Source organism: Thermobia domestica, chromosome 8 (genome assembly GCF_964235325.1).
Source record: "Thermobia domestica chromosome 8, izTheDome1.hap1.1, whole genome shotgun sequence".
Taxonomy (NCBI): Eukaryota; Metazoa; Arthropoda; class Insecta; order Zygentoma; family Lepismatidae; genus Thermobia; species Thermobia domestica.
In genome coordinates, this window is record NC_137461.1 from 20,683,216 (window position 1) to 20,827,394 (window position 144,179).

Below are 144,179 nucleotides of genomic sequence, written 5' to 3' on the forward strand. Positions count from 1 at the left end.
CAATTTACTGTTTAAGGTCTAAATACTTGTTAAGTGTACGAGCTGTAGAGAGAAGAGCAAGAGAAACAAATGACTGTAACCAAAAGTAAAATTGCACTGTGATGGCACACTATGCAGTGTGTAATATGCAAATATTGAGGAAAACCATAGTCCACACGTTACAATTTAGTAATAAATGATTTGCTGTTGTGAATGACTTTTTTAAACGAAAGGAAAAATTACATTTGTGTGTGGAAATGCAACATGTTGTACCTATATTCCTGTCGTTTTATTTTTATACTACCTACTTTGGTGCACACTACTTAAAAAATAGTTGGCGTATAAAGAAGTAACGCTCATGCTACTTGTAAAAAGTGCCGACGCTTGGATTAATTTCTAATTGCAATTTTTAACACTAATTTGAGGAGTGCTAAATCCAATGAAACTATTTAGAGTAAAACCTGTCTTTAGCGGAATCGAAGTGCCATTTTGACGTAAGGCAAATTGTTGAAGTTCCTTTAAACTTTTAGCAGTATCTTGACAAGTGTTTACCCTGCAGTCTTCTTTCAACTGAATGCCATATTCATCTTCCTCGGAGACGCGGTGGCTCAGTGGTAGAGCGTTCACCTCTGTTGCATGGGGTTCCTGATTCAATCCAAACTCGCGGCAAGTGAACTTTGTGGTGGACAAACACTGTGCAGGTGTTTTTTTTCGGAGTTTTCCTGTTTCCTCCCACTTTATTCATTGCACCATTCCATTCATTTCTCATCATCGTCTCCTTTAGCCTAGCTGGCATATACGTGGGATGTAAAACTGAAAGATTTCATTTTATTTTTTCCTCTTCTTCCTCAACCTCCTCCTCTTTCCAAGTTTCTGTATAATTCTTAACTATATATATATATATATATATATATATATATATATATATATAGTGTTTGCACATCACTATCTGTTTCGCTAACAATGTAATGTATTGTATATATGTATCTTTATCTCTCAGGGGATGTTCAAAAACTTTCTAAACGCTCAATCCAGAACTTGAATTTTCCTGTTAAAAGGCTTATTTTGATTTCCGTTATTCGCGTAACACAGTTTCCCTTTAATAAAGGGAATTTAGTACGTCTTTCACTCCTATATTCAAGGGACCGTGGATTATTTCCGTTTATAAAGGGTCCGTTGAAGGCAGATTTTACTGTATTTATTTATATCCTAGCATTGGGGTCATTTTTCTCGACTCCCCATGGAGTAGTTCTGTTGGATTTGGCATCCTAAAGTTAGTGCAAAAAGCGTATTCAGAAATTTATCCAACCAGTAGTATGAGCGTTAGTTTTTTTCTTTTTTTATATATTATTATTATTATTATTATTACGAGGGTCATTTCATAAATAATGCACACTGGCAACATTTCGTAACTTGAAGCTGAGGTCTTGAGGCAGCAGGACGTGTGTTTGTGCGTTTTCTAGTGAACAGTGTGGCTGTGACAAGTGTTGGGAATGCAGGCGGTAGGTGTTTCGGGTAACGTGTCTGTTGAAGATTAGAGATCATGCATAAAGATTGAAATTTTACTTGGGAAAACCCCCACAGAAATTCAGTGTGCCTTGCGTGAAGTTTGTGGTGAGACAACAGTGGACCGTAGTACAGTTTCTCGTCGGGCTACTCGTTTCCGTAGTGGTCGTGCGAGCGAGGAACTTTCTGACATCACAGGGATTCCATCTGCATCAGTATACCGAATTCTGGCAAATGATTTACAGAAGAAAAAAATTCTGCCCGACGGGTCCTCCGCTTCTTGACTGCTGAGCAGAAGCAGCCACGCTGTGGACACTCCAACGGCGCTGGAACAAACGTTGAAGGTGAGGACTTTGCGTCGCATTATTACTATTGATGGAACATGAATCAGACTCAATCCAACGAGTGTAGAGCTCCATTGTCTCCAAGACGAAAAAAGTGTCCCCGATCTCAATCAAAGATTAAGCAAATGATGATTTTTGCGTACTATCACCAAGGCATTATCATAATAAACAGAGTTCCATGTGGAAGAAGTGTCACAGCAACGTATTATTGTGAATTCCTGCTGAAAATGCGTAGAAATAGAAAATCTGACCGCAGTTGCGCAGAGTGGGTTCACTGATTCTCCACAACAACGTTCGTCCTCACACCGCTAATGCTGTATGTACAAAACTTCGCAGATATGATTAGGAAATGTTAACAGGGTGTGTATCGGTCATGAAAGTCAAGAAAAAGTCTCAAAATTTACGGGTCACATTTTTACCTACAATTATAAGTACCGACTGGAAAATTTTGTTCTATAAACCGTCAAAATTCATCACCAAAAATGTCTATGGTCGGCTTTAGATGCTACCAAATCGCAAGCAAGGCATGATTTTATCGCGTGCATGAAAATTCGGTCCAATTCGCACCCAAATTCATTCTTGAGACTGTTACTAAATTTTATTTGTTTGGTAAAGAAAAGGTGACGAAAAAGTCACCAGATTTCATTTCGGAATTTTAGTAAACACCCTGCTAACTCGCTCTCATAGTCCGAACATTAGTCCATCAAAGTTGAAACAACGTATGCGTGGACGTCGGCTTTCATGTCTGGAAGAGCCTTCTGCAGCCGTTACCTGAACCGTACGACAGCTTGACAAAGATGGCGTTCTTGACAGAATACAGAAGCTACCCGGACATTGGGATTGTGTCATTGCCAAGTAGGGAGATCATCTCCAAACAATAAACGTTTAAGTCACAAAAAATTAGTGTGCATTATTTATGAAATGACCCTCGTATGATTGAAATGTCACAGCATATCAGAACGTTGCCTGACATTACTTTGGAAACCATAAAGTTGTATTTTCCGTAAAAAATGTAAATATTCCAGACTGTTTAGTCAGTTGAATGAATTTTCGTTGCTTTAATTTTCTTTGTTACCTGACGGTGCGATGGGTCGGATACGGAGCTTTCTTCTTGGATGCGAGAGCCTCTTGGATTCCCGACCACGCGAGTTGTGGCTAAAACAGTGTGAGTTTTCTCGAACATCTTCATTCTACTAATTATTTCAAAATTCACTTCATTAATAATCAGTCTCATTTAGCCTAATGAACATTCATGTGGAATGTTAAATTAGAAATGTAATGTCATTTTTATTCGTAACTTTAGTATTATTAGTTAGTAGCACATCTAAGCCCACGTGTTGTGATCCCACCCCAACACTGAAATCCGAAACTAAGTAGTCGCTGTTTGTTCAGCTACATTGGAACATTATATATATATACCAGGTGTAGAAGTATGATACCGAAATCTTATTGTGCAAATGACACTGCTGTTATGTGACAATGAGCAAACACATTTTATTCAAAATAATCTCCACTGGCAGTGATATATTTTTCCCACCTCTCCGGCAGCTTATGAATGCCACACACAAAAAAAAAAAAAAAAAAAAAAAAAAAAAAAAAAAAAAAAAACTGCTTCCTTTGAAGCGAACCAATCGTCGAGCCATTGTCGTACAGATTCATACGACTCAAAGTGTTGCCCGGCAAGTGCATGTCCCAATGAGGCGAACAGATGGTAATCGGACAGGGCCAAATTTGGTGAGTAAGCCGCATGCGCTAGTATTTCCCAACCGAACTCCTTGATAGTATCCGTGACCCGTTTTGCTGTATGTTAGGAGGCATTGTCGTGAAGCAGAATGACTTGATGTTGCCTTTTTGCATATTCCGGTCGTTGGTCACGTATGGCTTGGTGTAAAGCGATCATTTGCTGTTGGTAGCGATCCGTGTCAACGGTTTCACCAGGCAGAGCATTGTCTTTTTGCCAAACCGATTTGGTCTGGCAGTGGATGTCGATGGTTCGCCTGGATTCACCCATGATTTACGACGCTTGGGATTTTGCAAATATATCCACTTTTCATTCCCTGTAACTATCCGATGGAGAAATGACTTGCGTTGATATCTGGCGAGCAGCATCTGACAAAGGTTCTTCGATTTTCTTGCTGTCTTTCGGTCAGCACATGTGGGACCCATTTGCCCACTTTCCGGATCTTCCCCATAGCTTGAAGACGAAGAGATACTGCTTTCTGCGTCACATTTAATTCTTCCGCAAGTTCTTGTTGAATCTGAGTATCGTTTTCATCCAATAACGCTTGCAAGTCCTTGTCTTCAAACTTTCTCGGTGGTTTCCCACGCGCCTCGTTTCGCACATTAAAATCAACACTTTTGAACTTCTTAAACCACTCCAAGCACTGAGTTTTCAAAGAGCATGCGCACCGTATGCTTCGACAAGCATTCTATGCGCTTCCGCTGCAGTTTTCTTCAAATGAAAGCAAAACACCATTGCTGTCCGCATATCATAGTTCGTAGGCACAAAACTCGACATGTTTGAGGTTGTAGGAAACTCTATCGATGCATTCAACTTGGTTACTGCGTGTTGCCACACTTCGTCAACTGTGAGAGGCAGACGCTGGCGCTGCACAAGCGGTCTTACGGTGTTTCAACTGACGCGAACACCATCTATTGGGAAATTTCGGTTTCGTACTTCTACACCTGGTATATATATGTTACTTAGGCTAATAGACAGTTGTAAATTGAACGGCGAATTGATAACTTGTTACTCGAATGTTCTACATTAAGATTGAGTAAACAGTAGATGGTCGCTGAGCATCGGATAGAGTGATATTAGAAAAAGTATCCGAGCCAGTGTGGACCGGATCTAACTCGGATAAGCAAAAACTCTTAACACAAATGGATCATACAAAATTTTGTACAGTATTTGTTGTTTACTGATTATTTCTTTGTATTAGGTTATTTACTTACTGTATCTATTACTTTTATTGGATATACAGTATATACATACGTACATGAGTAAAACATAATACAAATAAGGCACTGTTTAAGCATACACATATCATTTTTTTTTAACATACACATTTTATAGTCTTCTGCTTCATTAAGCTGCCTCGTTTCGTGGCCGCTAAATTGCGCAGACGCCGTAACAGCATGTCAGCTGGTGCCATGTCGCCTTGCTGTTCGGCGCAGAGCAGTATCTTCTCGATCGCGGTCAAAGCATTCGTGTGACATTCTTTCAACATTTACCATTTCATTATCATCATCGTCGCCCAAACTGTTATCTTGTGTGATCAAATTTACAATGGTGGACTCACAATAAAAAGCTTTAAAAAAAAAAAAAAAGAGTATTGGACGGCTATGGGAATGGTAGAAACTGATTATATATATCCTTGAGAAAAATTAGCTCAGTTGAATAATATTAAATTGTGCCTCAACCGATCAAATTTTTAATGCATTCATAGTATATAACAAGTCAAAGTACCTTGTTTGGAACGGCTAGAGGCAGTTATACCATATCTTGGATAGGGGTAATGTAGCTAGAATAGCATCTACTACTGTGTAGTGCACTACCAGAAATAATCTGTACTCTCGTCTGCTCAGTAGTAGTAAATATATTATTGGCAACACCGTATTTTCTTGTTCTCTCCTCCATCTTTTGCTGACCCAAAAGCGTAGAGCGCTGACATCTGATACATTAAGTAATAAATCGGTGGTAACCAGCAATATACATACACTAGTTGTCCAAAAGTATCCGGACACCCCTCTGAAGACGTGGGTCAGGCCGGTGACTGAAAGCGAGCACAGTATCGGGAATAGGGTGGCAGGTCACAGTGATGCGATCGTGCTACAATGAGTAAATATACAGAGCTCAGTGACTTGGATCGTAGAGTGACAGTAGGATGCCATCGTAGCGGGAAATCTGTTCAAATTGCAGACATGGTACAGAGGCTGAAATCCACTTTGGGGGGGGGGGGATGTAATTATGAAGTGAAAATGTCGAGGCAATGAAACTACCGACAAACGAAGTGGCAGGCCAAAAATATTTATTCAAACGCAGCCAAAGAACGCTCAAACGTGTAGTGAAAAAAAATCGCAAGTTCTCGTTGGTAGAAATCACACAGGAGTTTCAAAGTGCATCGGGCGTTCGTGCTAGCAACAGGACTGTCGGTCGCGAGTTAAAGATTCCATGGTCGTGTAGCCGTGCACAAGCCGAACATCAGTCCCCAAAATGCGAAGCCTCGATTATAATGGTGCAAAGCTCACCGACATTGGACATGTGGAAACGTGTTCTGTGGAGTGACGAATCCCGGTATACAATCTGACAGTCTGATGGACGGGTCTGGATGTAGCGGATGCCCGGCGAGCCCTTCTGCAATGACTGTATTGTGCCGAATGTAAAGCTTGGTTGTGGCAGCGTCATGGTGTGGGACTGTTTTTTCATGGTTTGGACTGGGTCCCTTAGTTCATGTTATGAGAAACTTGGACCTTAAGAAGTATCTGGACACTGGACAACGCTGCTCTCCCTACTCAATGCCAATATTTCGAAGAGGACCCATTTCTCTTCCAGCATGATAACTGCCGTACTCACACATTAAGACTTATACAGCCATGGTTTGACGAAATGAGCATTCAAAACTTGGGACTGGCCCTTTCAGAGCCCCAATCTCAATTCCATTAAGGCCCTTTGGGACGAGGTGGAACGCAAATTACGTAGCCAGTCAAGACGACCATCTTCCCTGCAAGAACTCACTTCAGCTCTGATGGACGCCTGGACCTCCATTCTTATTGCCACATATCAAAAACTGGTGGGAAGTGTGTCTAAACGTGTGCAGGCTGTCGTCGATGAAAGAGGGGGACCAACACCTTATTAATATCTGCCTCAGGACTCTCCAACTTCGTGTCACTGGGTGTCCGGATATTTGTGGCCAGATATATATATATATATATATATATATATATATATATATATACACAGGATGTCTCAAAAGTCCCCTGACAGGGTAACTGTTCTTATCAGAGTTACAACAAAATATAAAAGGGAAAACAGTACCCAAATATGATGTTTTCAATCTAAAGTGAAGGCTTAAAAAAAAAAAAAAAAAAAATCGGACGAGCCGTTTGAGCTGTACACTCTTTATGCGCCTAATGTTAAATGAAAATGCAACGTTGCCATTTACCTGGACCCACAACATAAGCGAATGAAATTACTGTTTTAAATGGGGGCTGTCCATCGACACGTTAAAGTAAAAGACATCTCCGATAAATTTCAAAATCACACGTGCAAATTATTCAGAAACTATTGATTTGCGACTTCCGGTTCATATACGTGAAAATGTTCCAAAGTACTTGTAGAATATTCCCTTGCAAGGAATTCGCCGAATTACCAGTCACCCTATATATCTAATATATATATATATATATATATATATATATATATATATATATATATATATATATATATATATAGATAGATAGATAGATAGATAGATAGATAGATAGATCGATAGATATAAAACGAGGTTTACCAATCTCGCAGAAGTGAATTGCTTGATACAGAAGAATGTTTTATATCTGTTTAATAATCTTTCATTGAATTCAGGAAACGTCGAGTGTTTAATGCAGTGTAGTGAATTTGTGTATGCAAGAAACATCTTTCTCTCAGTAACCTGCTGTTGATAATGTAGATGACTTTCCCCGTATGAACCTGGAAACTGCTTGTCCTTGTAAATCGATGAATGATACTAGAAGCGAAATCCACTGGATTCATACTTATCCAGTGCAACTTAGAATGAGGATAGATGTTCATAGAGAGGTTCTCATAGAATGAGTTCAGAGTTAGGGTTGTGGACTCGGCTGTTTATCTCTGAAAGGTTAAGGTGTTGGTCTGCTAGTTACGGGTGACTAGAGACCAAACAATGAAACTACAGTAGTAGGAAGTTCTCAGTGTATATACCACGAAAGAGAGAATACTGGAATGTGGAGAAAGTCTACCCATGTCGTCTCAAATCCAGAATCTTGATGCATAGAAAAATGCCAGTTTGAGAGAAATACTTTCTTCAGGAGCATCAGGTTTATAAAGACACGGAAGTTATATACAATGGAGACTAAAAAATAATTCGTATATGTAGACATAACGCTATTCTTTTCCGGCTTGTCTGGACACATTTAACAAGCGAATAGAGAGAAAAAAAAAAAAAAAAAAATAAGAAATCGACAATAAACAAAGTTTTCGATAAAATTAAAATATTGATTTCCATTTTTAACTAAGTTCACACTCTAAAGCCTCATCAAAGAGGATCTAGTCTAAAAGTCGAAAAGCTCTAAATTTTTATTTTTTTAAACTTATGAGAGAGAACAAACATGATCAACAAATAAGCAAAAATATATATTTGGATGTTAGAGAACATTTACTACATTTTGTTCTTTTGGTAATTTCCAAATTTAAGAGTGACCAAGGTACCTCTCCCAAAATTAAAAAAAAAAAAGTACCCATGTTCTATGAAAGAAAGAAAATTGACTCCGTATTCATCTATATAAGCATTATGTACTATATAAACCCTCATGAAAGTGAATAAGTCAAAAACTTCCAAATTTTGAATTTTTGACATCTTTCCCATATGAGGGATCAAAAATGAAATCTTTGAGTTTTACGTCCCACGGTTAGGCTAAAGGAGACGGTGATGATGACTAATGAATGAAATGGTGGAATGAAAAAAGTGGAGAACCCCGAGGAAACCCACGCACACGGTGTTTGTCCACCACAAAGTTCACTTGGGGACTGGGATCGAACCCGGGACCCCAAGCACCAGAGGTGAACGCTCTACCACTGAGCCACCACGGCTCCTATGACGGAACAAATTTACAAGAGTATATATTCAAGTCCTAGAAACCATCTATCAAATTTTGTTTTTTTGACAATACCCAAATTGAAGAGGGGGCCAATGTGCCCCTCCCAAAATTTACCAGGTAAGTGTTAATATACCTTATGAGAGAGAATGGATCCCTATACTGAACTATATAACGTGACAAACATTCATCAAAGGGGATAAAATAGGTCAAAACCGTCCAAATTTTGAATTTTTAGCAATTTTTACCCATAAAAGGAAACGAAATGGACAGCCAAAATGTAAATACCTCGGTCCTATACCACCATACCTTTTTTTTTTGTTTGTTTGTTTTGTTTTGGCAATTTCCAATATTTAGAAGGGTTGGTCCCAGTTACCTTTCGATCATGGGTTCTAAGCCAGATACCCAGGGGCACAAAAGTTAGGCCAACTGGCGCCCTTACTACTCCAGTCATATGGATTAACTTATGCTTTTGGACTTCCCAAACAGCATTTTTTTTTTTTTTTTTTTTTTTTTTTTAAATCAGGTTGCAGGTTGGATTCACAAGATAAATGACCTCTGGAGAGTCTGCAAGCAGAAGTGGAACATTATTTTATATTCATGGTACAGCTGCAGTGGAAACTATGACGTCGCGCAGTGGCCACCACATTGAGCATGATTGATGGTCACAGAATTCAAATATCTTAGGTAAGCAACTTCAATTTGTTGGGATGGAAACGCATCAGACTATGTATTCACGTATTATCAATATTTCGGTACTTCTTGATGTCATAAATATCTGATCAAGAACAAAGATGTATACTACATATATAAAATTTCAACAATATACTTTATTCAGAATTTATTTTACAATATGTTCATTCTAATATTCACAAGTCTTATATACTCTTTAGCTATTGAATTAAAAATTAAGGGGAAATCTTATGGATATTGAAAATATATGTAGTAAAATATGTATATGTTTACAATTTTAGCGTACATAACTGATGAGAGATATATTACTCCTTTTTTCTTCTTTTTTTTTTTTAATCTTTCACAGCTATTTACTTTAAGTAATGCATATTTTGAGTGTGGAGATCCGCTGAGTTGCAAATTGAATATAATTCTATTAAAATTGATGACCACTACGTAGTTGTTAAGCATAGCTATTGGTAAGTAAGTAGTGCATAGTTTGTCCGAGTATTTCTGAATGTATAAATGTATTTTTAAAAAATGGCTAAATTCCTTCGACTGAGTAATACATTTTCGCCTATGAATGAATGTGTAGTTTTTCAAAGCGACGAGCATTGTTTTTTCTCGATACGACTATTCTTTTACTTTTACATTCCATTAAGAAAATACACTGATTTTATCTAGGGGATAAAAGTGGGGGGACGCGAGGGGACACCGTTCCCCCACCTCCAAAAATATTTTCGGCATCCCCCCAGTTCCTAAAAAATTACAATAGGCAAAATAGACGGGGAGGACAGCGTGACGTCATGGCGCTACCTACCGTTCCCCTAACTTTTCAGATCCACTTTTACCCCTGATTTTATCTTGATGTTGCTAATAGTACGAGGGTAAGTCGAAAAATATCCGAATGTAGCTACACGTTTCTTACATTGTTCATACTGACCTGTCCTCGTTTATTTCATTGTTATGCTGTTGTGGTCATGCTGTGAGTGTTTGATTCTAATTCCTTCATTTGTCTTCCTTTTGTTGCAGATAGATCATAGCCGCTCCATTAGAAATTTGCACCAAAGAGGAACAACGAACAGTGATCCGGTTTTTTGTGGTCGGAAGGTGTATCAGGGGCCGCAATCCATCAAAGACTTTGGGCACAATACGGGAACAGTGTCTTGCCGCAACGAAGTATCTATGAATTCAAATATGGTCGCACAAGTGTTATGCAAGAAGAAGAATCTGGACGACCATGTACGACCGCAAATGATGATAACATTGAGCGTGCACGTGACATGGGTTCTGTTACACAGGCGAGTGACTATTGACGAAGTGGCACGTCGTCTTTGATGGATTGCGGCCCCTGATACACCTTCTAACCACAAAAACCGGGTCACTGCTCGTTGTTCCTCTTTGGTGCAAACTTCTAATGGAGCGACCATGATCTATCTGCAACAAAAGGAAGACAAACGAATAATCACGATCAAACTTTCATAGCATGACCACAACAGCATAATAATAAAATAAAGGACATAGGTCGGTACGAACAATGCAAAAAAAAAAAAAAAAAAAAAAAATTATAGCTACATTGTGGATAATTTTTGACTAACCTTCGTATATTATTCTACAAGAGAGGGCACACTAGAGGAAACATTATGCTGTATTCGTCTATATGCGGCAAAACATGTTGTATACATCATTCCATAGAATAAAAGTAATACGTAGACATATTCTATAGACTGAAACAGGCCTCAATATCTAACCGAATGGTACTTAGAAAATAATAACATTATCATTTGAGAAAGTTTAATAGAATTAGACTTTTAATCATCATTGACAACGGACACTATTTATAACGGTTTGAAAAAAAAAAAAAAGTGCTAAAGAAATTCTCTAGATTCTTGGTTCCGCCTAATACAGTATTACTTGGAAGAAGTGTGTTTCTCCAAACTATAACTAAATTAGTGCAGAGAAACAACAACAAACAAAATAATAAAACTCGGACTCAGGTGTTTCAATTGATCAACGAATCATAGCATTTCAGAACATAAAATGTGCAACTCAACAACTCAATTTATGACCAACACTTAAAAATATGATCACTTACAGTTTTATTTTATCTTTATACACAGACACACACATATACACACACACCTCATACATGACATACATTACCACACCCATTTGCATTCATTATTTTTGGTCATTCCCAAGGCACACTTGATATGTATGAAAAATCTTGGTTTAACTAAAAAATTACAGAACTAAAAGTATGTAAATTATATATATATATATGTATCTATATTAATAATATACTGTATATATATATAAGGATATACGTGTTGTCTTGTGCTATTTGCATAAATGAAAAATATAATATATATATAATATGCAGATTTCTTGTTTTCATTCAAGCAATAATTCTTAAGCACACATAACATTCACACAATATCATATAGATAAAATTTGTGCTTTAAAACGAAGGTGACTGAATAATAACACCTTACGTAGGATCTAGTCTGGACTTAAACTGGAGAATTTAACTATATAAATATACATATATATATACTTAAATATTGATACTACGTATGAAGGCAGTGTTTTTTTATTTTTCGATCTTAATAATTTAGTAAAAAAAAAAAAAAAAAAAAAAAAACTATTATATTATCAAATTACTCTAAGATTCATGTTTAACAATAATTTAAGCTTGCCATATTTGTTTTAAGATATTTTCTTGGACGTAATTAAAATTTCTACTTACTTTAATGTACATAAAATGTATTACAGAATTCACACATTTAACTTTTGGCACTCGAAATATTCCGTTTGTATTTTTCAACAATCCGAAATATATAAGATCTTTTTCATATCGGTTTAAGTTAGGAAATATTACTCCGAGTGTGTATTTACTACAATGAAAATAAAGTATAATATTATGCAAACAATACACGGTAATTCCTTAAATATGTTTTACGGCACGAACTGCTCTGTCAATGTCTAAATCTAAAAATGGCTAGATATAATTAAATAAATACTAACAAATATTTTAATTTGAAAATTATTGGCAAAATAATGAACTGAGTAGTGGATTCAAAAATCCTTACAACAAACATTATTTTAAAAATATATTGGCAAGTATTATTACATTACATGACTTGATAGCTGTCATGCACATAAACTGAAATTAATGGGGGAGAAAATCATGAAACTACTCAATTTTTCATACATTTTCATACTTGAAGTTTTTTTTTACACGAGACACTACCAATTCTTCGTCAGAAAACACGCAACAACATGGAAGAATAGTGGCGTTCTATTTGCTTAGAAAAATTAAAATGACAATGGAAATTATAAATTAAAACAACATACCAAGCAGTATCCTAAATAGAAACATTTTGAATTTAAGCAAGAAAGTAAACAAAAAGACAGATCTTTCCTAGTACTAAACAGTCAAAAAAATAAATAAATAAAATAAAATAAAAATAAAGAAAAATAAGTTACTGAAAGGAGTGGATACGAGTAATTCAAAATTCTGTGATTTCATATAAATTACTTTAACTCCACAGCAAAAGACTTATTAAAAACAGCCACGGTTGTTTCCGCCTCTATCGTTAACAATGCTCATAAATAAAATTTCAAACATGCAAGTTTTCAGAACCTTTATAATAGCAAGATCACTAGAAACTTTTTTTTTCAGAGCTGAAAAACAAGTTTTAAGAAAAATATTAGGCAATAAAAGAAAGAAACAAACCCACAAATTTAAAATTAACACAATCCGCAATCTTGCAATAGTTGAAAATCATTTAATAACGTGCAGCTAACAAAATGAAAACAAAATAAGACGTGCAGTGCAGAACACATCACTTGCACGACAAATACACGTGTAGTGCACACAGCCCTAGTCGAGAACTCAAGAACTGGTATATGAACTATTCAAATATCCATCTTTCAGAACCTCCGGTACTTGCACAATCATTTTTAGAGAGGTTGTTTTGGGAGTACTTGATCAATCTCCACATACCTCTCTAAAAATGGGTGTGTAAGTACTGGAGCATTCTTAAACATGAATATTTGTATAGTTCACATACCAGTTTCTCAAGGATGTCTTGACCCGACTACGATAGGTCTCATAGTAGTGGAGCTATGAAACTTAAAGTTCCCTTATTTCACGTTTTCGGCACTCTGTAACTCCGAAACTATCCACTTTTAAGCGCAGGTCCATACGATTTTTTTCTTCTTATTTTGATATGAGGAATATGTTCCCAAAATACTGCGACACAATTTTGTAACACCCTGTATATAGTACATCTATACATGACGCAAAACAGTGACAGAGGCGGAAAGAACCGTTAATGTTACATAAAACAAAGAAATTTCCAATTTTCAAACCAAAGACTAACTTCAAGGCTACAATGAAATCAAGGACACACTGTTAAATAATAATAATAATAATAATAATTTTGAATTACTCTCATTAAATGTACAGTCATGTTAGAAAAATGAATTTTAAAAAACCGTCTACTCTTTCTTTATTTGAAGCCCTGTATTTGCAAATACGGTAATTTTAAATGCGATTATACTATTAAAACGAGTGAAATATGTTCTCATTTGCAATATAACCCAAAGTATTACGGAAAACGCAGACCTTTGTTGTGGTTAAGAAAAGTCGGTATCTCGGTGCTTCTTGTTTTTACCTTTTTCTAACAAGATAGTACATTAACATGTAATGGAAACAATGCAGACCGTAAAATGGAAGCCAAACAGTGGATGATCTTTCATATTTATCATTAACAGGTACTTTCTTTACTGATTAGATTCATACAAAATAGTTCACTTAAATACTATTATTGTTATTACAAATGAACACTGAATAAATATATTTCTTTCCTTAAATTCTACAATTTATACAATATACATAGTTTGTTCGATTTTTTTCTTTCTTTTTTTTTTACTTAACCTAATGTAACGATAAATGATAACATGCAAACGGGATACATATAATTTTTTTCAAAGATCTAACAATAATGCAATTTAATTACGCAACTACAAAGTATTTACAACACGTCTGTTGAAAGTCTTTTCCAACAGGAATGTTTCTACAAATATGAAATTCTAACAGTTTTTGTTTTGTCTATAAATATATACATATGTTTCTTTACGGTAACATGAAGCAAACAGATATATATATATTTTTTTCTTTCTTACAATTATGGCGTTCACAAAATACTAACACTAACAAATAAGTCGATATATATATTTGAGATGAAAACTGCAACATAGAGTCTCTCACTCGTATACCTGTTTAAGGTTTCACAGCAATCAAGCAATTTGATAACAGATATAAGTAACTGCAAAAAAGTTGCATATTAAGTTATTTGTATTTGTTTTTCTAACACACAGAAATGACTACATTCAATATTTTATAAATATATCACATGCTTAATATCTTTTGCAGAAGAGAAAATATGGCCATTTACAAGTCATACTTTATGATGTGATAATCAAATAAAATGATTCCGTAAATAATTGTTTTCAAGAATTACTTTCGAAAAAAAAAAAATACAATTTTATTTACAATTCACGGATAGGTCCCAACGAAACTCCTCTAGAAAACGATAGTAAGGTATTTCGGTAAAATAATGAATTAAATTTAAACTACTCGGTTTTTTTTTTTTTTTTTTTAATTAATAACGTTTTGGCTTTATTAGACACTATGTGACACTTCTGATAAAGCCAAAGTAGATAGTTGGCGGAACTGTTACACGTTATTAATTTTTAAAATACAGTAGACTCTGAGTATCCGGCGAATAGTTTAAATTTAATTCAAGTCTATAGGAAGCAAAATTGGTAGAGATGGATAAAATTATGAAAAATAATATTATTTGTAGGTTTAAAGTAACAGTTAAGTCACGGTACGTCATATTATTTCGTAAAAATACAATAAGTAAATACCAATAAAATGCTTCCGTACAAGGTTTAACAAAACTGTCTTCCACAGTCACACCAACACCACTGTAAAGTCCATATAATATTCAATGTGTTATTTTCGTGACCATACAGTGAGCATATGGAAGTTTATATGGAGTCTTCCTTTGTCCTAATGATTTCTTTAAATGAACATTAAAAACTCCAATCTCCTTATATATATTGATAATTATTAGTCAATTAATTCTGGGATGTCTTCATATTACCTTTACGGTCATTTCTTTGAACTTCCATAAATACATACGTGTCTAATGATATAAGCATGCAATATTGATGTTCCATGGACATAACTACTACTTCCCTTTGTATTATCAATACCTAACTGGACGGTTTTGTGCAAAAATGGACCAATTAATATGGGAAATTCGCGAAATCCAACAGCAATTAAAATTTCTAGATGCTTATCACTTCGAGCACATGTACACTCATGTCCAAATTTATTGTCGCATGTCTATAAATGTTGTTGTTGTAGGAATATAACTTGATAACAAATTCGTCCGGTATTTCTTATAATGTTAGTATGTGTATAATCGCCAAAGACATGTATGTGGCAAATTTGATGTCAAAAGAGCAGTAAATAAGAACAATAAAACGAAAAAAAAAAAAAAAAACTTTCTTGCCATTTAACAAAATTTTGTTTTACTCATTCTAATTTTCGTATTTATAATTCTTTTCCTATGAAATTTACCACAAATATACATTTCCCGATTATACATATAGTATTAGTATTAAAAGTACCCTCCAAAATCATTATCAAATTATATTCTTACAAGAAGACAGTTATAGATATACGGCAATCATTTTGAACATGAGTGTACATGTTTCAATAACACTTTAATTATTTTATTTTTTTCAGGATCATATATAGTGGGTTGGTCCGCTCTTGCATACTGACATCTACCTGTACATCAACGCTATAATTTTCTTGCGCGATACATATACAACACATGTAATGTGTGTGTGTGTGGAATTAAGCATGCGTATTTCTTTCTTATATTTACGTCGATGCACTTGACTTGTTTTCAAAACGGAATATTTTTGTTAGCCTTGCAGCATTGGTGCGGAGTATTACAACACTTTCAAATGGTAACTGGAACTCTCCACGTTGAATGGATTTCAATAACTGATCATTTTTGTCACCTTTCTACTTGTCCCTGCGTCTAATTATTAAGAATATTATATTATATATTATGGTGAAGAATATTACATTTTCTGGAACAAAAAAGAATGACTTATGTGATGGACATTTTTTTAACCCTCCCTTTGTTTGCGGTGTTACGTATATGCAACCCTTTAGTATACGTAGGGTTTCCACTTTTAATATCATCACCCAAAACCAATATATATATATATATATATATATATGGTAACATATTATACCAAGAGAGGGTACTTTATGTCCACCACGAAAACTTCCTTAAATTTTTGGATTATTTTCTAGAAATTGCAAGTACTGAATGACAGAAAATAAAATTTATATTATTTTTGACACAAAACTTTAGTTATGACATAGTAGTAAAGAAACGTCCATAAAAATTCTTATCCTTAATAAAAGTGAACAATTTTTAACCCACATTGATGTACGTAGGGTTAAGGTTGTACTTTTACTTCCTTATGGATGTTTCGAATAAAATAGAACTTTAATATGCCCCATGGATTCAGCTGCATAAACACATATGTCGTTTATATTGCACTATTATGAGATTTTTTTTTTTTTTCAAAGAAAATCACAAACTCCAGATAGGCAATGAAATGTTTATGGTCCGTATTAAATCGAAGTTATTAATCTATACTAGCTGCATTATCTCCCTCTTAAATTAAACTGATAAATGTGATTGACAATTGCTGTTGCAGTTGTCAAATCAAACTCTTCCCGCCTACAACTGTGACGTCTTCCTATTACATTTTTATTGTATTTCATCCACTGTGAAATCTTCTCTTTTGTGAAAATCCTGCAGAATACAAAGTATTGGTACCAAATTAACACCATGCATTAGGAAAAAAACTAGAAAAATAGATTTTTGGACAAAAATCTATTTACAAACCACATTTATTGTTAAAACTAACTATGGTGTCATGCTCTGTACACTGCTTTATCGAATTATTACCACAGAATATGCAGTGGCGGCTTTAGCGGATAGGCACGGGCCTACCCAAAAATTTTGAAAAATATATAAGCACAAAGATACCAAAAAAAAAAAAGAGTAAATATATTTTCCACTATTTATATTAATGGTAGATAATCATTTAACAAATAACATCAACTACTACTGAAAAATTAATATCTTACTGTCATTAATTAATCAAATGTGTATATGTATTCATAAGCGAGGGAGTAGGCCTACCCAAAAGCCACTCCTGAGAATATGATGCAACAACGCTGACTAATAGGAAAGTACCGTGTACAAAACATGGCACCGTAGTTAGATTTAACAACTATGGTTTGTAAATAGATGTTTGAACATTATTCAACTTTTCTAGTTCTTTCTAATCCATTGTGTCAGTTTGGTACCAATACTTCCTATTCTACTGGATCTTCATAAAAGATAAGCTTAATAATTTTTCAATGGATAACTCTACACTACAAAATGTACATGAAAGACGTCACATTTTTTTCGATAAGAAGGGTTTGATTTGAAACCAACAACAGTTAATGAAGCAGTTATCAGTTTGACTTAATAAATTGGACGTACTACGCAAAACTTTTTTTTTATTGTATTTACAATACGCATCAATCACACACTGTGACATACTAGCCTAGAGAAGTCACAAACTTCAGTAATCTCAAAAATTAAACAATTTAAAGTCGAAAAAAAAAAAAAAGAAGAAAGAAATCTTATCCGTGGTGCTGCTTCAGTGCGTTATGGTGCTGAGTTGACAGCATGTAAACGGATCTGTGAGAAAATGCCGACAAACTAGATTAGTATTTATAAATGTTACGAGAACCCATACATAGAGATAGCCTGATAGACAGGTATGCTCTTAACAAAAAACTAATAGTCCCAAACGACATAGCTGCACAATAAGTCTTTTACGAAAAATACCATATTTACAAACATCACTACTATGGAAACACGTCATTGAGGGCGACCCAAGGGAAATTTGCATTTAAAAATAAAAAAAAAGGTCATTCTTTAGACGCTACTCCAGTGAAAAATGTCACTATAAATATACTAACAATTGTAATGAACATACATTCAAAATGTACATAAACGATACATAATGATTATTTGGAAGTGTGATCGCACGAAGAAGTCCACAACGTGAAAGATAAAATGATCCACGTAATGCGAGGGATATAATTTACATTTTAATACGTAAGCAGCAACAGTAGCTTATCTTATATAGACGTCGAAGCAACAAGTTCGAAAGCTTGTTAAGATGTTTGAAAATGCCTAGTATCTAAACACAACAATGACGTTCGTATCGAATCTTTTAACAGATTGTATTTTCTACTTTATTTATTTTTTAATTGGTACAATGGTTAAAAAAAATGGTGAGTGGTGAGATTCAATGCTCTGATTATTATCACTAACGTTTAGTGACAAGTTATGAATCGCAAAACAGAAAGCATGTTAGCTCTAAACTATATTTTGTTCCCTGAAATTCCTTCACGGTTTGCAATATGCTTCAAAATGCATCATTATTATTTTCCCATTGTAATGAATCGCTCACGATTTTGGGTTACTCTGTATCCAATCTATGAATATGATGTCACTCACGTGGAAAACACACGACAAGGAACTGCCTTATGCTCCAACCCGGAAACTTCGTATCACGGCCAATACATTGCCCATTATTTCCGCTTACGAGACACAATATTCACTTTATAGTTATATTAAAACCAATAACGAAAATTGTCTTAAGTTCCCACGCTGTATTGCAAGACAACAGCAACTATACCCAATACATAAAACAACAAAGCTTTTTACATAATCGTTTGAGCATGTTTTGATATAAAAACGTACAAGCTGTGTAAACATCTTTCAATTTTATAGAACCAGCGTGCAGTTATTAAGTATATGAGTGAACTAGAATTTTTCAAAGAAGTATATTGCCATCAATGGCCTGAAATAATATTTTCGACAATGGTTATAATGATGTAATTATAATATATATATATATATATATATATATATATATATATATATATATATATATATATATATATATATATATATATATATATATATATATATATATATATATCCACATAACGTGAAATGTTGTTAAATAAAATAAACACCATTTGAATAGATAGGCACAAAACTATGAGGCCCGTCCAGGATATAAAGACCGATTGCGCATCGCGCGGCGCCAACCCCCCACCACTGCGATCGCGTGCGCGGCAGTTATTGCTCCCTCCTTCACCTCACAGTGTAAGTCGAGTCTCAATGTTGTGCGGTCACACTACTTGTTTTTGCAGCGATTCAAAATGGCAGCGCCAATCGAAAAATCCCACCAAATGTGAAGTACGAAGCGTCAATCGTTTTCTGAACGTTCATAAAGCTAAGCCTATTGAAATTTATAGGCAAATAAAGAACGTTTATGGTGATAGTGCAATGAACGAGTCATCAATAAAGAAGTGGTGCATTATGTTTACTCAAGGAAGGACCAGCGTGCATGATGAAGATCGGAGTGGTAGGCTATCACTTGTTACGGAAGAACTGAAGGAAAAAGTCGAAGAAAAAAATTCAGGAAAACCGACGTTTGACTTTGAACACGCTACACAAATCTTTTTAGGTGAAAAACAGTTCGCAAACGATGAGGAACTCAAGCAAGCAAAGACAGCCTGGCTCAAATATTTGACGGCAAATGAGTATAACATCGGCATTGAAAAACTGGTCCCAGTTATAACATATGTCTTGACAACTATGGCGATTACATAGAAAAGTAGAGTAAGGTCCTGTGGCTTTGTAAATACAATTTTGTGCCGATATCTTTTGTTTTTATTTAATTATGCCGAAACGTTCTTTTACTTTCTGAACGACCTTCGTACAAATAAATACTACGGAAAATCTATAAAAATAACGGGAATAAAAGATTTCTTTTCATCATCATTACCTCCGAAATCCAGTCATTTCGAACTGATTGCTCTGTGAAGTCACAGTCTGCTGCTCGTATTCTTGGTAAACACAAAATGAGCAAGATGACAGCAGACCTAGCGTTGATGTAAGACAATGGTGACATGGCTATCGATGGCTTTGCTGACTCGTTGTTTCATAACTAATCAAGCACTGCTAATCCTTGTTTTATTCTATTCCACATACCGCGTCTCCTTCTCTTCTTTGCTCAATCTGTTCTCTTTGTGCTGACTCTGAGATAAAAGCCCGCTGCTACGTCATACATCAGACAGTTGGAGAATGACTGTCGTAATCAAATTCAACATTGTTTCATTAGCCGTTATTATCTTACATATACTTCGAGAAACAAAGCTACGTGTCCCTGATAATCAGCTAAAATAATAATAAATCATAAAAAATACTACATATTTTTTCTTTCTTTTCAAAATGTAAGAACTAATATGGAAATCAACTTCCCTAATTACTTACATCTAATTGAAAATATAAATATCCTGATATCCATTGCCTGTTGTCAATCTGCGAATTTTGAGCAACTGAAAATTAAGTGGACATAACTCAATAATGTATGTATTACAGGAACATTAAATAATGTTTGAGATGCGTTTTAATTTTACAAAAATAACCATTTGGCTTTTTGGATTTCATATTGCACCATACCAATTTTCTATACAATCGTAAACTGAACAACTTGCGATCTTGCTCTTTGCTAGGGATGCAAACAAGGTTCTCTTTTGTCTTTCTTGAATCTAATTATTACGCGTTTATATTTCTCATTCTCAAATTCCAGTTCATTCTTTTCACTGATACTGTTCCAAATATTTTCGTGCGGAATGGCTGATATAAAATTTTCACTTTTCACTACAGACCTTTTACAACTGTGATCATGAAAAACAAACACATAAATAAATTTTAAAATATCAATACACATGTTTAACAACTTTTTAAGATTTACATCACTGTACTAAAAATAATCCATTCAACGTTTGACTGTAGATATCAATCTACTTTGAGATATACTTGAGCACAATAGAAACAATTATGTCTCATTACATTTTAACAGCTCATGATTTAACTACATTATTTTAATGCATAATAATGACTGGTTACTAGAGAAGCAATACAGACAGATGTTACACCAAAGCTTATTATTTGACATAAACTCAAATACTACAAGTGAGGTAGTCATGTAAGTATTTTGCTGTGACTTCTTGCCTTTTTCCCTTCCTGTAGATAACTTAACACAGGAAATAAGTTAATATTATATATTTTACCCCGAAAATGTTAATTTCTAGTTTACTGATTCATAGGTATAAATGAAATGAGAAACACATTTCGGGATGTGAACCCTGAACAGAATTACTTACGTCATGAGCATACTCAAATAAATACAGTTAATAGATGTTACTTTGTACTTGCAAACAGCTACAGGCAATCAATAAGTATTTCCTTAATTTTATTTCTCTACTCTTCTCTAATAAGTCAGTATTGTTTTGTTCTCACTCTTTTTCGTTATGTTAGAACTTCCAAACAAAAACTACCAAGAGTTCGTTAAAAAATATGTATATATTACGGAGTCACTGTGTAGTGGTAAACTTAGTCTGAGTAAAAATGAAATGAAATGAAACCTTTAAATTTTAAGTTACACGGTTATGCCGGCTAGGTTAAAGGAGACGATGATGATGAGAAATGAATGAAATGGTGGAATGAAGAAAGTGGGAGGAAACGGGAGAGCCCCGAGAAAACCCACGCACACGGTGTTTGTCCAACACAAAGCTCACTTGGCGCAAACTGGGATCGAGCTAAGGACCCCATGCATCAGAGGTGAACGCTCTATCACTGAGCCACCGCGGCCCCTTAGTCCGAGTGGAAGAAGAAACTGAATATGGGACATCTCGATTGTGTCTGTTTTCTTGCGAAATAAAATAAAACCTTTAGTTTGTCATGATATAGCATTAAAAGAAAGGGATTATAAATAAAAGTAAATGATAATGGAATACAAATGTTTTAATGATAAAGTAAGGGGAAACCCAAAGAAAAAAACTGACATGACGTTTTTCACCACAAACATGCCTTGGGATCGAACAAGAGAATCTTTGCACCAACGGTACATGCTCTACAAGTCACCGTACTGCTATACACAATTTATTTTACGCTTCGTTAATGTTAATGTAACACGATTAAAGCGGAAGGAACTGCCTCTGGATCGGAAAATACTATCAGATATCTGCCTTATATATATACACACCGCGATAATTTGAAAATTTGTCCACACATTTATTTATTCAACAGCACACACCTATCACTACGTATGAGTCTACAATTCTTACGTGATTTTAATAAAGTATCACGAGACCCCTGCAGTTGGTACATTAAAATGAATTTAAATGTGATCGGATGATACGTGAAACCAAATGTATCCATCAAATTTCACGCCTCTTACTGTTAATGCTACTTTATTGGACGTTACTCGAATTTAAGAAGCCTCTGCTTCTTTCAAATAAAATTCTTTTCTCTAACCTTTAAAAAAAATCAATGAGAGATTACGTCTTATTTTAAAGACTACCGTTTTCTTTGGTAAGGTTAATGGAAAAATCACTTAAAATCAAGTTATCTAACGATCTAATAGATTTTTTTTTTTAATTTCAAGCCAATCACGCAAGTGCTTAAGTTCTTCTTCTGCAACTTTATTATTACTTCCTAAAATCAGAATGACACTGACCATTACACACGAACATTGCACAATAAATAAATAATAAAAAAAAACTTCCGCTGTCAAATGCGTAGCTATATAGGACGAGACCTACAGTTTAAAGTGGGATCTGAACCTTTATGTTCTCCCATCGGGAAATGAACCCGGGACTTCGTGCTCCAAAACAATGCGCTCTAGTCGCTGGATTATGGATGACGCCAAGACTCATTACTCCATTTATAGGTTATTTGTTTAACTAATAGGGAATACCGTAGTCCAGTGATTACAGCGTTGGATTCACGTTCCACGTGATCCCGTGTTCGATCCCCGACCGGTGCTTCCCAATTTTCGGCGTCCACCCAGCGTCGTGAGGCAAACTGGGAAGTCACGTGAAAACAGACGTAACGGCCATTAGGTCTAGAAATCTCCCGATAGGCCGGTTAGTAGCCGTGCTCGTCGCTAGGGTGGACGTGGTTCAGCCGATCGCTGACAGATGGCGTTGGAGCGGCTCAGGCCCTCAAATGGACTGTCACGCCAAGTGGTTTGGTTTATGTTTAACCAATAGATGTACAAAAGACGAAGATCGTGTGCTCTTCTTGAATGATATCCTACTAGAGAATAAAGGATCAACTTCTGAACGGCAGCTGGGTGTTCAAGTTATCCTCAATATGACTTATACACAAGTATATGTAACGTAACTGGTATCCAACTTTCGAACATCACAATACTGAGTTAACCTAATGAACCATACAATAATGCCGTTCTATCTATTCCACCTATAACGCATCAACATCTGCAAATAACCATGCAAATGTCAGACACTTAATGATATCAACTCACGACGTAAGGGATTCTGTAGGTATAAATTAGGGATAAAACTTGGTCACTAATTACAAATAATATTAAAACATACCTTTTGCAAAGAATGGGAGATAACAACACTTTAGTTCATTATTAGACAGCAGAGTGACAATTAACAAGTACTGACTGTAATACACGCACATACATGTCTATCTATCTACAGATACTATACAGAGAACAATACAGCATAAATTGCTGTTGAAATAACATATAGCTGTGTACCATTCAGAATACACGTTCAATTAAGGATATACTATTAACAAGCTATCAACATTTGAGAAAGAAATGGCGACCGTAAGACTTCAGAGGTCTTCGAAGAATGCAACACGAGCTTTTGTTGAGCCAGATTTCACCTGAAACAGAAACGCGCATTCACGTTATTCATTACATTTCAAATTACAAAACAGTCTGATTTAATGGTATGCTTTACTTACAAGCAATAAATTAATATAATAATAATAATGATGAACCTGTTAATTAGGGAATAACGCTCGCAAAAACAGTATCCCCAAAATACCAAACGTTATGCTCTAAGATTATATAGCAGTTGTATTCTTATTGAATTTGATCATACATCGAGAGTAGAAACTTAAAATACTATAATTTTTCCGGGCTGTGCTTTACAAGTATGAAAAAGAATCAATAACTCTTAGAAATGAATAAACAAACACTATGGATTTTGAAAGTAATCTCAAAGAACTATATGGTACAAAAAAGACGAAGAGACAGTGAACGGAAAGTTGCATTCTGTGAGAGTTCCTATTTTTTAATTTAGACACCCATGATTATCACCGAGATTAAAGAGAGAGAGAGACGACAATATTGAGGAGAATGGGAGAATGACAAAAGTGGAAGGAAATGAGAGAACCCCGAGAAAACCCACGAACGAAGTATTTGTTCACCACAAAGCCCAATTGGCGAGAGTTGGGACCCCCAAAGGTGATCGCTTTACCACTGAACCACCATGCCCCAGGAACTTTTTAAGTACGTACTTTAAGCCAATTTTCACGGATAATTAGACATATCTAAGAGAATTTTGTCAAATCGCTAGAATAATAAATGTTCGTGGGATGCAAGTATCAGTTGAGTTTCCAGGAAGTGAGCAACAATAATTCTGACTTTCAACGTCGCAGAGTGAGTTATAATAAAACTAGTCTGTATTAAAGATGCCATATCAATCATCCGTATGAAATCACCTCATCAGAATTAATTTTAATTTCAACCTTTACTGTTAAATTATTTAATAACCCTAACCAATTTTACGTTTTAGAATTTTATTTTAGAATTTATTAATTAAAATTAACTACGAAAACAAGCACAAATTAACGTATAGAACATGATACGAGGATGACTAAGAAAGTTTTGAGATACAGACAAACGGGACATGGCAGGAATAAAATTTTGCTTGCATAAGAAGCACCCCCTCCTTTGTAAGTGAATTCGCCCAGTCGCGCGACGATCATGCATTACGATGTGAAAAGCGGTGCTGCTATAAATGGCTGGAGCTGCAACCATTTACAACGGGGCCGAGAAGTTAAAAAAAAAGGGGGGGGGGGGGTTTGCACGTCATGGTTTAAATGAACGGAGTCGGTGGAAAGATCGACACGAGCCTTTGGAGAGTGCGCATCATCGCGTGCAACAGTATTTCGTTGCTTTTCAGATTTTAAGCGGAGCTAGACCTCATTAGAAGATGAGGGGCGCAGTGGAAGACGATCAACAGCAATGACAAAGGAAAACATTAATCCTATGGAGCAGATGATTAGTGATAATCCGTGAGTGACATACAACGACATCGAGTGCACCCTTGGGATTAATACGCCGAGTGTTTACATGAAGTAAAGGGAAAAAAATGAAAAAGAAGAGAGACAACGTTTGGTACTCCAGAGATCCAGAACTGTACTCATTCATCATTTACAGCGTGCACTCTAATGTTCTATGACTAAAATTATAAATCTAAGTAAACATGCCACTATCTGAGCTCATGGGTATTGTTAATGCCAGAATTAAAGAGTGCAGAACGAGTATGGTACTCCAAAATGTCGATTTGCTTACCTCCCACAGGAGCTTATCCTAACCCCCAACGAAAGAAAGACAGGAGGAAGAAAGAGAAGTTAGCATGTTAAACAACAGGGAATATTCAATTATCAAAACGTTTCTCTTCAGAACTTCTGTTTCAAGCACGCCTACCTTTACCTCTATACATTCTTGTGCCTACAGACGAAAATATTTTTCTTAAAGTTTAACACCAACCTTACCACTAGAGCATAACATTTTTACATACATACATACATATATATATACACACATGAGAAGTTAAAAAGTAAAGGGACTTTTGAGAAAAGGTACATTTATTCTAATGATAAATAACTGAACATACATTATTTTTCTACATCATCTCCCTGCACTTCAACTCACTTTTCCCAACGTTTCACAAGTTGTTTTGTTCCGACGAAAAAAAATTCGGTTGCACCTGTAACCAATTTTGCACCGCATCAATGACTTCTGCATCGGTTGCAATTTTCTTCCCCTGAGCGCTTAATTCAACGGTCCAAACATAAGAAAATTGCTTGGAGCCAGGTCTGGACTGTATGGAGGGTGTTCCAGCAATTCGAATCCCAACTCCTTTATTGTTTCGACTGTCCGTTTGGCCGACGATAACGGGCCAAATGTTTACGTGAGACGTCCAACCTTTCTGCATTATGCTGCGCTGACAATTCTTTCATGACCTATCTTGCACATACTTCCCGAAAATTTAACCTGTCGTGTAAGATGGAATACGCTGAATCATGACTGATGCGTGAAGTATTGGTGATTTCGTCCACTGTGGTTCGTCTGTTTTTCCATTACCATACCCTCAACAACTTTCGAATTGTCTTCAGTCGTTGATGTTGATGGGCTGCCCGATCTTTCCTTGTCACATGAAGAAGTTCTTCCCTGTTTGAAACGCTCTATCCATTCGTAGATCTTGCTTCGCGATAAACAGCTGTCACTATCCTGCGCTTGCATTCGACGAATAATTTCCGCAGGTTTAACACCTTGCGCAAACAAAAAAACGAATCACAGCCCTCATCTCTTCCTTGGTGCAGATCAGCAATGGAGTTGCCATGTTTAATGGTCTGCTACCCTCCAACGACTAACGCGGGAATGAGAGTGACACGTTGCATAGAAGTGTTGCAGACGACACTAATTCAGCGCTGGACACTAGCGATGTTACCAAACTCTAATGCGAGAAATTACAAGTCCCTTTACTTTTTGACTTCCCTTCGTATATATGTATCTTGATTAAAAGTTGTTTGTGGCGTTAGTGATTACAAGATATTATTATTATTGGTTCTTTCAATAAAGCTCTTCGATTTGTTCACTGCAGCCGTTATCGGTATCAGAAGAAAATATGAGTAAAGAAACACAATGGTGACACAAATGGGAAAAGGCAACACAGTAAAAAACAAAACAGAACATTGTTATATACATTATTTACAAAAGAACACTATTTTTTTCTAGTATTTCCTTTGTTGTATTTCCCTTCTCGCGTTACCCTTAATTTTCTCCCTGTTACCAATGACACCTGAACCGAACAATTGAAAATATATCTTAGCCGGTTTAATTCTGAGGATCAACAAGGGTATTTATATGTATCCATTTATTTCTGTAAAATAACTGTTTATCCTTTCACACACATGTAACCTGCGCCTTTGAAGAGTATTTATGCAAGGTTGGGATGCGCTACTGAAATTTAGAGCTATCAAACTACATTTTCACAGTACGAATGAGGCTTCGTAATCCTCTCTCTCCCGCACTAATGGCGAGAAAGGAATATAACAATCTTTAACCCTGTTTTTCATATTCCGGAACAGTTTGAAACATCAAGTTTCTGTAAATGGCAAAATCGTTTGTTCGTCTATTGTAAACTACGCAAGTCCTTCTTAGATAAAATACTTATTTAAACACTTCTGTGGAATAGAGACTTTTTAAAAAGTCAAATTTTAAATCTTTTCTAACTTTCTTCCCATTTCTTCGAAATGTGTGACCACATCATCACAATATTCGATACTTTGATAACTTTGTGCGCATTGACTCAATCGTCTTCGTTACTTCTGTTGTAGAGGCTTCCAAATGTTGGATTGTAACACTGAATAGCAAATACATGTGTACATTTTCGTTTAGCATGTAGATTTGAATTGTGATAATCTGACATAATGTCATTTGAAGAAAATACAATTTTATGATGGGTTGGCAACACCGTAAATCTAGGTGGTACTGCAGAGTATGTCAAACTATTTCCTCTCCTCTTGATTTTTGCTTCGTACGAAATTTCCGCGTTTATTAATTAGTTTGGAAGTTGCAGGTGCGGGTCAAGTTAAGTGATCCATCCTACGTAAATTGTATATATATTTAGGGTTCCATGCCCTTTATTTTATATATATATATATATATATATATATATATATATTTGTGGCAACACGTCTGACAAAGTGAAATGAAAAATGATATACCCATATGCCCACGGAATTATTTATAATCCTTCGATGTAATTTCCTGCTGTTGTGAGACCACGTTTCCACATATCTGGCAATAGTGGAGGCCACTGATGGCTCCCTTTCGTGCCAGTGGCGCAGAGACCGCCCTATGAGCGAAATGATGCTCGGCACATCTCTAAAGAGTTTTCCTCTTAGCGATTCCTTTATCTTGAGAATTAAATCGCAGTCGCAAAGACTCATGTGAGGCGAATAAGGCGGATCCTGCAATACTTCCCAACACCATTACTCAGTAAGTCCTTTACCACTTGTGCTGTATGACAATTAACAATTGCTAACGGTGATGCTGAATGCATGCACATTCACATCCATAAATTCCGAGTCCTGAATTAATACCTGATACACAGAGGAAGATGAAATGTCAAGTTTATTTGCTAATTTCACTACACGTCTATCGGTGATCATTCTCCAGCAATGTGGGAAGTGCATCCAGGTGGTGTGGATCTGTTACTGTGTCCACCATTAAGTTCTTCCGCGATTGATTCATGACCATTGGCAAAAACCCTAGTCCATCTGACAATGGTCCTCATATGCATCACATAAGCCCATATGTATCTAGCATGCATTCCTTCCACGTGTAGTCGGAAGTTTGATGAGTAGCAAGTATCAACAGTGTTAACAACACATATGTTTAAAAATCCTTGTATTAATCAGTTTGTTAAACAAAGTAATTAAAAGTGTCAATTGTCTCCAGACCTCTGAATATTTGAGAAGTTAATTATTCTACAGCATTAGTACAATTTTTTCGATTTACTTTCTGAAAACACGCAAAGAACCATAAATTATCATTTAATAATAAGAAGAAACGGATAGAGTTGTAGTGGTGTAATCGGTAAGGCGTCTACCTACAAACTGGGGTCGATCTCCAGTGCAGTCACGAAGCCTCGTTCCCGTACAGTTCACCGGTTCACCTTGTCTCTATAAAATGGGTACGGGGAAAGGGGGGGGGATAAGGCGGCTGGAGTAAAGTGCTGATTACTTTACCTTTATGTGCCCAAGTCTGGAAAGCGTAGAGCTTTACTTCCACGTAGGCTTTGGGCATCTTACGGCGTTTTGAAATGAGGGTGTCCTTTTATAAAGTAACCAAAGAAGTTCTTGCCATTCACGATCGTTAGAAACATCAAGACATACAGTACATTAGATGTCTAAGTAATCTCCATCGGCATCCAGCACCTTCTGCCAACGTTTCTGCACCTGCGCAATGCCCTGACGACAAACTCGAAGATCGGACGCAAAGAAGTGGGAGAGTGCATGTCTTAGGTATGTTTCACTTTCGACGGCTTTCCCATGGAGCTAGGTCGGGCGAGCTCCTGATGCAATACATGTTGGATCAGTTGCAATTGCTGCGAATACAGGCTCGCAGTGATGGTGTAGCCTGGTGATAAGAGCTCGTTATATACCACTTAGCGTCTAGTCCACCATACGCAGAATGTGATCTTGCGAAGGTACTGAGACAGTTTTAAGATATGAGACAGAGGGTCACTTGATGACAATCAATATCTGGTACGCTTGGGAGTATCATACTGAACCCACTTTTCGTTCTTGTGAACTTTTAACCAAATGAATTTGTTGCACTGTCGAACAGTAACGACAAAAAGCTGTTACTCGCTGTACCTTATTGACTGCTGACAATGTGTGGTAAACTTGTACCTCATCTATACAGTGCAGGTAAAGTTTGACTGTTTTATCCGAAAACTGAGAACGTTCGGCCAGTTAACCACATGTTTTGATTACTATCCTCCTCTATGGTTGCTTTCAGAGACTCGTTATCCAACATCTGTGGTCACCCACTGTAGGTTCATCAGAAAGGCACAGATCTCCCGACCTGAACTTCTGGAACGAATGTCTGGCGGTGCGTTCGTCCATGGCATCCTCCTCAAATGCCTGACAATATAATAATACGTGAAAGAGTTCGGACCCTGAGCATACAGTTCTAGATGAAGAACTCTGACATACCAAAAAGACGTCACGCTGGATCTTCGTAGGTGGATTATAACAGTTCGGATTGGACTGGCCTGACCCGACACACGACAGAATTCAATGGTGGACACTGTTTTTTGTCTCGTTCACTTTAATCATTTCTTACGTGATTAGAAAAATAAAATCTTCCAAGTCCCACGTCCACGTCCAGTTTAACGTCCCACGCTTATGCCCTTTAGGCTAAAGGAGATGGATAATTAAAGCAAGTGAATGATGATAGAATGAGAACATGAGAGGAAACAGGTACCTCGAGAGAACACGGACATGATGTTGTCTACCACAAACTTACTTGCCCGGGGATCAAACTAGGAACCCCACGCACCAGAGGTAAGCGCTCTACCACTGAGCTACCGTGCCTCTCTCTTAAGTGATTACAGCTTGTGTTTACGCCTACAGAGGAACAGGAAGACTACATAATACGCAGTTATTGAATTTTGAAGTGTTATAATAAGTTAATTATTAAATGCTTAATTTGAGTAAAACTTACCTTCCTTAACGTTGAGTATTTGTTTTCGCCTATCCTTACTTGTTCTTCGTACAAATGATCTAGTTCTGTTTGCTTCTCACCCACTTTCAAAACTTCGATTTCTGAACGCAATTCACGCAATTGGTTTTGTAAGTGTTTGCTCTTTTCTAAATATTCCACTCTAAAAGAAGATAAAAAGAGAAAATCATATTAAAACATACACACAACTCAGCACTATATGGATTTTTTTTTTTTTTTTTTTTTTTTTTTTTTTTTTGAAAACGTTAGTAGATGGAGTCATAAATAATCAACAATAACGAACAAGAGGAAAGGAAGACGTTTAAGGCCTTTATCTAATAGTAACGCCCCGACATTTACTCGCTGAGATATCATCCTGGTAATTGTTTGATGGAAAAACTGGAAAGCTTCTCAGGACAGGCGGTCACGGGATTCGAGCCAGGTGCCTCCAACATATTGTAAGGAAAGGGAAACCACTAGCCTACCACCGTTTTATACATTTTATTACAATCTATTTCGGATTGTCACTAATTTCATTTCTGTATTTCTAAAACCTTTAATTTAACTAGTTAATAAAATAATATCACGATTTAGCCATTATAATTTACTCATCATCATAGGTATTCTGCCATTATTGGCAGGCCACTTCCTGCAACTGAGAAGTTTCCATGCTCCACGCTCTTCCGCTAACCTAGCATTTACAAATACAATTTTCAAAACTATTAGTAATCATAAGAAATTTCTCATTTTAAAAATACGTTTTTTTTTTTTTTTTTTAAATCGATAACGATCTAAATGACAAACTGTACAAAATTAAATCAAATTTAACATAATGGTATTTTATTAAACTAATTTAACACATTCGCTCTTGTATTTGTATCAGATCATACTAGATCATCATCTGATGTCCAAAATTTGGAATTTTTCTGGTTTATAGTATAGAAATAAAACAACTTTCAATTGAGCATTTCAAAATATGTTGTGTAACTGCTGGTAATGAACGTGTTAACACTACTATTTATTTCTTAGATTTGTATCTATTATTATAACACACTATGCATATGAAAAATTAAAACATACCAAAGAGACGCTATAGGAACTGAATATGGAATTTCTGAATTATAGTGTAATTAAGCTATTTCCACTGGTATACTTTCTTCAGAAAGAAATTCTTCATATTCAACTCTTGGATGATTTATAATTTCAGCACAATAGCCTTACGAAGGTATATTTACAACCAAACGTTGGATCCGAACCGCATCAGCACTCCCCAAAAATTGAACCAGTTCTCCCGTGCCGAATGCGCAGTTTTTATGATTAGATACACTTCTTCACATATACCTTCATCTGGTAACTTATGAAGAATTATATGCTTTTTCTGCAATTAATATATAAAAATGGCTCAAAATTTATATAACTCGTAATTAATGGTATGTGAATTAGGGTGGGCCAAAAACGGCCGAAAAAATTTTTTTTTAGAAAATTAAGATTGAGTACCGTGCAAAAGTTGTATAATGTTATATTATGTTTCCTCACCAAAACAGAGCCGGATTAAAAAATATTTAACCGGGCCCCGAGGGCCCCAAAGAACGTTAATTTTCAAAAAAATAGTTGCGAGTAGTGAAAATATTATTGAAATATATTTTTTAGAAAGTTAAGTTTGAGTACCATGCAAAAGTTGTATAATATTACGTTAGGTTTCTTCACCAAAATAGAGCCGGATAAAAAGATATTTAACCGGGCCCCGGGGGCCCGAAAGAACGCTAATTTTTTTAAAAAAAGGTAGCCAGCAATGAAAATATTATTAAAATATATTTTTAGAAAGTCAAGTTTCAGTACCGTTCAAAAGTTGTATAATGTTATATTATGTTTCCTCACCAAAACAGAGCTGGATTAAAAGATATTTAACCGGGCCCCAGGGGCCCCAAAGAACGTTAATTTTGAAAACAAAAAAGTTGTGAGTAGTGAAAATATTATTGAAATATTTTTTTTAGAAAGTTAAGCTTGAGTATCATGCAAAAGTTGTATAATATTATGTTTCTTCACTAAAATAGAGCCGGATAAAAAGATATTTAACCGGGCCCCGGGGGCCCGAACGAACGTTAATTTTGAAAAAGAAAGTAGCCAGCAATGAAAATATTATTAAAATATATTTTTAGAAAGTTAAGATTCAGTACCGTGCAAAAGTTGTATAATGTTATATTATGTTTCCTCACCAATACAGAGACGGATTAAAAGATATTTAACCGGGCCCCGGGGTCCCCAAAGAACGTTAATTTTGAAAAAAAAAATTTTTGTGAATAGTGAAAATATTATTGAAATATATTTTTTTAGAAAGTTAAGTTTGAGTACCGTGCAAAATTTATAATGTCATGTTTTCTCGCCAAAACAGAGCCGGATAAAAATATATTTAACCGGGCCCCGGGAGCCCAAAAGAACGTTAATGCTGAAAAAAATATGGTTGTGAGTAGTGAAAATATTATTGAAATATTTGTTTTCAGAAAATTAAGTTTGAGTACCGTGCAAAAGTTGTATAATGCTATGTTTCTTCCTCAAAACAGAGGCAGATAAAAATATTTCAAAAGGCCCTGCGGGTCCGAAAAGTGTTATTTTTTAAAATATATATATATACCATTATTTTAAGTATGTATAGAAAATTGGTTAAGATTCCTAATACTTTAACTTGACCCCAGGATTTTAAATGTTCTGATCTGATGTGCAGCTCTTCGCCTGATTGGTGTTTAGTAGATATAATAGTACGGACACAAATACATAAGGTAAGGTTGAAAAATTGACCAACAAACACCAAACCAGCGCAGAACTCACCACGTGAAGATGGCTACACAGCGAGTTCCTCACACCCACCCTCCTCTTACTTAAAGCTCCTTAGCTGAATCTTGGAACAAAATATTGAGATTTATGTCCGAACCTTGGTAGATACTTTCGTGCTTCCAGTTTTGCGAGAATATAACCGTCTCGTGCAACACTACCGCATACTTCTGAAGAAGATTCTGTTACTACCTTTAGACACTTCTCCAAAGCCTGTGTGTGGAAGGGGAACGTGACAAACTGAAACCTCCTCTTTTCCACAATCATTTCGATTGTTTCTTCTATTGATACGTTAGCCGAAATTAGAGGTTTCGTTACTATTACTTCTGACCAATCGGTCAAATCGATATAATCCGCATATTCTTCAGTGCTTTGCCTACTGCAATTGTCAGTTAGAACTATAGTGTGGTATTTTCGGCCATCAAAATAGAGACCCTTAAAATTAGTAGCTTTACACTGTAGACGGTTTCTTTTTTATTTTCTTTTTTGCTAGTTTCGTACGGATTTTGTTTTTATGTACTACCTTGTCTTAGTTAGTTTTGTTCAGTAAATTCATATCTTCTAAAACAGCGAATACAATTTTAGCAGCCGACCTATTCGATATATCTGTTAAATCTTTTGCGGTACTCATTTGTTTAGGGATCACGTTTGTTTATTTAGGTTTACTTTAGATTTTATTCTCTAAACGATAGCTCCATGCGAAGTCTTCATCGTCTGAATTCGGGGTGGAAGCGCTTAATGTATGTTCCAAGTACGGGATTGAGGCTAATGATTGTAACCCTCTTGTAATTGGTACCGCAGCATCATAATCGATCTGTGTGTCATGCTTTCTTTTGAGCCTATGGGTTTCTGCTTCATCTACATTGCAAGTCGTCGTTTGTCTCTGATTTCTCTGATCTAATATAAGCTCCCACTCCAAAAGCGGTACATAATTTGATTTACAACACTTACAGGTTAATCTATCGCAGCATTTGCAAGAGAAAATATCACATAACTTCTGAGCACCGTTCTTAAATTTCTTTAATTTGGCTCTTAATGGGTATATCTCATTTCTTAATGGGGTTAATGATCGTTTTGCATTTTGAGTTGTAATTCAAAATCATATGCTTAATTCGAAGACAAGACAATACAGGAAGAGAGGCTCGCAGCCATATTGTTTTTAGTTTATTTGAATTCAGCAATGTAAGCGCAGCCTTCGGAAAGCCAGTGTTATGCATTTTGCATCCAAATGCGAAAAAGTGATATTCTCTTAAAGTTTGAGAGTTCTGAGGTGGGCTCAACACAAAGGTTTTTCGTGTGTTAATATGGTAGTTATGAAAGTTAGTTAAGCTCTTAATAGTTATTTGCGTATATTGAAACCATGTGTTTCATGTTTTATGTATTAATAGTATTGTCTGGTAAAATGTTCTTATTACCTAAAACCATTTTATTTGAACAAAAAATTAGGAACTTTAGGGCCACGGGGGCCCGGTTAAATATTGTTTTAAAATCAACATATTTGACATGGCTTCATTTCGTACCAATACACAACTTTTGATAACTACTCAATCCTGAATATCTGAAAAAAATTTTTTCGGCCCACCCTAATGTGAATTATAGATACAGCTCTCAAAATGCACATAGAAATAGGAATATACGTGGGTAGTTCAATATATAAGTTTCCCTAAGCTGTAAAATATTTTTTAAGGTACATTTGTAATCTATACGTATATGTGTAGGTGGGTCCTTCTACACCTCTCCACATAATTCCCATTGAGATTCAGGCATTTGTCTCACCGTTGCACTAATTTGTCCAAATCCTTTGCAAAATAATAATAATAATAATAATAATAATAATAATAATAATAATAATAATAATAATAATAATAATAATAATAATAATAATAATAATAATAATAAAAAAAAAACAAAAATAAAAATTTAAAAAAAAAATTTAAAATTAGGGGTTTGGCTATTGGGCACTTTCGTCACATTCCGCTTCACTTCACCTGTTTCGAAAGGTTCACCTTGCAATGCAAACTTTAACACTGCAAAAAGACAGAAGTAACTCGGCGCTAAATTGAGACTGTATAGAGAATAGGGCAGCCACCCTAATTCTTCAATTTTGTGTCTTGTTTAAGTGCTGAGTGAAGATGAACGTCATCGTCAGAAAGAAGAGACCAGGTCGCTTTTGTCGAATTGACTTTCCCTGAAGAATGTTAGAATGTAAGAGTTCATAGCAAATAGAAACTGTTTGAAAAATGTGCACTAGCCGTTTCTAAGGTAATTTGGGCATGAGTATGTGCAAATAGAAAAGATATAGATGTAATGAAGATATAGATTGTTGATGTTACAAAAGATATGATTTAGGATTTCAAGATTACAAAAAGATATGATAATAATGAGTAATATGATTTAAGAGATTTATATGAAACTACGATAAAGGTACAGATAAAGAATAAACCCGATTAAAGAAGATTTACGAAGTATTGATTTTGTGTAGATTACTGTTGTAGTAAGATAGATACAAACAAAGTGATCTAGATACGATATAAAGATTTCTGATTAAGTATTTTAATAACCTAACAAAGAAGAGTTCAGGTTCGTTATAAGCGACCTGGTCTCTTGTTAATTGGTGATGAAGAAGTGAAACGGAGTGTAAGGAGAGTCCTAAATAGCCAGAGCCCTGATTTCCTGCAACGTGTTTGGTCAAATTGGTGCAACGGTGAGACAAATGCCTGAATCTCAATGGGAATTATGTGAATAGGTGAGGAAGGACCCACCTACACATGGATGTATAGTTCACAAATGTATTTTAAAAAATAAATTTTTTACAGCTTAGGGAAACATATATTGAACGATCCACGTAAGATCGCTAGGATATGTACGAAGAATGGAGAACAGGATACTGCGAAAAGTATGTGTGGCGAAACCTACTGGAAAGAGAAACAGGAGAAGGCGAGTGTGGGATGAAAACATACGAAAGATCCTTAAGGAACGAAGATTAAATGGAAAGACACCAAAACCTGGCTACAGATAAAAAAAAAAAAAAAAAGGTCTGAAGATACTTTCAGAAAACCTTACACAGTGAAAACAGAAAAGGACGACTAAATGGATAAAAACTATCAATTTTGGACCATCACTACATTTCACTTCATTGCTGGAATTCTTCATTATTTAGAAAAAAAAATGAAGGTATATGTTAAGACATACAAGTTCAGAATTATAACTAATAATGAAAACCGCGTGGTTCGATTACCGATGGGTGCTCATAAGGTGTAATTAATAGTGTATAACTGCACTCTTACCTTAAATAAATGCTACACATGTACGTACCTTTCTTTTTCAATCTCCAACGATAGCTGCTCCATATCTCCATCAGTGATAAGTTCATATGATGTCAAATCTGCAGGCAAAGGTTCTGCATCGAGCTGCAACGCCTGCAAGTCAGCTTGTAGATCGGAAGGTACAACTTGTCCAGACGGATACAAATTCGGAACGGGCTACAGCAAATAATATGCCATAAATAAATATGAAAATCAAAAAAAAAAAAAAAAAAAAAAAAATCTCATTGATAAATGTTAACTTAACAAATGACATATGGCAGATACATGCTTGCTGAACGCATTTATATGCACTGTCCCCTGTGTTTTTTAAACTTATTTACTTACTAATAAAAATAGGATGACTCGTATAAATTTGTCATCAGCCTTCGATAACAAATATATGAAAATTAAAATGAAATAATTTGAAATAATTGATGAATTAATAAAGTGTGAAATTCCCAAGCTATTTTGTTAATTATACAAATACCGTATTTGCGCGAATATAGGCCGCACTTTTCTTCCTACATTTTGGGTTGAAAAATCATGGTGCGACCTATAATCGAGATTTTCCTCCTCAGATTACAAATCCTCACATTCAAAATAACATGTACACGTATTATTTTGCAGCCTTCAATGAGATTCATTTCAGTTATAACGGCATATTCACATTTCCTATTTTAAACTACAAAATCAACACCGTCACTCAGAAACCAAATGATCAACTTTTCTCGAATAAATCGACTTTGAACTTCCTTATTAGTGGATTATAATTAATACTCGTAAACTATTTTATTTTCCTAATATAAAAGACTCTATAACGCATTTTTTTACTGTATTCATATTTACAGTATACAACTATGAAGACTAAAACAGATATAAGAATAACAAAAACACAATTTAAATTTCCTTAGAATAATAATACAAAGCGTAGAAAACCTTACCGTGACATTCGTGTACGAATTTCGAGATAGGAACTCCAGTAACTTTTCTTTCGCTTGTTTTTCCGCAACGCGAGCTCTCAGAAGCTCATCTTTTAGACGTTCGGCCTCGGCGGCCCTGCGCTCAGATTCCTCCACTAGGCGAGCAGTTAGCATCTCTGCTTCCCGAGTTTTCCGCTCCAGAAGCAGTTTCTCTTCTTCAGTCTACAAATGAAAGTTGTTCAATATTAGAAAACAACCACAAAGAATATTTAAATTCATTTTATTAACTAACAAATAAATAAATAAATAAAATGTAGGATTATTCGGAAAAGCTCATTCATTCTGAAGATAATGATGCCCAAATCATGAATCTACGGTAATTAGGGTAGGAGAAGTAACCTCATAAGACTAAAATTCCTTTTTTTAAAAACGTGATTTTAAAAAAGATAAGCAATCCAAATTCTTACGATTTTGCTACGTTCACCACCCTCAATTGTGGACATTATGCACTAATGCATTAATTTTACATTATAAGAAACTTAAACACAAATTAACCACTTTGTACGAAGCACAAAACACTATTTCACAGACAATGTGGTGAAAAGAAAGATACAAAATTGCTCTTCATATGAAAATTCGAATACTACTACTCGTTTCACTATATTTATTAGTATTAAAATTTACCTTCATGGCACTAAGTCGAATTCTCGTAATTTCTTGTTCTGCTTCGGCAGCCTTTTGATTAAGTAACATGGCTTCTTCTTCAGCTACCCGAGACTTCTCCGCTAGCAAGTCAGCTGTTTCTTCTGACCTCCTCTACACAGGAAAAAAATAAAAATAAATAAATGGAAAATAAAACTTACTTTTATTATAATGGAAATATGACTATTTAATGTAGTATCAATTCTCAAAGTAACAATTGAATTATACATATAGACATGTTATCATTAATAAAGTGCAAATATTATAAGGACACGCAAATGACGAGAGAACCAGTTGAGAAAACACAACATACAATAGCTAACTAAAGTGACACATCGTCCAATGTGTTGTGAATTCTTTTATATTCTTATTAATATTTTTTTCTCTTCTCTCTATGTTCCGGTGATGAACTATTGTGGCTTGAAAGCTGAGAGTTTTTGCTTTGCCACTTTGGACTGTAACGACAACAGCAAAGCAGATGATTATGTGAGAAAACGTGAAATATGTCGATATCCCACTGAAACTGAAGAAGTAACTAAGACAACTACTAACAAACTATCGACAGTAACTTTGAAAGACACACACATACATATAACACGATTCCTCGTAGCACGTGTAAGTGCACTGAGTGAAGAAACAATACTGCCTTATGAATATTTTCGACGAAAAGTAAATTTAGAGGGATCCATTTGATAGGTTACAGAATGTAATGTTGAATAATTAAACTGACTTACTACCAAGAAATGTGTTGTATTGAACATGGTATCAAACAGTTTCAACAAACTTCCGTCTTGAAATGAAATAAAATCTTTGAGTTTTACATCCCACAGTTATGCCGGCTAGGCTAAAGGAGACAGTGATGATGAGAAATGAATGAAATGGTAAAATGAAGAAAGTGGGAGAATTCCGAGGAAACCCACGCACACGGTGTATGTCCATAACTTCCGTCTTCTTCAGTGGTAAAATGTACTTGCTAAGTTCTACTCATATAGCAAATGTTTGTATAAACATCTCTGAAACAACTGGGAGTTGAGAACTGCTACAGAATGGGAAAAGTGATCTTTGATGGATGCGACACTCTCTTGCTGAACTTTATAAGAATAAACGTCATGCTTTCAAAGATCTTACTACAAACACTTCTTTCGGAAAATTTCGGCCGAAGAAAACATACTATCAGCAAACCATCCTTTATGGATTCTTTAAAACAAATTAGCTTATGCCTCCTAGGGTTAGTAAGGAAATGTTTATTTATGAAATACCAAGATGATCATAAGAGCCATTTTGAAAAAAAAAAAAAAAAAAATCGGAACAAAAACACACTTCACCAGTAGCCTTTCTGAAATCTGTGAAACAAATGAATTACGCTAGTATGTTGTACAGCTGTTAATGAAGTATCTAGTTATGAAACATAAAATCGATAAATCAGTTTTTTAGGAAATGGCGATTTTGAATTCTTTGTCCACTACACTAACTTATTTTTGGATGTAGGACATCACAATGAGGTATCTCATTACAACAATAAATTTTAAAATTTGACCTTATTGTAGCAGATCATCTAAAACGATACCTCGCCAAATCTTTTATGATTTTATTTTCAAGAGAAATGCCAATTTGTAGTTATAAATGAAGCATTTGTTTACTCTATTTCTGAAATTTTCCACGCGAAGATATTCAGGCCAAATTTTGCACGATTCTTAATATATTGATTTATGAAATACAAATTATGTTGTTACATCTGGTTTCGAGAAAATAGTAGGGGCCATGAAAAGTGCAAATTAATAATCGACCATCATTCGATATTCATGTCAACATAGTAGTTGGTGAGGCCTTTAGGAACATTGGCTTTGTGATGAGATTAAGAAGTGATTTTTCTAACATCAATGTTCTGAGAACATTATACACTGCCTATGTAAGGTATAAGGTGGAATATGCAGCGCTTGTTGACATATAAAGAAACAGGATATATCCAAAATTGGAGAATTACGATCTTTAAAACAATTATTCATTACAATCACTTGAAAGCAGAACTCATTTCATCTTATCTTTCTTACATGAAATAATTCATAGTGCAATAGAGTCAGAATATCTGTTAGCAAAAATCAAAATTCACGTCCTACATAGAGCAACGAGGCCCCATAATGACATATTCCATCTCTTCGCGCAAAGGATTAATGCATTGGATGTATCGCCTGTCAGAAAAATGTGTTAACTGTATAATAAGATGTCACACGGACACTCAGATATAGACATTTTTAGTTATAAACAAAATTTTCATTCTAAATGAATTAGCTGTATATCGTACTATGTGTACTTTAACGTATAAAATATAAATTTTGCTACCATATTATATATGTATTTTAAAGTTTATTACCATACAATGATGGAAAATTGTATGCCTGTGGTTTTACAGTCATCTTCACTCCTATTATCGATCGAGTTAAAAAAATGTCCTATCTAGGCAGAAAAAATTCTCATTACTAGTTTTAAGTGCAGGATTGATAGTCTTAAGGCATACACATAACTTAAACAGACAACACACACATCACTTATTACACAATTTATTACGTACAAAAATCTTCTAAAAAAAAACTTGATAAGAAACATACCAAAGCCTCGTTGGCTAGTCTTATTTCCTCTTGATACTGCAACAGCCTCTGCTCCATTGCTGCCTTTTCCCGTTCGGCAGCCTCCCGTAGCTGCTTCTCGCGCGCTAATTTGTTTCGTTCTATCTGACGCCTGAAATAAACAGGAAAAACTGTAATGAATACGGAAAAACTATATCTATAGATGCAGGGTGGTTGGTAACTCCACCGACAAACTTTGGGAGGCGATTCCTTATACGAAATGAAAGAAAAAAGTCCCAATAAACATGGGCCGAAAAATGCCTCCTTTCAGAGTTATGATCCATTGAAAATTCGAAAAATCATTTTTCAAAACTCCGTAACTTAGAAACTATAGGACCTATCCCAAGCAGTTTAAGGAATTACACAAGAACTGGTATACGCTCTATCTAAATATCGATGTTTCAGAATTCACCGGTACCAGTGAAACGAACGCACCACTAGTACTTAAAGGAGTATTCCTATACTTTAACTTCCTTTTTGCAGTTCCTTTCACCGATAACGGAAGGTGGTAAAACATGGATATTTAGATAGAGAACATACTAGTTCCTGGGTAATTCCTTAAACCGCTTGGGATAGGTCCTATAGTTTCTAAGTTAGGGAGTTTTGTAAAATGATTTTTCGAATTTTCAATGGATCGTAACTCTGAAAGGAGGCATTTTTCGGCCCATGTTTATTAGAACTTTTTTCTTTCATTTCGTATAAGGAATAGCCTCCCAAAGTTTGTCGGTGGAGTTACCTACCACCTTGTATAAATATATAAATATATAAATATATATATATATATATATATATATATATATATATATATATATATATATATATATATATATATATATATATATATATATATATATATAGGGTGTTTCAGATAAAACGTCCATGCTTATAAATCCGAAACGGCTGAGAATAAAAAGATGATACAAAAACTGAGATAAGAAAATGTCATAGGGCGCATCACATGGTATTGTTGTGGTGACCTACAGGGCCCTCCTTCAAGGGGGCCCAGGGGCCAACTTCTAATTTTCAAATAGGAACACTTATTGAATCATACCTCATTCAATAGTACTTGAAAAACGAAACAACTTTTGTAGGAAACAATTTTCGATTTGGGTCACCGTTTTTAAATGGCCGCAAAAAGTGGGTCCTATATCAGATAAAACGTCCAATGCTTATAAATCCGAAATGGCTGAGAATAAAAAGATGAAACAAAAACTGATATAGGAAAATGTCATAGGGCACATCACATGGTGTTGTTGTGGAGACCCCCAGGGCCCTCCTTCAGGGGGGCCCAGGGGCCAACTTCAAATTTTCAAATGGGAACACGTATTGAATCATACTTCATTCAATAGTACTTGAAAAACGAAAAAACTTTTGTAGGAAACCATTTTCGATTTGGGTCTCCGTTTTCAAAATAGCCGCAAAAAGTGGGTTCTGTATCAGATAAAACGTCCAGTGCTTATAGGCCTAAATCAGAAACGGCTGATAATAGAGAGATGAAACAAAAACTGAGATAGAAACGATGATAAAACATATCAAGTGGTGGTGTTGTGGTGACCCTCAGGAAACTCAGTGAAGGGGGCCTAGGTGCCAACTTCAAACTGATACAGGACTTTTTGCGGCCATTTTGAAAACGGTGGCCCAAATCGAAAATTGTTTCCTACAAAAGTTGTTTCGTATTTCAAGGACTATTGAATGAGGTATGATTCAATACATGTTTCCATTTGAAAATTTGAAGTTGGCCCCTGGGCCCCCTTGAAGGAGGGCCCTGTGGGTCACCACGACAACACCATGTCATGCGCCCTATGACATTTTCCTATCTCAGTTTTTGTTTTATCTTTTTATTCTCAGCCATTTCGGATTTATAAACACTGGACGTTTTATCTGATATAGGACACACTTTTTGTGGCCATTTAAAAACGGTGGCCCAAATCGAAAATTGTTTCCTACAAAAGTTGTTTCGTTTTTCAAGTACTATTGAATGAGGTATGATTCAATACATGTTCCTATTTGAAAATTTGAAGTTGGCCCCTGGGCCCCCTTGAAGGAGGGCCCTGTAGGTCACCACAACAACACCATGTGATGCGCCCTATGACATTTTCCCATCTCAGTTTTTGTTTCATCTTTTTATTCTCAGCCGTTTCGGATTTATAAGCACTGGACGTTTTATCTGAAACACCCTGTATATATATGTATATATATATATATATATATATATATATATATATATATATATATATATATATATATATATATATATATATATATATATATATATCAATGTGTAATAATTATCTTTGAAAAATCAAATAAAAATTTCAACGGATTTTAACTGAAGGACAAAAGTATATAATGTATTTCAATCCAAAAACAAAACTTGTAAGACGGAGGGGGAGGGGGGCATGGTGTAGTACGAGGGCTGTCCAGAAAGTCTCAGACGTTTTGACTACCGCGGCAGTGGGCGGGCTTGAGTCGTCATCATAGTATCAGAATGTTCCTACGCTCAGTATGCATCCAACTGTGGTAGCATAAGGACTGTGACACTCTTATTGTGCTTTCTGTGACGTGTTACAACATGTGCTGCAACAGAAAATCCAGCCTCTTGTAAGGTGCGTTCTGTTACTAGGTTTTTGTTGGCAAAAAAAAACACAAGCCAATTGAAATCCATCGCTAACTGTGTGAAGTGTACACACATGGAATAATGGATGAAGGCACGTTCATACACGGCCAAGCGTACCCGAGAGCTCTTGGATGGTTTTGGATGGAAGATGTTCGATCACTTACCATACAGCCCGGATTTGGCGCCCTGCGACTACCATCTCTTTCCAGCGATCAAGACATGGCTCGCTACACAACGCTTTGATATTGACTCCGAACTACATGCCGGTGTACATCAGTGGTTGAAATCACAGGCGGCAGATTTCTACAGCGACGGTATTGAGAAACTTGTGCCATGGTATGATAAGTGTCTTAATTTGCATGGCGATTATGTGGAAAAACAGCTTAAGAGTATACCTTTCAAATGTATACATATGTATAATACAATTGGGTTTCTTCATTGTTATTTTTTTTATTTCAAAACGTCTGTTACTTTCTGGATAGCCCTCGTAATGAAGTGCTCATCTCTTGTGTAAGGGAATCTGGTTTGATCCCTGGCCATGTGATAGGTTGCAGTTTTAGCGTCCTTTTCACAGCGAAACTATACGAGACATGGCTCTATAATTTAAAGTGGATTCCAAAGCACCGTAGTACCTCCAAATTTTAAGGCTCTCCGCCAGGACTCCGCACACCAAAGGCCAAGGCCATTTTGTGGTGGACAATATTGTGCAAGTAGGTTTCCTCATATAATCTGATTTCACCAATTATTTCAAAACCATTAACTTTCATCGATCAACTATATATATATATATTTAACCATATACGACGTAAATGGTTACAATACGAGAAAGATAGATAGCTTGCAAAGAGCAGTGGCGGATCTAGCCTGGGGCTGGGGGTCTACCTCCCCAGTTTTTTTGTGTGACAAAAATAATTTAAGCTATTATCTATATATTTTTGTAGTTTAAGTTTATAAGTCTATAGTAACTCACGATATACCTATCATAGTCTGGGTTTTGGCTGTCGCCCCAGTTTTTACCTTCTAGATCCGCCACTGGCAAAGAGTGGTTTTGTTGAGAATAATGGGAGCCAAGTCAACAATCCTGTGGTAGCACTTCAAGTATTGTTACTCATGGAGCCACTGTGTTTGTCAATTCTAAGAATAGCACGAAATTACTTGTTAAGAAAAGATAGAAGCGATAAAGCTTCAGACATTTTTAGATGTTGTTGGAAGTGAGGCTACAAGACTACGGGCACAATGTGTTTCAGAATAATTGCAGATGTCTTTATAATGAATAACTGTTGTTACGGTAGATTCTGTGCAATCATTATGTAGGACTGCAATCAGATCAAGATGAATAGGTAATTAATAATATGTTCTCCCATGGATTGGAATCTCAATCCCAAATCAGGCTAATAGGTTATGCGAGGATTTGTTTGGAGTACGTTTAGAACAGAAACTCTGATAAGGAAATATGGAAGTATAGTGCAATAAATATCTTATGAGTAGGGCAACCCAACAGCATAAAAAGCATAATGGCAATTTAGACATATGGTTGGTACCTTGAACATGGTTGTGGTTGTTTAAGGCTCCGGAAGAAACTAATTTTAAAAGTATAATAAAGCATAATTTTAGAAAATAAAGCATAATTTAAAATATATAGCACAATTCTTGGAAAATTCTGTTTAATTGCAAGTTTAACATACTGTATTAGTATCTTTTAAAACCAATATTTACAATGCAAAATCATTGAAAACATAACAATGCAACAATAAAAAGCTTATTTTTATTTCTGCAAACTTTTCGGTGTAATCTTTTGACATAAAGAAAAGAAAAAAAAGAAAACTTTCCGCCAACAATGAATAGTACACAAGAATTCCACACTATATTGTTGTGTATACTTCTTGAACTTGAGCACTTTCCGTACTTTTTGGTGGCGTCTTTTACTTTCTTTTTCTGTATATATGCACCTCTAAGGCGCACACAAGTGATAGAAAACACTGACTAGAGTAAAGCATATCTGTTTACAGTGCATTAAGTAGAAAGTTCAGTAAATACGAAAGAAACTTGTTGCATAAAATATTAATAAATAGATCAAGATATTTAGAATATTTAATGTATAGTAAATAATATACAATATACGCGATTAATGTAAAACAATGATTGAAATTAACAATAAAGCATAATTTGGAAAAGAATAAAGCATAATTACACAAAAAATAAAGCATAATGTGGTTTGCTCTACTCATGAGTAAATAGCGTGTTTATGTTAATGAACAGTAGCTTTGAATGTATGTTGCAATCCAATTGTCCCTTTGTCCTCCTTAGGCTCTACCTAATCAGGAATCTTTCGAATCCCAAGAACCACGCAAGTCAGTTACCCTGACTCGGACTTTTCTGTGGCGAAAGCTGGGATGGTATATTTAGAATATACACTTCTGATTATTAGCCTTTAACTTTGTAAGTGATCTCTTACCATTACAGGAAAGGCATAATAAATTAATACTCACCTCAACTTTTCCTCCTTCGCTTGTGCTTTCATTTGTTGAACTTCCATTGAATCTGGCTTCCGCCGCCTCATAAATAAATCGTGGTTAACAATACACAAATCTAAAATCTGTAACACAATTAAAACATTTTGTAAGCTTAAGATATATTTAAAGAAAAACTTTTTTTTCCCTCTCAAGCGCAACATTTATTTCATAATCGAACATTGTTAGTAACACCTGACTTAGTACTTTGGAAGAGAAAATTCTAATTCTATTAACATGAAAATATGAAATACCTTACTGCCTTTTAATGCTTTTTCGTATCATGCAGTTTCGACATCTTTAATCAATATAATTAGGAAGTGTAGACGGTACTTCATTTTTAAACGGAAGGACAGAATCCATCACAAGGCTAGTGAAGTTTGACATTTATTTCCAGTATGCAAAATAAGAACTTTTTTCTCCTCTGAATATTTAATACACATCCTTCCCTTCGTAAATATTACAACATACACGTTACAAGTAAATATCACACACACGCACAAAGAAATTGTTGCAAAGTAGAAGAAAAAAAGAAAAAGAAAAGGAAGAAATACCGTTGTTAAGTTATACAGTGTGTCCAACTCGCTACCGAATGAATTACTTCACTAGAAATGTTAACATTAATGAAACCTGTAACAAAATTTTAACAAGAGTATATTTGTTGTATGAGAAATGAAATGTGATCTGTAATGTGGCGCCTAATTGTTCCGACACGGAACAGCGTTTTGCCAGCCAGTCTGTTTCTTACCTGACTCGCCCCATGCTGGTCTTATATTGTTTCCAATTTGGCTGAGGGTGTCTACACAATACGGTGGTTGTTCATGAGGGTTAGTGTACCCGTACAAGCACACAGGATAGCTGAAAAACGCATCGGTATATTCTGAAGAAGCGACAGTTTGTTGGTTGAACTTTTCGGAAAACGTAATTGATTAAGTCCTTCCAATAACAATTCCTGGAAACCTGGACGCAAATATCCGTCGAGTAAGCTTAGTATTTCGTCTTGTGAAGGAAACTCGAATCTAGGATGATTTCATTAGACGACAGAGGAAGCCAACCAAAAATGTTATAGATGAAATGATCCAAACTTTGATGGATCGACTATTGGTGTCCCTCAAATAGCCATCCATGATTCCAACTTTCACAAGAATCAAAGTTGTCCAAAACCTCCCTCGAACTGTGTTTCTATCATATCACTTCCATTAAACTTCATATAATATAGAGGTTAGCGGAAGTTCAAAATTTCACATAGCAACAATGGATACATTAATTATTACAGTTAAATATTACTTATTTTCATTGTTACACATCATAAAATACTTTCTACTACTGTCACGTAGACTTTCAACACAAACCACATAATGATAGCAAAGAAACAAACGAACTTAGAAGGAAGATCAGAAATGTTATGTTTAATGACAAGACTTAGAACAACAAAGGAAGAAAAAATGCTCCTCCTGTGAAATTGTTAAATTTAATAACAATTATTTGGTCAGTTTATTTTCATTTCTAACAGTAAATTATATTAAAATTATTGAAATTTTCTATTCAGTCAAAACAAAACTCTTATTTCTGTTGTACATTCTCAGACAACTTGAGTAAACATGTATATTCTTGTTGTCTTGCAATAGGTACCAATAAATGTAAGATTTAGTCTCCTTTTCTTCCTGATACATTCCCTTCAGCCTAGCCAAGAACTTTCTCGTTCATTGTACGCAAGAGTCATTGTCCCGTTTCAACAAAACGACAGAAGACTCGTTTTTAAGGGGTAATCATAATGAAGATTCGTTAGGAGTAACGAAAATGGACAATACCATTGGAGACAGCATCGCCCCATACCTTTTTAACTGATAGTTTAGAAGGTGCATCGCCACAGAAATAGTCTAAGAAGATCATCCATTTCATCACGTAGAGATGAGGAGCAACCCTCATCGTAGACTCGTTTTAACACCCCTTGCAGCTTGACAGGATTTGGTTCGAGACCTCAATCCACTTCCACTTCTCCGGTTTCCAATCAGAAAGTAGAAGACACAGGAAAGACTTCATTTCAGACGACAAAGACGACGCCAGTCATCTAGGAACTATTCAGGCTAGTGCTCAATCCTTTATTTTAATATTCTTTTCCTTCCATATTTCACCTTGTCTTTCAAATTAGTCTCATTTTATCAATTTAAATGAACTGAGTTTAATTTATGTTCAAACACAACCTTTATTAATTAAGTGCCGTGCAGGACATCAGTTTCATCTCCATCTTTTACATCCCTTTAATTTAACTTTTGGTAATTGTAATCTGAGCTAGTAACTGATACCTCGCACGGCGACAACACAAGGGAACGAGTGAACACATTTAGCATTGAAATACCATCCTAAGTAAAGACAAGATGTCACATAAACCTATTTCCTCCGTGCGAAGAACGGCCGTTCAACTAGTAATAACTACGCATGAAAACCATTTGTAGACAATTTTAAAATAAATAAATAAAAATCTTACTGTAAATGGTACTCTTAAAAATAACAAAAAAACATTTCATCTGATACCACCAGACATAGTCGTAGGTAAAAAGGACAGCAAAAGAATGGTATGAAGGATATTATAGGCAGATGGTTCTTTGTATAAAGGGAAGTCATTACGCTGGATGAGGATTGCATGAATGGCATAACAAACAAAAATGGAACTTAGAAACATTGCGAAATGTTTCAACTCATTTTCTTATTTAAATTACCTTGCTATGTATTTAACTTATGTTTGGAATATCCTGAATTTACTTACCAGTTTATTCATCCGAACTTTCTGAGAGAAGAAGACGAAATTAGGAGATGATTTATCTACAGGCTTGATAACGAATTTTTTGTCATCGAAACTAATATTTCTAATTTCCGACCAACTGAATGCAGTCTTCGGCTGCAATTTATTTTCTTTTGTATAAATATTCAGTCCAAGAGCAGTGACGCCAAGCCATAACTCCGTTTCTTGTTTATTCTGAAAAATAGAAATTTTTACGTTATATGAACAATAAAAACTGAAATAATAATAAGTAATTTTTATCAAAATAAGTGCCTAAAACAGATATGCCGTATAGTTCTATTGATTTTACGGAACAATTATCATTTTAAAAATTCATATATATGCGACACTCATAGTTTATCAGGGTTAGTTAATTCTAGTTAACATTATCAGTGGATCTGGAGAAAATCTATTTCCCTGACCTCTCCTTCTTGACTTTCCCACAAAATTCCTTGACTTTCATGATAGGTGTTGGATGACGTTGACATATAAATAAGGAATAAATAACTGTGAATATTTATACGAGAACATTTATTCCATAGAGACAAATAATAATCAATTGCTCATACGTACATTCCATTTATCTCCCACAAAAATCTGAGCAACGTCCCATATTGTAATCATTAATATCTACCCACAAACGTCTGACAATCAAATACTTTGAAAAATCTTTGAAATCTTTGAGTTTTACGTCCCACGGTTATGCCGGTTAGGCTAAAGGAGACGGGGATGAGTAATGAATGAAATGGTGGAATGAAGAAAGTGAGAGGAAACGACAGAACCCCGAGAAAACCCACGCACACGGTGTTCAATTACTTTGAAGATACGATACTTCTTATACATTCATTTAGCTAATAATGGTTGGCTAAGCTGAAGTTAGGGTACAATTAACGTAGAAAAAAATGTATTTTATGTATTTTATAAAATTTCCCTGATTTTCAGTCTTTTTTCCCTGAGCTTCCCTGGCCAGTAGGAATCCTGAATTCAATGTATTTTAATTAACAACAATGGTTGAATAATGTACAAGATCCCTAGCACAAGAGGTGAGCTCTACCACTGTGCCAGTATGGCCCCTTACGATCAGTAAAAAAGTGCGTTATAAGTGGTTATCACATTGACTCCCATAGCTATATACACATACCTATCTTTCTACACTGAATTCGCTACTTCTTAATTTCAGCTAGCTCCCCAACTATCTCACGATACTGAGTTCAGCCCAAAAAACCATGAGTAGAAAATCGGACTCAGGACATGTGCTCACCATCTGACACACAAAACTTTGTCTCCTAAATTAATATATTTTAACTCAAAAAGTGACTTACACTAATTGGAAAATAATTTACACCGTACATTTCCAGATCTTGGGCTATTTTTAAATATTCCATTTCAGCTTCGTCCCTGGACATGCCTTTGTGATCAGCATACCTAGAAGTAGAAAGAAGTGCAATAATGAAAAACTTCCTATCTTTAATGACTTTAACTCAAAAACATATTTGATAGACAGTTCTTCTAAAATATATATATAAACTGAATTTTAAATGTTGTTATTCAACACACAAGAAAGTTCAAGTTTATTGTTTTAGACACTATACTTTGTATATGAAAAATGTACATGAATGACCTAATTCAACACGTTTTCATGCTTTGAAAAAATCAGAATATTTCAAAAAAATTCCATCAAATAACAAGGCTGAGGTTATAATAGCCGAGGGCACTACGCAGAACTGAAACGCTAGACTCTCTAGATCACTAAGTGGTAGATTGAACGAACAGACATGTACTAAATGAAATAAATAATGATACGAGAATTTGTCGAATGAGACGGAAGCAATCCATGCACATGATACAACCCATTATAATCTCATCATTTGTGACCGCTGCACACCATTCCTCGAAAATAAATGGCCCAACTGGGAAGTGTGTGTGCAGATCAACAAGAAAAAAGAAAAACAATCTAAAGTTGTGAAAATGAATAACCAACCACACAGTCCTTCCTTGGTAGCAATTATTTGCTATTAAAATAAACAGCAATAAAAAAATGAGATACCTCAATAGTCACGGAACAGTTTGGAAGAGGGGGGAAAAAATGAAATCTCCGAGTTTTACGTCCCACGCTTATGCCGGTCAGGCTAAAGGAGACAGTGATTGTTAGACATGAATGAAGTGGTGGAATGAAGAAAGTGGGAGGAAACGGGGGAACCCCGAGAAAATCCACGAGCACGGTGTTTGTCCACCACAAAGTCCACACGGCGCGAGCTGGGATCGAACCAGGGACCCCAAGCACCGGAGGTGAACGCTCTACCACTGAACCACCGCATCCCCTGGAAAAAAGAGGGTTAATGAAGAAATTACCTAAAAAGAATAGGAAGAATTCAGATTTTGTGAGTGACAAAAAGTCACATCATTGTAACACTCAGTCATCGCTCTTTTCCCAGAATTCACATACAACACAACTGTTACATGTAGATGAGGGAAATCTGCGGCTCAAAACACGCTTCTCAAACCAAAGAAACGGGTAATAACGTCCGACAGATAGTAAATATTTAAACGAAGAGTGCACCGAAATCTGGTTGATTTTAGCTACATTTTGATACACAGTTTGTTTTGAGGTGAAGACTACATTAATATTTCGAAACATTAATATTTTTAGTTTTTCTGTCATATTTTTTCTTTATAAACTCTCCAATACATAAAAAAAAAACGCTAATTATAATCCTGGATTCTGTGGAATATTGTACATAAGAAATGGTGTTCTTTTTAAATAATTTATGTTACACTGTGAAATTTAGAGGTTGAAAATAAGCACTAATTACTTTATCCGGGTAGTGGTCTTGTTTTTGTCCAAAGATGGTCAATTTTGGGGAGGAAAAGTACATGAAATTTCTGTTTTCTAGTCACCTTCAGCCCGTCAATTTCTAACGAGGAACGCACGCCCCACTGGGAAACAATTTGATTTTTTTAGGGGTCAATTCAAGATTTTAGGTATGTTAACCAATTTATAAAAAAAAAGAATAAAAAAACACGTTAAAAGTGACAAAAAAAATATTCTTTTTCTTTTTACAGAGTTATCTATATATTTATACAAGCAAAGAATGGAGGGTAAATAACCATGTAATTTACGATTTGCAACCGAATTGGGTTTCCCTATTTAGGAATCTTGTTTTACCATTATAATAATACGAATTGTAACCATGATAATAAAACATTGTAAGATAACAAAACAATATATAAATGATTCAAACTAGAAAAAACAAATTCTGTTGTAAAATCACAATTAAAGGGATCTTCACCCCTTCTATAGATACACAGTGACCAATGTAGTGATACTTTGTTTTGAAAATGTACCTTGTTACGAAGTCAAAAGATTTTCGGAACATACAAGCCTGATTTTACTTTGTTTCTGTTCTAATTATTTCTGTGCGTTTTTATATTATTTCTAGTTACTTCTGTTTTAGTATTTTACATTTTTCTCGGTTCCTGCGTAAGTTCTCATATGCATTTCTCTCAGTCACAGTGAAGGATAAAAAAAAAATGAAAATGCAAGCAAGAAAAAACAAAGTTCACAGTGGGGAACATCATGATTCTAAAGAAACTGAAAGGAAATGGAGCGAAAAAAATAGTAAAAGTAAGTTGGAAACCACTGCTTTAGTCATTTTTTTTAAGCTAATTATAACAATGTAATAAGCCTCTCACCTCTCTATGTTATTATTAAACCTCTCATAACAGGATGGATCCTGTTTCAGTCATGGGAAGCTTGTAATTAGGATTAATTTATCAGACTTCGATTTTTAAGTGCAAGTTCGGCACGAGTAGTGAGTTAATCGAACAGTTGAATTTCCTTTGTTTAAAAAAATCAAACCAAACTATCTAAACATTTCTAATAATGAAAATAACACTTATTATTTTGCAAGCAATAATAATTTCAATCTCTCTTCTAAGAAAAGAACTTTGTTACATCTTCTTCTCACAATCCATTAGAAGAAAAAAAATACACCTACTCAGTATTTAAAGAGATGACAAGGTCTCTAGTACATAAAGCTTATAAACATGAATGCAAAATTCTAACAAAATTTAATACATTAAAATAACATTCAGTAATCAAATTTAAACAAATAAATATGCCAATAATTAAACGTTGAATACAACTATTTACACAAAAATAAAACGAACAGATTGAATATAACTATTTAGACAAAATAAAACTGGAACAGAATAAACAGTCTGTTACAGATTACCACTGTCACCGAAAAAAAATATGTGAATATTTTTTTACAAGACCTGATATTTCTTCAATAAATCTTGCCTTTTTTCTAAAGAACAATTAAATAATTTAATATTTCTAAGGTTCTGTGTTCCAATCGACTCTCCAGTTAATGCGTGCAGGACAGCACAGTTTCTCAATAGTTTATATACAACGTATGGTCCAGTGTAGGTGTCCATATATTTATGCGTTTGAGATTTGTGAGCTACTGATAGGTGATGTGTCTTAAGCATAACTAAGTCACCTTCCTTTAACACTGTTTGCGATTTGTTCTTTAGAATTTTCTTTGGTTTTCTTTCTACTAGTAAATGTCTATCTTCCACATCAATTGAAGTTATTTCTGGAGGCCATGGGTAAGAACTTTTAAAACTGTCAGTTGCTGAATAGGATAAAAACAATTCCGATGGACATTGGTTGGTTGAAGAACAAATAGAATTATTCAGTAAATCCTGCGTTTCCTTTAATATATTACTCCATAGAGCATGATTTTTCCCACATTTCAATCTCATCAATCTGTTGAGTTCCCGATGTTGCCTTTCTACTAAGCCATTAGCGTGGGGTGAATACGGAGATGTAAAATGCTGTTGGATATGATGACGTTTACAGAAATCTTTCCACGATTTAGAAGTAAATTGCGAACCATTATCTGTGACAATATGGCTGGGGTATGGAAAATTATGAAAATAACACCGGAGCAACACCCGAATAATTTCTTTAGTATTTGCATTACGCAAGGGATAAAAACTAATGAACCTCGAATAAACATCTATGATGGAAAGTATATAATGAAATCCCTTGCTAGAAGGTAAGCGACCTACTAAATCTAAACACAATTTTTCATGGGGCCGCCTAGCCTCAATAGTAAATTTTCCAGCGTCTATATTTCGATTGCTAAACTTAGTTCGAGCGCATAGCTCACAATCGCGAATGTACTTCACAAAATCACGTTTTTGACTCTTCCAGTAAAATAAGGCTCTGCAAAAAGATACACACTTTTTCACACCGAAATGTCCTTTGGAATGTATTTTAGAGACCACATCGTTTACTAAGGTTCTAGGAATTACTAATAACCATCGACCAGTGGATTTGTCCTTAACAAATAATAAGTTTTCAAAATTCTCAATTTTATTTCGATGGTTTCCAGAATCCAACAATGTTTTCAGTTTTTTACAATACTCGTCTGTTTGCTGTTCTTCAATAACTCGATGTACATTTATAATTTCTGGGTCTTCTCTAAAAACAAAATTTGTGGCGTGAACCTCCGTTTGTAAATGATCTTCAATTTCCTTTTCACAACATGAGACAAGATTTATGTAAAATTGTTTAGTATCTCCACTGCATTCTGGCGGATATCGACTTAGAATATCTGCAATTGTATTGCATTTACCGGGTATATGTTGGAATTGTAAGTCAAATCTTTGTAACTTGAGTATAAGTTTAGTCGTACGAGGATCCAAGTGTTTCAGCGTAAAAGCGTGTATAGCAGCACTGTTATCACAATGTACTATAGTGCTTCTGCCTAGTATGTAACTAGAAAAATATTCACATAAATATAGTATTGCCAAAAGTTCCAATTGAAATACAGAAAGCGAGAGTTCATGTAATTTTAATCTACGACTTGCATAAGCAATAACAACAGGATTATCATCATTATTAGGAAATTGCGCTAAATAGCCAGCTAAATTATACGCACACGCATCACTAAAAATATGGAAATTTATAGAGAAGTTGGGTTGGCCTAATGCTGGTGGATTGCTCGCTAAATTTCGTAGTACGTTAAATGCATGTATTGCATCTTCATTCATTACGAACGGTTTATCTTTTTTTAATAATTCGAACAATGGAGTTGCAATAATAGTATAATCCTTTAAATACCGATGCCTCCATCCGACTAACCCAAGGAATGAGCGTAAATGTTTTCTAGTTCTTGGCATAGGGAAACAACGTATAGGCTCATTTGACTTCGGGTCCACTTTGATCTCCTTTCCATTTACTAGATGACCTAAAAATTTTATCTCATTCAACAGAAATCGACACTTTTTGAAGTTTAGTGAAAAGTTAGCGGCATCGAATATTTCGAACACTTTGTTTAGATGGTCAAAATGATCATCAAAAGAGGAAGAAAAACATAACACGTCATCTAAATATACTATCACAAAATCTCTTGTATTCATTTTAAAGAAGCTATTCATGGTTTCTTGGAAAACTGCGAGTGCAGATCGTAGACCCATTGGGAGAACCAGCATGCAATATTGCCTGCCTAAATAAACAAAGCTCGTGCATTGATAAGAGGAAGGATGCAGATGTACACCATAATAACCTGACGTGCAGTCAAATGAAGAGAATACAGATGCTCCAGTTAATCGTGATAGTAAGTCATTAATTGCTTCAACTTGTACACACGGCGAGATAACTTTTGCATTTAAACCTCTTAAATCCAGGACTGGACGTACTCCTCCTGTAGCTTTCCTAACGCAATGTACTGGATTTCTATAGGGAGATGACATTTCTGCAGCAATGCCATGATCAATCCATTTCTGAAGTTCCTGCTCAAATTCTTCTCTCATAGACTGAGGGACACTATATATTTTGCCAACGACAGGTATATTGTCTGTTAATTCAATTTTATAAGGCTTAGTTTTGATTCGCCGAGGATATTCGGTGAAGAGATGCCTATATTTACATAAAAGAGTGTATAGTTTTGCTTTATTATCTGGAGAAATGTCTGTACGATCATGCACGTATCTATGTAACTCTTCCTCCGTGACATTAGGCTCAGGTACCTTACAGAAATTAACTGCTTCTACTGGTGTTGAAATTTGGCAACTAGCATTCCGAAAATAAAACATGGTATTACATGATTGATGCCCAACGTCAGAAATCGATAAATAGATTTCTGTAGGTTTAGTTAAACTAATGCACACTAAATTTCCTTGATTGTCAGTTAATTGCAAGCGTTGATTTCCACTATCAATTATGGCATTGAATTTTTGTAAGAACGGACTTCCAAGTAATAAATCAGGTCGCATAGCCCTCATAACAAAAACTGGTACCTCAAACAAATGTTCATTAATACAAAAATTCAACATCTGCATTCCTTTTATTTTGAAGTTACTGTCTCCAGTAAATGTTGCTACTTTCACACTGTCATATTTTAGTAATTTGGCAGACGGAAATTTCTCTTGAATTTCAAACCAGACTCGTTCACTAAGCAAGTTCAACTCAGCTCCTGAGTCTATGATCGCCGTTAAATTTACTCCCCCAACGCTACAAGATACTGTGGGAGAAGGAAAATAATAATCATCATTCTCCAGTTTATCTTGTTCAGGATCTTCACTAACTACAAATAAGATATTGTACAACAACGAACACTCAACTTGCGCAGGGGACATTAGTTGCGCGCATCCTCCTTCCCCCTCTACATACGGATGCGCGTCTCGTTTCCCTGTTCACTAACATTAGATATTTCATTGCTAACGACTAATGCGTTAGCAGCTTGCAACATTGCCTCCGATGTTTGGCAACTCACATCATTTCCAGTCGATTTTCTTTGTCTCGTATTAAATGAGTTATTAAATCTCCCACGATAATTCCAAGAACCATTATTTCTTCGCGCGAAGTATCTTTTGTTATTCCCTGATCTCGTGTAACTAGCTTCTGTTTGACATTGCGTGTTAGGAGACTCAGATCTAAAGTTATTTTGAGCCATTCGTATATACGGAGTTTTTGTATTGGTATTACGTCTTGAATTAACGCTCCATTGGTTCGCTTCAGCTTCCGCTTCCGCTGAGTTGATCTCAATAACACTCAACAAAACTTCTTCCACTGTTTTTACTTTCGATAACCTCAAAATCTTAGCTTCTTCCAACGGAAGACACGTTAACAGAATATCACGGAGCTCTTTCTCATCATAGTTCACAGTTATATTGTGATATTTCTCCACTATACCCAATGCGAATTCAAGAGTATTAGGATATCTGGATTTATCGTATCTCGTATTACGCAGCTGGCGTTTCTGAGCCTGTTCGAGTTGTGTTGACATATACTGATCTTTGAAATGTTGCTCAAATTCATCAAAAGTAGTTACAGTATCCGCTATAATTTCAAACCAACCGATCGCCGCTCGTGTTAAACACTGAGGTATTATAATGAGCTTTTCGGCGTCTGAAAGATTATACAATTTCGAGAGTCGATTAAACTCTTTCAAGAAATTTTTCGCCGCTCCAGGGGTTAATTGTCCACTATATCGTGGGAAATCGCGCAAGTATTTAGGTTTTAACATACTGTTAGACGTATATTCGTTATTTGCAATTATTCTGCTCTCCTTAGGAGTCTCTTTAGTAATATGATATATCGGTGACTGTCTTATAGGACTATGAACATCTCTACTGATAGTTTGTTCTTCCAATTTACGAATTACATCTTCAAAATCTAAATGTGGAGTCGGTTGAAAATGATCCCGATCACTCGCACAATCGTCAACTCGAAAACGGTTGTTTCCAGTCTGAAAAAAGGGAATCCTGTTTTCTGATACAGCACACCTACAACCAGATTCAAAAGTACTCATTACAGTTGAAACTGTTGAAGTTACCGTAGTATTACTAGAGGTAAATGTGGGTATTGATACAGAGCGCGTCCCATTATCTGAGGATTTTGGAAAAGGTACACGAATATAATCAACATGATTAGTATCAAAATTAGTATCTGCTTTTTCATACTTACGCTTTATAGCATCTACTTCCTCTTGCAACAGTTTATACTTACGGTCTATTACTTCGTGACAATGTTTACAACTATTCTCTATTCTTTTTATGTTCTCATCCGTCATTTTAAAGTTTGATTTTAGTACATCAACTTCTCTTTCTACTTCCTGCGATTGCGCTTTGCACAGAACCATAACTGCTTTTAAACTTTCCGAATCTTCCGACTGTTTTTCCATTTTCTTATTTATTTCCACAAGTTCTTGGTCCAAACGTGCTACTTCCTTATTCAATTCAGTTTTCCAGTCCTCTCTCATCTCCTTCATTTGATTACTCAATTCTGTAAATTTTTCATTTATATCCGTCCTATTCTGAGCATATTCTTCTCGCAAAATTTTTGTTTCCTCGCCTAAAGTATCAAAGCGCTTATTGGTATCCTCACTTAAAGCATCAAAGCGCTGATTGGTATCCTCACTTAAAGCATCAAAGCGCTGATTAGTATCCTCACTTAAAGCATCAAAGCGCTGATTCATTATCAGGACCAAATCTTCCAAAGTAAATTTTGATTTTTCAGTCGCCTTTGTCTTCTCTTTTGAACCGTCTCCTTTATTTGTTTCCGGCATTCTTGGTATATCACATTCCTTACAATACCAGTCTACTTCAGAATTACTAAATTCGTCGTATCTATCATTATCAACATTTACACAATTAAAATGGTACCATTTGTGGCAACGTCCACACATAATGGAATTCACCACTTCATCATTTTCCACTGTCTTTCCACTGCAACATGCATAATTTTCACTGGAATCACCAGCTCTCAGTCTTTTCACTTTCTTAGCCCTAGGCATTTTCTTCTTTCAAAGTGTTATTTACTATTTTCCCCGATGATTGTCAATGTCAGATGTAAGCTTTACTTCTGTTGTTTCTTTTGCCCAACTTTCAATACAACATCACTACCAGAGTTATAAATAGATGGTACTCTGCTCCAAATCGTCGTGCTTACGGTCGCCATTTTGTAATAAGCCTCTCACCTCTCTATGTTATTATTAAACCTCTCATAACAGGATGGATCCTGTTTCAGTCATGGGAAGCTTGTAATTAGGATTAATTTATCAGACTTCGATTTTTAAGTGCAAGTTCGGCACGAGTAGTGAGTTAATCGAACAGTTGAATTTCCTTTGTTTAAAAAAATCAAACCAAACTATCTAAACATTTCTAATAATGAAAATAACACTTATTATTTTGCAAGCAATAATAATTTCAATCTCTCTTCTAAGAAAAGTACTTTGTTACATCTTCTTCTCACAATCCATTAGAAGAAAAAAAATACACCTACTCAGTATTTAAAGAGATGACAAGGTCTCTAGTACATAAAGCTTATAAACATGAATGCAAAATTCTAACAAAATTTAATACATTAAAATAACATTCAGTAATCAAATTTAAACAAATAAATATGCCAATAATTAAACGTTGAATACAACTATTTACACAAAAATAAAACGAACAGATTGAATATAACTATTTAGACAAAATAAAACTGGAACAGAATAAACAGTCTGTTACAACAATGAGCTCCTTCGGTATTCAAGTCTGTAATAAGAAATTCGGAATAGGGGAAACGTTGTAGATTCACCGCTAAGTATCCTATTATGTGCATGGTATTCTAGTACTATGTGCGTTTTATACATCTTAATCTTTGAAAATTTCCATTCTTGCGAACTTTGATTTGTTGTGGCCTTTAAATCTATCTTTGGTATTATTACTATAGCAACGAAAGTTATGAGTTATTAACGATTCTGTGACATGTTGTAGGCTCCCTGTTGGTTAGCTGTTGAGAATGCAAAGTATCCTACTACTATGTGGATTATTATACACAGGAATTGATGGTACTTTGCACTTTTGCTAACCTTGACTGTATTTGTGATGTAACATGAGGAACTCCATGCATTGTCAGACCAATTTGCTAATAGCGTATTTACGCCATGTATAATGCGCATCCTGTCTTTGGTAGGAAAAATGAAAAAAAAAAAAGTTATATCTCAAACATAAGACGCAGCTTGAAGTGTGGGACTCAATCTCCGCGGAAAAAAAGTAGTAAACGTTTCACAAAGTGAGTGGAATTTTAAGCAAAATGGACGGGAGTGAAAATTACATAATTTATGAAGATAAAGATTAGCCTAGCGACAATTCTGGCAACAGTAGCCATGTTGTTACTGTTTACTGTGACAGTTGTGCACGCTACTCTAATAAAGACGCATGATGTATTTCTATATGGCAAGCTTGCCTATTTATTATTCAGTAGTTTGGCAGAAAATGAATAAATGAATAATTATAGTGCATTTGCTCAAAATTCTCAAACTAATGCGTGTGAAATGCAATTATTCTACTTACCACTTCTATGTTCGTATAGTTTTATCGAGAATTCTACATGCTTTATGCAGCTGACAGAATTATTCCCTGTATACTATGTGCCCTATTTTTTGGCCAAAAATTTTGAAAGCCCTCCCTGCTGGTCTAGTGGCAAGCGTGTGTGCTTTTGGCGCACATGGCCCTGGGTTTGATTACTGATGGGAGAGCACAAAAAAATTAATTACACAATCATTCGCTTTTATTAATCATCTGTCTCCGTTAGCCTAAAGCACATTTTTTTTTTTAATACATATTTTGAAGAAAAAAATTTACGAGGAACAGTCACAAAGTTCCCGGAATGCTGAAGTTTGACATTTGAGATTCGATCACAACGAATTTTGTACAATACAGTTCTTAAGTTGCCTAATTACGAATTTGATACGTATGAACACGTCGTAACAGGTAGTGTACGAATAGTGCAGCTGAACGGAAGAGTGTGTGGTGATCAGTTGGTACAATTTCACAGATCGAGCAACCCGCAAACATTAAGTGCATGGTGCAAATTGAGGAATATCTGATTCAGAGAGTTTGATAGCCTTAAAAACAATCTGCACTATTGGATATTTGGTTCTTCCCAAAGCTAAAAATGAGCCTTTTCCGTTTCGCCAACGTAGAAGAGATCAAAACAAACGCGACGGCTGAACTTCGTAAGATACCAAAAGAGGCCTTTCGTGGATGTCTCTATCAATCCCAGGAGCGGCGGAACAAGTTTGTGTGTATTCGGAAGGTGCCAACTTCGAAGGCGTTTAAGTAAATGCGTACTTATATTGTGGTAATAAAAAGCTACAACAGAACCCCGGGAACATTTTGACTGCCCCTCGTATACGCGTAAATGTGTATCGCAATAATTTTATAGGTAGAGTCTATATGATGGTCCGGGCGACTTTTTCCCTTCACCAAATTTTATTACAAAATATAATGAATACAAATGTTTCTAATTCAATGTCTCTTCCTCAATGACCAAGTGAAGGAATATTAGATGTTTTGCCGGGTGCCCCTTCCACTCATGGCAGTTTCCAGAACAGTTAGCAGGTTGTAGGTTAGATTAGGATTATAAGTTTAAGATGTGGTCCCTAGTCCAGTGCGACATAGGGTAAAGGAAGAGGTGTTCCTAGTCCACAGTGACATAGCAAGGTAATGGTTAAGCGATCAGTTGGTCGACTGATACCAGGTCCCTCGGTGGTCCGCCTTTTATCTGTCCTCTTCGGGTCCTTTCGTGAGGCCCGTCTTCTTTCGGCGTTCCTCGGTGTCTTCCGTGTCGGATTCTCGTCTGTTAGGCTTGTTTACAAGCAATTACACGTGTTGTGTTGACATGTGCTTTTGTCACGATGTGGGGATCCTTACAGTATGCTAGGGATTTAGAATTTAGATTTCTGGGCTTTCGGCATCTAAGGCCATTTAGCCCTTCACGTTTTGAGGGATGAAGTTCCTCGGCTAGCACACAATCCGGAGAAAGGAAAGGAAGGAAGCGGCCTGGGACCTATAAGCTTGGTACCACCCCGGCATTTGCCTAGTGTGAATGAAGAAAACTCAGGAAAACCTCATTCAGTGGCTGGCTTGAAAAAGCATTTTACACTTTTTCGACCGACAGTGCTCCCACAGGGAATCGAGCCCGGGACCGCTTGCACCCGACTACGCTACGCGGGGCCACCAAAAATGTGTATACTTTTAGACTACTTAGATCAAATGATTCTTACATTCCAACTACTTAAATAACTTAATATCTACATACCAAATTTTAATTCTTTCTTCCCACATTTCAGAAGTCATCTGGTACTGGTCAATAACTCTTTGAGGCAAAAGGTCCTCACTCGCCAACATCCCCGGTTTGTATGTCGCTTCATCATAGTCTCCATACTAACAAATAAAAACACAATTTATAAGGTTCAGTAGAAATACACTATAGTGTTAAACACATCAATAAAACAAACAATAAGGAGTACATACAAATTTATAGTATATTTGAGAACTTTTTGCAATACTGCAAAAGTTATAGATAAATACTTCACATACAACTAATTAGTATAGTCAGAAAATTTCAAACAAGTCTTAATTTCCCCGTAAAATACACTGAGAATGAAATAATAATATAGAAGTCTATCTCATTATATTTTTTGCATATGAATATGTGTAACTAATTTAAATCCTTGATCACGAAGACTGTAATGTAACTTCCAAATATCATCATACTTTATACCAGTGATCGCCAAACCGTCGATTGCGGGCTACTAGTAGCTCGTGGGGACATTTTTCGGAGATCGTGTTAACGCTTCGGTTGGCTAACCTTGATTCCTCCACTGAGCTGACGCTAACGACAGGGGACGCTGACAACAACAACTGCTTGTTTCTCCCACGCAATTGCCATTGTCAGCCTCATCTCACAGTTGATTGTATACACGTGTGTATATTAGACATTTGCTAAACGTTATGTTTTTCGTGTGTATATTAGACATTTCCTAAACGTTACGTTTTTCGTGTGTATATTAGACATTTGCTAAACGTTATGTTTTTCGTGTGTATATTAGACATTTGCTAAACGTTATGTTTTTCGTGTGTATATTAGACATTTGCTAAACGTTATGTTTTTCGTGTCTATATTAGACATTTGCTAAACGTTATGTTTTTCGTGTGTATATTAGATATTTGCTAAATCGGATAGTTTGATTTCATATTTACTAGAAATGTAAGTTTACGGGCAATAAACAAATATAAGATTATTTTTAAAAAGTTGGTAGTTCTTTTGGTAAACGGTATTGTAGCTCAGAAGCTTCATAAGTTTGGCGATAACTGCTTTATACTATTCACGGTGCTCTGGAAACATAAAGTTGCCGTCATTTTAAATTCAACATTTTTAGTTTATTCTTTGTGTTCCACTTTAATATATATACATGGCTGTCAAAATAATGGACACAGTTGTAGATGCGGCCAACATTAACCTGCAGAACAGATCTGATCTGTCATGAAATAGAGGCATATAACTCATGAATTGTTCCCATAGGAATATTGTACCATTCCGCATCTAGTGTAGCACTCACTCTTGTCAACGAGAATGGAAGAGAGTATCTTCTCCGGAGTCAGAACTCCATAACTGATGGTAGACCTTCAACAATGTTCAGGTTTGAAGACGGGGTGGGCCAAGATTCATATATTACTGATACCGATGTGCATTTTAACAACTGTAGTAGTATGAATTGGCTAACTGTAATCTTGGAAAATAATGTCATTAGCCGAAAGCTACATCTGAACCAAGCATGCATGTTATCACCTAAAATGTTCCCATAATCACTGGCAGCAATGCATTCTATGAGCTTAATCAAAGGATCCACGGAACACCAGGAAACTTTTTTGGACAGCTGACACACCACGGAGCTATCGCTATGTTTCACGGTAGGGAGGAGGCGATTCGGAGTTTTATTGAGCGGCCGCTATACATAAACACGGCTGTTAGTCGGAAATTTGGTAAAAGAGGACTCATCTAACGAGATTACACGTTTACAATCATCGGCGGTGCACTATGCATGTTCTCGACACAAATTTATTTGCGCTAAAGCGTTGTTGGTGATGAATAAAGATTTGGAAACTGCAACCCCACTGCGGATATTCAGGTTATGCAAGCCGCATCGGATTGTCAATGTCGCAATAGGTTGTCCCAGGTATTAACTTCTGGAGTCACATTTACCGCATTCACTCTACGATCTTTGGTGAATGTTTCGTCAATCCCAATCACTGAGGCTTCTCTTTCACTATTACTCTCGGTAGATACGTTCCTTGAAGATAGATATGATCAATCATCTGAAATACTTTAAAATGTAATTGGACTTCATCATCAAGCAGTAAAAACTGTGATTTTTACATTTTATTTCTTTATTTATTTATTTATTTATTATTTTTTTAATACTTTGTGTTCATTGAAAATAATTAATCATAATCGCTGTCTTCAGGAGACCTGGAGACCAGTGTTACAAACACAATTCATTATACAGTTAGGAACCCTGCAGTGGGAACATCTTTTACCAAGCGTCCATTTAGCTAACAACAGTGTGATTTTTTTATTAAAATATATATATATATATATATATATATATATATATATATATATATATATATATATATATATATATATATATATATATATACTGTAATTCCTGTCCTACACACAAAGAAAGCTACTTACTTTGGCTTGTACTGCGTAAGAGGCGAGAAGAACGGATGCTTCTGGCGGACAATAGATATCCATGCTGAGGATGGCCTGCTTAACTTGAAGAAAGAAAAGATGCTGCGTGACTTCTTGGACCAATTCATCGGCGACATTCTCAGGATAGAATTTGGCTAGAAACATGAACTGTGCGATCGGTTGCTGCGGAATGCCTTGGTCTTGAACTGAAAAACAAATTACATTACGTAACATTTTCCCTTCATTAACAATGTTCTTTCTTTTCTTTGTAACAGAAAATAGAGCAGATATTTAACTAAACCAGGGCGCAAAATTTCAAAATCAGACGCACTCGCCAATCCAAAAATGATGGTCGCCAGTGTCGCTCACGTACAAATTATGAGAGCCCCCATTCCCCCTTCGGCGTTTGGTTTGGCAAAGAAAGAGATTATATCAGTGCATAAAATTTTGAAACCAGACAATCAGATTCAGGATAATCAATTTTGAATTCGACTATTCGTATACGTGTTAAAATATATCTTACCTTAAGACTTTACGTTTGTGTAACGCACTCTCTCTGCACTGAAGTACCAGTTGTCGATTGAAACTTTCGGATCAAAATCCTTAAGGAAAGGAGGGGCGAATTACAACGTTGTGAAAACTTCACATTCCGTGTTTTCTCTCACTCAGTGACAATTATTTTCGTACGGAACAGAAACTGCGCAACCCTGTGTGTTTAGGCAGAAACCATTCTTACTGAACACTGGTCGCCACCTCTAAATTTCTAGTCGCCACTGTCGACCGGAAATTTTGCGCCCTGAACTAAACGGTTCATAGAAAAGATATTTTGAATATTCTAAATGGAGAACGGAACAAACAGTCTCCAAACACACACAAAAACCAATAAGTCACGTCACATGAAATAAACGCATTCTTACACAAATACATCAAATAGCTAGTACAGTACGTCCATTCCCAGGCCCTTTCCATAAGAAGCCTCATGTTCCACGTACACTTAAATGTTTTTCTGAAAAGGTACTTGCTTTAACAGAATGCATATTCAATATTAATTTACAAAAATACTACTGGAAAGTTATCTACATGCGAACATTTCGGCAGAAAGTTATTGCCTTCTTCATTAAAAAAAAAAAGTCTTAGGGGTCCACATATTACGTAACGCGGCAATGGGGGAAGGGGGTTAAGCCTTGTGTTGCGAAGTGTAACAAACGGGAAGAGGGGGTTTTACGTCTTAGTTACGTAACGCATGCTTTTTTTTCTAATTTTATTTTTATTCTCAGGTTTATATGCGATTTTTTAAACAAATAATTTTATTCAGTTCTTTTCTTTTTTTATAAAGTAAATAAACATCTACTGTTTTGGGAAATTGCGAACATATAGTCTATATAAATTAAATCATGCAGAAAACGCTACTAGACACGATTATGACTGATGATGAATCCTGCATGCATTACAATACAATAACACTCTGTTTTCGTGGTATCGTAGTATTGCATTTACCGCACATGCTTTTCTGGAGTTAGTTGTTAGTGACCGTAACCACCGCATGAAAATGCCCTCGCGTTCCAACTCGTGTCGCTATTTTTGAGAATATTGTTCAAAACTTTTGATTTGAATCATTACCCATTCTATTCTTCTAAAGGGTTTCATATGTAAAACAGAAGAAACTCTTTTTCGTAAAATAACGTTTTCCGCGATGGAAAGATCTACAATTTGCAGAGCAAAATAAGATACTTAAAACCTAATTCTTCGGATATTCATCTCGTCCTGATTTTTTTTGATTGGAATATTTCTGGAGAAATCGAGTTCATTCGCATTCTGGCGCTGATTTAGGACAAGAAAAATTTGAAAAGCGGTAAACTGAAGTCCAAAGATGATGGTCGAAAGCTTGTTCACAAACGAGATGTCCCTCCTCCTTCACGTGTGCAGCCACTTCAAATCTGCTGTCAACGAGAAAGAGAACTTTGCATCGCCGACACTGGCGAACTTCAAATGCACGAAGCACCTTGGATCTAGGAAAACGAGGTCGATGTCAATTTTTAGATGCTATTTCATCTGCATCTTCCGGCAGTATTTTCTCCTTGCTAATCAGACACTATAAAGCAAATATGTTCAGTTAGTTGGCGAAACTGCTACACAGTTATTTTAAAATAAAAACAAACGTTGCTTTCTTCAGTGATTTGTTCGTTAGGAAACCGACAGTATGCGATTTCGAAGAATTAAGAGTGGTTAATTAAACAACCTTATGGCGTAAAATATTATTACGATACTACGCTTTTTTAATACTTTGATTTATTGGCGAAAAAACACTAGAGATGTATTCAGAATGCAAGCATTTTGTAATCAAAAGTTCAACCATTACAAATAGTTTTTATTATTATTATTGTTGTTGTTGTAACAACCCCCCAAAGCAAATTTGGTGAAAAAACAAAAATCAAAAAAAGTGTTAGATAACAAAGAGGGAAGGGTTCGACCTTGCGTTACAAACTGTGACAAGGAGGAGGGAGGGAGTAAAAATTGGTTAAAAATATCGTTACGTACTACGTGGACAGCCCCTTATACCTAATAGTATTACTTAATTGGTTAACACAGACAAGTTAAAATCATTGTCCATAAACTCAGTTGACATGTACAATTAAATTCCCACGGATCTGGCAATATATTGTACACAGAAGTGGTTGAAAGACAAAGTATGTGATTTGGTCACTACAAGGTTACCAGAAGTTTAGAAGTATGTTAGAACTGCAATATTTTCTCTCTCGAAGACAAAACTTACAAAGAAAAAAGTTTGACATGGGAAATCCGTTATTTCTTCTTTACAAACAGAAAAGTCCAAATTTACCCGATACCATAAATTTGTAGATGATGGAATTTTGATTCAGCACGATAATTTGGGTGATTTACTAGTGGAGTTCAATCATATTCGAAGTAGTTAAAAGTTTACTATTTGAAAAAAGAAATCAACCAAAGGTTTGAATTTCCTAGACTTGCACAATTACAAATCGAACCAGTTCCAAATCACTAATTTACAGGACGCCCACAGCTTGTGACTATTTCGTACATAACAAATGACCACATCCATACCTTAGTAAAGTCAACGTTTAAAAGAATATGTTCTTAAAATTAATCTCTGCAAATTAATTAATTAAAATTAAAGTTAATCTCTGCAAACCGAGAGTTAGCGAAACATTGCATATTTATTTTTGAATTGGGAACCAAAAATGTATAAAAATTAATCCACAAAAAAGCTTTTGTTTCCGGGTGTTTATCACACCGTATGCTCTTGTGACCAGTCTTACATAGGTAAGGGCCGCGGTGGCTCAGTGGTAGAGCGTTCACCTCTGGTGCTTGGGGTCCCGGGTTCGATCCCAGCCCCCGCCAAGTGAACTTTGTGGTGGACAAACACCGTGTGCGTGGGTTTTCTCGGGGTTCTCCCGTTTCCTCCCACTTTCTTCATTCCACCATTTCATTCATTAATCATCATCACCGTCTCCTTTAGCCTAACCGGCATAACCGTGGGACGTAAAACTCAGATTTCGTTTCTTACATAGGTACCACAAAAAGAAACATTTTAACGAGGGTTAAGGAACAATTGAAAAAAAAATGAACAAAACATCAGGTTTGTCAAGACATTTGCAAAATATCGATCACGAAATTAAAGATGTACAAGTCCTCCACAAGAGTTCGTCATAGAATATACAGGGTGGCCCAAAAGTAGGTATACACCCCTGCTTTGATCAAGTATAACATTCTACCTTATAGGTTTATTTGCTTCGACTCTTCCGAGCTTAAGATGTAAGTAAATACACATTAAGAACAAGTAATAAAGAAACTAAGTCCACCTGATGGATAACAATAAGAAATTATATAAAATGCAATGAGCTGATCAGTACGGTACTGTATACCTACTTTTGGGCCACCCTTTATGTGGACAAAAATTGCAACATTAAATTTAGACGTATAAATTCTTGATAAGAATTGATTAATATTATTAACAGAATTTTGGACTAAGGACTGTAGAAAGGTAATTAGTACGGAAAAAGAAACACAGGAGAACAAATAAACGGATATCCTTATTAATATTAGGTAAATCAAATTAAATTCAATAATTCTTAATCAAATTATTTTTAGAAACTTAACTCAAAATCCTGGAAAGATACATCAGGCAAGGGTGACCACTACTAGTAGAATTTTGTGCCTTTACAATGGAACGGAAAATCCGTCAACAGAGCTCAAAATTATGGTTTCCTACATAGCGAATCTTTATACTCCTGTATGGTTAGCAAACCATCGTGCACACAAGGAGCTAAACATTTATGGAAACTATTTTTTTTTTTTTTTTTTTTTTTTTTTTTTTTTTTTTTTTAAGATCTATGGATTCAAATACTAAATTAATCATAGATCCAATGATAATGAGAAACGCATGGTTTAGTCATCTCGAGAATTTATTTCTGGCAATGATATCAGACACAGATGCGAACATAAGAAGGCTCGACTGAAGAAGAATTTTAAAAGCAAGAACATTATCCTTATCTGTCAGTGTAAGAGAATTTAAAGTTCCTGAGGTCAAATTAGACGCGAAAACTTACACTGACATGATAAACTAGTTTGAGAGTGTCTTGACAGAGCTACCACTAATACAACACCTAAGCAAGGATGAGCTATAACATAACATAACAACTGTCGCAGTTGCAAGTGAAGAAATAACTAGTTTTCCTTGCCACATTCAAGCAGTAGAGCGCATGATAAAATTAGTAACAGAAGCTTCTAGTTCTGTGTGTGGTGCAGACACTCGCCATGGACTTATTTTGGTAACTTTAAAATCTCAAGAGCGGATACCACACTTCACAAAGAGATCAGAATGCAAATTAAAAATGAGTAACTGAGTAAATATTAAACAACATTTGAGAATCAGTAATTTGCAAATACAAAATTAAACGTGGGAGGTAGGACGGAACTCGAACTGCAGCCACCTCCTCGTAATGAGTTCTGGGTTATTTCCAACGTATTAAATTTACCTGGAAATAAGCTAACAGCTGCAGGAACTAATTTTGTATCTCAGCGAGTTTTCGGCAACTTTTAAAATGTTATACGTTTTTTAAATGTATAAAAGCTTGAATACATTTCATTTTATTAATTTTTGACCCCTTTTGTCTGATACCCGAGAGAAAAATCAATAACATGTTTAAATATTTTTTGCTGGAATTTTTATATTAATATACAAGATCATTGACTTTCCCTTCACAGTTCAGAGGGATGGAGGCAACTCAAAAAATTGAGGTATCGATTTGAATTTTTTTCTATGTTTTGTTCACCTCATTTGGCCAAAAATGGGGCCACTAAGGGTAACAAGATTTCCAAAAACCCGGTTTTTTTTTTCGATACACCCTACTGAACATTCATTTGATTATGAAAAGAAGTAATTAAATTCCAATTCCTTACCTTTTTTCTCTAGCTTAAGCCATGCGATAAATCCTTTTGAATCTTCATATTGAAGTCCGAAGTACCATGTCTCCCGTAAACCAATTGTCCGACAAACTAGATCAAACAAGTCTCGACCAGTAGCACGCCACTGTAATAGAAATAACATTATGTTTTTTTAGAAAGATATTCTATAATAATTGGTTTAAGCAGAACATAACTTAGGGCGTACGTTCTAGATTGAGTACCACGCTCCATCTTTGTGACTTGGAGCTGCGTTAGCACCCTCTTCTGTCAATAAATGGTAGAAATATATATATATATTTCCATACCCTTTGTGTCAGTGACTTATGCAGAAACTGCGTAGACCTGTTCTTCTCATTTAATTGTGAGAAGTAATTAATTCCCCTTTGAATAATAGATAAATCCCCTTCCAGTCTTGAGCTGTATTCAATTTGATGTTTTTTTATTGTGTCTCAGTAACTACCAGGTAAGTAAATTTTACTATACATGGTGAACAGGCAAAGGTGTCAATATTCTAGTCAGATTGATTATTTCCTTTCATTCACTCGTTTCCTAAGTTCTAAAGTGTGTAACTACACATTGTAAGACTACGTAATATCTTATCCTGTAAATAACTAACAATGTGAATTCCATTTTAAAAGCGTTGATATTAAGAGTAGCTTAAATTTGATTTGTCAGTAGACCAACTGTTTTAGTACAGTATACATGGTATACACAGAGTAAATCGATGCTCAAAACTTATACACTAAAAGAATAACATTCAGGATCAATCACATTAAGAAGATACCAGCTAAGACTTATAATTACACACACACACACACACACACACACACACACACACACACACACACACACACACACACACACACACACATATATATATATATATATATATATATATATATATATATATATATATATATATATATAAACAAAGGTAATTACATCCCTGCTCTTCCCACTTCACACCCCTTTTCGTTGAGAATATTTATAAACATGATTTTTCTGGATTCCAAATAATCAATGTTTAAAGTCCTCTCTCAAAACCTGTAATTGTTTTATTAAGGAGTCAAAGTTTTTGATTCTTCATTCTTCTTTGCTTCCACTTAATCATTCATGTTAAATGACTAGGGACTTTAAGTTTTCGTTTTATTTTATCCCTCAAATCGATGTTATTTTTCGCGACTTAATATAACCAAATAGGGGTAATTTGCTTTATTCTGTAATGGTTTTGAAAAGCAAGTAAATTGTAAAGATAGAAAAAAAAGGTCTGTGACAGCTAATTAAAATAAAATATAATTTCAAAATTAAATGAGTAGTTTTAAATTTTGACATCTTAAAATTAAAAGACTAATTTATATTTTTGGACTTACCATCTGAGAAAAAATGGCTCGATATCCCTCCTAAACTTGGAACTTATTTAATGTATGATCGGAATACATATATCGGCTATAAAAAACACACTGCAATGTTTCTTAACATTTGTTTCACGCAAAAAAAAAATAATAATAATAATAATAATAAATAAATAAATAAATAAATAAATGAAATGAAATCTTTGAGTTTTACGTCCCACGGTTATGCCGGTTAGGCTAAAGGAGACGGTGATAATGAGAGATGAGTGAAATGGTGGAATGAAGAATGTGGGAGGAAACGGGAGAACCCCGAGAAAACCCACGAGCACGGTGTTTGTCCACCACAAAGTTCACTTGGCGGGGGCTGGGATCGAACCCGGGACCCCAAGCACCAGAGGTGAACGCTCTACCACTGAGCCACCGCGCCCTCAATAAATAAATAAATAAATAAATAAATAAAATAAATAAATAAATAAATAAAATAAAAAATAAAAAGCTATTCATATTATCAACACACACTTTCACTTACACCTAATGTCGAATTTATAGTTTCTTCAATGTTTCTAATTTTTCAAAGGACAAAACTGTCAATATTTTCACATTTTCTTCTTTAAGGTTTTGCCTCCTTACCGTAACTACGAAGTTGTATTCTGAAAAATATCATTCAGAATCAAGGTTGGAAGTTGGCAAAGATATTGCTTCAAGAACACAGGCAGCAAAATCTCAGGGGCAAACTTTCACTAACCAACCGGTCTAAAAATAACAAGACTGATGGACTTCTGTGACTCAGATTTTGTTGCAAAGGCAAGTTGTGTTACCGTACTTTATTAGTATTACCGGCCAACATGGCGATTTCGTGAATATATCGCTTTATGCAATGCATTTCGGTGTTATTTTGAAAAAGGTACCAAATTCGTGTTATTTCGCGATTTAAAAACACCGAAAACGGCCTTGTATCATATATTTAGGTACATCTATATACTTTACTTTGCCTTTTTCAAGTTTTCGATGTTATCGTTAAAACGAAAACGTCACGTCCCTATAAATGACTTAAATAGTCGTAACGTACACAAATCAATTCAAGAGGGCGAGTTGTTTTTTTTTTTTTTTTTTTTTTTTTAATGAGTTAAAAGTTTCGTCGATGTCATACCATGTTCTACACAAGTTTGTGTACGGTCCTGTTCTTATATTTCGGTTTCTTCTACTAGTTTTTTTAACGCGTTCACTGCTGAGGACGCGCATCGGCGTCCAGTACTGATTTTGGCATATACTCCGGACGCCGATGGGCGCTTGTCAATGCAGCTGGTTCACTTTCCCGCCAATACTTGCATGTGCACACTAGTGCACTCACACTTTGTACAGTGATTACCAAGGAGTGAAAGTACCTTACAGTGTTCTTTGTTTCGGTCTACAGCGGTTTGTGTATATATACGCATTGTAGGACAAAATAATATTTGTTTTTGAACTTTTCAATGCTCGTTTATGTGTTTATGCCTGTGAAATACATATTGAACTGATCTTTTATTCAGTATTTCGTTCTTTGTTTCTACGTCGAGTGGACTAGTAAGAAGAATAGAAAGCCAAACCCGCAGTATATTAACGTTGATACATTGACAGTGAGGATTTAGACAAGATAGCTTGCAGTTCAAATTCAAGCGATAAAAGTGAACTGTCTGAAAATGAAAATATAGTTTGGTTTCCTAACTCAGCTGAAGAATCAGAATCTGACAGCGATTCAGAAAGTAATACACATGATGTTTCCCATCCTTCTGGGAAAGATAATACTTTGCTTCTGAAATCGTTTCCTTTCGATCAAATAAATCAGCTTCCTGTGCCTGTTACAGGCAGCAACGAACCATATGATTATACGCGATCTTCTAGAAGTAAAACCAAAGGCCCAAGAAACGCCGCAATTGGGCGTACCAAAGAAAAGAGCGGAAGAGAATCGCCTGCTAACAAAATGTCCTGTTGGACCGATAGGACGAATATTGAAAAAGAAATGCAGGAAATGCAAAGAGAGGAACATTAGAAAAGATAGCATCTACCATTGCGAGATGTGTCCTGGACAGCCTGGACTATGTTTGGAACCGTGCTTTCATGATTACAATGGCTAAATAAAAATGAAATGAAATCTTTGAGTTTCACGTCCTACGGTTATGCCGGTTAGGCTAAAGGAGACGGTGATGATGAGTAATGAATGAAATGGTGGAATGAAGAAAGTGAGAGGAAACGGGAGAACCCCGAGAAAACCCAAGCACACGGTGTTTGTCCACCACAAAGTCCACTTAGCGGGGAATGGCTAAATAAGACTTGTACAAGCTGTTCTGAACTATGTATGAAAATTCTTATACATTATATTTCTTTCAGGTTATAAAATTGAAAATAATGAAGCACATGGGATGGAAAGTTGATGGTATATGCTGTTGAAGGTATATGGAAAGTTGATGGTATCCCAAGGGCGTCCTTACAACAATTGCGCAATAAACAATTATACTGTATATGATGGAAAAGTGTTATATTTTTGTAAAACAAAGTAAAGCAACGATATCCAACAATAAAACTTTTTAGCATATCCGACGACCTACGTGACCAAGCTCAGCAGTTAACGTGTTAATGCTTTCTCTGGTCTTGTAGTTTTTTTTTTTTTTTTCTAATTCTTTCACATATTACTAAAATTTACAGGAAGAATATCAGTATAATGTTGATATGTCAGTGTATACGTAATAAAAATATTATGTGATCTTATTTGAAAAATGGAAAGTTAGAGTTTAGATTTCTGGGCTTTCGGTATTATGGCCATTTAGCCCGTCACGTACGAAGGATGACGTCCCTCGGCAAGCACACTATCCGGGGAAAGGGAAGGAAGGAAGCGGCCTGGAGAAGTTCCGTACCACACCGGTATTTGCCTGGTGTGGATGAAGAAAACCCAGGAAAACCTCATTTGGGATGGCTGGTCTGAAAAAACTTTTTACATTTTTTTGACCGAGTGCCGCAACCAAGGCGAGAGCGGTAGCAACTACGATACTTGAGGCCACAGATGGGTAGTTATGGATGAATAAAGGACAAAAATTGGGCAATTAAAGCAGTCACTCCTCCATAAGTAATCCATTATGCAGGCTACTGGCTATACAAAGGTAAAGCCAGTATGTGAGGTAATGAAGCATAACCATTGAAGTGTCGTTAAAGTAAGTACGTGCACACTGAAAGATTATTTATTGTGTTGATGCTGAAATTGTATAGAACGGCGAAGATAACAATATTGAATACAAGACTGGAAAATCTGCATAGTAGTACAAGGTAAGTGTTCATCTTGTAATTTGTAAGTGAAGATGTAAATAAGGACATAATGTATTTATCCCAAGTCTAGTGTTTCTCCACAATTCTAGTTTACGCGTATACTCACCATTACTGATATGCCTACTCCCTACGGATGCACCCCTGCGCGGCTTCCTGCTGCACTGCTCTCCTGAGTGGTTTAGATAACACTCTCGTCTTAATGTCGGAGTAGCACAACTTGACCAGTATATTTCGCTCTATAATTTTTATGGTATAGGTACGAACGTTGTATTTATATCCGTAACGCATTTACCCTTCTGAAGTGAATGTGCATCGAAGAATCCCAGTCCGCCCGCAAATGTTTAAGTTAAAATATGAATGTTTAAATACAAAGAGTAAGTTTAATGTTAAAGGAAACGAATATGCAATGAATGTATAGATCCCTACTGTAATTCTGCACTGTACTTTTACCCATAGAGTTGAACACCCCTCATGGAATACATCTATGAATGACCATAAACGTTAAATAAATACAAAGTATGTGATTATAATAGATACTTATAAATACGCAGCGATTGTTGCAATGTTTTTGGAAACACATAACAAATTGAACTGAAATAACGTACGAATTCTTACTGTGATCGGGAAGCTCACACTCGTCAAGCTTATAATATTACAGATAGCACCCTTGCACTCCAATATCCCAATTTCTCATCTTATCAATAAAATAATGAAAGTTCTACTTCACCAATAAATAACATGTATATCCGTTAATATATACGTAAACAGTAAGTACAGAGAAGTGTCTATATGTAATTTCTCAAAGATATGAATCTTAATTAATCAACGAACTTCAGCCACCAATATAAACACACAACGCTTGCTCAGCTTTACATTAGACATATTAGACAAGTATTCCCTCTCCGGTTTAATTTATATATTTATCATTTAACTAATTTACCTCTAGGCAGAATTCCAATTCAGCATCTAGAGTAGACACTTTGACGGGAAAAACTTTTCCAGACTTTTTGCGTTTGAAGGGCATCTTCTCCTGTCATCTGAAACAAGATGTGGAATACATGCTTACTGAAATCTGTTCGCTTGCATAAAATCACAACGTTGGTTTACACTAACATCTTGTAAACACTTTCTTCTTTAAAAACAAAATCTGCCAAGTAATCTAGCTATAGTTTCCACACTTGTAACTTTTATTTGTGTGTCGTAGCACCTCCCACATAGTTCATATTACTCGAAATGTAAACGTGCTTCGTTTTACTCAGTTAACTCTCCAAAAAGACAACAGCAAACCATGCGTAAATCCAACACCACATTCCTTAAATAATTGCGGAACTTGCCTTCTATCACCCACATTTTTGATCACAATTGTCAGTCACTTCACTTCTGTAAGTGATCCTTTAAACTTTAGATGGCAGCACATTACAAGAAATGTTTACTTTCGTAAAACCTACTTAAAGAAAATGTCAACCATTTTTGGTCTATGTATTGCAGCCAAATTAATTGTTCAGAGACCTATAGAGTAATTCTATACTCAGGGGTACCCACAAAGGGGGGCTATGACGCAAAATGCGTTATCGAAATATTTGGGGGTTAAAAATATATATAAATATGTTTGAGGGGAAATAAAAATTAATCGAAAAGAAGTTTTTTTTCATGGAAGAACACCTACGGATAGACAATTGGGGGGGTGCATCATGGACATAAGACGGTGGGCACCACTACTATACTGGTTGCTTTAATGAAACCATTAGCTATATAGCTTGCGATGGGTTAAGTTCCAAAGTTGGGCGTCAGTTTCCAGCAATTTTTTAAAAATTTACAGGAAAGATATGGATAATTTGATTGTTTGTGTGCTTCATAATATATGTCTCTCGAAAAATCTGTTTATTTATTATATATAAGCGGTTATAAACATGGGACTATACGGCGAGCGGAGGGAACTACTTGGCGCAAGGTAACCGAACAGTTGCATTGTGGGAAAGAAAATGAAATGAAATGAAATCTTTGAGTTTTACGTCCCACGGTTATGCCGGTTAGGCTAAAGGAGACGGTGATGATGAGTAATGAATGAAATGGTGGAATGAAGAAAGTGGGAGGAAACGGGAGAACCCCGAGAAAACCCACGCACACGGTGTTTGTCCACCACAAAGTTCACTTGGCGGGGGCTGGGATTGAACCCAGGACCCTAAGCACCAGAGGTGAACGCTCTACCACAGAGCCACCGCGGCCCCCATTGTGGGAAAGAAACGAGTATTTATGTTATCAACATGGCGAATGTACAAGGGCAATGAACTAACAGTTTTAACATTTGTGAAGCAATACGTTGATAACGAGCAAAATCTTTTAAAAGTCTATGAAGAGCACGGACTAATGAACCTAATAACAAATTGTAGAAAGTGTGGAAAGGAGACAACAGCGAAAAAACGTGGCGAAAGCGGACGCCCAACTTCGGAATAAATGTCCTTGCGATAGTCATCTTTACTTATTGCATAGTTTGCATTGTGATCCGATCCTCAAATATTGTGAAAGTTTATACGGAATGGAGCCCTAGGTTATCGCAGATTTTTCGGATCGCAGTACAACTAAAAAAAAAAAAAAAAAAAAAAAAAAAGTACAATAAGCAATTATAAATGTTAAGAAAGACTAGAAATTTTCCTAACGACGTGATTTTAGTAAGTCTTCTCGGGCTATCAGCTAGGTGAAGATATCCACATCCGACGTTTCCAATGCAGACATTGCATTCATCTTCAGGGCAGTGAGCAATTACACCGATCTCAAAAGCTTCAGTATTCGTGCGCTACCCTGTATTATTTTTCGCGCGTTATCCTAGCCAGCTGTCTGAACTTGGTCATGTAAAACGTGCATAGAAATTTGGGCAAGAGAACAGAACCTAACCAACCACTGCGCAGTGCTTAAAGTGAGCCGGTATGAGCTAGTTATGCATCCGAAAGCTCGAAAATCGGCCGGTATGGCATACCGGTAAGAATAACTGAATTAAATTGTAATTTGCGTGCACACACACAAAAGATATTACACATAAGTACGACGTTAGTATTGACTCAACAAATATGTTTGTACCAACAAAGATTTCGTTGCTGCTGCTTCGAAAGTAAATATCAGTTCCCTATCACCTTATTCAATGGGAGAATTTGTGCTCTTCATTTTTTTCGACATTTGTGTGAGGAATTCTACTCCTCTCAAAAAAAAAAAAAAAAAAAAAAACCTACCGTACCACCCGCCTGAAACGTTTAACCTAGATTCGCCCATAGCGTTGAGATGACTCTTTTTCTTTAATTCAAAATTATTCTTTTAACATCTGGACTTCTGTGTTTACAATTATAAGAAAATTAGTGTTGAGGAGACGACACGAGACCAGAAGTTGTTTTTGAAAATGGAAATTTAATTGTAAAGAATCATTAGGCCAACATGGCTTTCTCTCAGGTTGAAAACTATCTTCTTGAATAACTGCATTAGGTCGGGAGGTTAAGTTCTCACTAACTTGAGGTGTGCAGGCAATATTAGGGTCTCCATAATGAATTTTGTAATCGTATGCCGAATGAGGTCCTTCGTAGAATTTGCATTTATAATTTCCGTCCGCACGTAAGTCCTTGGGATTCGGGGTAACTAAGAGCATAGTTTCAACGTAAATTTAGGTAATAACTCAAGTTTGTTTTCTCTTGGCACGCGTCCCGCCTAAAGGATGGATCTGTCTGCAACGCGTTCTTGCCACGGCATTGTTAAGTTGTGAGTTACAATACGCTAGGAAACTGCAAAACGCCACACCGCTCACAAATCACTGTAGCATACTTGTTCGCGTGTGACAACTAAGCACTTTAACTACCCGCCAAATAGCAATGACCTCATTTGATGGCCTGGCTGGCAACTAACGTCACCTACACGACAAAGCCAATAGGACGTCTATTGGATTAAAACGTTCAAGTGAGTGCTAGCAGAAAATCTTTAAAAGCCAACCAAGTGCATTCGTGGGAAGTGTGCCAAGATAAACCTACGTCGAAACTATGCTCTTAGTTACTCCGAATCCCAAGGACTTACGTACGGACAGATGCAAATTCTGCCAAGGACCTCATTCGGCATACGATCACAAAATCCATTGTGGTTACCCTAATGTTGCTTCCACACCTCAAGTTAGTGAGAACTTAACCTCCTGACCTAATGTAATTATTCAAGAAGGCAGTTTTCAACCTGTGAAAAAGCCTTGTTGGCCTTCTCCCCCACCCACTCCAAAGACAGTTACAACTTCAAATAAGTTTGTGGCCCTTTCGAGTACCACTGACACTGAGGAAGCAATGGCCCTTGCAGAGAACTCCCAAACTCGTAAGACTGCAGCTCCAGTCTCACTCCGACAAAAGATAAAATCTTTTTATGTTTATGACTACCCCACCGATAAAGGATACAAGATCAGCCACTATGCTACAACCCGCTGTAAAGAGATACCTTAATGTGCAGTCACCAAGAACGGTATGAAGTTTCAGTGCGCTAATCAAGAAGATTACCAAACCTTGGAAAACTTCTGCCACAATTATAAATTTTTCTATTCCGTGGACACTGCACCTTAAGGTAGTAATCCGCAAACTTCCCATCGACACCCAGCTGTATAATATTAAAACAGATCTCACTATCAGAGGCTACGATGTCTTAAACGTTCAATAGATGACGGGGAGAAATAAAAATCCTCTCCCATTGTTTCTCGTAACCCTTAGCCAAGACTCCAACGTCAAAGGCTATTTTTAAACTCACTTATTTGGAATTCAACAAAGTTTCTGTAGTACCATACCGACCGAAGTCATTTATCCAGTGCTTTAGATGTCAATGTTTAGGGCATACACAGTCATTCAGTTATGCCACAACAAAATGCATGTGATGCGCAGAAGGCCACTTCAGATATCAATGTACCCAAAGTAAAAATGAAACCACATCTAAACGTGCTAACTGTGTTAAAGACCATCAAGCCAATTTCAAAGGATGCCCTATCATCAAATACTTCCAAGCACGCCGTGCTCCAGCTGACGTCAAACTTATTGAGCAAGACTTCCCACCGCTGGTGGCGAAATCTACTCCATCTCAACCAGCACGCACTGATTCTGCACCTACTTATGCCAGTACAACTACATCCACAAGACGGCCTCTCTCTCAGCTGACTGTGGACTCCTCCGACGACCCCAGTTCTTCAATCAAAGAACTCCTTCACCTAGACCTCCCATTTTCAGCATTTTTACAAGATATCACGAAGAAGATGCCGCAACTCCATCAAGCGCCTGACACTTTCAGTAAAATTACTATTTTACTGAAAATTTTAGCCTACTTTATCTAAATTCTCCGTCAAGCAGTGGTACATCTGGTCAAGTTTTGGCTGGATGACAGAAGATGATACATTCGGAGCAAATCCTCATGAGGGCCACTCAACTCTTCGTACTATTGACTTCTGCAACTGTCAATCAGGATTCATCTACATTCAAACTACATCAACTGACTTAAAGGTTTCCCCAGACATTCTCCAGTTCCTTCGTAGCTTAATGTAGGCTTACAGACTACGTTCAGCATACTCTCAACATCATGTCATCTATCAACAGAGGCAAGCGATAGGCGCTGTTTCTCTCTTCATACTTACCTCATATGCATATACTTCATACGCTTTCTCATCACATATAAGAGGTAGGAGCTTTCATCCCGGAACTCAAACTCGAATAATTTTGCCATGATTACCTGGTCGACTAGTGGAATACAATACAATACAATGTAATACAACAGAAAACAATATTCATTGAATATTAGGCTGATAATAGTGGAGAGTAAAATATTTACATATTAATCCTCACTCACTCTCTCTGCCTCTCTTTCTATAGATTTTTCACGTCAAAAATGGTGCAAAAATGTCAGGAGTAGACATGCTGTTTAGGGTTTGTCAAAATTACTGCTCTGAGTGGTCATATTTGTTCCATACCATCACCTCATCTTATGTCACTTTAAGCACTGACTGCAGGGCTTCTAACCCCTTCCTACTACTACTACTACTACTTTTGCTGCTACTACTACTACTTTTGCTACTACTACTACTACTACTTTTGCTACTACTACTACTACTTTTACTATGGATCCGTATAGTAAAATTGCAAGCTTATTTTAATGAAAAAAGTGTTATGAAAATTTAAAAAATAAAATAGAACGTTCCTTGGGCAGGGCTTGAACCCACGCCAAAAACGATTTTTGTTACTAGCATGTTACGCTAGCACGCTCGGCTACGACGGCCGACAGCAGTAAACCTTTATACTTTCTTTAGCCTTTATATGACTCTTGATGTCCTATCTGTATCGGACAATAAGATCAGAGGATATCTGAAACTCTTGGGATCCGTGAAAATGCGGGTAGTAATACTAGGTCCTCAAGTTAAAATTTCCCTCAGGAATGCTCGAAAATTGCCTTTTTAAGATACTTTCCCTAATTATGTTATATATATATATATATATATATATATATATATATATATATATATATATATATATATATATATATATATATATATGTGTGTGTGTGTGTGTGTGTGTGTGTGTGTATGTGTGTGTGTGTATGTATGTAAAGAGCATTTTTGCTGCGTACCTATGGATGATTATATTGCCTCATATCTCCACAACATACATTCCCTAACAGCACAAGATGTGCTAGGCATGTGCCATTTAGGTGTCCCAGCTACTTTTTAGCTACCCGGCACTTGGCACGTATCATATTCATGTGCTAAGTATATACTTCAGCTGCCTTCAGTTTTAGGTACTTGTTACACCTTATTGATATTTTCAACTATGTAACACAAATATAGCATTATATACCTGACTCAGTTTCGCACTCTAACAGTCATTTGTTTTTATGTCGTCACTTGGGACACATATCTGTCATGTTCTAGATACGTATTTTAGGTACATACTGTTTGAGATACCCTAACAGCACAAGATGTGCTAGGCATGCGGCATTTAGGTGTTCTAAATTCATCTTCCACACTTGATGCATTTGTTGCTTCTTTTTCTAATCGATTGTGTACTAGAAGCAACAAATGCATCAATTTTATTAGATGGCAACTGTCGCCGATCATTTGAAAGTGACTATGAAAGAACCATGAAATAAAGTAAATAGACACTCGTCATTTTGTTTAAAAAAAATTACATGGCGAGCAGATTTTATCTGATCGCAAATGATTATCGTCAGATATATGTGGTTAAAGGAGCATTCTGATTAGCCCAATTCAAAAGACTTGAACAATTTATCCCTCTACAAGCGACGTTGTCTTCATCGCCTCCATGTCCAAGTCGATGTAACATACTAGGCACGTTCCCCAGGTACATGTCAGGTATGTGCCTAGGGGTGGACATAGACTGTGACTATCACTTGCCATCCATGCGATTTCTCTGTCAGAGGTACATAATTCACATACTGGGCACATTCCCATGTGCCTGAGGGAACATGATAGGCATATGCCTGCTATGTAATTGTTCTGTTAGGGTTTGATCTTCTGTTATTACTTCAGTATTATCTTGTATAATGACATCCTCAAGCCAGGCCGCGGAAGGCTTGTGAAAAAAAGTTTGTAGATTCGTGTATGGGATTCTGGAATGAATGTCACAGCTTTTCGTCTACTGCCGCAGTGCTTAGTAACATAACATTATGTTGAAAAGCTAAATTTCTCTACATTTTATTTCATATTCGTAAAATCTCCCTTTTTCTCTCCTTAAAAATTCTTTGCTAAATCTCTACGCTGCGAGAAATTTCCCTCAAACTAGCATCATTGCTTCAGGGATTGTGATAAAGAGACCGAAAATGTGGGATGCATATATGGTTGAGTGTTTAGGGGCGGAGGTATGAATGAAGGGCTTGTGATTGGCTCAAGGAAATGCTGGCTCCTGATTGTCTGTTGTAGTGGCTACGAGAAACGACTTTGGTGAACGTCTGTTTTTGCTCCTGAACAGGGCTGACTATAGAGTCGTTCGAGGGAAGATGCAATACTGGGGAAAACGCATCTTTCGCTCTCACTGCGTGACCTTAATGCAATTGGTAGCATGATGCATTGATTGTGTGTGGAGGGGACTTGGGAAGAAAAGTTGGACGTTACATTCGCTGGTAAGTAAAAACTTATGTTTTTATTCGGTTAAAATTAAAATTCAACCTCTTTAAAAGACGCAAAAATGAAATTAGGTGTTAAGAATTTGCACAGAAATATATATCATATCGGAATATAAAGTAGTAATATGCAAATACATGAAAGGTAGAAGTGTAATTTTCCTTTCTGCGCTAAGCTTCCTTCATTTCCACGTGCACTTTCCTCAATAGACGGTAGTGGCATGTTCCCCCGACTGTTGGGAAAGATGCATCAAATTTCTCGGGGAAAGATACTATCGATCTGCTTCGGGGAAAGATGCCTTTCTGGTTATTTTCGAAGAAAATTAATGATAACTTTTTAGTAAAAGTAAAAGCACCGTGCCTAGGCAGTCGTAGCGGTCCGTATTTTCTGTGCTAACAAAATATATTATATTGAATGTTATTATTAGTAAAATAAAAAATAATAATTTAAAATTCCAAAACATGTATGTAGACCAGACGGCCATTTATAATTATCTGTGTTTGCTACAGATTGTTTTTGAGTCCACAATGCCCCAAAGAGTATCCAATCGTGGCCAGTAGAATGCAATAAGTCTTCAGATGGCCGCAGAGTAAGTTCCTGCAGAAGGAATGACTGCTTTTCATGCCACCAATTTCTACGGCATTTCATATCGAACATTTTAAAGACGTAAAGCGAAAAACACAAGGATCCTCGAGAAGCAGAGCAGAAACTATTAATCGGGAACATATTGGGAAATATTTTGGGCAATTGTTGGGTGTTCTTACAAAAATATTTTGTTGGAAATTGTTAGACATATACATAATTGCGACGAAATGGGCTTTCAATTAAAATTCAGACCAGAAACAGTAATTGCTGCAAAAGGGTTCGAAATGAGTAAATGAGGTAACTTGAGTGGAAAAAAGTTAAACTAGCTTGTTGATTGCGTGTTGCACGCAGAACGTAATTTTCTACCATTGAAGTATTTTGAAGGGAAAGAATAAAAAATCTGAGTGGGAAGATGGTCTTCCCATTAGTGCACAAATCTTTATGAATCAGATATCAGTTTATGTTAACTCTGACATATTTATGCATTGGTTGCAAACAGTTCATTTTCACGAAACCTCCCGGATGTGTGATTTTGCTGTTGCAGGGCACTCGTCACATTGTATTTATTCAGACATGCTGCAAACAGCGTCAGACAATGATGTAATATTATTGTTTCTTCCGAGTTATAACACGCATTGGTTACAACAACTTAACCACTGACAACCACAGGTCGTTTCTCATACTTCTGAAGCACTTTTTTTTATATTTTTTCCAAAACTGTCAACGTATTCCTCCTAACACGAAAGTCACTCGAGCGCAGTTTCCTTCACTTTTGAGAGAAGCATGAGGGAGGGCAGCTGTTACCAATAACGCTACAGCAGGATTTGCTGCTTGTGGGATATATCCGTACGATCCTGAAGCTGTACCCGATGAAATTTACACAACTTTAGACCTGATAATTCCTGAATGAATGCCAATCATACAGAATCCGTTTGCGGAATGGGATATATCATTCTCAACACAAGAGATTTCGAGGAAATCAAGTCGAACAGTTTCCAAGCATATCTTCAGGAGTTCCAGTGGGTACTACAACATCTATAGGGCTACGTACACATTTACATTCTAATAGTCCTTCATCTGCAAGTAGTAAATCTTCAACTCCAACAAACATGGCTCTGTCTTCACGCGTCTTACCTGCCCCTACCTTCACTAATTCTCAGACAAACCGCAAAAGCCAATTTGAAATTCTTACGTTCTCAGATCACAGGAAAACACCTAAGCATTGCAAGGAAAGTAAGACAAAGAAGTCGTCTCGGCCTGAAACTACAAAAGACATTACCTATTCCTCTTGTGAAACTACAAGTAATGGAGATCAGTGTTCATAAGAAATTACACCACTACGTGAAATTCAAGTACCTTCGGAAGATTACTGTGCTTTCTATGGGCAATGCTATGATAATAATAATGGTCCTTCGGTTGAGTGGGAACAATGCATTGGATCCAAAGTATGGTTACATGAAACATGCAGCAAACAACCAGATATTTGCGATATTTGTCTCAAGAATAAGGATGCTGAAAAAATGTAGTGTAGAATGTTTGCCCAAAAGTTTTAACAATTTATATAGAGGAGAGTTGCCTAGTTTGAACCAGTTGCCACTATTTACCATATAAACTAGACAATACACAATTAAATAAGAGAATGATGTTTTAATTTCAAAATATATTGTATCTACTTTAAAATGGTGTGCATATTGTAACAAAAACTCATTATTGACATATTTATTACAAAATATTAAATTATTGACATCGGTTCATTTAAGGAAACTAGTTTCCTACGTTGAACTATGCGTTTCTTAGAATGGACCTCGCAGAGACTTTAACGAATAAAATAAATTTACTCTCAAACAAGAAAGAAAATACTTGACAATTGAAACGCAGAAGTATTTGCAAAATTAATATAAATGTTAGGATAAATTTATTACCTTTACAGAACCTTTACGTGATGAAGAAAGAAAAAATGAAAGTAATATTCACCGCTCAATTTCGAAACTTAAATAAGTCTTAATTAAATTTGCTATTGTGTACAAAATGAAAAGTTGCATCTGCTCTGCGTGTTTAAGAAGTTGGAGGAACGTTACATGTTGAACAATAGTACATTTTTTTTACTTGGTTTCACCTTTGCACAACGAGTGTGGACCCAACAGCGGCATTTCAAGCACTGAATCATATCTTCTTGCCTGTTTTTTCTTACATAGGGAGCAAAACCAACTGGTTTGCTTCTCATTGATTCGAAACAAGTGCTTCTTCCTCTGGATCATCTTATTTCTTCTCGCGACTGAACGTTCAAGCTCTAGTTTGTCAGCACTACTTATGATTACAACAGCCTTCTGTTCTTTACTTTGGCCTCTTCGCGATTCGGCTGGTCCTGGTTGATCTATTGCTTTTGGTAAAGGGGAGATCTGTAATAAGGTGTTTTTGAAGCTCTTTAGTTTCTTGGCAGGTGGCACTTAATCCTTGTCCTGATCATTATCGTTTTCTGATTCGAGCTCTGACTCTAGACTTCGCATGGCTGATAACTTGCTTTGTTTTTGTACGATCTTCTTTGGGAGACCCACATCCTGGTTGAGAACTGCTATCAGAATAGAAAGCATTGGATGGAGCGAAGAGATGGTCCGCAAAAACGTGACGATTAACCGGCCAAATCCCCGCTTCACGAAATGCACTGTGGGCATTAGCGACTGTAGCTGCTCTGCCGTATGCTTCATTCAGAAGAGCTGGAATATTTTATTTTTTGATTTGATGTCCTTTGTAGGTGTTTAAGAACTTTTGTTGAGCTTGGACGAAATACGTCTGCAAAGGTCCAAAGAATGCAACAAGTGGTTGCAAACGGTGTGTAGTGTGACCAGGTAGCTGCAGTAAAATAATACCGTTTTCTGTTGCAAATTTCCAAGCCGATAGGTTCTTGCTGTGAGTGTTATGTTCATCAAGCAAAAGAAGAATTTTCTTTTCTTTATTGCAGTTTGTATTCTTCTAAAATGTTCAAGCCATACCAGAAACAAATCAGAGTTTATGTATCCTGTATCCCAAACCTTGACAATGCTTCCTGCAGGGGCATCAATCTCAAAATCACTATTCCACTTTTTGGCTTTAAATATTATCATGGGGGTATATAGACACCTGCCGCACTCACTGCACAAACAATTGTAGTATTCACTCCGCGCTCTCCACTTGTAACAGCACCTACCTGACGTTTTCCTTTTTTAGCAACTATTTTCGGTAGATGTTTTTGGACAATAGTGAATCCTGATTCATCCATGTTTCAAATTCTCTCTGCTGTGATTTGGAATTGGTCCACATTGCGTTCCAAAAGATCAAAAAATGTCCTACATTTTCTCTGTTAAATTCCTTTGCTCTTTGTAATGAGGTAGCTTCTGGTCGACCCACAGAAAGTTCAGAATTTCTTTTCATAAATGCATAGAACCACTTTTTCAAGCCAAACCTTTCTCTCGATTCAACGTGTGAGAAACACCACATTTTTCCACTAAGTCAAACGCTAATCGCCGAACTTCTGTAATCGTCAGTCCAAAAAAAAAAAAAAAAAACACTCTTCTAATGCTATCATGTGCTCCGCAAGAGTCCTCTCCATGTCTGAGTTGAAGGTAGCCTGCCTTCCTAGTCCCTTGGTTCCATTAACGATACTATTTTTCTGAATAGCATGTCGCCTAATCGTTGCTTTAGGAACTCCATATACTCTGCTGCATTCATTTAAACCATAATCTCCATTTCGATAAGCAACAATGGCCATTTGTAATTCCTCTTTCGTCCATTGGCCATATTGTCCTCTTTGGGCCATTCTTGAGCTGAAATAATGGAGAAACACGTCTTTAATATATTTGCAGTCACCCAAGGTAATACATTTTATTTAAAATTATTCATAGACTATACACGAAATTATTTTAAAATGTTTGCCTGCAATGGACCGGTCTAATCCAGGCAACACGTGCTGGTTCAAACTGGGCAACTGCAATGTTGAAACAAAAAGACGTGTTCTCAAATTTTCTATACATTGAAATATAAAAGAACATGCATTACGTTGTAGTTGAAACAACACATTTGACGCGTATATAGTTTAAAACCTTGATAGGTACCTTTTAATGATGTAAGTTCACTTGTGATCCCAGCAGTAACAAATCTGCATAACATACACGTCAGCCGTTCTCAGCTTCACTGCGTGCAGGTGGCGCGAAACTGTGAACAAAGAGTTCCTTCCCTTATCTGCAAACAGTGTAGCTAACTCTTATATTTCAAATAAATCTACTTTTCAAAATATAAGGCGGTCAAATCTAGGAACCGGTCCAACTTCGGGAACGCTCCCTTATTATTGTCATGGACATGGACAATAGACTCTAAAACTAAAATGACCAAACATTATTTCATCTGTGCTACTTTATGTGCTAGTATGTTTCATTTATAATATTACACATTGAGGAGTGTAAGCGTACTTGTTCGGAACAACATAAATATGTATTTTTAGTTCAGTAGATATTTTCTATCGTGCAATCTCTTACTCCAGTTCAACCTCACTTTGTATTTTATTTTTAAAAAAAAAATTAAAGGAGAGTGCAGACATGCTTTAGTTTATTGTAAATGAGTGTTTGAATCATATCTTTTTATATATTACATCTATTCCTTTCCTAATACGCGCGTTACAAGATTCCGATTCCTGAGCCATCTTCCCCCGATTAATGAGGCATCTTCCCCTGCACAGTTGGGGGAAGATGGCAAATTGTAATGTTGTGTTTGTCCTCTTCCAGCGTTTTGACTATGCAATGTTCTGAAACGAAACTTCCTGTGCAGTTTACCAAAGTACCAACCTTCGAAGTTGTACCAATTGCTTTTTCCTGTACACAATTTTTAACGATCTATGACCTTCTAAACATAAAATTAGGGCGTCTTCCCCCGAACCACTCTACACGTCTGAATGGAAATCCATTGTCTCTATTGGGAGTGTTCCTTTCACGTGAGATAGCCATGACTTCCTTTATTATTGTGTCCCAAAAGGTGCTGACACTTGGCTACTATGATGGTATTTGTAAAATCACTTCTGTGACCCAGCTCTAAGCTATGCTCTGTTAACCTGACTTTTGGGCTGCTGACGTCTTATGTAACTCATGTGTTATTTTAATCTTTGTTCTATGGTACGTCCAGTTTGCCCTATGTATGATCATCATGATCTGGACATTCACATGCTATACGATATATGCGTAAGTGAATGTCGTCTTTCACTGTTTGATGCTAGCTGGAGGTTTATGAATATCTTATACCATGTCTTGCAAGTACTCTGTTGAGTATCCAGGGTTGTGGCCGATGAAAGGCAATACGGTAGTAGAGAGATAATCCTCAATTTTGTCTTTTTTGATGACTTTGTGTTACTAAGTAACACCTTTATATGGCCATGTTAATATCTGTAAGACTGTAGCCATTCTCTTGTAGCGTCGAACGAAGATGATTGAACTTCTCCTGTAAACTTTCCGGTCACTCACGGAGACTGTTCTGTGGGTCAAGGTGTTTAGCACTGTGAGACGTGAATTGTGATGGAAGCTGCTTGCATTGAAATAGAGAACCGTATGTGTCGGCTTCTATATACGCTGTGTCCCAATGTTCCATCAAGTTTAATGAGAACAAGAACAGAAAGGGGAGGCATCCACTGTGCTCCAGTCCATGGTGAATTTAATTTGAAGGTGTGGGTTGTTGAGAAATTCCAGAAAATCCTGCAGTGTTTCAGATCCATGTAGCCAAATAATAAAAGTATCATCAACGTATCTAAAGAAATACGAACGGCCGCATCACGTGTTTGATCTTCAATACCACTCCATGTGGAAGTTTGCAATGGAAGAAGAGAGAGAAGACCACATGGCTACTCCATCCGATTGTTCGTAGTAACATCCATCATACAAAATGTAAGTTGAGCTCAGTGTATGCTGAAACAGATCAGTTAAATCCAGGCTGAAGTGATTTCGTAACAGCTGCATCGCATTCTGGACAAGAAGTCTTGTAAAGAGAGAAACTATGTCGAAACTGACTAGAAGGTCGTTTGGATTCACTTTCAGCTTCTTCAGGATCTTAACAAAATCATAAGAGCTTTTAATGTGATGTTCACAGTTTCTATCCAACGCATTTAGAGTTGACGTGAGGCACTTTGCATGGCGATATGTTGGGCTCCCTATGGCGCTGACAATTGTCTCAAAGATACACCATTCTTATGAACTGTTGGTAAACCATAGAGTCGAGGTGGTTTGCTCCCGTATGCGGATAAGCTCTTCCGCAAATTTTCGGGAAGTTCAAACTTCTTCAGCAACATGTTTTTTTCTCTCAACGGCAAGTTCCGTGTAGACAAGGTCATCTAGTACGTCATCTATCTTCTCCTTATAAGCTTGTGTAGACAGTAGGACGGTGGCATCACCCTTGTCAACTGACAGTATTATTGTGGTTTATCACGAAGCGACTCGTCAGTTGCACTTTCTTCTTTGGTTATGTTGGATTTCGGTAGAATGGTGTTAGAAAGGACCTGTTTGGCTTCCACTCGTATCTTGTCACTTACATCTGGTGGTAGATGGCTAACGGCTGGTTAATTTCCGGCTATGATTTCCTCGGTGGAAATGTACCACTATCCGTAAAAAAAAGTTTGCATATACTGGAACTTCCACATTTTCATTAATAACTCAGTTTTCTTCATATATTATTGCTTCTTTGTGCTTTCCTTAACAAAGCAGTATAGTAATGAATAATTATTTATAAATTTTGGAGAAAAAATAAGGCAAAATAAGAGAATTATAGGCAAAAACTTTTATTCTTATGAAACCTTAGTCTGTCAAATAATTACGCGAAGAATATTCGTGGTGAAATTAGAAGAAAAATGATTCGACACATTGCACAAGTATTAGGAACACTCACTAACATGTGAAGTTATTGAACAGAAACATGAACTAAACAGAAAACTATGTATTTGTGTTATTGTAACCGTCCGGGGATCGTTTCGCTGTTCGGGCTGCCATTTATTTGTAACCAATTCGCGTTCGGTGTTCGTAGTTCTGTCCTCCGTGGTCCTGGCAATAAGTATTCTCCTGAGACCAGAACTTACCTGGATAGGACGACGAAGGACCTCTCCAAGAAGGAGTTACAAATTGTTTCCAAATCGCTCATCGGTCTCAATGATGAGATGAGCATTAGGCGCCGAGAGGTTCGGATGTCTAGTCCCGGAAACCTCACGGACGATCAGACGATCATCCAGACCATAACGCACACAAACGTCACTCACACAAGCAACGAAAACACACTGGATTAAATAACACTATACTTATTTATTAGAATACTATTATATAAAAAAATAGCGAAGAGGAACGAACACAACACTTAACACACAAGATGTATAATAATCCTTATCACTAAAATCACACTTTGCCTTTTTAATGCACTGTAGCCCTTTATATATATGAGATTATGTCTGAAATTACACTATAAATATTTTTCTCACACCATTGACGCACTTGGGGGATTAGCACTGGGGAAAGGATCGCCGGGATAATCCTACGTAGTATCCTGGTTGTTACTCCAAACAGTCCTGAAGAGTCTACGTGAGTCTTCAGTGAGAAATAATTTCCGAAGTGGAATGCTGATGTTGGAGGGCGCGTTTATAACTTTTTGGCGCACAAGGTTTATGAACCTGGGACTTCACTAATTGGGGCTAGCCGTAAGAAAATGTCATTCACCGGCTAATAGCTTATGCCCCTTAACACAAAATCATACTTGATTCCTACGCAACGTGCGTGGTTACGGCTTCTAAACCTGGAGCGCCAAAAGTTCTAGATACGAGCTGCAGTGGTCGACTGAAGAGTGTTGGCAGTTCATTCTAAAAACCACTCAGTTAAATCACTTGCATGCACATGCAAATAGAATACGGAAAAAACATTTATGTTAATTTTAGTCCACTGGTCACAAAGCACGAGACATTGCGATAACTCGGGCGTATAAAAGTACAGATAAGAAACTGCAAAAGCAATGTGACTGGCGTCACTCTGCTCACTTGAAAATCTGATCAGCTAGTATCTCGATAAATGATTAAAGAAAGCACTTAATTCAGTTCCAAATAACTGCAGAATATATACTGTGTATATTAATAAGTCAGGGAGAAACACTGAAAAGGTTCGTAGTTCACTGAAATGTTCTCACCAAAAAGCAATGTTTTAAATATATGAAAAAGCAATGAAATACTTCTTTGTCCAGTTGTGTGGGAAAGAAGCAATTCCCACCGAAGAAAGAACTTATTTGGGTCGAAGAACAAACTATAAATCGAAAATAATAATCACTGTCTTTACGAAATATACAGAGCGTCCACAAAAAATACTTCTATAACCTGGTGGCGGTTATACTATCAACATACAATTCAAATTCATGCATGGTTCTAATATGTAAAATCAATCAAGATCTTCAGTTGAAATTACTGGAAAATATAGATAATTACTATTTAAAACTTCAAATGAACTGCGCTTGGAGAGATCTATTAGCAATATTACAACGTATCCTTTCATAAGTTGCCTCGATGATCAACCGGGTTAAGTAGTGCTGTCGAAGTTCTAGAATCGACAGTTCGAATCTGCCTGCTTAGTCTTTTTTCAATATAACGAAACATTTTTTTTAAAAAATATAAAGTTCTATTTTGAAGTGCTTGAGAAAACAAAATTAGATCAACTGTCACGTTTCAAAGCTCAGTCGCATTTATTCACCATGTCCATCATTTAGGTTATACACAAAGATGCTAAGATGAGGAACGTTAACACTCCTCATTAACGTTAGTACTACATCCCTTATAATGAGAACACATTTCTGATTTAAATACCAACCTTAAACCATACATCCAAAACTAAAATATCCATGTGCCTAATACCTGATGCCCATTGCAATATATAGATGTATATGTGCAGATATGTGCAGAGAGTGAAAGTATGTGTGTGTGTGTGAGAGAGAGAGATAAAAATAAGTATGCTTTACAGTATTTCAATTTAAAAATTAGTGTAATTCATAATCTGGATTTTTATAAAGCGATTTGCACAATCATACAGAAAATGTATACTGCTTAAAATTGAATTATATCTCAGTTCCAGTAATCTGTAATATCTTACGTTTCTTATTGTCTATATTGAATGTTTTATACTTTATAGCATGAATATTAGCTGCTATGTAAGACAAAATTATCTATGAATTGAATTTAATTAGAAAATCGATATAGTTGCTATAAGAACAAGTTTATGAAGTGAACTGACTGTTATGAATAGAGTAGGAGTTTCCATAGGCGAGTTTTAGTGTTTTCGATGTGCCCATGAGTTTTTTTTTTGGAGGAATTTTCAATAAAAATCACACAATCGAACTTTACTTATACCATAATGAATTTTTAAATAATGCTGTCATGTTAGGAATGCAGTCTCTTTTGGGACCGCGTTGGCTGAATGGTAGAACTTCTGGTGTGTGGTTCAATTCCAGCTCTCACCAACTGGACTTTGTATTGAATCAACATCGTGTACGTGGGTTTTATAGGGGTTTCCCCTTTTCTTCCTACCATTTCATTCATTGCCATTTTCACTGTCTCCCTTACACCTAAGAGTTTGAACACTAACTCCATCTAGTGTGTAAAAGGCTAAAACTTTTTGACCACTTGAGACCTTATTCCATCTAACTACAAATAATTTACGGATTGTGCAAAGCAGCATAAATGATAAAACATGTTATAAACTATTAACGGTTTTCGTCCGTAACTGTTTGTCTGAACACAACACAAAATCTGCTTATTAATTTATGATAATATGCATAGCAGTTATAATTGATTTTTGCAAGTTTTACGTTGAATTTGTGACTGGTACAGAATAAGGCCGTCATTATCGCGAAGAAAAATGTCTTGCGTTGATACAAAACATTACAGAACGATGACCTTGTTATTATTTATGTATATTATTTCACTCTATAATAATGGTCATTCAGTAAGGATTTGCATCAACGGCACGCAAAATTAATAATGTAGTTTGCCACAATCGGTTGGCTTTTATGCGAAGTGTTGTTGTACGTATAATTTTGCGAGGAGAGTTTCGGAATGGGGTTTTTAGTTGGAGTTCCGCAATAGTGGCCCCAATCATTATCAGTCTCCTCAAAGTTTGGTGATCACCACGTCTTGCAAAAATAACAATAGGCAATTGTAAAATGTACTGTAGGTAGTTATCTCAAATTAAAATGTAATTTTCGTTACGTTGTCCCAAGCTAAGTTTATCCATTGTCTGTATTCGCAAAATTTGCAAATCTCATTACAAAGCAAATGATGTAACAAGAATTAAAACTCCAATGCCGAATATCGCTGACTAAAATACAAGGATTGTGTTGTTTAGGTGTGCTGATGGAAAAAAAACTGCTAAATGAACCCCCAGAATTTTTAAAAAACTGAAGGGTATCTTGTGGTGTATGGTTTGAAGGAACAAAAATGTCGTGTAAGCTAATACTACTGCTTCCTACTACGTCTACTACTTCCTGTTTGTTCTATGGGGAAAGTAATGGCGTTAAGGAATGAAGTTAACGTCTGGTGAAGAGTGTAAGGTATTGTAGTTTTATTAATGCTGTCACTGTTTAATTTTATTGTTCGAAAAATTATTTATGCTCCATATTTTTTTAAATTTTCTAGGACTATATTTTAATTACTTCCTTCGTATATCTAGTTGAAATATGACAAGATACAGTTTGTTTACCCTCGGCTAGAACAATTTTAGAATTAAGGTCTGTTATGTAATTTGCTGTGACACCTGATTTGATTTAATCTTTTTCGTTCAAGTCATTGTAGAATGTCTATTCATACTTGTCAGATAAAAATTTTGTGTTCTCAAAAAGCCAAAAATGTCAGAAAATCTAAAAATAGTGATCCAAATACTTTCTTCGCGTCAATTTAAGGTGAAGTAGATATAAGTATGTGCGCAATGTTTAGGGCTAGTTTTTTTTTTTTTTTTTTTTTTTTTCTACTGTTGATGTTTTTATGTCATTATGTGGAATGCTTATAGCCCATAAGTTTCAAATCGTCTATAAAAGAAAATTCAATCACGGATGAGATATTTCTTCGCCACAAGGGAGAGAGAGAATGAATCTCTTTCAAGGAGTATGTTTAGCAGAAGGGGTCCAGAAGCACGTAAAATACACAGATTTTACAGGAAAAATGAATAATACAAGTACTTAGACCTAACATAACAGGCAGTGAGGATGGGAAGGATGGTAATTGTGGAGTGATGAAAGTAGAAAGAAATGGAAAAACAATATAGATTTATTGTACGGGTCCCTACATAAATTCATGCATACATTTTTTTTTTTTTTTTTTTTAATGAGTCGACTCTATCTTAAACAAATCATTTGTGGAGTGTAGACTTGCATTTCTTTGTGTAGATTCATTTTGGAGGGCTTCAGCATACGCACACAATAAAATGTATTGTGCAAAAGGCCTAATCAACTTATGCTAGAGAGTCACTAGAAACCACAAATGCTATCTATGTAAGTCACTGCATAAACCCAGCAGGGGGTCCCATGCAAGTGTGCGTTCGTATGGTGGAGGCGCGGCAGTGACGGTGGGTATACACATAAACGAGAATCGCGCAAAACACTGTATATGGCATAGAAACACTTGCCTTACGTGTGAATGATGTATTTGTACATTACTAAGGACATTACATGTAATATCTCGATGTTTTCATTCCTTGTATAGGTGTAAGCCAGTGTTTAGTTGAAGGGGCAGCTCTTCTCGATTCAAAAGAATGTTACAATTTCGCTAATTTCTGTTAGTGATAGGTTTGGTATTTTCAGTTAGCACTTATTTGTGTTCCAAAACATCATGATACACTGCTTACGTAAATTTCATAAATATGTGGATCCAGTAATTCTCGGACAATTCTATGGTTGCGCGTCATGAATTACCACACTGACTTCAAATATTTCACTTTATATGCTGTGGTAATGGCTGGCTACCTTATAGGCGAATCCGTACATAACATACTAGACTTTCAATAATGTATTTCTATATAGATGCGGATCCCACAGGTAAGAACAAATATTATTTACACACTGGTTTATTAAAATATTACAAAGTTCTGCAAATTTTGCAAATATGTGGATCTGTACAGTATATCTGCACCCAGGAGAACTCCAAGTAATCGTACGCACACCGTGTTTGTTCACGACAAAGTTCAGTTGGGGGAAGCAGGGACCCAATCAGGAAAACCACGCGCGAGAAATTAGCTCTCTAATACAGTCACTGCGGCGCTTTATTCTATTAGTAACTCGCCATCTATTATTCATATGACAAAAGAATGAGAATGCTAAAATAATGAGGAACAACAACACCACATGGCATAAGTATATTGTTTCTTTACACAGATCATTTGCGCTAATTCATCAGAAACATTTATTTCATTACTAACTTTTCATTTTATGTGTGTTTCAAGCTTTTTTTTTTTTTTTTTTTTTCATAACTGACTAAAAGTGTAAGAGTCGGAAATACGACGATAGATTCCTCAATGGTGTAGCTTTCAACTTTTGTCGTAACAGGTCCTTATTTTAATCTCAAGCCAAGTGAGTTGAGTTGATTTTGAGTTTAACGTCCCGTTCAGCAGCGAGGCTATATGAGACGTGGACCTACTGATTAACGTGGAATCCAAACCACATGAGCTCCCGCCGGGAATCGAACCCGGGCCTCTCACGCCAAAGGCGCGTACGCTAACCGCTTAGCCACGGAGGTGCTCTCAAGCCAAGCGAGTCTGTTCGATTGGTGGGTTCGTTAAACTAGAAATTTTATTTAATTTCATGATATTCAGCTCTTACATAAATAAGGGCCTTAGACATATTCTAGGTAGTGTTTTTCTGTATAGTAATAGGTTTTTAACATTTTACTATTAATGAAGGAAATCGGAGAGAAAGTACCAAGTGTCGGGTGAAGGACTTGGTAGCGTAGAGGTTAGTGCATCGATCCAGCAAGCGAGACTCGCAACTTTTATCGACATCCAATCATAGACTTTTAACTCTGAATTTTTATTGACAAATCCCAGATACAACCAACAAGAATAGATTACATTAAGTTTAACAATTAATAATGGAAAAGAAAGTCTTCGATATCCAGTAGTCATCATCCTGTCATTTGCTTAGTAGAACTGACGGAAAAGCTTGGAAAATCTTGTCAGAGTGGCCAGATTCAAAACCACTTACTTGTCCACGTCGACTGGATAGTATTCAGCTTAACATATATAGGGTTATTCAAAAAGCGCGCCGATTTTGTTACATCAAATTATGAACTTTATTTTTTCAAAACCCACTAACAAAATTCATAAACATTTTCATCACACATTCCGATCTCAGGTATGGTGAATGACGTCGGGCGTATGACCTCCTCTACTGCACCTATGTCAAATTCTTGGGAACGGCGAGGAAACGATTTCAGTGGACTAACAGCCACATTGTCACGAATCACCGCAATGTTTTGCTCAGAACGACCACCACGACGATGCCCAAGACTTTTAATGTTTACTGTTGAACCCGTTTAAAGGAACTTTTTCATAAGTCCTAGAACAGTTGATTCATTCGGTGCCTGATTTCGCCCTAGAATTGCGTGAAATCGCCTGACAGTCGCTGCATAACTTTCTCTGTTCTGATAAAAAGTTTTCACAATTAGCACATGTTGCGCTATATAAACTGCTCCATCGCTAGACGCAGACTGAAGAAATGCTAGAAATTGAGACTAAGGCGACAATCGGAATGTTTGTGGATAGAGCAACAATACAAAAGAATTTCGGCAACCGAGAAACAAAAGTTTGCCAGACGATCCAAAATCGGCGCGCTTTTTGAATAACCCTATACATGAAATAACAAGAACTTAGTTTAGAATGTATAAAGCATGAAAATAATACAATAAAAACAGTTAAATTGCTAACTATCAAATATGTTCTTCTTCTTCTTTCAGAAACTTAATTTATTTTAGTTAAGAAATATCTTTCCACATAACATGGCAAAAGATGAATGCGACGATCTTCTTCCTGATAAAGATGCAGCAAAAGAATTTTATGCCAAATATGAGCCAAAGGAAATTCTAGGCAGGTTAGTGTTGTAGAGAAATCTTTGAAGGGCACATTATCTTTTGAGGAGTGAACTTTATACTAGAGAACGACTGTCAAAATAGTGTCATATAAGTCAAACGCTTCTATTTTACTTCGTGGTCATTGATGAAAGAGGCATCTACTCCACATAAGTAAAACATTTCTGGAAAATTATCTTAAGATTCTGTTGCGGATATCCCGCCAACCTTACATGCAAATATGTATTATTATTTTCAGGAACCGTATATCGGATGCTTTATTTATTTATTTATTTTTTCGTATTATCCTAGCTTTTGCTTCGTGCAGAAATCATATAGTTTGCTTGTATAATATTTACTTCATTACCAGAAACAGAGAAAGCCTTTCTTCTTGTCCCGAAATCGTCTACCTGAGTCCAGGCAGCGAGCTGGATTACCCGTGAACCTGACAAAAATTACTATTTATTTATTTGCTCGTGTGAAAGGAAAGAATGTATTAGTCACGTGTTGAACCCATAGCTCCTGCTTTCAGTGTCCTTTTTATTGTGATTACAAACAGATACTATGAATGCGTATTAAATATTCAAAAAGATTGAAAAGAAAGAAAATGAAAGGCTTACTTTACCTCAAACATCCATTAATGCTTCTTCTTACAAGTGGTTTCTGAGCACAACTCTGTCCTTCGACTGATATATATATATATATATATATATATATATATATATATATATATATATATATATATATATATATATATATTTTAACGGATGCCATGTGTATGGATTTCCATACACACGGCTCCTTTATGTAGCGCCTCGTGTATGGTTTTCCATACACACAAATATATATTGCACTTTTTCAAGTTCGCTCTATAAGTGTGTATGCTATTACATACATATGGCGTAGAAGTCAAAATTTAATATCCACGCTGCGTGTATGCAAAACCATACACAAAGAAAATTATACATTTATGGGGTTAAAACAAAGTATTAGTGTCGGATTGTTGCCCGTGGCGCACAGATAAGAAAGGTCAACATATATAGTGACGATCAACGTGTTAAACTACACTGAAGAAGGGCCATGTTGTGCCCTGAACCGCTTATGAAAACAAGCTTTAATAGATGGTAGGAATGGATACAGTAAGTAATTACATTTCCTTACGTACCCTAAGTCTATGAAATGGTTTTCGAAAACGGCATGATTCATTGTAAATAATAGGTACATTAATGTACCGATAGCAGAATGTTCATGGACGTTCAAGTTGTTGATTTTATTAATACTCGAAAGCTCTATGAGGAAATCGATTATTACTACAATTTAAATTGCCGATGAAGTTTGCATCGATATAGTTGCATTATCTGTCGTTTACATTGTACTATTGTGATAAAAAAAAGTGTCTGTGACCAATGTTAACCCGACATACATAAAAGGTTACACATACCACCGCATACCAGGAGAGGGTTTAACATATGTCCACCACATAATTCATTGTTATCTGTCCCACAAAATGCAATATTCTCATCTATTTTGTATTAACTATAAACTAAGACAACTGAAAGCACAACAGAAAGAAGAATACTACGTTTTCTGGGGAAGAAAATAATTATTTATATAATGGACACTTTTAAACTCTGCCTTGGTGTGCGGTGTTACGCGTAACCTATGATTCCACTTTTGATATCTTCACTCTGAAACGAGCAGGTCTTTTCCATTTAGGTGTACGACGCTTTGCGTCAGCTGTACCCGTAGTGACGCCTAACTTCAGAATCTTCAACTAAAACTCGAAATAAACTCATGCACATTATGGTACTTCATGTCCAACACCAAAGCTTTTTTTTTTTTTTTTTTAATTTTGGGTTATTGTCTAAAAATTAAGAGTATTGAATAATAAAATAAAATCTATATTATTTTTGACATAAAGCCTGAGTTATGACATGATGTTAAAAAGCAACATTCATAAAAATTCTTATCCTAATAAAAGCCTGGCCAATTTTTAACCCACCTTGGTGTACGTAGGGTTAAATCGAAGCTCCTAATGCATAGTAGCTGTATCCACTCGTACTGTTTTAGGTACTATTTTAAAACAAAGTCTGTTTGAATGTCTTTTAATGTGTTTTTTATGGCAACACAAAACGTTACATTTGTCTACCTTATTCTTTAAAGTGACAATCTGTATCTTATTATAGACTGTACTTGTGTAGTTTAAAGGATGAACATTTAATGGTCAAGTATTTATTGTTACTTTCCAGAGGAATAAGTTCAACTGTGAGGCGATGTATTGAGAAGGAGACGGGCAAAGAGTATGCTGCAAAAATCATTGATCTCAGCAATGATGCCTCAGATCCTGAAGGCAAGTCCACACGGGAGTCTACGTTACAAGAAGTTAATATTCTTCGAGTCGTGGCAGGGCATCCATACATAAGTAAGCAGTATTATCCCTTAGTGTTACTCAATAATGATATCAAAAGTCTTAATCATTCGTTGATCGGTGTTCAGAAAATATAGAAAATAAGTTCATGTTCCTATAACTAAATCAACAGTATGGTCAAAGTATGGTATGTCATAGTTGGCTGTTTTGGGTTACATACATCTGCTTGTAGCTTTGTCCTCTGTTATTTACCTTTTTGCTGCAACTGAGATATGTCCAGGTATAGTGGAGTTAATTCCGGATGCATGACCCAGTTACAACTGTTCAGTAAAATTATTCAGATGCCATTGTATGATTATATTTGTGTAGCAAATTTGGAACACTATCTATATGGAACGAGTTAATAATAGGTTTCATCCTTCATAACCTCGTCATATAGACGCAAAATACAGATGCAACGGAGAACTATGATTATTGTTTCTTGAAAGATGTCACATTTACGTCGACTGCTTTATCGTGTCGGGTGAGAAGGATGGCGTGCTTCAGTAAAATTTAGAACTGTGTTAGTACTAGAGTCACTCGTGCCAAATTAAGAGGCCCCACCACGGTGATATTAAAATACCGCTAATTTTACAGTAATTATGTGATATAAATAAATAATAATAATAATCGAAAAGTGGAACCAGACCTCGCTAGATAATATTATTTTACATGAGATACCGTTATACGACTCACTTATCTGCTTTCGACTTGCAGCCATTTAGAAATCCGCATTTATTTTCGCAATTTAAAATGGCTGCAAACGGAAAGTTACTAGTTGACTCGTGATAACGATACCTCGTGCAAAACAATAATGTCTACCGCGATCTTGGTCCACATGTTGATTATCTTTTATCTATTTAAAGATATTACATAATTACTGTAAAATTAGCAGTATTTTAATTTCACAGTGATCAGGCCTCTTTAAGTAGCCAAACGAAGTACGTTCGAAGAGAAAGCAGATATTTTCCTATATCGTCGAAAGCAACATAATTAGTTGTCGAAATCATACTAAAAGTATAATCATGCGATTAAAATTCCCAGGGCATATAAAAGCTGAATGTTAGTTAATCTTAACATAATATGACAGATTGTCTCTGTGTTAAAATTTCCACCCTACATTTACTTTATTATTTATTAGAAGCTGCCTGCATTTGGTACTTAGATTATTAATATATATAAATATAAATATATATATATATATATATATATATATATATATTATGCAAATACGTTATAACATACTTTTCAGTATTTATTTATTTCTTTTACAGTTGAGCTCCACGATGTATTTGAATCCAGTACCTTTATTTTTCTAGTCTTTGAGCTGTGTAAGAATGGCGAGTTGTTTGATTATTTGACGTCAGTTGTTACACTTTCAGAGAAAAAGACCAAGTAAGTGTACTCAATATTCCAAGAAAGTAAATCCTAATAATAGCTGCTTGCGTTCCTACTTCTAACTGTGTGAAAGAAGAAATTAAAAATGCATTTAACGAGATTAAGACATAACTTCTGCAAGAACAGTTTGTAGGAAGTAAAATGTCCATTGTTATTTCTTACAATTGAGTTACGGTGCATTTCTTTACAGGAATTGATAAGATTCTTGTAGTATGAAGACATTAATAGTTGCATTGTAATACATCAACTTGTTTTAGGTTCAACTTCCGTATTTCTTGCATTCGAGATACCAAGATGTAATTTGCACGTTATATTCAAGTTGAAAGATTTCATGTGGTTCGGATTCCACGTTAATCAGTAGGTCCACGTTTCATATAGCCTCACTGCTGAAAGGGACGCTAAACTAAAATCAACTCAAGTTGAAAGATAGTTAAATTAGGTTATCAGACTACCGAAAGGATAATAAGTAGTAAAAAAACGTGTCTGAATGTGATAATAAAATGCTAAAACAACGATATAATTGTTTACAGATCGTAATTTACCAATCCTTAAATTCAACGTATCTCTTTCAAGTTGAGACCACTTTTACAGTGTTAGTCAGAATGTTCTATGAAACATCCTTTCTTGTCCCCTTCCAAAGCAAATTTATCAGTTTTAAAATGTTTTCTTGACCTACCTATCCTTACTTGAAATACCCTTAATTTTATGTTGCTAGTAATACAAAATCCGTATCAGGATATTATTTTTTAATAGTTGAAGTGTTACCTTATGCCCAGCATAACGTAACATGGCCCGATGCTTTTGAGCACCTTGTATGTTGGTAGGAAAATTTTAAAATTTATTTAGAATGTTAATAGTAACTTTTATTTTATAGTAGAGCAAACCGTAGGTTGAGAATTTTGTGTAATTTTAGTAAAACAGATCATTTTAATAGAGGTTAGATGAAGATTACATGATTATTAATTATATTTTATATATTTTACGTATTTATTCATGAATATATTATTATTTTAGACAAATAAGTGGGTATTTCGGCTTTTTCAATGGTTTCCAGTTCATTTCTATTCATATTTCGACATAGGGAATCTTCACAAGAAAGCTAAAAATTTTATTTCGTAAAATCTTCTACAAAATTCCAAATTAATAAAGTCAGCCATAATTTCTTCTTGGTACATCTCTTTGTTTCGAAGTAAAATTATCTGATTGGCTAATCCACAATCACAGCTGCGGCTGAGATTTCGGTTCTCTTTGATCTTCACTCAGAAGCCCATCATCCTATGATTACGTCATAATTATCTTCCAATTGGGGATCATCTTCTCGTAACTCTTTGTCTTACGGCGTCAGCCATTTCAAGAGTCAGACGTGCAGTGTTTAGCGTCTGCGGAAAAGTGGAATAGTTTGTAATCACGTGAAAATTGTGTCAAATTCTTCGTTTTGGCGAATATTGGAAGAGATAACTGTACGACATTTGGTGTTTCAACAAATTGTTAATCCGGAAATAAGACAATTGTGAAGTAATTTCGCATAACATAACGGATACTAGCCTGTAGCTATCCAGTGGTATGGAATGAGCTCCTTAGCAAATTTTGCGTTCTCGGTCCACCAGAGAACCTAAGAGAAGAAAGAGGAGACGGTGGAAGAGAGAGAAAGAATATTGAGTAGTGGTGCAGACCCGAGGAAGAAGAAGTCAAGCCACGCTCGATGGCTTTTCTGGAAAGGTGCTGAAGGAGTTTCCAAAAAAAAATTATTTTGAGACCACGTATCACGAGTTTCCCAGGAAACCTCGGGTGGAAGTTATCAGGACCTTTTTTTTGTTGTTTTAACATATCCGTTTAATCTTGGTGTAAGAAGAGGATGTCAAGTAAGTAAGGAACAGTGAAAGTGAAACTCAGGTATTTGGATTCAAATTTTTCCTTGTTCTGGCAAACTATCATGAGTGAATATATTTTCTGGTGTTTGTGGAATACTTGTAATATGAAGCACTAAATTCGTAAAGTTTCCCTCAACGCCGCACGCATGTAGGTTCAGGCAATGTGACATCGTGTTTTCATTCGATGGGGGGAGAAGAAAGCTAGAATCTCAGCACAGAGCGATTGTCGTAATCTCAAGAAAATGTGTGTACCACACACACATTTTCCCCAGCGATGAAAGATGTTTTAGATTCCCCGAAATCTAGAAATTATTCATTTTCGGTAATTCTGCTCAAAATTCAACCTTTATTCATTTTGGCATGTTTTCTTTGGTTTGACGTAGAATGATTATGAATGTTGAATATGTAAACAAGTGTCAGTATCACGGCTATTTGTCTAGTGCAAGGGTACATGCATCTTGCATACCGATAACCGAAAACGTTCATCAATAGGTTAAACCTACGTACTATTTTAGAAAACTGATACCCATCAAGTTAAAAAATGCAATGTTGATAATTACTAGTAAATATTTTTCCTTCTTTTTAAGAAATTGAATAAATATTCTGAACGACACTAATGCAAAACTAACCACTGCGTCTTCGGTAGAAATGTGGTAGCGAAAATAAAATATAAATGCAAGTTAAGTATGGTGCTTTAGGAAATGTATGTGTGATTTTTTTTTTAAAAATATATATACTTGTTTAGGTTAAGTTAGTTTAGTTAGATTAGGGCTTTAGGTTTAAGTTGTGTGAATATATTATATGCATGTCTTGCCTGTGCTAGATTGTCATGTGGGTCCGAGCTGACAAGAGGTCGCGAAGAGCGTAAATCCTCTACGCCGGCCACGAAATCGATGCACAGAAGAGTGTAAGCACCAAGGAATATATGTAAACAAAAGGCAAATTAAGCTAACCACAATCTGTAGGCAGTGAATTTATTATTTTCGGTAGTATTTTGTATTTTCTATTGTACTCTTTTGTTTGTTTTGCGTGTCGATACCATGGAAATGCTCTAGAAGGCAAGAATATTCAATGAATATCAAAGAATGTGAATATTTCGAGAATATAAACAAAAGTAAATAATGTTTTTGGCTTTGAAGTATAGAAATCGATTTTATTAAATTTTATTCAGATGGGTATGTCAGTTCAATGTAAATATTTTCCTGTTAACGAATATTCTGTGCTACATTCATGAATATTTTGAAAGAAAATAAAACTTACTAGCCGTGAATGCATCTTTCTTTTGAATACGAAATCTAACTAGCTTGTAATTTTGAGAAATAGTAGAAATACGTAGTCGATGTTTTGGTATGCATGCGAAGCATGATAGAAATAAGAGCAATATGTGCGGAAATAAGTTTACTGGGGAAATGAGATAGCTGTGAAATTCAGGGAAGAGACTTTCCTTAGTGTGACCGAGTTGAAAACAACCGAATCTGTAGAAATTTCTCATTTTATCAATTTCTATCAAAATCTCAGTTTGGATTCTTTTTTATTTATTACAAAATTCTGTTTTCAAGATTTTTTTTTTTTAAATTCAGATAGGGCTTTCACAAACAACATCAAGATCTTCTTTGTGCTCAGTGCCAGCTCCACTCGGAGGTCGGTGTCCTGTGTCTGTAGTCGTGGTTCACAACCTATTTCCGGATGGGATGTGAATGATGAACTGCAGGCCTGGATATCGGGCTGCGGGTTGAGATGGAACAGAGTTTGGAAGATATATATTTCGGGCCAAAATTTGAGTTCTATTTTCCGTAGATGATTGGCTTGGTGAGTGTATCAGTGACTGCTGATGACGAGCCCATACGGGCCCAGTAGGTTCGGTGTCACTAGTCAGTGATACATTCAACATAGCATGTAATCTCAAGGAAAGGGAACATCATACAAGAAAACAACAATATTTCATTAATTCATCATCATTATCATTATTTTTTTTTTTTTTTAGTAAAAATGGCGACCCCTATCCAGGATTTCTGTTGTTTCAATCCTACGCGAGCGCTAAGGAAAGCAAACAATCACAGCAGAGTATTTGTAATGGGGATAATTACGACAATCGCTACATTGAATGAAACATGGTCACTTCTGAATCTATATGTGCGTGATGTTGTGGGAAACAATCTTCAATGAAAGTGGAAATGTCTGTGGGTAGCAGATCAAGTAACGAATCTCGGCATCCGAGTGAATATATATGCTGTTCAGACGAAATTGCTGGGTTTAGTGTTTATTGTGACAGCTGTTTTAGATGGGTACATGCCCAATGTTATGGTTTGTCCGAGGAACAAGTACAGGAGTTAGACAAAAGTAGTGAGCCGTGGCTATGTAAGCCCTGCCTGGCGAAACAGGCGACAGTGTTGCCACTGCCGAAATCTTCGGAAACTGAAAGTGATGAAGGCGAACGTGGAACGCGGGGTAGTCCGAACAATTCTGATAATGAGGAAGGAAGTCGAGGAAACGTAGCTTCCGGTCCAAATGTGCAACTAACGGACTTTGCGGCCATGATGGAACGCTTCAGTCAAACTCTAACATTAACGCTGAATGAAAAGTTCGAAAAGGTCGATAGTAAATTCCAGGCGATGAATGAGAAATTCGATAATGTAAAATTTGAATTGTTACAAACGATAAATGAAAAAGTAGCCCATGTGAACGAAGACGTAGAGGCGGTTAGGTCGGAAGTTCGCGACTTATATACCTCTGTTGGGAATTATCAGAATAAAATAGACGCGCGGGTCGATGCCGTTGAGGAAGGTCTCCGGTTATCGGTTGAAGCGCAGAATCGACGAGGTGACGACTTGACAAAGGAGTTCTCACATCTCGAACTCAGTACCCAAAGGTCGTGTCAGGCACTTGAAGCCAGGATTCAGACGTTAGAGGGAAAAACAAACCAAAGAAAAGATAAACGGTGTGGTCGTAAGCGAGCGCGAGACTTTGTTGTCGGTGATGGAATCGAGTCTGACGGGACCGAGTCAGACATCCAAGTGGATGTACCGGTCTCTTCAGTTGGGGAGACTCGTACTATTCCCACGGTGACTGTCTCTGTCTGTCAGCCGACCAACATTCACGGCACAAATGTCCTTCCCTTTGAATTATCTTCACGTACGTTGAATTTAAACAAGTCACATATGTCCGGTGTTGAGACAATAGGTAGTCAGGCGTTGTCCAGGAGGTCGAATCCATTGTTAGTTTCGCCTCAGGTGTCAGGATTTTCCAATCCTAGTTGTCGGTTGAACCATGTGGTGTCCTCTAGTAGTGTAGCAGACATGACTCCTTCGTGTGCTGGAGTTCAGGAGGGAATATGTGGTCACGCGGTGGTATCAATGCCAGACAACTTAATTTCTGGACAAAATTACCAACACTATTCCATTTTCGGTCAAAATCAATTGGGTGCAAAGAGCCCCGTGGTTGGCCACAATTCTCCCGTGAACCCCAGTAGAAGCGAGGAAGGCATTGGTAAGCGAACTCTAAATTTAAGACTCTCTGAATTAAATCACTTACCTACATTTTCTGGTGAGTACGGTTTGGCTAGAACATTTCTAGAAAATTTGGAACAAACTTTCAAGGTAATTTCGGCATCTGAACACGAACGTCTAACCTTGGTACCTTGTTGCTTAACAGCTGGGGCCAAGACATGGTTCCAGACTGTATGTCAAGACATAAATAGTTACGCGGATTTTGTGCGTCTGTTCCGAGAACACTATTTTTCGGCGAGAATGGAAAGGTTGCAAAAGAAGTTCATCCAGGGAATGAAATACGATCGAGCTAAGTACAGCCGATTAACGGACTTTGCGTGGAAAATAGTGGCAGAATATTATGCGGTGGCACAACACCCGGATGAAAGTGAACTGATAGAGATAGTCTTGGATTGCTTACCAGCTGGTGACGCCAAGTTGTTGAGAGCTGTTGAGCCAAAGAACATTCAACACCTTATGGTGAAAATAGCTGAAATAGAGGGACATCCAGAGCCTAGTGAACCGGTCACGGACAAGAAGTTTAGACGCTTTCAGGTACGTCAGGCGAAAGTCGTCAAAAAGACAGAAAAGTCAGGGAAACAAGCCACCAAAGATACTTCGTCTCAGACGGAGGAAGACGAAAGCAAGAGGAAGGAAGGAAATTCCAATGGCAAAGGAGATGACCGATTTTCCGGAAATCGAGGTCGAAGAAGGAACTTCCAGTCTCGAAGACCATGGCCCAATCAAGGAAGACCGAATTGGGTAAGAGAGAGTAATGGAAATCGGAATGCTCCGTATGGGTACAACCAACGCTACTATCCAGCAGCGATGAGTTATGGGTATCCTCGGGGTACATCTCAGACATGCGCGCCAAACGCGATGACCTCAGCAGGAGCGCAAGTCTATCCGGGATACGCGCCGAATTTACTTCCTGGAGGGGGAGTGGCGGCTCCCACGTCCACTTCTTCCCCAGGAGTGAACATGGCGATGTCTACTGGATGGCCTCCGCAATACACGTCATTCGTACCGACGATGGCTCAGCCACCGGAAACGAACGGGAATAGTTTGGGAAATGCATATCGCAGCCCTCATTAGGGGAGAGTGTGGACTGCGATGTGGATTCCTCGACTCCCCAGAAAGAACAAGATCGGTTAGCGAGTAGTCAAAATTCCAATTTGGAAACAACCTCGTTCGATTTCGATACTAACCTTCTAAATTCAAAATTCAATGTTTTGGCAGCTTCCGAAATTCGGGGATTTTAGAAAACTACAGGCCATCTGGAAGGATTCTCAATTGTAGTGAGAATCAGTCCAAATGGAGTAATTTTCTAAAAGCAGCCCAAGATTTGTGTAATCACTCTTGGTGTGATGCTCTCGGATGTACTCCAGCGGAGCGTTTCTTAACGTATTCAGCATCCAAGAGCTTCAAGGAAAACTTCATTTGGCCCAAAGAGACGGTGCAAGTAAATGAAGACAAGAAATTTGTAGTTTCTGTTCCGGCAGCAGAACCGAAGAAGGAGAGAAAGCTGCGGAAACAGCAAGACATCGTCACAGAAGGTTCTTTGGTGATGGTGAAAACTCACCATATATCGTCTATACCCAAAAGGGTGTTTGCAAAATTTATGCACACATACGTCGGACCTTACCAAGTGGTATCTCTATCTCGAAATTCGGCGAGATTGCAGACTCTGCAGGGAGAAAATATAGGAGTTCAGAGTTTTGACAATCTGAAACTGTTTCGCTGTTCAGAAGAGAAAAGAAAGGAATTATTAGAAGGATGAAAAAAAAAAAAAAAAAAAAGAAAAAAAAAAAAAAAAAGAAAACTTAGTTTATAGGTTAAGGTTAGGTTAAGCTTGATTAGAATGTATAGTTGTAATTAGAATTGAAAAAAAAAAAAAAAAAAAAAAAGATGTTTTATCTTGTATAGTCTCTAGTAATTTAGTAGTAACGAAAAAAAAAAAAAAAAAAAAAAACAACTTAAGAAGAACTCATAAGTTCAGATTTTTTTTTTCCGAAGCTCCCGGAGGATGTTACCTTATGCCCAGCATAACGTAACATGGCCCGATGCTTTTGAGCACCTTGTATGTTGGTAGGAAAATTTTAAAATTTATTTAGAATGTTAATAGTAACTTTTATTTTATAGTAGAGCAAACCGTAGGTTGAGAATTTTGTGTAATTTTAGTAAAACAGATCATTTTAATAGAGGTTAGATGAAGATTACATGATTATTAATTATATTTTATATATTTTACGTATTTATTCATGAATATATTATTATTTTAGACAAATAAGTGGGTATTTCGGCTTTTTCAATGGTTTCCAGTTCATTTCTATTCATATTTCGACATAGGGAATCTTCACAAGAAAGCTAAAAATTTTATTTCGTAAAATCTTCTACAAAATTCCAAATTAATAAAGTCAGCCATAATTTCTTCTTGGTACATCTCTTTGTTTCGAAGTAAAATTATCTGATTGGCTAATCCACAATCACAGCTGCGGCTGAGATTTCGGTTCTCTTTGATCTTCACTCAGAAGCCCATCATCCTATGATTACGTCATAATTATCTTCCAATTGGGGATCATCTTCTCGTAACTCTTTGTCTTACGGCGTCAGCCATTTCAAGAGTCAGACGTGCAGTGTTTAGCGTCTGCGGAAAAGTGGAATAGTTTGTAATCACGTGAAAATTGTGTCAAATTCTTCGTTTTGGCGAATATTGGAAGAGATAACTGTACGACATTTGGTGTTTCAACAAATTGTTAATCCGGAAATAAGACAATTGTGAAGTAATTTCGCATAACATAACGGATACTAGCCTGTAGCTATCCAGTGGTATGGAATGAGCTCCTTAGCAAATTTTGCGTTCTCGGTCCACCAGAGAACCTAAGAGAAGAAAGAGGAGACGGTGGAAGAGAGAGAAAGAATATTGAGTAGTGGTGCAGACCCGAGGAAGAAGAAGTCAAGCCACGCTCGATGGCTTTTCTGGAAAGGTGCTGAAGGAGTTTCCAAAAAAAAATTATTTTGAGACCACGTATCACGAGTTTCCCAGGAAACCTCGGGTGGAAGTTATCAGGACCTTTTTTTTGTTGTTTTAACATATCCGTTTAATCTTGGTGTAAGAAGAGGATGTCAAGTAAGTAAGGAACAGTGAAAGTGAAACTCAGGTATTTGGATTCAAATTTTTCCTTGTTCTGGCAAACTATCATGAGTGAATATATTTTCTGGTGTTTGTGGAATACTTGTAATATGAAGCACTAAATTCGTAAAGTTTCCCTCAACGCCGCACGCATGTAGGTTCAGGCAATGTGACATCGTGTTTTCATTCGATGGGGGGAGAAGAAAGCTAGAATCTCAGCACAGAGCGATTGTCGTAATCTCAAGAAAATGTGTGTACCACACACACATTTTCCCCAGCGATGAAAGATGTTTTAGATTCCCCGAAATCTAGAAATTATTCATTTTCGGTAATTCTGCTCAAAATTCAACCTTTATTCATTTTGGCATGTTTTCTTTGGTTTGACGTAGAATGATTATGAATGTTGAATATGTAAACAAGTGTCAGTATCACGGCTATTTGTCTAGTGCAAGGGTACATGCATCTTGCATACCGATAACCGAAAACGTTCATCAATAGGTTAAACCTACGTACTATTTTAGAAAACTGATACCCATCAAGTTAAAAAATGCAATGTTGATAATTACTAGTAAATATTTTTCCTTCTTTTTAAGAAATTGAATAAATATTCTGAACGACACTAATGCAAAACTAACCACTGCGTCTTCGGTAGAAATGTGGTAGCGAAAATAAAATATAAATGCAAGTTAAGTATGGTGCTTTAGGAAATGTATGTGTGATTTTTTTTTTAAAAATATATATACTTGTTTAGGTTAAGTTAGTTTAGTTAGATTAGGGCTTTAGGTTTAAGTTGTGTGAATATATTATATGCATGTCTTGCCTGTGCTAGATTGTCATGTGGGTCCGAGCTGACAAGAGGTCGCGAAGAGCGTAAATCCTCTACGCCGGCCACGAAATCGATGCACAGAAGAGTGTAAGCACCAAGGAATATATGTAAACAAAAGGCAAATTAAGCTAACCACAATCTGTAGGCAGTGAATTTATTATTTTCGGTAGTATTTTGTATTTTCTATTGTACTCTTTTGTTTGTTTTGCGTGTCGATACCATGGAAATGCTCTAGAAGGCAAGAATATTCAATGAATATCAAAGAATGTGAATATTTCGAGAATATAAACAAAAGTAAATAATGTTTTTGGCTTTGAAGTATAGAAATCGATTTTATTAAATTTTATTCAGATGGGTATGTCAGTTCAATGTAAATATTTTCCTGTTAACGAATATTCTGTGCTACATTCATGAATATTTTGAAAGAAAATAAAACTTACTAGCCGTGAATGCATCTTTCTTTTGAATACGAAATCTAACTAGCTTGTAATTTTGAGAAATAGTAGAAATACGTAGTCGATGTTTTGGTATGCATGCGAAGCATGATAGAAATAAGAGCAATATGTGCGGAAATAAGTTTACTGGGGAAATGAGATAGCTGTGAAATTCAGGGAAGAGACTTTCCTTAGTGTGACCGAGTTGAAAACAACCGAATCTGTAGAAATTTCTCATTTTATCAATTTCTATCAAAATCTCAGTTTGGATTCTTTTTTATTTATTACAAAATTCTGTTTTCAAGATTTTTTTTTTTTAAATTCAGATAGGGCTTTCACAAACAACATCAAGATCTTCTTTGTGCTCAGTGCCAGCTCCACTCGGAGGTCGGTGTCCTGTGTCTGTAGTCGTGGTTCACAACCTATTTCCGGATGGGATGTGAATGATGAACTGCAGGCCTGGATATCGGGCTGCGGGTTGAGATGGAACAGAGTTTGGAAGATATATATTTCGGGCCAAAATTTGAGTTCTATTTTCCGTAGATGATTGGCTTGGTGAGTGTATCAGTGACTGCTGATGACGAGCCCATACGGGCCCAGTAGGTTCGGTGTCACTAGTCAGTGATACATTCAACATAGCATGTAATCTCAAGGAAAGGGAACATCATACAAGAAAACAAACACAACAATACATATCATTATTATTATTATTATATTATTTTTTTATTTTTTAAAGTAAAAGAAGACTATTAATAATACATCTGTATGAGCTAAGAGAATATGGCTAAGCCATTATTAAATTGTGTAATCCATTATTTTTATAAACTATACATGTTTGAGATTTTTAACTATAGTATGTGATATAGAATTAACTGTTTTTTTTTTTTCTGTTTTAATTAACGTTCAATCTAAGAGAACTACAGGGGAAGACCTGGGGACCTTGTGGTCCTCAGAGTGCAGTTCAACAAACGTTGTCTTAACTTAAATAACCCAGAAGAAAGGGTCTGTTGATATCCCGAAATATTTATAAATATTAAAGGAACTATAACAATTGTAGTTTGTATGGAAGGAATAAGTTGAAATAATCTTGGTAGAATTTTCACGGCAATTAAACCGTGTGTACAAACTCTTCGTTATCGAGCTTTAGGTAACGAGAATGGGGATTGAAAATGAAATGAAATCTTTAAGTTTAACGTCCCACGGTTATGCCGGCTAGGCTAAAGGAGACGGTGATGATGAGAGATGAGTGAAATTGTGAAATGAAGAACGTGGGAGGAAGCGGGAGAACCCGGAGAAAAGCCACGAGCATGGTGTTTGTTCGCCACAAAGTTCACACGGCGCGAGCTGGGATCGAACCAGGGACCCCAAGCACCGGAGGTGAACGCTCTGCCACTGAGCCACCGCGCCCCCCTTAGAATCGGGATTGATGCAGTCACCGAAAACACAATGCTCGAAAAGACTGAACTTCTACTATAATTTCATTTGCAATAGAAACGTAAGTTCCTTTATTCAGCACTTCAGGTCATGCGCTTTATATATGTTTCTGCTGATTCGAAATACTTTTGTTTGTAAGATTTTAACTGTAGAATGTTTTAATCATGTTTGTTTCAGATACATTATGCGACAAGTATTCGAAGCTTTACAACATGTACATAGTAAAAATATCGTACACAGAGACCTGAAACCAGAAAATATTCTTCTAGACGATAACCTAAATGTTAAGTTGACGGACTTTGGATTTGCCAGAATATTAAAACCTGGGGAAAAGCTATTTGGTATGTATAATTTTTGTTTGTTAATTTTATCTTTAGAACATATTGTGATATTTCTTTATAATACTGATATTGTTGTAATGAATTATTTCAGTTGAATAGACATCATGATTTTCTGCTAGGTCTTGTAATTGAATGTTGCAAATAAGATACTTTTCCGAGTGAAGGTGTAAATTTGGTTTTTATTATCATGTAATACTGTTTACCCTGTCGATGAAAGTATCCTTAATGTCTTTCGATAATATATCGATATTACAAGAATTGAATTGATACTCAATGAACTAATGGTTTACCAACCTCACAGTGGCTGATATTTTACATGAGGGATGGAAGTCTTCTACTAGGAGGGCGATTAAGTAAATAGGTCGTATTTTTGGATCTTGTGTGTCTATTTTTTTTATTCGTTTTCAAACTAATTATTATAACATAATTATTGTTAGACAAATTTTAAAAATCTCCCTTCTTATTCGGTTGATGAAAATAGTAAACTACTAGTGGTGACCATTATCGTGTGGCTATCGGCGAGAGCTACGTGAATTTAAGTAGAAGTTATCCACACGACAACTTATCATCATTAACCGTGTCGTTCTATGTACACTATGTTGTATGTAATGTGCATGTAACCACTGGTGTGAAGTGAAATGAGATTTTCCATTTCGGATCCTTCGTAACTTTTCCGATATACTGTGTTACCCAATATCGTGAAATATTTTAGGGGAACTGCCCAAGATGTAACAAATTGGCTTGAACAGAAAACGAATGAGGATATGCTGAAGGTAGAAAAGAACACCACTGGAGATAATTGAAAAGAAAAAAGAAACCCATTAACACATTCAGAAGAAATTTTATTCTGAGAAAGTTTACGGGTTACATAATAGAAGGAAAATTAGAACAAAACAAACAAAAAATGATGTACTCGATGGTTTGTGTAGAAGTGGATAGCTTCTATTTGAAAGTGAAGTTAACTTGAGACTTCAGTGCATGGAACTTTTTCTATTTTTCTGGAATTTAACCGAGCAGTGAGAAGTGAATTCTTACGAGGATGAAGCTCTGGTTTAGAAGCCGAGAAATTATGGCTCTTGAAGCGGTGCACTGCGGTTTGTGTGTAGTCCACATCACTGAGATCAAGTTACGCCAAATGCCCGGCCATATTTCTTCATGGGCTGGTGTTCACCAACAACCTGGCTTCTTCATTAATGAAAGTAAGTTTATCGTATAATCGCTAGTCTCAAGTAACTTCCGACTATTATTTTGAAGAGGCACCCATCTATTCGGTAGATATTTTAAATGAGAACTTTCTGCCTAAAATGTGCAGTACGAACAAATCATTTCCTAGCAAGCAGGAGATGAATACGAGGCCCCATCAGTTTAGCATCCCGAATTTTTTTGTTTCTCCATCATTATTGTATATTTGTCAGAACCTAAGTAAAGTACTGCAAACGGAAGCCGTACGAATCAGCGAAACTTATTTTAACCTCCAAATTTTGATGATTTATTGATTTGGTCTTAGTTTATTGAATTTATATAATTTATTGCTTTTCAATTTTACAAAATATCATGGAACAGTTCTTGAAAATTGATGTGGCTGATAACTGATCGCTGTAAAATGGGAAACGTGACCTGAACATGACATTACGTGTAATTTTAACAAACGAATTTCTCTCCATGGCACAGCTTTCAACAAACGCCCAGATTACATGGTTAACGTATCCGTGAGAGTCCACGTGATTCAAATCTTATATGAAGTTTTGGCTTCACTGTTCATATAGCCTCTGCTGATCGGGACACGAAACTCCAAATAAACCAACTCATATTGCAATTATTCACTTGTATTAAACAACTACAGTTATTATGTAATTATTGTGAAAAACTTTTATTTGAAGAGAAAATACCTTATGGTTGTGTAACTTCTGAAAATATATCCTGTTACAGTTTGTTCGTTATAAGCGTTAACCTGGAACATAGCGGACAAGCTAATAACAGCGCTGACTGTGCCTCTCTGGTGATGGCACCCAGGCGAGTATCCAGGGAATCACTCAGATGGGTGATTAATCAAATTGCCCATTGATGCTTAATATATGTAGTTTTAAGTCCACCACTGACGTAGATCCGAAGCAATCCGCCTCCCCTCGTTTGGTATGGACTTCGTTTTGAGCCAAGCACGTTATTATTCCTTGTCTTTATTCAAATAAAAGTGAGTAAGAATGACATATTTCAGATGCACGACCAATTGCCAAAACTTCATTAGCAGTTTTGATTTTTTATTTATTTATTTTTAAAATTAATCATCTTAGTGAAGTAAGTACTTAAGGTTTCCAATGTTATCATCACAATTTTTCTTTGTGAAATGTTTATCTGAAGAGTTTTGAAAGCAACAAGTTTGAGTGTTTGTGCTTTCTCAACTCCTCAGATTTATGTGGAACACCTGGCTACCTTGCTCCCGAAGTTCTCAAGGCGAGCATGTTTGATGATGCCGAAGGGTATGGTATCGAGGTGGATGTGTAAGTACATTTTTTTTTTTTTAATCATGTTGATCTTTCTCAAAAATTGATAACCTTAATAACACAAGAATGCTTGATTTTTGTACAGTTAATTTTTGCATCCCATTTGTAGAAAATTAACTGAAATATTTTTTTTTTTTTTACTTTGTATATACTTTTGTTTTTAATATTTACGTAACTTCTTTTGTATTTGTTTTGTAAGCATGTTATTTTTGCCTTTTTAATAATAATAAATAATATTTTTTAACACCGCACTGTTTGAACGTAGTGAAAAAATAGCTGAATGATTTTTTTTAAATCTTGATTTTTTCACCCACTGTCTGAACGTAGTAAAAAAAAATAGCTGAATGTTTTTCTTTTTTAAATCTTTAACACACATTAAAAATTTGCTGATTTTTTCTCTTTATTAACTAATCTCATTTTTTAATCGGAAAAGTAGATGTTAAAATGAATCAAATCTTATCGCTCAAAATTGTATTGTATTGTATAAATAAGTGAGGAGAGATCCATGTGGAATTGAAGTTAGGTCTGTTGAAGAAAGGGAAAGGGAGGCTGTTCGAGTCGTTCCAGGCATTTGGTAATAAGGTGTTACAGTTTTTTTCAGCCATCATTGAGTATCATTCCTTTATAGAATTAATTAAATTATATCTCAAACTTAATTGATATTTATTCTTAGGGTAGCTACTTCGGTCCGTTTTTTTTTTTTTTTTTTTCTTTGACTAGTACAGTTCACTTATATTTATAATGACCCTCTTTAATCTGTAGCACAGCATTCTTAAGTAAAATTATTAAAAAAAAAAAAAAAAAAAATATATTAATCCAGAATTTTGTTTTACCTTTAAAAAAAATAATAAATTTGCTTTGTATAACCGTAGATATACCGATTTAATTTTGCAAATCTAGAATTGTGAACAAGTTCCGTAAATGAATAGAAACCAGAATTGAATTAATTCGCAATTGTATGCTTAGCTAAAGATCTTAATTAACACATATTTATTTGTTAAACACTCACTCCTATAATATACGAAGAGTGAAAAAGTGAATGACTGAATCGGGACTCGAACCCGTTATCTTCGATATACCGTGCCACTAAGCTACCCAGTCCGTTTCCCAAAACAGCCACACACACACTGAGGTTTGAAGGCGGTGCTCTCCACTCAGACCACATGTTGTGCTTAGACAATCCAGTGTCCATATATTGGAAACACCTTTTTGACGGTTATAGTATCACGTATTAATAAAAGGAGAAAACAACCGAATTTTTTAAATACCAGATCCTCTGTAGGTACGAATTCAATAATACACAGTGTCCATATATTGAGAACATATTTTTCGGCGGTTGTAATATCACTTCTATGCTCTGTGATCCCTTGAGTGTTACGTTTTGCTATATATTTCGGAGAGATAAAGTTCCTTTTACTCAGGCAGCTACGGATTACATATTTTCGTATTTCTGTTTCTTCTCACATTAGAAGGGATACATTGTAAATCTTCAGATTAGATTGATCTGTGAACTTGAAAGAATATAAATGTACAATAAGCAGAGGAATACTGACACAAGATTCGATGAAAACGTACATCCTAGCTTTTTTGTTATTTTTAAATCACGAGTTGGTATTTTACGATGCACCTAACTATATTACGTATTATTTACAGAAGAAAATCTGTTTGATCAAAGTTCTGTATGATAAATTCAGGAAATAACAAATTTTACATTAGACCAATTCCTTTCTATAGATGTAAAATTAGTGATATCCAGTGATAGTGAAAAGATGGATGACGACTAAGATTCGAATCCGAAACGCCGACTTACCGCTCTGATGCGTTGACTACTACATTATCCATTTCACTCTGGTTCAGCAACCATACATTCGCACGTGAAGTCGGTAGCACAGCGGTCAACACATCAACATAGTAAACATAAAATATATGTAACTTTACCTCAGTTTGATTTAATTATCTAAAGACTTATCGTAGCTTATAGTTGTATAAAATACTGCTGCTTTTTACTATGATTATAATTCAATCATTAGACTCCTTGATCACTTAAGAGCACTATATTTCAAAGTAATTGATACAATTGATTCATAGCAATTACAATACACTACTTGATTGCAGGGTGGATTGATTTAAATCAGTCTGATTTAAATCAAGATTTAAATCACTTGATTTTTTTAATAAAAATCATTGATTTAAATCAAATTCCGAAATAAAATAATTTAAAGTGAAAATAAGTAAAATCCCATTTCTGTTCTGTTATTTCGGTTACGGAAGTTAATAATCATAATACAATGAGAGACAAATGTACAGTATGTACAGCATAGTATGAAAACAAGTGTCATGCACAGGATGATTAGGGAAAATCCCGTTTTGAACGGGTAATGGAGCAATCCTGCTTTCTTCTCTTCGTAACAATGGGTTTGGGTTTTTAAATCGTTAACTATTCCAACGGGGACATCACCATCGACATTTAAGACGAAAATTCTTTCGTGTGCGCGTCTGCTTGTTTGTTCCCAGATAATAGGGCGTATTTAGAGGGGTCCTATCCCCCTCTCCGATTTTTTTTTTTTTAAAGATTTATAACTTTAGGCGAAATTTATGTATTCCGTGCAAGCTAGTTCCATTTTTTAAAAATATGCCCCTACCAAATATCAGTAACTTCTGTGAAAAAGTGTCATTTTGATAAACGTTGCTGTACTTTTTCCTTAATGTTTAACCTTTTAAATTATATTACCTATTTTTATTCTATTAAAAATCGAATCTTCATTATTCGATTAAAAAAGTACAAATAAACCTCTTTTTTTTTTTTTTTTTTTTTTTCTTCAAAGACTGGAGCATTGTAGAACATGCTACATATGCTTTCATACCTTTCTGCGTCGAGGCATAGTGTGTGATGACATCATAAATTTAAAAAGATATTTTTTGTTATGCCTATTATTCTTATTTTTTGGCGATCTTACATTTTGCATTCAAGAGACTGAAATTTTGCACACTTGTTCAGAGCACTCCTTAGTATTTTTCAGATGTTTTCAGATCTCTGCGTGAAAACAGGGGGGAGAGGGTCCAGAGAGAAAAATGTAAAAAAAAAATAATAATAATAATAATAATAATAATAATTATAATAATAATAAAAATAAAAATAAAATAGCTTTTTTTTTGCGATTCAGATGGAGACATATGAATTGTACCGTTTGAAAGGCTGTTCTATTCTGAAGAGAATGATGAACGAACCATGATCCGAGGATAAATAGGGATGTTTCAGGAAACTGTTAACTGAGATTCTGTTTTATACATGAATCTAGAGTATTTGGGGGATATTATTTTTCGCGGGCTTACTTTTGTACCTAGAAGATTGAAATTTTGCACATTTATTCAATGCACCCCTTAGCATTTTTCAGTGTTTCAGATCTCTACCGTAAAACAGCGGGTTGGTCCAGAAGGGTAAAAAGTAAAAAAAGGATATATTTAACAGAAAATCCCTTTTTTCGTGATTTTTCCGCCCCAGATACACGATGGAGACATTTGAATGGTACGATTGAAAATCTTTTTTATTCTGAAAAGAATAATGTACAAAGTTTTATGTCTGAGGAAATTTTTATACTACATGCGGGTTATCTGGGGCATTGTGGGAATGTTCTTAGCTCATTGTTAAATATTTTCCCCGCCCTGTCTATTCAAGATAGCTTGAAATCTTACACACACATTTAGTACACCCCTTAGTATTTCCCAGTTGATTTTGAGATGTGCGTTAACACAAGGGAGTCCAGAGGTGATCAAAATTTGGAAAAAAAAATCAGAAAAATCCCAATTTCTTTCAAAATTTCCCGCTTCAAGGACGTGATAGGGAAATGTGAATGTTACCGTTTCAAAGGCTATTCTATTCTGAAGAGAATGAGGTATGAATCATGGTCCTAGGATAAATAGGGATGATGATGAAGCTGCTTGACTGAAAGTTTATAATTTACCTTTTAAAAAACGCCATAATTTAAAAGGGTTAAGAAACATTGTTTGTGATTGATCTAGATTAACAATTGGGGATTAATTCAAAATTCAACCCCAGTACTTTCACTTGAATGGCATAATTAGCATTTAATACTAATTCCTAATGCTTTTTCTTCAGTTCGCGATTTGTAATTTACGAGGAGAAAGATTTGATTTAAATCAAAAAAATCGATTTAAATCAAAAAAATCAACAAAAATGATTTTTATTAAAAAAATCATGATTTTTTTCCACCCTGCTTGATTGTATGTTGACACTTATTTGTAAATAAATCCCTGGTAACGAAATCTGTTACCATAGTAACCGGATTATGACGAATAAACCTCTATCGGCAGCAAAATATAGCATACATAAATCAAGATTAATCATATTGCCAGATAGAATTGCATTTTTGCCCAATATATTAAATAAAAAAAAAAATAAATACTTGTTATCGTTGTAAACAGAGACCGGATCTAGTCTTTTATATATATATATATATATATATATATATATATATATATATCTTTTAGATATCATGTGCAAAACTCGTCAATTCAGACATTCGGTAGTATCGTTGGTGCATCACTCACAAATAAATAAGGACGATGAACCTGCAATATAGATTCCGCCATTATTTTTTTTTTATGTTAATATTTCCACTTCACATTTGTCATCTCGCTGGTAAAATTTTCCTTTTTGATGATACGAGAGGGGACCCAAAAAAAACGGGAATTGTGCTGCAGTGGGGAGGGAGAGTGGGGGAACCCATTGTTGTACCAATTGTCCGTTACGATCACGTCATCTGCGTCAGTGTGCGAAGTTGTGTCGCTGTGAGTGCATCGGTTCGCTCTTGAGAGTTTGTTTAGTAAACCAACTTTTTCCAGTTCGGCGAAAACGTGATGGCAGATTATCGAGGCGGCTGTGAAATTTGGTTTCCTGTTGGGGAAATCGGCCGCGGGAACTACTGTAATGCTGAAGACTGCTTATGGGGATGCTGCCCTAAGTAAAACCAGAGTATACGAGTGGTTTTCACGTTTTAAAAATGGAGAACTGTCAATTGAAGACCAACTCCGTTCAGAACGCCCCTCAACTGCAAGAACTGACGAAAACGTCGAAAAAATCAATGCCCTCGTTCGTGAAGACCGTCGCCGAACCATTAATCAACTCTGTGAGATGTCTGAAATATCGTGGAGTTCAATTCAGAGGATTTTATCAGAAGATTTGCACATGAGAAGGGTTGCAGCCAAATTTGTCCCTCGCCTTCTCACAGACGAGCAAAAGGAGCGTCGACTTGAGGCATGTGTTGAACTTCAAAATCATCTCAAAGAGGACCCTGACTTTTTTGCCAAGGTGATTACTGATGATGAATCGTGGTGCTATGGCTATGACCCCGAATCAAAGCAGTAATCAAGCCAGTGGAGGAGGTTTTGCCACTGTGGAGGAGGTAAAACAAAAATCGCTGGAGGTCATAAAGAAGATCCCGATAAGTGATTTTCAAAACTGTTTTGAACAATGGAAGGATCGTTTGCAGAAATGTGTTGCGGTCCATGGACAATACTTTGAAGGTGATGAAAGTTTGGTGTAAAAATATTGAGAAATAAAGAAGTTACGACGAATTTCCCGTTTTTTTTGGGTCCCCCCTCGTATGTATGTAGAGTACGTTTCATCCTTACTATTTACAAAAGTAAACAGTTTTCAATAGGCACTTAAGTTTTTATTCACCTTGTGCATTGATACTTCTGTGGTAATTTTGTGGTGAACATCGTGTCCCTGGATTTTCTCGGAGATGCAGTCCCTTCCACTGTTTATTCCATAATCATCATTCATTTGGATTTACCATTCTTTTCGTCCTATTAGGCATAAAAATGGAACCTTAAACGAGAGATTTTATTTTGCAATAATTTAAGAGAGAATCGTAATTCGTGCATTGTGTATGATTTTAGATTGTTGTAATACGTTTGAAATTTTGAGGAGCATCGCATTAAAACTCTGTTGACGGTTGGTTTTGGAGGATGAATTCGTGATTTAACAATGCCACAAATTTCGAAAAACGAGAGACACGATGATCATAATCTTTGGTGACCAGCAGTTCATTCTCGCCTTCGTTGGTTATGGCGATGGTGGGCTTTTTCCATTGCGACGAGTGCTGCTTTGTCCCAGAGGCATACTCATAAACTCAATACTAGTCACTGGTGATGATCCTGGACATGATGGATAGATCATCCGTGGCACGCTCTTGGAAATATTGGATACTTCGACGCAACGTTCCTTCTGCTCAGGTAATCAGTAGCTAGGGGAAAATTTTGGCACTGACATGTCGTATTTAATTCCGACGGGTATCGCAGTCACGTTGATCGTATTCTGACGAGCCTTATGCACAAGTTCCCTTCATTGAACATTTTCAGGAATGATACTTGTAGAAGTTCATCCGGATCGCTTGTCGTTTTCAAGGGATTTTTCTACCTTTGAAGCACTTGTGCTACTCGAAACATCGTGTACAAATCATTGCTCCATTGTCGTAACTTTGTCAAGCTAGTTCACTAACACTATCTCCGTGGCCAATTTACCCAGTTTAACGCAAAATTTCAAGTCGGCTCATTCTTTTTGTGCATGGCAGACCGTCATACATACGTGTTCACAAAACCATTACCAGAACAACTCTTGGTGTTAACAGAACGATGTCTCTTGGCACGATGCCTAATCAAGATGGAAGATCATTGTAGCTGCTATCACAGCTTTCAGCTGCCATCTGCGGTCAAATTACAGAGCTAACTAACGTGTTCTTTTGACACAGCCTTGTAAGCATTTGCAGATTGTGTTATCTTTTTTTGTTCTTCACTATACGTGTTGCAGATTTAAATGTTTTCCTTTGAGTTCATTGTTGTGCATCATATTTGTTTATTGATTTGTGCATGTTTCTAGTTGTAACATTGCACTGTTTTTTTGCACATTACTTTAACTCTGGCAGAGCGTGGCTAGTTGCCAATATTTTGTTTCGTAACAGCTGTTGCCATAGAAAGTTCAGTTGTTTAATGAAATAAATCGTACGATTTGAGTTTTTAATCACACATTGACGGAAAATAGTAATTGTTCGCATTATGGATTGCAAAATATCTGTTTTGAACTCTTAACCTCTCAATAGTTTAATCATACTTCCAGCATATGAAAAATTAATAATTTTTGTATTTTGTAGTTGGAAGGAAGTAGGTTAGAAGGATGAATAAGAAATGTATTTGATTCCAAGTCCATATATGTAGTAAGGAATTAACATTTCGTAAAATGCTAATAAAACGGAAGCAATAATATTATGTATACAATATGTAAGAAATACCCGAGCATAAATAGTAAAATGTTTAGTTAGCTGTAAAGTTTGTTAAAATAAATGTGATGTGTGAAACGGTTTAATATTGTCAAAATGTGTATTCTGTTAGCAACGATTTTACAGCTCTTATGACAATACATCATGAAGGTTAAAATTCACGTGTCTTTGAAGGATGGGAAGTTCACATAGAGAGAAGATATGGCTTTTGGAAGAAATACAACCTAGTTTAATGTAAATACATTGTTAAATAGTGCTTCCATGAAGACAAATGGCCAACACACCAGCTTTGTTGCGTTTGGTCCAGCTTTGTTTCCCAATTGACAGAATGTAAGTCTTGAGATATTTTGCGTGTCCCGTTAAGCTGTAGATTCTCGACTCATACATTCTTTGCATTAAGACTCATACACTCATACATTACACAAAGCTCCAAAACAGATCAACCAACCATAGCCGTCTGGCTTGCCAGATTCTTTCGTGGCCTGTAGTGTCATGTAATTATTGTTTATGTTGTAGAATATGCAAATAGAATTATAAATTTCACCATCAGAAGAAATTTTACCGTTTAAGAGTTCTCATAAAATATATAGTATACATTAAAAATGAAAATGTCTGAAAAGAATTAGAATTACGTTTATAAGAATGCCTAATATTTAAGCAAATGGTTTCACATGCCATGATGATATGGTGTGCTCCGCCCTTCTTCATCATTAATATTGAAATGTATTCATATTGTTTGAAGTAAGAAACCCACATATTAAATTTCCTGCCTAAGTATCCAATAAAAAAAAAAAAAAAAAAAAAAAAAAAAAAAATAATAATAATAATAATAATAATAATAATAATAATAATAGTGAAAAGTAATAGTAAAACATTCCTCCTTTTCCAGTCTTTTAGGGTGAAACTTCCAAATTCGTGCAAGAAATTGAAATGCTTGTATTCTGTATAACCTGTCATGAAGTCTTAATTGTACCAAATTTCCTGCCTGTTCGTATAATGTTCAAGGAATCTTTTCCCTCCCCCACTGCTTCGCAATGTATTTTCCGAAATACACTGCGTGTACAAAGTTTTGTGATTATAATAATAGTAAAGATTCCCGAAATTTCCTAAATTCGTGTAAGTGAATGAAATAGTTGTCATTTATATATCATGAAGCACCAAAGTACTGAATTTCGTTCTTATATGTTTAGTAATTCAGAAACAGCACCTCCTTCATCGACCATCTTCAGTTTGTTTTCCACTTTTCAATCCTTTAAGACAAAATTCCCGAAAGTAAATGAGCAAGATATTTGTTATTTTCCGCAACAGAAGTCCTCCATATATCCAGTGGTTCAAAGAAAAGATATAATAATACGAGGAATGATCAAAAAGTAAATTTACAAAGCCTGCCGTGAAACCTGTATATGTTATTTCATACAACCCATACAGTCAACAGGTATTATATACATTAGGTTATTTTTCGACACGATCTGTATGTCGGTTGAGGAACTTGTCGCATCATGGGGTGAGTTTGAAGATTCCCTCTTAGTAAAAATCCTGTCCTTGCGTGTTCAGCCACGTTTTCACGAAGTGTTTCGAAGTAAAGTGAAGCGACGGCCTTTTAGGTGCTCCTACAAAATGCGAGAACAGGTGAAAGTCGCTTGGAGCGTGGTTCGTGTTGTAGGGAGGGTGGTCGATGATGTCCTCCACGCGAGCTGTGTTCAAATCTGTTGATGCCGTGCTGGGTCGGGCACTGCGCTCCTCGTCGGTGACGTTTTCTCTACCAGCCGCAGACTTTCGATATTATTCTGCAACATACTGACGAGACATTACGGTCTCTCCGTAAACAGCTACCAGCTGCCGGTGAATTTCAGCAGCAGTTAAATGTTTCACCTACAGAAGTCGAATAACTAAGCGAACTTCTTCGTGAGACCATTTTTCCAAACGAGTCGCCATTTGTGTTTACCTTCAACTAGCGCCATAGGTGGCAGGTGCCTGAAACTGCACAGTTGCCAACTCCATGCATTAAAATTACCACACGCTCCTCATTCCTCTATAACAGACGAAACTCCAGAAATATCGGCCTTGTAATCTTGGGTCTGATCCTCTCTCGTAATTGTTCAGTTAATAACTTCATCGTCTACTTGACACATTGACACTGTTCGTCAGATACGTGGAAGATAAAACAGTAATAAAACTTGTACATGAGTCGATCCAGTAGTGTTTAAGTAAAGCTAAACATACAATCATCACTAGTTAGAGTTTTATTATATTAGTATAGGTAACACATCCATCTCAAGACTCGATACTACATCTTTTTAGGACTAGATTTGTGTTCTTGATTGCTTCCATTTGCTCTACACTGTAAGTTTTATCAGATAGTTCTCTCTCTATGTATAAATCTGTTTGATAAATATAGTTACAGATACGTAGTATAATTTCATTAGAATATGCATAGTTATATTTTTCATAATTGTTACTACCTTATGTTTCATTCTTGTGCTTTGATTTTAAAATTATTAATCTCATTTATAAAACGAAATATATATGTATTGTATGTAGATTTGGCATGTTGTAGTGTATGTAGAATTTTTATTTGCCCTTATAGAGGTGTGTGGAACACCTGGTTACCTAGCCCCTGAACTTCTGCGGGCAGCCATGTATGACGATGCCGAAGGTTATGGCTTGGCTGTCGATGTGTGAGTGTGGTTTCATTGTTTCTTTTGCATGGAGTAATGGAAATCGCTTTCTGACTTCTTAATGCTTCACTTTATTTAGTAACGCTATTAAAAATCAGCTGTTATTCAATAAACTTCTTTGTGTGTGTATGTGTGTGTGTGTACTAGGACAAAATATTTATGCAGCGCAGTCTTATTTTTTTTTTAAAAAAAAAATGCTTAATTCGAAAAACTTAGAATAAATGTTAGTTGCTTTAATTTAATAAATATTGTTAGTTGTATTATTATGCCATAGTAATTTATAAAATACAAAGAAATCAGTTAAAAAACATGTCTGTTACTAAAATTATTTTTCAAAGCTATGATTTCGTGTATAAACATCGCAATGAATATTATTTGGCTATACAGTAAAGTCCCTAAAACTCGGCATTCGATAATCCACAGTCCCGATAACTCAGTCACACCCTGGCTATATATATATATATATATATATATATATAAAACGCTCACATACCCGTTTATGCCTTCATAAAGTATTTTTTCTGAGGTCCGTTTTACCAGGTAAATTACTGTACGGTGTGTATTCATTCATTTTCACGGATAGTAAAGGCTTTATGCGTTTATAAAGTGCGTGCTTTCCCTTTGTTTAAGGGTAATTGGGCAGTTTATTCTCTATTATATTCTCAAGCAACTAATACATACAAATACAGTACTGTATTTTGTGAGGAAACACTCGTACTTATTCTTTTTAAACTCCATTCGCGATAACCAGGCATTTTCACAAATTCGGCCACCCTTCGGTCCACATTAGGTCGACTTTTCGGAACTCTACTGTATCACTATATATTGCGAGCGATGATTATATTTAGAAACAACTATAGATTTAAAAAAAAAAAAAAAAAAAAAAAAAGGTTAGTGTTCACCGCAAACCAAATATTCACCGAAGTAGTACTTTCGGAAATTACTATTTCCATCCTCAGCTTGGCAATTCCAAAACACAATTTAAAAATGGGGTAAGAGACATGGATGGGTAAAATGCCAGGTTAAAAGAAGTAAGAAGTATGAATAGACCACGTCTTGTCTTGTCTTGAAAGCTGTACAGTTGTTTGTTCACCACTTACTGATTACTGTTCAGTCAGCTAATCTGAGGATGGAAATAGTAATTTCCGAAAGTACTACTTTTTATGGTCTGCGGTGAGTATTAAGCTTTTTTACTTCTAGTTGTTTCTACTGTTTAGTTATGTTCAGAAAACATTTATAGCTGATGAAATTAATTTTGTTAATGGTTTTCTGAAGAAATTGGCCACTTTGTATATATATATATATATATATATATATATATATATATATATATTTAAATACAAGTTACAGAGAATTTTATTGAAACTAGTTATTCAATGAGTAAGAGAAAATTTATGTGGAGATCTGCTTTTGCATGTGACTGTACAGTTGTCCGCAAAGGTTCTGACCGTTTTTTGAGAATATGTTGTTGTTAACATAATGAACATACAGAACCACAACACTTTGCGTTAGTCAGGAAAGTAATCTCCATCGAACTCCACAAAACTTTGCCAATTGTTGAATCTCCCCCTGAAAGAAGTCACTGGTTTTGAAAGCAAAGAACTGGGTCGCTGTTCGCAGCACGTCATTGTCATCGTGCAATGTTTCCCAGAAAGGTGGTTCTGCATGCTGCGAAAAAGCTCCTAGTTTTCCATTGCCGTGCGTGATTACGGTGCAGCCTTGTGACGACCCAGAACAAGACGTTTCTGCAATAATTCGGACCATAGGCGTTCAAACTGCTGACAATAGACATCTGCATTAATTGCCTGGTTACGTGGCAGCAGCTCAAAATGAATTATCCTCGGATATCCCACGCAACATTCAACATCACTTTACAGAAGGTCCTATTTTGGCATAGTTCGGCAGGCCCCTCTTTTAGGTGCCTGTGTAACGTTATGGAGGACCCACTTTTCATCCGGTGTCACCATCCTGTCCAGAAATGGCTCACGTCTGTGACGGGTGTTCCGGCAACTCGAGATGTTCACTCCCTGTTGTTTCTGTTAAGATGTTAACGCAGGTTGTATCCATGTACCAAGTTTCGACACGTACTCAAGGTCCCGCAGATGACGATGAATGGTCTAATGGAGACATGAAGTTCTTTGGACAATTCTTCAACAGTTTGCATTGAATTTGCTTGCACTGCTGTTCACAAGACATCGTTGCTCAGCTGCACAGGTCTCCCTTCTTGTAGTTTATCAATGAGGCTGGTGTCCCCAAGACGAAACCTCTGGTATTTTCGTACATCCACAGAACCCTGACCACATACGGCATTGATGTTTTGCGTCGTTGTGCTGGCTGAATGTTTATGGTGAAATTCAGACAGAATGACATGCTGTGGATAGTTCTTCTACCTGTCGTGATCAAACGCCAACCACAATTCCAGAGAATGAAGTAGACTGTTCTCCTACACATTGCTGTACGGTGAAGCCCTATATGAGACATATGGCATGTGCCATTTACTCCACTATTCGCGCGTCAGACGGTGGCATTGCAACTGCTATCGAAAAAACATGGATGAGCTAGTAGTGAAGATTTCACGTTATAGCCTTAATTTCGAGGTTTGCCTACAGTGGGCCTAACCTGTAGAACAATTTCAATGGCTTCTTTCGAATTGGGCTCACTTAAAAAAAGTAATTTCGACCCTAAAAGATTCTGCAGTGAGAACATTTTGTAGAACACCCTCATTTCCTCGTATGGTATCATGTTTATTTCACACTATAATCCGGTGGAAGACAGGTCAGATGTTTTCTCTGCTGAAATTGAAAATATTTGGTGACAATGTTTATGGTAGCAGTTCACATGCCATAATGTAAAATCAAATCAAGATAGGACACTAAAACCCATCATTCCTTTTGCAGTAATTGAGATTTAAAAAATATAATATTTATGATTTTGTGTTATCCAAGTTATTCGTTTGAAATCAAGAGGTTAGCGGTTTGTGTTCTTCCTTATCATTCAGTTTTCTTTTGTATTAGGATTCGCGTGTAAAGACTATTTTCTGTACCAGTTAGTGAAACAGTTGATAAACCTGTTGGCTTTATATTCGGGAAATCCCAGATTCGATGTTAGGTGCTTGTTCAACTTTTCTTTCTTTCTTCCCTAATCACGAGTTTACTCCGATCAAATCAAGTGCTGTGGCAATATGATTTAGAGTTCTGGATCCCCTTCATACCATAATTGACAGCAATGCTCGTCCTTTTTTTCGCTTAAGTTCAGGTTCAAACCCTAGGAGCTTTTAGTTGTTCAGATTTCACTTTACTTGTGAGATTATAATCTTGCTTCTGCATAAGGACGTAAAGCGTGTGAAAACTATATAAGCAACTAAAATATCTTAAATGTAAGGAATACTATTTCGTCGTCACATCTAAATTCAGCTGTTTACAAACATTCGTAATTACTTATTTAAAACGCAATTTAACAAGTAATTGATTGATATCTTTCTGTACACTTGATTTACATTACGTTTCAAAACTCGCTAAAGCACAATATGTGAGTAATCCATCTAGACCTGTGGGTGTTGAACTTATTGGATTCCTTAGACCACATAGTAAATTTAATAATCGAAACGTAATTTAATAAGAACACAGACTGAAAATATTTGAAAATAAAATCCTAAGGCGAATATTCGGACCCTACAAGGACGGGAATGGGGAAATGGCAAAAATTTCATTATGAGGAGCTACATAATGTACCATTTACTAAACATTGTTAAGGCCATTAAGTATAGAAAACTCAGGTGGGCAGATCATGTAGCCAGATTGGAAGAAAGTAGAAACACTTTCAAAATTTTAACTGAAAACCCAGTCGGAAAAAAGACCATTAGGAAGACCTAGGTGCAGATGGGAGGACAACATTAAGATGGATCTCGCAGAAATAGGAATACAAAGTAGAAACTGGATCCAGTTTGTTAAGGACAGAAGTCAGTGGAGAATTTCTGTGAACGTGGGATTAAACCTTCGGATTCCATAGGCCATAGAGTTAATTAGTTGGTTAGCGTAGATTAGCGTCTTATAATTTGTTATACACAATTTACACACAGCGTCTCTTTGAGGTATAGAGTCATTAGAATCAGTTGTAATCGTTTTAGGGACAGGAGGAGAGCAAGGGGTAAAAATTACTGAAGTCTAGTATTTATTTGACAGTTGTAAAAACCTGTCATCGCATGTGTAAATGTAAATAATGCTATAAGGCAGCGTTTCCCAACCTTTTTCAACTTGCGGCACACTACAGGTGTAACTTGAATTCTTGCGGCACACTCATATAGATGTTATTATTATTTGTAAATATAAAATATAGTGGTAATTTTTTCTTTGATTACTGATCCCATTCTTATACAGAAGAAAGCTCGATCACTGATTTCCCCCCGTGGTAAATCATTATGCTTATTTTTTTCATTCTAATTTAAAAATAGAAAACAACTGCAATGAGATATGGGACCAAGGCTTTTAAAAATACACTTTTTCTTGAAAACTGTATCCAACCTTCCACTAAGAAGGAAGATCACTAAATAACGAATGAACAAACAAATCTATTTTACTTTTAAAACACAAATGTAGGTAATTTGTATGCATGATTGCTTTGTCGAAAGGACTGAATGTATTTTAAAATTTCAAGTTACGAAATAGTCTGCAACAATAAAGAAGCAATAATGGCCATAACAATGATAACAAATACTATTTTCAACATTAAAAATGTATAGAAAAGTAACAGTGTGAAGCTCAAAATTGTAGATTCATAGTAGAGGTTCATGTTAATGTTAAATACAAATATACATTTTTCCCAATGTCTTGCAATTTGATTGCTATAGAATTAATAATTTTGTTTCGATTTCCTTGCGGCACACTAGCGGCCCATTCGCGGCACACCAGTTGGGAAACGCTGCTATAAGGCAATAAATAAAATACTAAATTATTTTTCTAACGATGCTTCTTATCCTAATAAAATTACTTAATGTAAATTTAATTAACTGGACCGAATATCGCTGTAATACTTAACAACAGTGCTTTGTAAATTTGTTGCACACACTTAACGATGTCACTTCTAATCTCTTTAGTAGTGGTAGAGTTTTTTATATACATATATATACAGCGGGTTGATTAATTCGTGTGTCAATTTCATTTGTTTACTGTGCAAAAGTGGTATGAGATAAAGCCGTGCAATTTGGTGTAACTTTAGACGAAGGACATAAGTTTTGTTTCGTCATAGAAGCATGTCACTTGTACTAAAGATTGAAGAGATATAGAGTCAAAGGTCAAATTTCGATTTTTTCCTTATGGGATTGCAATGGTAAATTCTGAAAGAGTCTGAAAAAACGTAAATCGAAGTGATAACAAAGAAAAAGCTGCATGGTATGATTCTATGTCGCAAGCCGACCAAATATGCGTCAATCAAGTATCAAGGTCAGAGGTCACGGTCAGATCAAGGTCATAGGTCATCTTGAGAACCCATTTGGATACACTGAAAACAACGCAATGTCCGTACCTCATCATGTCAAATGGGTTCTCAAGGTGACCTGTGACTTTGATCTGACAGTGACCTCTGACCATGATACTTGATTGACGCATATTTGGTCGGCTTGCGACATAGAATCATACCATACAGTTTTTATTTTGTTATCACTTCCATTTACGTTTTTCCAGGCTCTTTCAGAATTTACCATTGCAATCCCATAAGGAAAAAAAATCGAAATTTGACCTTTGACCCTATATCTCTTCAATCTTTAGTACAAGTGACATGTTTCTATGACAAAACAAAACTTATGTCCTTCGTCTAAAGTTACATCAAATTGCACGACTTTATCTCATACCACTTTTGCACAGTGAACAAATGAAATTGACACAAGAATTAATCAACCCTCATATATATATATATATATATATATATATATATATATATATATATATATATATATATATATATAATTGGGCCGTTCAGAAGTCAGTCGGTTAAGCTCACGTCTCGAATTCATTATCTGGCAGATATAGTGATTAATATTACTGCCTGTCAGGGTTGTTCAATACAAAAAACCTTGCTGTATTGAATTAATTTTGGAAAATTATTTTTTTTATTACAATAAATAATTGAAAACATAGTATCATATCCTGAATTACACATGCAGAAATGTCGGAGTTAATTGTTATCGAAATGATGAATAGTTGGTGGGAATGCGCCATTTATGAAATGCAGGATCATCATGAGCTCTTTTTCCAGAACTTTATATATGATTGATTTACACTTACAGATGGTGTCATTAGAATCGTCTGCACTCTCGAAATTATTCCCTTCCGAATACTGAATTTTCAGTCCTATCGTGAAGATGGTGTTATGATTCTTTGCATCAATAAGGTTTCACGCATTACTTGTTCAAGGCATGGTTTCCGCCCCTGATTAGAGCCTTGTCGCATGACAACTAAGTGTTTTTCGGTCAATGGAAGATTACGTAACAGTTTAAACGTTTAGTTCGTAATGAGATGTTTTGTTGTATGACCAGCAGCGTTTATTGGCGTATTGAATATGTTCATGCCTCCCATTGATAGACCAAGTGGGCATAAAATGCAGCGGAATCTTCGTAATTTGAAGTCTAAGGGCATGAAAACATTTTAAATTATCCTATATTTGAAATACAAATATACATTTTTAAATACGTAAAATCAAGCGAACAGAAGTACTATATCTACATGAATAATAATTTGCCGTAGACTTTAAAGTAGCATGTTATTTACGTGATACAACACTGCAAACAAACGACATTTACCCACACAAATAAGCCACATATACCATGTGAAACACACTTAAGTACAGTACCATTTATACTGAATTCGCAAACAAAACCACTTTCACGAATCACAATCTTATCTGTATTGATGTAAAGAAGTTCGTGATCTTCATTTGTTTTGATTGGTCCTTTTTACAGTTCAACAAATTCTTCAATTTCATTACGTGAAATGCGTCATTACTAACATTTAGTTGACATTTAATAAACTATTTCGGAAACTTCATATGAGTTTGGCATTCTTTATTCTTTACTTCATCACAGGTCACGGTGTCTCAGTGTTAGAGCGCTTACCTCTGGTATGGAGGTTCATGGTTCGATCCCCGGTCAAGTAAGTTTGTAGTAGACAACAGCCTGTCCGTGGGTTTTCTCGGGTACTTCCAATCCCTCCCACATTATCATTCCACCAAATCTTCCATCATTCACTTGCCTTAGTCATCTGTCTCCCTTAGCCTAAACGGCATAATCGTGGGACGTTAAACTCAAAGACCTCATTTGCTTTACTTCATCGCGTATTTCGTCTTCACCTTCTTTATCATCAGATGGGGTGTGTTTTAGTGTCACTCTTCCCTTCGACTGCCTCTCGATGACTGAAAACCGGTTGAAACTGTATTCGTATGTTTGCAATTTGTCAAGCACTAAAAATTCTGCTGTATTTGGGAGCCGCTGCGGATCAGTGGTAGAGCGTTCTCCTTTGGTGCATGGGGTCCTTGGTTCGATCCCAGCTCGCGCCGACTGAGCTTTGTGGTGAACAAACACCGTGTGCGTGGGTTTTCTCGAGGTTCTCTCGTTTCCTCCCACTTTTTTGATTCCACCATTTCATTCATTTCTCATCACCACCATTTCTTTTAGTCTACCCGGCATAATCGTGGGATATAAAACTTAGATTTCATTTTTTCAACTACAATTCAAGTCGATGACTTTTCATAGGTTTATTTAAGTAAATGTACTGCTTGCGTTATTACTTCGTACTAAGTGTCAATATTTCGAAAATTGTATAAAAGTTACATTGACAACTCAAAATGAGAAGTTAAAAAATATAAAATAGTTAACGACTGACTTTCTGATCCGCCCAGTTATTAAGACAATGAAGCCTTGTAGCCAATGATGGCAAGGAAGATTAGTTTACCGAAATATTTTTTCTTACCACATCAAAAGACATTTTCATTAAAGATTGTACTCTTGAAGCTTAGATTTTAGTTGTCATTTTGAGTTCAATTTTAGGCATTAGTTCTTACAACTTAATGACAAAAGCAATTGCACATTTGTTTGTTTAAATTATTTTACAATAGCGTTCAAGAAAATTGCTCTCATGTGTAACTGAGTTAAAGTTGTTTTTAAAAGAACTTAAAGGTTTGCAATAAATACTTCTAAGTTTTGCAGTTAATACTTTAGTTTATTCTGTTTCCTTTCCTGTCTTTTCCTTCAGCAATGTTAAAGTTATGTTTTAAAACATTCAGTTTTCTCGGCATCGTAATTTCATTAATGTAATATTTTTCTCTTTTTACAGCTGGGCTTGTGGAGTAATCATGTATACACTGTAAGTATACAAAATCAAAATAGATTTGTGAAATGATAACTGTCTGTGCTTTAAATCAAAATATAACTTAGCAATTTATTAAAAGTAAATAAATAAATGTGTGACTCTCTTTGTGTCTTTTCCACAAAAATAATTCATGAAACATAATTATTGGCAAAATAATCTTAATGTTGGTAAGTTCTTAATGGTTGACAGTCTTCAAGATGTAGTTTGGATGTTTACCTGCTCGTTGTTCCACTTTGGTGCAAACTTCTAATGGAGCGGCCATGCTCTGTCTGCAACAAAAGGAAGACAAATGGAGGAATTAGGATCAAACTTTCATAGCATGACCATAACAGCATAACCATAAAATAAACGAGGACATAGGTCAGTATAAACAATGTAAGAAGAGTTATGTCAAAATTATCGATAATTTTTGACTTACCCTCGTATCTATTATTTTCATGCTAGTATCATAATGAAGGATTTAATAAGTGCATATTTTACTATCAGTTTCATCTGACTGAGTTGCACGGTTCTCGTACGGCATTGATTTTAGATTTACAAAGATACTCGTTTTCTTGTATTCTCTCAGAAGCTATGCATCAACTCGGAAACTATACTCTTGCTTCTCATTTTGTTCAGAACACCTCAAAGAATTAATGCAGATTCCAAAAGATTTGAAAAGGCTGTAATCTTTAGAAATATAGAAACTTGAGAAGCACCAAGAGGTGTTAATAGTTAAGAACAACAAATTAAAGCAAAAATTTAGATGCTATGGAAAAAGAAAATAGGTTTGTTGGTTGTAGATATATATACAGGGTGAACCATTTATTTTGATACACCCTTCTAAATTTAAACTATGGCATACAGAATGCTGTGATTTCGTACCATGTAAATATCGACAGGGGGACATTGTTTTGACATACTCTTCAATATCACCAGACTAACAGTGTTTCCAATCTAATATTAAGTTGTATTTTCTGAAATGGCGCTCTGTCAGGTAATTACATATTTCAAATCTACATGTAAAGGGAGAACTTACAATTTCACATTTATTATGCAGTGTTGTAAACTGAGGGCACTACAGGATCACAAACATCGAAAATCAACCAAATTTTGGAAGGTTCTATAACAGTAATTACGCAAGTAGCAGGGACGGGGTAAAGCACATCCAAAATATATTAGTGTCGAATATTATTGTCATCTTATGACATAGTTCGAACAAACAGGAACAAAGTTACAGCGAATTGAAAATTTGACAACTTTTTTCAAAGCGCTTCATTAAAAAAAAAAGAAAAAAAACGGTTCAGATAAGTATCAGATCCAAACAATTTGATAGCTCAAACCATTCCGGAGATAATTAAAAAAAAAAATAAACAATTTGATATAATTCTTAAAATGGCGTATGTGTGAACTTTTTAAAACTCTTTTTTGATTTTATTTATTTATTTATTTTTTTTTTAAGCTTCTATGACATTATAGCAATACTTTTTGGTGGGTGTAATTACAAGAAGTTCTTGAGATTACATAATTTTAAGCAGTGTTGCTGCTTTATCAATATCTAGTATATCTCCAGAACGGTTTGAGATATCAGGTTGCCATAAACGACACTAATTGAAAATCATTTATGCAATTGAGTAAGGTACTTAATCTAAGCATTTTTCGAAATAAATGCTTTTAAAAAGAATCAAATTTTCGATCCCCTGTATCTTTGTTCCTATTCATTTGAAATCTGGCATATTATCATAATATTAGACACAAAAACTACTTTAGATGTGCTTTACGCCGTTTACGTCGTCTGTTTCATTTACGTTGTTATTGCTATAGGGACAGCTAAAATTTGGATGTTTGTGATACTGTAGCGTCCTTAGAAAGCTGTATTGTAAGTTTTCATTTAACATGTTGATCCGTATCAAGATATTTGATCCACCCAATATTTGTGTACAGTGATGTAGACAAAATTTCTCTGCAAGCTTCCGGGGATGACAATATGTTAATCGTTGAAAATTTGTATTAAAATTTTTTCACCTTGTTCGAGAATTCGTTCGTTGTGTGTTTTCAATTTATTTTCTACTTAATATTCTGGTTTTGTGGTGGACAAACACCGTGTGCTTGGGTGTTTTCGGGTTCTCCTGTTTCCTCCTACTTTCTTCATTCTACAATTTCATTCATTTCTCAACATTACCGTCTCCTTTAGCCTAGCCGGCATAACTGTGGGACGTACATTTCATTTTTAATTTGTTGGTAGATACCGTGTATTTTGCAGTTAATACCTCTTTTTGATATTTTAAATTGATTTTACACTAAAAACCTGTATTTTGTTTGAAGTAGGTACTTAACATTCATAATTATGAATAGGATGCTTTCTTCAGGTTTTAGTGATCTTATTTATTTTTCAGTTTAGTAGGATGTCCACCCTTCTGGCATAGGAAACAGATGGTGATGTTAAGAAGTATCATGGAGGGAAAATATTCGTTTAACTCTCCTGAGTGGGATGATATAACAGGTAAATATAATTATTATATTGATAATCAATATTGATGTAAGGTAATAATGTAATGAATTAAACCAACGGAACAACTAAAATGGTAATCTGTTAGACTTAAGTGTACATGACGTTATTTCTGTATGCTTAGCTTCACTCGGTATTTTAAGTTAATCCTTCAGAGAAAGACATTAACACCCAAAGAAGTAATGATTCAGTTTTGTTCTGAATTTCTAAATTTCAGTGTTAGATTTTCCGTAGGAGGATAGATGGTTGGCTGTTAATGTGGCGAATTTCTGAACGTATTCTCGTTTGAGTAAATTATGTCATGGAGATAAAGACATTTGCAGATAAACTTATGCCAGTATTAAGTTCAAGTGTCTGTCATAATTAGTAGAAAATTGTCAGTTCAATAACGAGTGTTCATGGTGAAGAAGTGCTGTCAACTTTATTGTGATGTGAAGTAAGGAAGCAGTTTGGTGAAATAGAGAGGGTATCTTCATCTTCTCGAGTCATCAATCTTTCAGCTGCTTTGACACAACTTTCAACATCGTTAAACATACATAATTGCGTCTACTGATCTGATCGGAATCATCCTCGTACAATTGAAAAAAATAGTTTCTAGTGCTCAAACTGGAGGTACGTGTACTGGTCTGATGGGAATTCTTGTACAGTAATAAAAAGAATTGAAGTTTATGGTGCGCGGACTGGAGGTATGTTCTGTGCTCTTGGCCTGTGTTTCTCAGAGAATATTATGAACGCTGAAAATTACAGAATACGTATTGAAAAGTATTATTACACTAGACAGTAATACTTCAGGGTTCCTACTGGTCATGGAAGTCAGGGAAAATGGTGCAGGACAGGGAAACTCGGGTAAAAGACTGGAAATCAGCGAAAGTCAGGGAAATTTTATAAAATATATTTTTTCTAACATTAATTTTACACCAATTTCAGCTTACCCAACCATTAATGATCACAATATGGACCGTTGCTCAGATTTTTATGGGTAGTAAGTGGAATGTACGTATGAGCAATTGATTACTATTTGTCTCTATAGAATGAATGTTCTCATATATCAATATTCACCGTTATTTATTCCTTATTTATATGTCAACATTATCCGACACCTATCATGAAAGTGAGAAAATTTCTGCCAAAGGTCAGGGAGAAGTCAGGGAAATAGATTTCTCCAGATCAGTAGGAACGATGTTCTGCTTTTGAAGATCTGAGGAACCAATTCAGTTGGCAACACGATGGCACACCAATCTACTCGAGATTGAATGTAATTTCTTAATAATAATTACCCTGAATGGATAGACAAAGGTCGTACCCCTGAATGTGAACGGTGGAGTGTTTTCCACCAACCAGATAGACTAGGAAACATTTGAAGAGCTTGATTAACTCAGTTTACATATATTAGACAATTACCCGTATTTATGTGATACGATACGCAAATCTGTGTCTAGATTTGTTTGAAATGTATAGAGCATTGCCGAGACTTCGAGTATTTTTAACTAGCGATATCGATGTTATATGTTAGCAAGTTAAGTTTGACTGACAGTACATATATATTGCATTTTTGAGGTGACTACTTACATTATACCCTGTACACTGCTATATACGTTTGTGTTGGAAAATAGATTAAATACACGTATATCTCTTATTACAATTAATGTGTAATTTCAGATGCCCCGAAAGACCTTATACGAAGACTTCTAGTAGTAGATCCGAAGAGAAGAATCACAATACAGGAGGCACTAGCCCATCCATTCTTTCAAATCATGGTAAGAAGTTCACTACTACTTTTTATAATTAATACGTTTTAACAGGTTGGCAGTTTGCAAATAATACACCAGGTATAGAACAACTTTTCAATTAGGTAAGTGTTTACTTAATTGCTGTTTCTAGCTCCTCATTTCCAATCGATTTTGGTTTTTGAAGTCATTCAATCACTACACACTGTTTTCATATTTATAGTGCATTCGTAGATAATATGTTTTAAAATATATTCTTCGTATTAAATATTTCAAATTTTTACGGACTTCCAAAATTTTATTATCGAAAGTAAGGTTTTCGGGAAGTCTTTTCTTGAACTTTCTTGAACATCACAGAGATCGATAGCCTACAAGTGAGCTCCGGATATATTACTCATAAATAAACAGCTTATCCGAAAAATATAGATCATAGCATTTTATACAAACCAGTAATAAAAATAAATAAAATGGAAAGAAAACTCTGTACATATGTGTAAAGGCAGTCTGTCTGAAGCCAGGTTCCTGAGCTCTTTACCTAGCAGAATTAAAAGAGGCCACTACACCAGTAAAGCAGGAGTAAGATGGCCACTTTCTTTTCCCTGTGTTCTAAGATTGTATAAGTAATTGGAAATGGCAGTAGTTATACAAGAATTGAGTTATTAATGGTTTCATGACACAGACATTCATGTGCACATATAATTTAATATTCCTCCCGTATCAAGTCAAGAAACCGTGTATAAAATGAAGAATTATGGTCCCTGATGTATTAGGAGTACTTAACACTGTAGTTTTCCTTAAGGACAAAAAGATAAGAAACCAAAGGTAAAAATAGGAATACTAAGGTTCACATTGACCTTGAAAGCCAAGAAAATTAAAATGGGTCGTCAGGGAAATGCTTCAGAATACGGTGCAATTCACAAAAGTAGTGTTCTTTGTTTGCCCTCAGAAGATATAAAGAACAACTTAAAGAATATAAACATTCAAAAAGATTTTTAAAAAAATGAAAAAAGAAAATTGTATTTAGGAATAAAGGAACTTGAGGAACACTGAAGGTATTAAAATTTCAAACTTTGAACAAATAATAATAATAATAATAATAATAATCAGATAAAAATTTCAAATTCTACAAAAGAAAGTTAGGTTTGTCGATTGTAGATAATGAAAGAGATAGGCGAAATTATTTATTGATTTGCACCTATTACAGGGCTTAAGCCTCAATTACAATAGGCTTGCATACAGTAAAGTGTCATGGTTGGGGCCAGCGCCCGTCAGCACAGAAATTGCGAAATACTGTTATGCTCTCTTTTTCTTTAGATGTTGCTGTAATTTGAAGCTGTTCTCCTCACACCAAGGTACTTTCCTGAAACATTGTAGTACAGGAAGTTTGTTTCGTCTGCGTTGAGGATCCTTCTTGGGTATTCCATAATTGCACTTAATCCCTCAGAATCAAGATAGCTCGAAAGTTCAGCAATCCAGCCGCATGTTTTCTCCTCCGAAACCGTGGCCCTGCCCTTGCTAATAGTTTCAGCCTTCTTCTCAGACATGCAAGGTGTCGTCCTATAAAACACCTGAACCAAGTTTTCCCTTGTCTTCAGTGCTTGAACGGTGTGCTTCTTCCTGAAGACTGTACAATTTGCTGAACAATGTTCATTATCCATTCAAAAATTCCGTCTTCTTGTGGGCTCAGGAGCGGCTTCCGCCAAGTGCAATCTCAATCTTCTGATACTCAGATAATTTATCATTTAAAGTTGTTAGAGGAAAATGAGAGGTTTTCGATGCCTGCCTTTGGGACATCATACCGGACTTCACCCGCTGAAAAGCGTTAGTCAAGGCAAATAACGAATACTGGCATCGTTTCATTTATTTGACAGACTTGGTTCTGGTTTTGGAGACACCTTCCTGGTTGGGGTTCTTAATTTTGCCCATTGTCAAGTTCTGAGCAGTAGGCCTAGTTAAGAAAACTCAACAAAAAATGTAAAAAAATTATTTTATGATTAACTTATACTGTGTTTACTAGTCTGTACATTGAGGAGAGGGACAGCCCGGGGACAAGAACTGAAACAATGCTATCAGCACAACGTAAGACCTCGATTAGACAGGCTCTCTATGAGACATTCCTAAAAAGGTAAATCTAAATATTTTTATAACAGTTTGAATCCGTATAAGCTACAAGGTGGATGTCTTAAAATTCAGTGCAAAGCGCAGTATTCAGTGCAAACGAAATCAACAACTTAGTTAAATTAATATTTAAATCACCAATAGCCCTTCCAATTACAATAATGTTCGGTACAAAAGAACACCTTTCCTAAAAGGAACCTCTTTTATCGAACACTATCTTCTTTTCACTTCAGATAAGATGATATCTGAAAAATAACATCACAACAAATAAATATGCATATATTGATATTAACACATCACATCATTAAAAGGATACTTTATGATGACACCATCACACAGAGGAAAAATGATAATTACTGCAGTGCTGCGCCTTACAAAAAATATAGTGATTTATCCAGTCTCCAGCCAAAACAACAGACTGGGAAACTGCTGCGTTCGCTAATATCGAAGCGTATCGACCTAATGATTTTCATAAGGCGAGGTTTGGATGGGTGTGTTCACAAATTTCAGATGGTGCGCAAGTTTTCGGTAATTTATTTTTTAATGAGATGGCCAAGGTGTTTGATATTTAGGGGCGTTCGATGTTTACTGCCATTACCATATATATATATATATATATAAAAGAAGAACAGAAAACGTGTCAAGCTATACTAAAACTAAATAAAATCACAAAAACAAATTGGCGAATCATGAATAGTGAACGCAAAAATTATGATACATAGTTACTTGTTTAAAGTATATTCCGAATACAAAGATATTAAAGTTATCGTTAGTTTATAATTCTTGTTTGGCACAGGCGTTTTATTGTAATCCAGATACTGGAAGTTTGACTTATAATATGTATTTACAGTAGTAAAGTAAACTTAAATGTATTCAAAAATAAAAACGAGAGCATTCAATATCTGTGGGGAGGGTTGGAGATCCATTAAGAAAATTACTTTTTTCTGCTGTTTGTGGCATCGCGAGTCAGGAACATTTATTTCCTCACTCATGGAAATTCAGAGAAATCAATACCAGAATTTCAGTATGAATCCTGAATACATTAATACTTTAATGCCGTATTTAAAATACAGGGTAGCAAAAAGAATGTTACAATCTTGGAAACTTCTATTGATTTATTTATTCACCTTACAGACGTGGTTTTGGTGTCATTTTGTAGCAAAATACAAGTTTTTACCTATACCGAAAGAGGTGATTTGTTCAATTGCGAGGTTGTTTTTTTGTATGGTTTGAGATGCAACCGTTTTCCCAACACACGTCAAACTGTCATGTGTGGGACGCCCAACTGTCGAGAAGCACGCCGGGTTGATTTCGTAGGACTGTTCACAAAGCTTTGTCTCATTTGCTCTACAATGTCTTCAGACATGCGGGGACGACCTGAAGCTTTGTTTTGTCTTACCGAACATCCAGTTTCAATAAAACACTTATACCACTAATAAATAGTAGGCCTACTGGGAGGATCTTTATCATACTTTGTACAAAACTTACGTTGTACAGTTGTCGCAGACTTGGATTCTTCAAATCAAAACACACAGCTAGCACGTTCGGGACCAGTAAAGGTAGCAATCTTTGCTGCAACTGCCGCTAGCGCTTGCGGTGGCTTATTTATGAACTAGTGAACTACGTGAGTCAAACCATGATGTATTTTTCCACAAAATGGCACCAAAACCATGTCTGTAAGATAAATGAATCAATCAATATGAGTTTTCAAAGTTAAGTCCTTTTTTTATACACCCTGTGTAAAAGTTTAACAGTTCTACGCCACACTGAGCGAAAACAGAAGGAAGAAACAGTTGCAAATTGCATTGTGATCTTTGTGGATTACTGTACTTGGGATATTGCTATACTGATATTACTTACAGCAGGATACTCAGAATTTGTTTCACATATTTGTGTATACTTCTAAAATATCATAGAACACATTATTATTATTATTATTATTATTATTATTATTATTATTATTATTATTATTATTATTATTATTATTATTATTATTATTATTATTCATTGAGTATCTTGATGTAATTTTAATTACATAAAAATATCATTACAAGGTAAGTATGTGACATTTTCCCTGTAGTTCTCTTTTATTATTATTTTATTTGGTATAAGAGCCTTTAAAGGTGATAATGAAGAAAGATAGTTTGCCTTGCAGTTACCTTGGTGGTGGATTACACTTTCTTTGGTGTTGGGTTTTGTTATAAACACCACTGCTGTGCATGAGATTTGCATTTTACCAAATCAGTGTACGTTAATCTTATACTGTAGGTGTTACTGAGAAAATGAGAAGAGTAAAACATGAAATAATAAGCCAGAAGAAGATGAATTGGTGTTTGTAATCAGTTGCACATGCATGTAAAAGGCAAAAGCAGCAGGTGATTTTTGAAGGGTTTAATTTCTGAAATTTATTTGATTGAATTTACCCTTTCTTTGCTTGTGTTCTATTTATATTTTCTTTACGATAGGTGAGCTTCTATTGCTGATAGAGAGAAAATTAATTCTTGTTTATAGCAAACTTCCTGGTGTGGAATGTACTCCTTGAATATCTTGAAATTGTTAACGGTTTAGAAACTAATATTTTGGAAATTCTAGGGAACTGAATTTCAAAACTGTAGTAACTTACCTTGAGCTATAAAATATTCTAGAAAAAAAGCAAACAGTAGTGGCGGCGATGTCAATTAACATTTTTGATATCGCATTTCTTAAGCTGCGTCCACACTTGAAAATATTTTTATGAGAGATTCGTTTGGAAATTGATGGGAAAGGTACCGGTGATTTTTTAAAAACTAATGGATTTAGTTTGGGTCTAGAATTTCTAACTGCATTCCAATTTTCGTGCAGTTTGTGGCAAAGGATCAAGGAAGGATGTGAGATTTATGGGACTGTTTACTGGTTTAAATTCAACCCAGGTAATATCATCCAGACCTCAAGAAAAACAGCAAATATTCGCCAGTGTACCCTACAATTGGAATGAGGTTTTGGATTTTCGAAGTGGAATTGCAGAATACAATTTTGTACGGCCTTAGTTTTGCAGTTTTCGCTGCCTTTTGATATGTTGAATAGCTATAGCCGGTTTCTTGCGACAGATGAAGAGCTTTCTTGGGCGACTTAAGGAGTCGATAACCGATATCTTCCACAACCCGGCCTATGGAGTCCGATGCTTCCCTGTCTCACTCAGAAACGATCCTGTTTCTTTCAGTTTATTCACTAGCGACAATATTGTATTCCTGTCTGACTGAGAACGTGAGGCAAATTTGTTTCCCTTGCGTAGCAGCAACAGATTCCGTTCTCCAAAAGCTACTAACGATAAACACACGTTGCTCCAAAGAGTACACCATTCTCACTGTGTCCTGATCACCATTACACAATAGCACATGTCCTGATCACCATTACACAATAGCACACAGATGTACAACACAACAATTCTCAATACAAAGGCCCAGTTTCCTGTTTCTTTTTTGACTGTTGCGAGGTTGCCATCTAACGGAGAAAGATCAAACCTCCGCACTTCATTCCAATTGTAAGGTACACTGGTGAATATTTGTTGTTTTTCTTGAGGCATGGACAATATTACCCGGGATGAATTTAAACTAGTAAACATAGTTCCGTACATCTCCCATCCTTCCTTGATCATTTGCCATTAACCGCATTAAAATCGGACTTCAGTTAGAAATTCTAAACCCAAATGAAGTCCATAAGTTTTAAAAAACCACCATGTATGTCTTAATTTGTATTTGAGGATGTTTCAAAAACTTGTATGAATTTATTTATAAATAGTTCGCGAACTTTTTCGATGCATTCACAATCAAATTCTTAATTTTCCTTAGGAAAAAATAATGTTTGTGTCCTATTTCAAACGAATGATGACATAAAAGCAAATAGTGTATGTTTTACATTTTCTTTCGTAGTAATGCTTAAAATAATTGTTCGCATACTTCTGGTATTAAATAAGGAAGTTCCTGCGACGTATGTAATTGTGAAAGGATATTGAATGCCTATGAATTGATCACCACTAATTAAATATC

At 35.8% G+C, this 144,179-nt stretch overlaps 3 protein-coding genes across 7 annotated transcripts in view; 2 read left to right on the plus strand and 1 right to left on the minus strand.

Annotated features, from left to right (window-relative positions):
• Positions 1-257, plus strand: part of LOC145692760 (ubiquitin-conjugating enzyme E2 L3) — a 26,044-nt gene extending 25,787 nt beyond the window's left edge. For both annotated transcript variants that reach the window (XM_081768205.1, XM_081768204.1), the window contains exon 4: positions 1-257. This exon is cut by the window's left edge and continues 5,184 nt beyond it. The gene's annotated coding sequence lies outside the window, so the exon portion shown is untranslated.
• Positions 258-19,513: 19,256 nt separating this feature from the next.
• On the minus strand, positions 19,514-76,261 carry Mer (ezrin/radixin/moesin family protein merlin). Its single transcript, XM_081768206.1, has 13 exons — positions 75,815-76,261; positions 70,220-70,349; positions 64,781-64,986; positions 62,339-62,463; positions 50,553-50,655; positions 49,216-49,425; positions 46,428-46,534; positions 41,304-41,433; positions 38,680-38,811; positions 38,017-38,217; positions 37,086-37,252; positions 30,945-31,104; positions 19,514-24,295 (listed from the first exon to the last, which is right to left on the minus strand). Exons 1-13 carry the CDS (start codon positions 75,896-75,898, stop codon positions 24,245-24,247), a joined length of 1,806 nt encoding a protein of 601 aa, XP_081624332.1. The 5' UTR covers positions 75,899-76,261; the 3' UTR covers positions 19,514-24,244.
• A 17,749-nt stretch (positions 76,262-94,010) lies between these two features.
• The window catches only part of PhKgamma (phosphorylase kinase gamma), a 62,233-nt gene continuing 12,064 nt past the window's right edge, over positions 94,011-144,179 (plus strand). For 2 of the 4 annotated variants that reach the window (XM_081768207.1, XM_081768210.1), the window contains exons 1-9: positions 94,011-94,156; positions 97,548-97,681; positions 99,908-100,080; positions 101,340-101,460; positions 112,824-112,987; positions 115,395-115,485; positions 133,786-133,815; positions 136,197-136,303; positions 137,969-138,066. In XM_081768207.1, the coding sequence (XP_081624333.1) occupies positions 97,590-97,681; positions 99,908-100,080; positions 101,340-101,460; positions 112,824-112,987; positions 115,395-115,485; positions 133,786-133,815; positions 136,197-136,303; positions 137,969-138,066 (876 nt within the window). In that variant the 5' untranslated portion in view covers positions 94,011-94,156; positions 97,548-97,589. Of the gene's footprint in view, positions 94,157-97,547; positions 97,682-99,907; positions 100,081-101,339; positions 101,461-112,823; positions 112,988-115,394; positions 115,486-125,373; positions 125,465-133,785; positions 133,816-136,196; positions 136,304-137,968; positions 138,067-144,179 lie in introns of all 4 variants that reach the window. The other 2 variants (XM_081768209.1, XM_081768208.1) reach the window with 2 other exon arrangements.

Excerpts from the sequence above, each read along its gene's own strand:
- Mer (XM_081768206.1), bottom strand. The coding sequence starts at position 75,898 with ATGCCCTTCAAACGCAAAAAGTCTGGAAAAGTTTTTCCCGTCAAAGTG. Across the intron at positions 70,350-75,814 it reads AATTGGAATTCTGCCTAGAG|TGGCGTGCTACTGGTCGAGA; the intron begins GTAAATTAGTTA and ends TTTCTATTACAG. Across the intron at positions 62,464-64,780 it reads CTTACGCAGTACAAGCCAAA|TATGGAGACTATGATGAAGC; the intron begins GTAAGTAGCTTT and ends TTTATTTGTTAG.